The sequence below is a fragment of the Oncorhynchus tshawytscha genome, unplaced genomic scaffold (genome assembly GCF_018296145.1).
Source record: "Oncorhynchus tshawytscha isolate Ot180627B unplaced genomic scaffold, Otsh_v2.0 Un_contig_7223_pilon_pilon, whole genome shotgun sequence".
NCBI classification, from domain to species: domain Eukaryota; kingdom Metazoa; phylum Chordata; class Actinopteri; order Salmoniformes; family Salmonidae; genus Oncorhynchus; species Oncorhynchus tshawytscha.
Window position 1 is genome coordinate 28,686 of NW_024609518.1, and position 141,024 is coordinate 169,709.

General features: G+C 45.5%; 10 protein-coding genes across 14 annotated transcripts in view; 4 read left to right on the forward strand and 6 right to left on the reverse strand.

Annotated features, from left to right (window-relative positions):
• Positions 1-5,538: 5,538 nt before the first annotated feature.
• On the forward strand, positions 5,539-32,248 carry zhx2a (zinc fingers and homeoboxes 2a). The gene is made up of 3 exons (XM_024405755.2): positions 5,539-5,931; positions 28,163-30,815; positions 31,254-32,248. The coding sequence occupies exon 2, from the start codon at positions 28,316-28,318 to the stop codon at positions 30,803-30,805; it is 2,490 nt and encodes an 829-aa protein (XP_024261523.1). The 5' UTR covers positions 5,539-5,931; positions 28,163-28,315; the 3' UTR covers positions 30,806-30,815; positions 31,254-32,248.
• A 1,396-nt stretch (positions 32,249-33,644) lies between these two features.
• Positions 33,645-47,558, reverse strand: derl1 (derlin 1). The gene is made up of 7 exons (XM_042315688.1): positions 47,179-47,558; positions 45,251-45,362; positions 43,162-43,226; positions 39,137-39,163; positions 35,609-35,757; positions 35,380-35,490; positions 33,645-34,896 (listed from the first exon to the last, which is right to left on the reverse strand). The coding sequence occupies exons 1-7, from the start codon at positions 47,329-47,331 to the stop codon at positions 34,743-34,745; spliced, it is 771 nt and encodes a 256-aa protein (XP_042171622.1). The 5' UTR covers positions 47,332-47,558; the 3' UTR covers positions 33,645-34,742.
• A 1,952-nt stretch (positions 47,559-49,510) lies between these two features.
• tbc1d31 (TBC1 domain family, member 31) lies at positions 49,511-75,944 on the forward strand. The gene is made up of 22 exons (XM_042315691.1): positions 49,511-50,373; positions 50,588-50,734; positions 50,818-50,933; positions 51,152-51,330; positions 51,511-51,662; positions 51,829-51,988; positions 52,191-52,391; positions 52,553-52,714; positions 53,162-53,241; positions 54,431-54,577; positions 55,273-55,406; positions 55,693-55,826; positions 56,040-56,219; positions 58,889-59,121; positions 59,334-59,486; positions 65,701-65,836; positions 67,008-67,100; positions 67,315-67,455; positions 67,940-68,134; positions 69,168-69,321; positions 74,934-75,089; positions 75,412-75,944. Exons 1-22 carry the CDS (start codon positions 50,300-50,302, stop codon positions 75,534-75,536), a joined length of 3,252 nt encoding a protein of 1,083 aa, XP_042171625.1. The 5' UTR covers positions 49,511-50,299; the 3' UTR covers positions 75,537-75,944.
• A 1,740-nt stretch (positions 75,945-77,684) lies between these two features.
• LOC112237137 (protein FAM83A) lies at positions 77,685-82,149 on the forward strand. Its single transcript, XM_042315692.1, has 5 exons — positions 77,685-78,324; positions 79,086-79,408; positions 79,914-80,081; positions 80,497-80,621; positions 80,894-82,149. The coding sequence occupies exons 1-5, from the start codon at positions 78,078-78,080 to the stop codon at positions 81,864-81,866; spliced, it is 1,836 nt and encodes a 611-aa protein (XP_042171626.1). The 5' UTR covers positions 77,685-78,077; the 3' UTR covers positions 81,867-82,149.
• A 234-nt stretch (positions 82,150-82,383) lies between these two features.
• Positions 82,384-84,474, reverse strand: zgc:101716 (uncharacterized protein LOC492784 homolog). 2 transcript variants are annotated; one of them, XM_042315689.1, is made up of 6 exons: positions 84,256-84,474; positions 84,057-84,152; positions 83,789-83,952; positions 83,308-83,634; positions 82,883-83,015; positions 82,384-82,633 (listed from the first exon to the last, which is right to left on the reverse strand). In XM_042315689.1, exons 1-6 carry the CDS (start codon positions 84,361-84,363, stop codon positions 82,481-82,483), a joined length of 981 nt encoding a protein of 326 aa, XP_042171623.1. In that variant the 5' UTR covers positions 84,364-84,474; the 3' UTR covers positions 82,384-82,480. The 2 variants fall into 2 exon arrangements, with proteins under 2 accessions (XP_042171623.1, XP_024261511.1); XM_024405743.2 differs by having other exon boundaries at positions 83,308-83,630; positions 83,809-83,952; positions 84,256-84,471.
• Positions 84,475-88,141: 3,667 nt separating this feature from the next.
• Positions 88,142-94,719, reverse strand: LOC112237135 (zinc fingers and homeoboxes protein 1). Its single transcript, XM_024405750.2, has 6 exons — positions 94,171-94,719; positions 93,394-93,681; positions 91,670-92,166; positions 91,276-91,497; positions 90,890-91,051; positions 88,142-90,759 (listed from the first exon to the last, which is right to left on the reverse strand). Exons 2-6 carry the CDS (start codon positions 93,557-93,559, stop codon positions 89,263-89,265), a joined length of 2,544 nt encoding a protein of 847 aa, XP_024261518.1. The 5' UTR covers positions 93,560-93,681; positions 94,171-94,719; the 3' UTR covers positions 88,142-89,262.
• A 97-nt stretch (positions 94,720-94,816) lies between these two features.
• Positions 94,817-110,502, reverse strand: LOC112237134 (ATPase family AAA domain-containing protein 2-like). Of its 4 annotated transcripts, none has more exons than XM_042315682.1 (28): positions 110,169-110,502; positions 109,545-109,699; positions 108,571-108,638; positions 108,263-108,425; positions 107,785-107,866; positions 107,365-107,668; positions 107,070-107,187; positions 106,909-106,923; positions 106,513-106,744; positions 104,494-104,609; positions 104,068-104,242; positions 103,840-103,928; positions 103,537-103,696; positions 101,471-101,561; positions 100,940-101,257; positions 100,509-100,632; positions 100,123-100,309; positions 98,994-99,179; positions 98,270-98,405; positions 97,912-98,108; positions 97,494-97,653; positions 97,170-97,292; positions 96,845-96,991; positions 95,930-96,375; positions 95,761-95,827; positions 95,536-95,660; positions 95,127-95,255; positions 94,817-95,018 (listed from the first exon to the last, which is right to left on the reverse strand). In XM_042315682.1, exons 1-28 carry the CDS (start codon positions 110,343-110,345, stop codon positions 94,986-94,988), a joined length of 4,323 nt encoding a protein of 1,440 aa, XP_042171616.1. In that variant the 5' UTR covers positions 110,346-110,502; the 3' UTR covers positions 94,817-94,985. The 4 variants fall into 4 exon arrangements, with proteins under 4 accessions (XP_042171616.1, XP_042171615.1, XP_042171617.1 ...); XM_042315681.1 differs by having other exon boundaries at positions 95,930-96,378; XM_042315683.1 differs by lacking the exon at positions 106,909-106,923 and having other exon boundaries at positions 95,930-96,378.
• A 12,327-nt stretch (positions 110,503-122,829) lies between these two features.
• Positions 122,830-128,483, reverse strand: LOC112237132 (proteasome subunit alpha type-2-like). The gene is made up of 7 exons (XM_042315694.1): positions 128,362-128,483; positions 127,801-127,877; positions 126,638-126,770; positions 126,377-126,499; positions 125,335-125,416; positions 123,755-123,886; positions 122,830-123,126 (listed from the first exon to the last, which is right to left on the reverse strand). The coding sequence occupies exons 1-7, from the start codon at positions 128,400-128,402 to the stop codon at positions 123,010-123,012; spliced, it is 705 nt and encodes a 234-aa protein (XP_042171628.1). The 5' UTR covers positions 128,403-128,483; the 3' UTR covers positions 122,830-123,009.
• On the forward strand, positions 128,461-129,833 carry mrpl32 (mitochondrial ribosomal protein L32). The gene is made up of 3 exons (XM_024405748.2): positions 128,461-128,637; positions 128,937-129,115; positions 129,491-129,833. Exons 1-3 carry the CDS (start codon positions 128,541-128,543, stop codon positions 129,743-129,745), a joined length of 531 nt encoding a protein of 176 aa, XP_024261516.1. The 5' UTR covers positions 128,461-128,540; the 3' UTR covers positions 129,746-129,833.
• A 162-nt stretch (positions 129,834-129,995) lies between these two features.
• LOC112237136 (collagen alpha-2(VI) chain-like) overlaps positions 129,996-141,024 on the reverse strand; it is a 19,372-nt gene continuing 8,343 nt past the window's right edge. Inside the window, exons 15-30 of the mRNA XM_042315693.1 lie at positions 141,011-141,024; positions 140,871-140,906; positions 140,643-140,705; positions 137,972-138,034; positions 137,800-137,862; positions 137,467-137,529; positions 133,094-133,144; positions 132,922-132,957; positions 132,766-132,828; positions 132,377-132,439; positions 132,227-132,262; positions 132,082-132,127; positions 131,844-131,996; positions 131,261-131,707; positions 131,032-131,070; positions 129,996-130,789 (exon numbers count right to left, since the gene is read on the reverse strand). The exon at positions 141,011-141,024 is cut by the window's right edge and continues 40 nt beyond it. Of these exons, the coding sequence (XP_042171627.1) occupies positions 130,188-130,789; positions 131,032-131,070; positions 131,261-131,707; positions 131,844-131,996; positions 132,082-132,127; positions 132,227-132,262; positions 132,377-132,439; positions 132,766-132,828; positions 132,922-132,957; positions 133,094-133,144; positions 137,467-137,529; positions 137,800-137,862; positions 137,972-138,034; positions 140,643-140,705; positions 140,871-140,906; positions 141,011-141,024 (1,838 nt within the window). The 3' untranslated portion in view covers positions 129,996-130,187. The remainder of the gene's footprint in view (positions 130,790-131,031; positions 131,071-131,260; positions 131,708-131,843; positions 131,997-132,081; positions 132,128-132,226; positions 132,263-132,376; positions 132,440-132,765; positions 132,829-132,921; positions 132,958-133,093; positions 133,145-137,466; positions 137,530-137,799; positions 137,863-137,971; positions 138,035-140,642; positions 140,706-140,870; positions 140,907-141,010) is intronic.

Sequence of the window (141,024 nt, forward strand, 5' to 3'; positions counted from 1 at the left end):
GAATTGTTTAAAGAGACGTCTCAAATATCACTTTCATTTGTATCCCCTGTAGCTTTAGAATCACAGCAAAGTTGGTTCCTGTTTCAGTCGCATCTTTGGCTACGCGCCTGAGTCCAACTAAAACACCCTAATGGTCGGTTACATTGCAGGTGATGAGACTTCATGGCGACTTCATCAAACACTGCAAGTTTATGCAGTCGACATTGTAGTCTTTAAGTTGGACAATTTTTATAACCATAATGCAACACACTTTGAAAGGCGGTGACGAACGATTACAAACTTGACAAAAGTGATCTGCTCGAACGCGCCCATTGGGCTTGTTCCACACTGCAGCTGACAGTGCAGGCGACTGCCAACCGACTGATCTACAAATCACTTTGCATCATAGATAAATACTAATTATTATTTGTCGATCAGTCAGTCACAATTTACCCACGATCCATCACGGCCATGGACGTTGTTGGTCTGATGCCAAAATGAACAACTGATGTGACAGAGGGAGCTGTGTGCTGTGTTACCTCCCTCTCTAGTGGGCAGTGGGGGGATAACAGTCCTTCTCAGAGGTCCATTAGGACATGTTAGGAAGCTTCATATTCACCATCACTACTGATGTGCTTTCCATGTAATTACATAGTCTTCTCCGGGGGTCAAATCAAACTTTCACGTCATCTGATAAAGTCCATTGCAGTTCATCTATAGAGAATCACTGATTCAGTTCCTTGTTAATCTCATTCCTACTGAATCAGATCCCTGTGTTTTAGCTCCAGGTGATTCAGTTCCTTGTTAATCTCATGCCTACTGAATCAGATCCCTGTGTTTTAGCTCCAGGTGATTCAGTTCCTTGTTAATCTCATGCCTACTGAATCAGATCCCTGTGTTTTAGCTCCAGGTGATTCAGTTCCTTGTTAATCTCATTCCTACTGAATCAGATCCCTGTGTTTTAGCTCCAGGTGATTCAGTTCCTTGTTAATCTCATTCCTACTGAATCAGATCCCTGTGTTTTAGCTCCAGGTGAATCAGTTTCTAGTGAATCCCTTTACATCCTCTGAATCAACTTCCTGTCAATCAGATCCCAGACAGGGGCCTAACTATCGACACCTTGTAGAGTCCATGCCCCCAACGCATTTAGGCTGTTCTGAGGGCAAAAGAGGAGGGGGGGGGTCTCAAACCGGGGTCTCAAACCCTAGGCCAGCAGCACCAATGACGAACACCCTAACCACAGTCCCAATAAGGGATCTCATCTCGAAGAAACCCTAACCACTCCTCCTTAGACACTTAGGTAGATCTGTACCAACCTGATAGGTGGAAGCAACAGGAAGAATGCACTTTTGAAGTCAATCTTAATCTCTGTTAAAAAAGTACAATCCTAGTGATTCAGGAGTATCATTAAAAAGAGGTTAATATGCCTCTGTCACGTTCTGACCTTAGTTATTTTGTTATGTCTTTGTTTTAGTATGGTCAGGGCGTGAGTTGGGTGGGTAGTCTATGTTTCTTTTCTATGTTGTGGTTTTGTGTTTGGCCTGGTATGGTTCTCCATCAGAGGCAGGTGTCGTTCGTTGTCTATGATTGAGAATCATACTTAGGTAGCCTTTTCCCACCTGTGTGGGTGATTATTTTCTGTTATGTGTTTGTCACCTTTCAGAACTGTTTGGTTTCGTTCTCTGTTATTTTGTTTAGTGTTCTCTGTTTAAGAGTATAATGATGAACACTTACCACGCTGCACTTTGGTCCTCACCTCATTCCAGCGACCAGCATTACAACTATACAGTAGGCCCTTCAATTGCTGATATAAGTCATTCAAATGATGAGAATAGTCAGATTAACTGATAGCTGACACAGACATGGTGGAGCAGCAGGAAGATGGGAGTACAGTGAACCAAGAGGATGTGAGTTCACATCCCAGGTGAGGACATGTTCAATAATAATTACTCTATAAATAAACATGCACAATGTCATTATTTATGTCAAATATGTCAGTTGAAAACAGTGTATGTTAAAAGCACTGTGTGAGTGAGTGTCTCTAACCTCGTCAACAGACAAAGAGCTACGAATGGATCAAGGAGTTCACCAATCAGGGACTTCATTGGCTCAGAAACAGTAACAAGATGGGATGTGTAATTAATGTTTCCTTGGACACATGGATGTTTTTGCAACGTTCCCATGAAACGTGTCTAGAACATGAATATCTTATGTTCTGATAACATGACAACCATGTTCTGTGTATGTTTGGTGAAATGTTGACAGAATATGCTCCTATTGCACAGAACCCGGAAGCATGAATGTTCTTGCAATGTTCTCGTGTCTAGAACATTAATATCATATCTTCGGAGAACATGGCAACCGTGTTCCGTATATGTTTGGTGGGACGTTGATGGAATATTCTCCTAAACCACAGAACTCCAAACCCACTTAAAAAACTCCTCAAGCAGATAAGTCATGAAACAATAACCTCTGCTGTCCGACCAGCCGTCCTCCTGCTCCAGAAGGGTAGGAGTGCCAGTTGAAATAGGGGAAACATGATGGAAAAGGGAGACATCTCGTCTTCAGCGCGTGTGTCTGCGTGTGCGTTCTCAGCTTCCTCTGCCGGCCTACACCGTGGTCATCATGGATGGAGGTTTCCCTGTGACCTGGCCAGTGGGTCCATGCCAATAATGCAGATCACTTCTTACCAAGCTGTCCAAGCTGACATTTCCCCTCAAAAAGACCATTGTGTGATGCTTCCTCCACGCTCTGCTCTCTCTCTCTCAAGACTCATGTCATATTCAGGCATGTCTATATCTATATTTACTGGTCAAAATATTCACAACACATTGTGGTATTTATATCGGAATTTGTTCTGCATAGTGCCTGTCCATAACCGGTCTATCCGTAAATATACACATCCTCTTTGTTAAGTATTCAGAACCGTCTGTCCACTGAGGTCAACTTAGCATGAGATGTATGTTGAGGTAACATGTCCTTTGGCTCCATCTACTGACTACATTAGGCTACTTCACACAAGTAATGAAATAATGAATATTCAGAACCTTTAGTTCCAGCTTCATGCATAGTACTGTTGTTTTATTTAACAAAACATACATGACACATATTACACTATTTTTATGGCTTTGGACAGCCACCTGTCACTTTTAATTCCCTCAATTTTGTTTGGAGGTAGGTGGCTGTTTATGCATGTTCTGTATTGTCGATGTTAACTAAGCCTGTTCAATGACGACACAGAAACAAAGACAGCAGTAAAGTAATTATTAATATTGCATTAGAAAACAAATTTGTATGTAAATGTGTCCACAAACCATAGCAACCCAACTCCACTCTGCTTAATGAATAATGCATGAGCTGAGCCTGCGACACATCCCAAATGGCACCCTATTATTCCCTTTTAAAGTGCACTACTTTTGACCAGGGTCCATAGGGTAGTGCACAACTATATAGGGGCTAGTGTGTAATTTGGACCGTAACCTGAGCCTCCACCAAGCTTCTCACTGCAGCAGAGAACTGCATCATGTTTAGGAAATGCCTCACCCCCTCCCCCCCATTTAGACAATGTGCTGTTTTGTTTTCTTACTGGGGTTGAACTTAATTTAGGCAAAACAGTTTAGGTACAAATTGATTTCAATTGATTGATTTCATTGATGCGTCCCATGGGAATTCAGTGGGTCATCTCAGAATACCAAGGTTTTTTATAATAACAACATGGTTCAGCTACTGTATTTGGAAAAACCAAAGCCAGAATGAGCTATTCTATTACAACAAAAAACAGATGGTGTCACTGTTGTCTACAGATTGTTTGAGTCTTTTATTTATATATCTATGAACTGTTCAATATTAGCACTTAATTAATGAGAGACTGGAGCTGTATAATCTGACCTAATATTCGTGGTGCACTTATTAGTATACATATATACATCTCTATTCACAAACATAATTAAAAACTATTCAAACGACATATGAGAGAGAGAGTGGGGAGAGAGTGAATTCTGCAAAAATATCCTCTGTGTTCAACGTAAAACACCAAATAGTGCAAGCAGAGCAGAATTAGGCCGATACCCGCTAATTATCAGAGTCCAGCTGTTAAATTCTACAACCACCTAAAAGGAAGCGATTCCCAAACCTTCCGTAACAAAGCCATCATCTACAGAGAGATTAACCTGAAGAGTCCCCTAAGCAAGCTGGTCCTGGGGCTCTGTTCACAAAGAGACCCCATAGAGCCCCAGGACAGCAACACAATTCGACCCAACCAAATCCTGAGAAAACAAAAAGATAATTACTTGATACATTGGAAAGAATTAACAAAAAAACAGAGCAAACTAGAATGTTATTTGTCCCTAAACAGAGAGAACACAGTGGCAGAATGCCTGACCACTGTGACTGACCCTAAACAGAGAGTACACAGTGGCAGAATACCTGACCACTGTGACTGACCCTAAACAGAGAGAACACAGTGGCAGAATACCTGACCACTGTGACTGACCCTAAACAGAGAGTACACAGTGGCAGAATACCTGTCCACTGTGACTGACCCTAAACAGAGAGCACACAGTGGCAGAATACCTGACCACTGTGACTGACCCTAAACAGAGAGTACACAGTGGCAGAATACCTGACCACTGTGACTGACCCAAACTTGAGGAAAGCTTTGACTATGTACAGACTCAGTGAGCATAGCATTGTTATTGAAACAGGCCGTCGTAGGCAGACCTGGCTCTCGAGAGGAGACAGGCTATGTGCTCACTGCCCACAAAATGAGGTGGAAACTGAGCTGCACTTCCTAACCTTCTGTCCAATGTATGACCATATTAGAGAGACATATTTCCCTCAGATCACACAGAATTGAGAAAACAAAACAGATCACAAAGAATTTAAAAAAACAATACTGATAAACTCCCATATCTACTGGGTGAAATACCACAGTATGCCATCACAGCAGCAAGATTTGTGACCTCATGCCACAAGAAAAGGGCAACCAGTGAATCAAATCAAATCAAATTGTATTAGTCACATGCCCCGAATACAACAGGTGTAGAAGAACAAACACCATTGTAAATTCAACCCATATTTATATTTATTTATTTTCCCTTTTGTACTTTAACTATTTGTACATAATATGACAATTGAAATGTCTTTATTCTTTTGGAACTTCTGTGAGTGTAATGTTTACTGTTCATTTTTGTTTATTATCTACTTCCCTTGCTTTGGCAATGTCAACATATGTTTCCCATGCCAATAAAGCCCTTCAATTGAATTGAAATTGAGAAAGGAGGAGTGACGGCAATAAATCACTACTGCCTTTCACGATGTCTCATTAGCTACTCAGATGGAAGGTATTCAGTGAAGAATGTCAAACTAGGTGAGACGCCAAACAGAGACCGAGAGAAATTTAAAATCACAGTCAGTAGCACTTCTAGACACCATTGCCCTGAGACGCAGCTGTCAGTACTGCAGCAACACTAGCAGTAAAGTAGTGTCCCTCCCTAGACAGGCTCTGACACGCCCAGTCCTCTCAGTTTACTGCTTACTATTCAATGACCAACACAACGATGAGCTGGCGCAGAGCACAGGACGTCAACAACAGCTTATTCCTTTTCAAAAGTCGAAAGCAAGGTTCCAGCAACCACCGAAGGGCTGTCATTTCCTGGACACTATCCGAGGCTTGATACTGACCGTCGTCCTAACTTTTAGGAGCGATTAGAACAACTCCAGGATGGAAGTGGCCCTGGTATCGTATGCAAATACGTACGCTGACGTAGTTGATCACGTGGTTTTTGGCGTAGATCCCCCTGCGAACGCCGATTTTTTCCGGCTGTTGTCTGGCGGATTCGGTCGAATCTGTAGAATAAATCGTCGTATTCGGTTGTTATCGTGTCGTTAAGACCCGTTTTGGACCCCGTTTACCGGTGCTCGGCATTACAGCGCATCATACGTGGTGGACAGGTAAGAATCTGCCAAATAAGAATATTTATCAGTTTTGCATATCGGCGAAAACAAGTCCCAAAGTTAAACCTGTAGCCTAGCTATGTAGCCAGCTAGCCTCCCACCACCACTGTTTCTGTACGCAGACGCCACTACACATTTTAACTTGGTTAGCCAGTAAACTTTGATTGTCCCGGTGTGGCTGGCTACACCTGATTGACGACCTGCGAGTAGTAACAATGTGTCCAGTTTCAAGCAATGAAACGATGTGCCTTACAGTCCTCTCGCTTTAGGAAGTTTGTTTGCTACAATGCTGCGGTAATGTTAGTCGAGATTTTGTGGGAGAGGACTTGTACTTTTTCCCCTATGTCGACATAACCAGCAAAATATGGCCTCCACGCCGACATGGCGTTACGTCGTTGGCGAGGGAAGGGGACATTTGGGGAGCTTTTAAAAAACCATGTTTTTATCTTGCCTATTTCTGTTGTATGCTATGGAATGGCGATTGGACTCTTAAGACCAGAAGGTTATAAATTGTTTTCTAGTTCTGGAGTTTAACCAGCAACCTACTTCGATGTCGGGTACCAATGCCGTCCGTCGTATGATGTAGGCAGGCTGCAGGCAGCGGTGACGCCTTCTTGCACGTCCCTACTGCACTGTGGCAACAGTCACAGTGGAACAAAACGCCTCGTTGCAGTACAGCCAGGCTACTGGCCGAAGTAGAATATATTGCACATATTGGTGGTTTACCATGGACTTGGTTCTCAGTATCAAGTTTGTTTCTTGATGAAGATCTATGCATATGAAATGAGCCTGACACAATAGGCAGTATCTTTACAAACTACAGTACTGTTGCCCAATGACATGCCTCATGTTATCTTCGTGTTATTTTCTCATGCTACACCACATGCAGCCAAGTCAAGAAACGTCTGAATGGGAGTTATTTTATTGTGGTATTTAGTGGTGGGTGGTGGGTACAGTATGATTATGGTGTCCAAAAGCCTGAAAAGATGCAGCTCTCAGCAGGATGACCTGATTTGACTTTTAGCCCATTGCATGTGTCCTCTTACACCACTGTTAAAGGTACAGCGCATGTTTTTATGTTCACACAGGATTCACACAGGACACACCAACAATAATTGAATAATTAAATAATAATACAATTATTGTAGACCTCATCAAGTAGGTTACTAACACAGGAGGTTGGTGGCACATTAATTGGGGAGGACGGGGCTCGTGGAAATGACTGGAGCAGAATAAGTGGAATGGTATCAAACACATGGTTCTGGAAAATGATGAGCCGTTCTCCCCTCAGCAGCCTCCACTGGTTACTAGGCATATTCAGGAGAGGATCACACAGGGCTTGTGCATTCATCACATTAGTCGGGGGGGATATCAGCAACATTAGTGGGGGATATCAGGGGGATATCAGCAACATTAGTCGGGGGGGGATATCAGCAACATTAGTCGGGGGGTATCAGCAACATTAGGGGGATATCAGCAACATTAGTCGGGGGGGATATCAGCAACATTAGTCGGGGGATCATCAGCAACATTAGTCGGGGGGGGTATATCATCAACATTAGTCGGGGGTATCATCAACATTAGTCGGGGGGGGTATATCATCAACATTAGTCGGGGGTATCATCAACATTAGTCGGGGGTATATCATCAACATTAGTCGGGGGGGTATATCATCAACATTAGTGGGGGGGGGGGTATATCATCAACATTTCGGGGGATATCATCAACATTAGTCGGGGGATATCAGCAACATTAGTGGGGGGGATATCAGCAACATTAGTGGGGGGGGTATATCATCAGCATTAGTCGGGGGGATATCAGCAACATTAGTCGGGGGATATCAGCAACATTAGTCGGGGGGTATCATCAACATTAGTCGGGGGGTATCATCAACATTAGTCAGGGGGTATCATCAACATTAGTCAGGGGGATATCATCAACATTAGTCAGGGGGTTATCATCAACATTAGTCAGGGGGGGGATATAGTCAGGGTCAACATTGGTCAGGGGGGAGATATCGTCAACATTAGTCGGGTGGGGTGTATCGTCAACATTAGTCGGGTGGGGGGGGGTGTATCGTCAACATTAGTCGGGGGGGGGTGTATCATCAACATTGGTGCCCTGACTAATCCAGTCATGTCACAATTGTGCAGCGTCTCTAGGGTGACAACCTCAGTTAATTTCTGACTGGTGGGATGTATTCATTCAGATCAAGGCATGGCAGTCATTCTCAAGTCATATGTGCACACTGACTGCTGCTGTTGTCATACAGCAGGTGTAGATCACACTTCTATTACTTGGGCTTAGGTTGCTGAAGAGAAACGTAGGCCTACATCCATTTGGTCTCCCTCCCCATTCAGTGTCCTTTTTTCATGGTCCAGGCAGCGAATGGCTTGTTTAAAGATGGCCGCCGGTTCTTTGTGACTCATGTGGTGCTCACCTCAGCAATATCCTCTGTCAGACTCGGGGAGATGTTGTTCCTGCCTCCTCTGCTTCTAGATGTTGTGTCGTTAGCTAGGGGACTAAGATGGCCCTGGTGATGTCATACCTGCTGTGAGCACGTCTTCCTGTAAAATCCCTGTAGTCTGTGTGGAGCGGCCGTAGTCATGATGACTTCATGACAGCATAGAGACAGCCTCGTTAGCCTTGCACTTGTTTATTAGGCAGTCGGGCCCCCAAAATGAAGTTCATCTTCTCAGTGACAGGGTTGAGGAGCTACTTGTGTTTGAAAATGTACTCACTCTCTACTGTCGCTCTGGATAATAGCATCCGCTAAATGACTCAAATATATTTATTAGGCAGTCAGGCCCCCAAAATGTAGTTTATCTCCTCAGTGAGCAGGTTGAGGAAGAGTCCAGACTAATGCAGTGCATGTGCTCATCATGAATCATATGATAATCACCATATGATTACCCTCTTTTTATGTCTTTGTGTAAAATAAAAAAAGGCTAACCCTTTCAACCTGATTTGGCCTGCAGCCCTGTCAATCACCCTTCAATCGTCCATCCGTCCCCACTCATTCCAACCAATCGGGGAGCTTGGACACACTAGTGCTCCACCCTGTCACCTCAAGTTAGCGCGTGTTTACATGTTGTCGTAAGAAGAGAAGATACATGTTGTGTCGTGACGTACTGTTTCTATCTTGAGGTGTTGTGCGTCCATCGAACATAACCACACAACAATATCAACAAGTTGAACTGAATCGCCTGTCCATTGAACATAACCACACAACAATATCAACAAGTTGAACTGAATCGCCTGTCCATTGAACATAACCACACAACAATATCAACAAGTTGAACTGAATCGCCTGTCCATTGAACATAACCACACAACAATATCAACAAGTTGAACTGAATCGCCTGTCCATTGAACATAACCACACAACAATATCAACAAGTTGAACTGAATCGCCTGTCCATTGAACATAACCACACAACAATATCAACAAGTTGAACTGAATCGCCTGTCCATTGAACATAACCACACAACAATATCAACAAGTTGAACTGAATCACCTGTCCATTGAACATAACCACACAACAATATCAACAAGTTGAACTGAATCGCCTGTCCATTGAACATAACCACACAACAATATCAACAAGTTGAACTGAATCACCTGTCCATTGAACATAACCACACAACAATATCAACAAGTTGAACTGAATCACCTGTCCATTGAACATAACCACACAACAATATCAACAAGTTGAACTGAATCGCCTGTGTGCCGTGTGATGGTTTCCAAATGTTTAGTATGGGCCTCAACATCATGTTCTGACTGGACAGCACTGGCGTGAACCTAAGCAATCAACGTCAGTTAATAGCAGGTGAGGACATTCACAGCCGACCACTTCACACAAGCTGTTTTTTTCATGGTCCTAGGTCTCGTCTGTGTTGGTCATTAACTATTTTTTTTTCAATATTTTTTTTCACTTTGGTAATGAGTCAAAAAGACTGCATGCAGCAGGTTACGTAACGTTGCATAATAATGTTACCGACTCAATTTCCTTCATGTGGATTACAATGAGAAATCACCATTGTCCAATCAGAGCAGTAAGAACAAGAGGATCAGAATTCACAGGGTATGAGAGGACAGGGGCTGTTTCTTTTTCAAAACAATAACCTACTTATAGTTTGAACCAACTCTCAGCTCTTTCCTATCGAATGTCCTCTGAAACCACTACTCAAGAAATATGTAAATGTTTATATTTGAGTCATTTAGCAGACGCTCTTATTCAAAGCGACGTAAGCATGAAACACGCAATGTCACTGCCGATAGACGTTTCTTCTCTCGCTAGAACAAAAGCGGTACCTGCAGCGTGCCGACCCAGTAGGGAAGAACCTGACGTTTCTACCTGTAGAATCGCAATGCTCGTCAGTGGCCAACAACTTGGCTTTGAGCCAATCAGAGAGCACAAGCCCCCACGTGGGGGAGCCCAACAGGAGTGAGGGCAAAAAGGGAAAAGTGGGCATTTTCTCATGACATCCACAGTTAAATGTCATGAGCCAGTCACACTTCACACTGTATGCAATGTAGGCTATGGGATGGTAGCTAGCTACGTGCACAGACGCAATGCACACAAGGCTTGGGCAGTATACCGTATACCGAGGTATTTGGAAATGGCCACGGGATGGTTTTTCAATACAGCTGAAACTATTTATTTTGACCTTTTTTCAATACATTTCTTTATTTGAAGCTACTTTTTAAGTAAATAGCTGCAGTCGACTTGTGCAATACGTTAGGAGATAAAGCAGATCGCGTTGATCATTTCACCTGTCACATTATGAAGCTCACCGTCGTTCCCCAGAACAGTTGAGACCGTCACGTGTTTGTTTGTAAATGGCACAACAGGAGAAAGTGCAACACATTCAGCAGAGATTAGCACATGGACATATAAACACTACTGCCACCTTCTGGTTTGGGGTATTTTAACACGGCTGAGTAGCTGACGACTTAAAGGTTTTTGCTGTGTGGACACAAAAAGAATGAGTGCCGACACCGTTCAGAGGTGCTAAGTACTGTCTGCGGGCAAACGTTTAACCAGTGTGTCTAAGTTAATATTATTATTGTTATTTTATTGAACCTTTATTTAACTAGGCAAGTCAGTTCAGCTTCAGATAGACAGCTAGGTGAGACTTACTATGGACTGAAACATGCTCATTTGTCCTCAGTGTTTATCGGCCAAGTCAGTGCTAGTAGGAAAAGACAAGTGCCAGTGTTTTGAGTTACATAGGGATTGTTTTATCTGGAACCAAAAGAAGCCAATCTCTTGGAAAGAAAGAGCTTCACAGAGGAGAAGCAGTGACTGTAAATAGCGTCCTGAAGCCACACAACTCTCACACAGACCGCATGGGTTTCCTAGGTAACGTCTCCCATCTGTTTTCTACTCAACAACAGTAAATTGATGTATTCATGTGTGTAATGGGCAGGCTTTCATGTTAGAGTACAGGGAAAGGAAGGAGAGAAAGAGATGATGATGATCATGATGATGATAGGAGGGAGAGAAGATGATAGGAGGGGGGGAAAGGAAGGAGGGAAAGAGATGATAGGAGAGAAAGAGAGATGGAAGGAGAGAAAGAGATGATAGGAGAGAAAGAGAGATGATAGGAGAGGAAGAGAAAGAGAGATGATAGGAAGGAGAGAAAGAAAGAGGTGATGGGAGAGGAAGGAGAGAGGGATATGATAGGAGAGGGAGAGAAAGAGAGATGATGGGAGAGAAAGAGAGATGATGGGAGAGAAAGAGAGATGATGGGAGAGAAAGAGAGATGATAGGAGAGGGAGTTCGTACTGTTAGGTGACCTAAACTGGGATATGCTTAACACCCCGGCTGTCCTACAATCTAAGCTAGATGCCCTCAATCCCACACAAATTATCTAGGAACCTACCAGGTACAACCCTAAATCCGTAACCATGGGCACCCTCATAGATATCATCCTGACCAACTTGCCCTCTAAATTCACCTCTGCTGTCTTCAACCAGGATCTCAGCGATCACTGCCTCATTGCCTGCGTCCGTAATGGGTCCGCGGTCAAACGACCATCCCTCAACACTGTCAAACGCTACCTTAAACACTTGGTTTCTATTTAAAAGTGCTTTCCTCACCATCTTAAATAAGCATGCCCCGTTCAAAAAATGTAGAATTAAGAACGTATATAGCCCTTGGTTCACCCCAGACCTGCCTGCCCTTGACCAGCACAAAAACATCCTGTGGCGTACTGCATTAGCATCGAATAGCCCCCGCGATATGCAACTTTTCAGGGACTTCAGGAACCAATATACACAGTCAGTTAGGAAAGCTAAGGCTAGCTTTTTCAAACAGAAAAAGCACTAATTACAAAAAGTTTTGGGACACTAAAGTCCATGGAGAATAAGAGCACCTCCTCCCAGCTGCCCAATGCACTATGCTAGGAAACACTGTCACTATCGATTATTATATATTTATCGGTGATTTCAATAAGCAATTTTCTACGGCTGGCTATGCTTTCCACCTGGCTACCCCTACCCCGCCCAACAGCTCTGCAACCCCCCTCCCCGCAGAAAATTGCCCAAGCCCCCTCTGCTTCTCCTTCACCCAAATCCAGACAGCTGATGATCTGGAAGAGCTGCAAAATCCGGATCCCTACAAATCAGCTGGGCTGGACAATCTGGACCCTTTCTTTCTAAAATGAACTGCCAAAATTGTTCCAACCCCTATTACTAGTCTGTTCAACCTCTTTCGTATCGTCTGAGATTCCTAAAGATTGGAAAGCTGCCACGGTCATCCCCCTCTTCTAAAGGGAAGACACTCTAGACCCAAACCGTTATAGACCCATATCCGTCCTGCCCTGCCTTTCTAAAGTCATTGAAAGCCAAGTAACAAACTTATCACCGACCATTTCGAATCCCACCGTACCTTTTTCACGATACAATCTGGTTTCCGAGCTGGTCATGGGTGCACCTCAGCCACACTCAAGGTCCTAAACGATATCATAACCGCCATCGATAAAAGACAGTACTGTGCAGCCGTCTTCATCGACCTGGCCAAGGCTTTCGACTCTGTCGATCACCGCATTCTTATCGGCAGACTCGATAGCCTTGGTTTCTCAAATGACTGCCTCGCCTGGTTCACCAACTACTTCTCAGATGGAGTTCAGTGTGTCAAATCGGAGGGCCTGTTGTCCGGACCTCTGGCAATCTCTATGGGGGTGCCACAGGGTTCAATTCTCGGGCTGACTCTTTTCTCTGTATATATCAATGATGTCGCTCTTGCTGCTGCTGATTCTCTGATCCACCTCTACACAGGCGGCACCATTCTGTATACATCTTCTTTGGACACTGCGTTCACTTCTTATGGGCATGTGGGACGGTAGCGGTAGCGTCCCACCTGGCCAACATCCGGTGAAATTGCAGAGCGTGAAATAAAAAAATACCAAATTCAAATATTTAACTTTCTTGAAAATATGTTCTACATCAAAATAAAGCTTCACTTCTTGTTAATCCAGCCGCTGTGTCAGATTTCCAAAAGGCTTTACGACGAACGCAAACCATGCGATTATCTGAGGACAATGCTCCGCATACAAACGCATGAAAATCATATTTCAACCAGGCAGGTGCGACACAAAAGTCAGAAATAGCGATATATTTCATGCCTTACCTTTTGAAGATCTTCTGTTGGCACTCCAAAATGTCCCAGAAACATCACAAATGGTCCTTTTGTTCGATAATGTCCTTTGTGTGCCAAAAATGTCCATTTGTTTGGCGCGTTTGATTCAGAAATACACCGGTTTCAACTCGCCCAACATGCCTACGAAGTATCTAATAAGTTACCTGTAAACTTGGTCCAAACATTTCAAACAATGTTCCTAATCCAACCTCTGGTACCCTAAAATGTAAATAATTGATACAATTTAAGGCGGAATGAACTGTTTCTAATACCGGATAAAAACAACGTGAAGCACGCTCCAGTTCACGCGCATCAAAACAGTCGAGTCCACCTGGAGTGACACTTACCATTAATAGCACTACTTATTCATTTCTCAAAAGAAAAACATTGAACAATTTCTAAAGACTGTTGACATCTAGTGGAAGCCATAGGAACTGCAGCCAGGTTCCTAATAATAAGGGTATCCCATAGAAAACAATTGGAAAATCCTATGACCCCAATTATTTTAACAGAAAGGGGGGGGAGGGAGGCAGGGGGAAGGCAGAAAGGGGGGAGGGGGAGACGAAAGGGGGGGGAGGGAGGGGAGAGGGAGGGGGAGGGGGGAGACGAAAGGGGGAGGGGAGAAAGGGAGGGGGAGGAGAGGGAGGGAGAGGGGGGGGAGGAAAGGGAGGGGGAGGAGACGAAGGGGGAGGAGACGGAGGGGGGGGGAGACGGAGGGGGGGGAGGGAGGGAGGAGGAGAAGGAGGGAGGAGGGGGGGAGAGGGAAAGAAAGGAGAGAAACAGAGGACAGGTTGAGAGAAGACGAGAGAAGGAAAGGAGAGGAGTACGTGAAGGCAAGGAGAGAGCATAAAAGGAGAGGACAAATCAGAATCAAAGTTTATTGGTTGCATACACAGATTTGCAGATGTCGCAGGTGCAGCGAAATGCTGGAGGAAGGGAGAGGACAGGAGAAAGAGCTCAGCTGGGGCTCTTCTCTCTGACTGCAGAAACCCACAGCTCTGACCCAGTCACGTGTCTCCGGCCTGACCAGCAGGTCACCCCTGCTGTAGCAGAGGCTGTCTGATATGTGGACACCCAGTAACGCCAGTCAAGCTTGGTTGACTCTACAGTAGGTCGAACAACTGTCTGTCGCTGATATAGGCTAGAGGAGGTACTCTGGATGTACAGATGGTTCGTTAGAGAAACACTACTAGGTATAACCTTGTGTTGAATGCCACAACAGAAATTCCCTATTTATTCTATCCCAACCTTCTTTATCCCAACATGTGAAATACAATTGCATAAGAAGTAATGTTCCAAAACGTAGTTCTCTGACTGTATTTGATCTCCGTAGTGGAGAAGCCGCTTTTAAAAGATGACCCTGGCACAAATATGCCATGCGGTCTAACCCATTCCATCAGTATTTCATAACTGTCTGGGACGGCAGCCATCGGGATCTGGGTTCAAATACTATTTTAAATCTTTCAAATATGTTGAGCGTTTGCTTGAGCCTGCCTGGTGTGCCAGATGGGTTTTTCACTTTCACAACTACTCTACTTCCATTGTGCCAGGCAAGCTAAATCAAGCCCAGATGGAGTATTTTATTTAAAATAAAATTTAACCGGGGTCTGGCATCCATGGAAGAGGCGATCTGTCTCTGCCTGGCTGGTTTTGGTTTCAGTTGGAAACGCCATATGTAGCCCAGGGTTAGGAGGGAACTTACTGACTGCTACAGATGGTTTTACCAGACACCACCCTGCCAGGACTGACTGCTACAGATGGTTTTACCAGACACCACCCTGCCAGGACTGACTGCTACAGATGGTTTTACCAGACACCACCCTGCCAGGACTGACTGCTACAGATGGTTTTACCAGACACCACCCTGCCAGGACTGACTGCTACAGATGGTTTTACCAGACACCACCCTGCAAGGACTGACTGCTACAGATGGTTTTACCAGACACCACCCTGCCAGGACTGACTGCTACAGATGGTTTTACCAGACACCACCCTGCCAGGTCTGACTGCTACAGATGGTTTTACCAGACACCACCCTGCCAGGTCTCACTGCTACAGATGGTTTTACCAGACACCACCCTGGCAAGACTGACTGCTACAGATGGTTTTACCAGACACCACCCTGGTACAGATGGTTTTACCAGACACCACCCTGCCAGACACCACCCTGCCTAAAGCCCAATGCAGACTGTTTTATATCAAATCATTTCTGGGTAACAATGACGTACGTACAGTGCTGTAATTGTTTTAAAATGAAAATGGTCCAAATTAAACCAATATAGCCATATTTGGTAAAAGACCAAGTCCATAATATGGCAAGAACAGCTCAAATAAGAAAAGAGAAACGACAGTCCATTACTTTAAGACATGCAGCACGACATCTATGCGAAGGAGATGTTGTGCTTCATGAGGCACATGTGGCACATGGTGGTCACGCCCCACCAGATACTGATCAGATGCATTTCTGATTCCCACGTGAAATCCCCTACCTAATTTATTTTTTTTATGAACTGTAACTCAGTATCTTTGACCAACAGATGCATATCTGTATTCTACAGGAGGACAGAGTTAGACTGCATTGTGAAAGCAGGGTCATTCTCAGGGTTAGACTGCATTTGTAGAACATGGGGTCATTCTCAGGGTTAGACTGCTGCATTGTTAGAAAGCAGGGTCATTCTCAGGGTTAGACTGCATGAAAGCAGGGTCATTCTCAGGGTTAGACTGGTCATCTTTGAAAGCAGGGTTAGACTGCATGGTCATTCTCAGGGTTAGACTGCTGTCATTCTCAGGGTTAGAAAGCATGGTCATTCTCAGGGTTAGACTGCATGGTCATTCTGTGACTGCATGGTCATTCTCAGGGTTAGACTGCATGCAGGGTCATTCTCAGGGTTAGAAAGCAGGGTCATTCTCAGGGTTAGACTGCATTGTGGTCATTCTCAGGGTTAGACTGGTCATTCTCAGGGAAGACTGCATGGTCATTCTCAGGGGGCATGGTAGACTGCATGGTCATTCTCAGGGTTAGACTGCATCTGTTGAAAGCATGGTCATTCTCAGGGTTAGACTGCATGGTCATTCTCAGGGTTAGACTGCATTGTGAAAGCATGGTCATTCTCAGGGTTAGACTGCATTGTGAACTGCATGGTCATTCTCAGGGTTAGACTGCATTGTGAAAGCATGGTCATTCTCAGGGTTAGGCATTAGCATTGTCATTCTCAGGGTTAGACTGAAAGCATGGTCATTCTCAGGGTTAGACTGCATTGTGAAAGCATGGTCATTCTCAGGGTTAGACTGCATGGTCATTCTCAGGGTTAGACTGCATGAAAGTCAGGGTCATTCATTCAGGGTTAGACTGCATTGTGGAAGCATGGTCATTCTCAGGGTTAGACTGCATTGTGAAAACAGGGTCATTCTCAGGGTTAGACTGCATTGTGAAAGCAGGGTCATTCTCAGGGTTAGACTGCATGGTCATTCTCAGGGTTAGACTGCATTGTGAAAGCAGGGTCATTCTCAGGGTTAGACTGCATTGTGAAAGCAGGGTCATTCTCAGGGTTAGACTTGAAAACAGGGTCATTCTCAGGGTTAGACTGCATTGTGAAAAGCAGGGTCATTCTCAGGGTTCTGAAAGCATGGTCATTCTCAGGGTTAGACTGCATTGTCATTCTCAAACTGCAGGGTCATTCTCAGGGTTAGACTGCATTGTGTCAGGGACATTCTCAGGGTTAGACTGCATTGTGAAAACTGCAGGGTCATTCTCAGGGTTAGACTGCATTGTGAAAGCATGGTCATTCTCAGGGTTAGTCACTGCATTGTGAAAAGCAGGGTCATTCTCAGGGTTAGACTGCATTGTGAAAGCAGGGACATTCTCAGGGTTAGACTGCATTGTGAAAACAGGGTCATTCTCAGGGTTAGACTGCATTGTGCAAAAGCAGGGTCATTCTCAGGGTTAGACTGCATTGTGAAAGCAGGGTCATTCTCAGGGTTAGACTGCATTGTGAAAGCAGGGTCATTCTCAGGGTTAGACTGCATTGTGAAAAAGGGTCATTCTCAGGGTCATTCTCAGGGTTAGACTGCATTGTGAAAGCAGGGTCATTCTCAGGGTTAGACTGCATTGTGAAAGCAGGGTCATTCTCAGGGTTAGACTGCATTGTGAAAGCAGGGTCATTCTCAAACTGCAGGGTCATTCTCAGGGTTAGACTGCATTGTGAAAGCAGGGTCATTCTCAGGGTTAGACTGCATTGTGAAAGCATTCTCAGGGGTCATTCTCAGGGTTAGACTGCATTGTGAAAGCAGGGTCATTCTCAGGGTTAGACTGCATTGTGAAAGCAGGGTCATTCTCAGGGTTAGACTGCATTGTGAAAGCAGGGTCATTCTCAGGGTTAGACTGCATTGTGAAAGCAGGGTCATTCTCAGGGTTAGACTGCATTGTGAAAGCATGGTCATTCTCAGGGTTAGACTGCATTGTGAAAGCAGGGTCATTCTCAGGGTTAGACTGCATTGTGAAAGCAGGGTCATTCTCAGGGTTAGACTGCATTGTGAAAGCAGGGTCATTCTCAGGGTTAGACTGCATTGTGAAAGCAGGGTCATTCTCAGGGTTAGACTGCATTGTGAAAGTCATTCTCAGGGTTAGACTGGGTCATTCTCAGGGTTAGACTGCATGGTCACTGCATGGTCATTCTCAGGGTTAGACTGCAGGGTCATTCTCAGGGTTAGACTGCATTGTGAAAGCAGGGTCATTCTCAGGGTTAGACTGCATTGTGAAAGCAGGGTCATTCTCAGGGTTAGACTGCATTGTGAAAGCAGGGTCATTCTCAGGGTTAGACTGCATTGTGAAAGCAGGGTCATTCTCAGGGTTAGACTGCATTGTGAAAGCAGGGTCATTCTCAGGGTTAGACTGCATGCATGGTCATTCTCAGGGTTAGACTGCATTCTCAGGGTTAGACTGCATTGTGAAAGCAGGGTCATTCTCAGGGTTAGACTGCATTGTGAAAGCAGGGTCATTCTCAGGGTTAGACTGCATTGTGAAAGCAGGGTCATTCTCAGGGTTAGACTGCATTGTGAAAGCAGGGTCATTCTCAGGGTTAGACTGCACTGAAGCATGGTCATTCTCAGGGTTAGACTGCATTGTGAAAGCATGGTCATTCTCAGGGTTAGACTGCATTGTGAAAGCATGGTCATTCTCAGGGTTAGACTGCATTGTGAAAGCAGGGTCATTCTCAGGGTTAGACTGCATTGTGAAAGCAGGGTCATTCTCAGGGTTAGACTGCATGGTCATTCTCAGGGTTAGACTGCATTGTGGAAGCATGGTCATGGTTTGGAAGTCTTCATGCTTCCCTCAGCTTGGTAGTAATATCAGGATTCCTTTTCTAAACCAAATACTTACCACCTCATGCTGTCTGTGTTCACTGTGAATACCAGGCTCAGTGTTGTAGAGGTACTAGGTCTTTACCAGTGGGAAAGTAGTATGCAATGCAGGCTACTCAATGCTCCGCTTGGGCAAAGTATCCATTCAATTGACCCCTACCTGGACCCCTACCTGGATCCCACCAGTTGAATAGAAGGATATGTCTTGTGGACCCCGTCCAACTTGATGTGTCTACAGTATCATCAAAAGGGGTGGTGTCTTACTACTTTTGGCCCGACCAACTTTGAGGCAGAACATTCTGGTCTCTGGTGAAGTGAAGAGAATAAATCCCCCCCCCCCTGCTGTTAGCCTGTTTCCATGGTAACCTGGCTGCTAGACCAGTTCAGACTCCCATCCAGACTTTGACTGTTATATTTAAAGATACCAATGGGACCCTAACCAGTAACTTTGTGGACTATTTAATTGTCCAAATCAGAGTCAATGTGATGGTGTATTGACTGGACTCACCCCGGAGAGGATAGACTTGCTCCAGTCCAGTAGTAGCCTGGTAGGCTTTAACATTGGGCTTTAAACACTGTTATTTGTACACTTCTAATACAGATAATCTGCACCAAGCTCGCAGTGCACCACTCAACATTCCTTGAACCAATTCACTTATTAATATTCTGTGTTCATACCCTAAATAGAATGCTAAGTAAAGCAGGGATAGAGAGATTGCCGGTTTCAATGCAGAGCTACAGTGTGTTTTTTCAGGGCCCATTTGATGAGATTTAAATTCATTCTGTGACGTTCCCAAATTCAGCCCCCCTACTGGGGGATGCAGTATTAGCAGAGCACTGTCTCCTCCCACACAGCTTCTCTCTTCTCGCTCTCTACTATCATCACATCAACCTCCTCTAGAACACTGCAGCTGTGGGTCTGTTCAGAACGCCGCAATGTTTCACAACGTTACACAAAGTTCAGATAGAAATGCATTGTCTAGATCAGACACAGTTCTCTGTCTGGTAGAATAGGGAATTAAGTCACCTCTATTTTGTTGCGTTTCTGTCGCTGTCAAAGTTCTGAACGCTTCACCTCACTGAATACAGCAGATCTATGGAACAATGAGCCAGTCTGGATGGAATGCCTACCGTCTTCCTGTCCACTCTGTTATCCTAGCAACAGTAGTCTGTGCCTTGTCCCCTCCCCACACCCACCATGACGTGTGTTTCTGTCACGTCAGATGAAGGCTGCTCTGGAAGTGTCTCGGCACTCAGCAGGTGGATCCATTCTGCTCTTCAGTCTGTTTATAATTTACCAACTGTCTTGTTGTCATGGTAGATATGGAAGGGTTGTAGTGGTGGAAGGGCTGTAGTGACGGTGTGGTGGAAGGGCTGTAGTGATGGAAGGGCTGTAGTGATGGAAGGGCTGTAGTGATGGAAGGGTTGGCGGTGTGTGGAAGGGTTGTAGTGGTGGAAGGGCTGTAGTGACGGTGTGGTGGAAGGGTTGTAGTGGTGGAAGGGCTGTAGTGACGGTGTGGTGGAAGGGTTGTAGTGGTGGAAGGGCTGTAGTGACGGTGTGGTGGAAGGGCTGTAGTGATGGAAGGGCTGTAGTGATGGAAGGGCTGTAGTGATGGAAGGGTTGTAGTGACGGTGTGGTGGAAGGGCTGTAGTGATGGAAGGGCTGTAGTGATGGAAGGGTGGAAGGGTTGTAGTGGTGGAAGGCGCTGTAGTGATGGTGTGATGGAAGGGCTGTAGTGATGGTGGAAGGGCTGTAGTGATGGAAGGGCTGTAGTGATGGAAGGGCTGTAGTGACGGTGTGGTGGAAGGGCTGTAGTGATGGTGTGATGGAAGGGTGTAGTGATGGAAGGGCTGTAGTGACGGTGTGGTGGAAGGGCTGTAGTGACGGTGTGTGATGGAAGGGCTGTAGTGACGGTGTGATGGAAGGGCTGTAGTGACGGTGTGATGGAAGGGCTGTAGTGACGGTGTGATGGAAGGGCTGTAGTGACGGTGTGGTGGAAGGGCTGTAGTGACGGTGTGATGGAAGGGCTGTAGTGACGGTGTGATGGAAGGGCTGTAGTGACGGTGTGATGGAAGGGCTGTAGTGACGGTGTGATGGAAGGGCTGTAGTGACGGTGTGATGGAAGGGCTGTAGTGGACGGTGTGATGGAAGGGCTGTAGTGACGGTGTGATGGAAGGGCTGGTGTGATGGAAGGGCTGGTGTGATGGAAGGGCTGTAGTGACGGTGTGATGGAAGGGCTGTAGTGACGGTGTGATGGAAGGGCTGGTGTGATGGAAGGGCTGGTGTGATGGAAGGGCTGGTGTGATGGAAGGGCTGTAGTGACGGTGTGATGGAAGGGCTGGTGTGATGGAAGGGCTGGTGTGATGGAAGGGCTGGTGTGATGGAAGGGCTGGTGCGGAAGGGCTGTAGTGACGGTGTGATGGAAGGGCTGTAGTGACGGTGTGGTGGAAGGGCTGTAGTGACGGTGTGATGGAAGGGCTGACGGTGTGATGGAAGGGCTGGTGTGATGGAAGGGCTGTAGTGACGGTGTGATGGAAGGGCTGTAGTGACGGTGTGATGGAAGGGCTGTAGTGACGGTGTGATGGAAGGGCTGTAGTGACGGTGTGATGGAAGGGCTGTAGTGACGGTGTGATGGAAGGGCTGGTGTGATGGAAGGGCTGGTGTGATGGAAGGGCTGTAGTGACGGTGTGATGGAAGGGCTGTAGTGACGGTGTGATGGAAGGGCTGTAGTGATGGAAGGGCTGGTGTGTGGAAGGGCTGGTGTGATGGAAGGGCTGGTGGGAAGGGCGGTGTGACGGTGTGGTGGAAGGGCTGGTGTGATGGAAGGGCTGGTGTGATGGAAGGGCTGGTGTGATGGAAGGGCTGTAGTGACGGAAGGGCTGTAGGTGGAAGGGCTGTAGTGACGGTGTGGTGGAAGGGCTGTAGTGACGGTGTGGTGGAAGGGCTGTAGTGATGGAAGGGCTGTAGTGATGGAAGGGCTGGTGGACGGTGTGATGGAAGGGCTGGTGTGATGGAAGGGCTGTAGTGACGGTGTGGTGGAAGGGCTGTAGTGACGGAAGGGCTGTAGTGTGGAAGGGCTGTAGTGACGGAAGGGCTGTAGTGACGGTGTGGTGGAAGGGCTGTAGTGACGGTGTGGTGGAAGGGCTGTAGTGATGGTGTGGTGGAAGGGCTGTAGTGATGGAAGGGCTGTAGTGACGGTGTGGTGGAAGGGCTGTGGAAGTGACGGTGTGGTGGAAGGGCTGTAGTGACGGTGTGGTGGAAGGGCTGTAGTGACGGTGTGGTGGAAGGGCTGTAGTGACGGTGTGGTGGAAGGGCTGGAAGGGCTGTAGTGACGGTGTGGTGGAAGGGCTGTAGTGACGGTGTGGTGGAAGGGCTGTAGTGACGGTGTGGTGGAAGGGCTGTAGTGACGGTGTGGTGGAAGGGTGTAGTGACGGTGTGGTGGAAGGGCTGTAGTGACGGTGTGGTGGAAGGGCTGTAGTGACGGTGTGGTGGAAGGGCTGTAGTGACGGTGTGGATGGAAGGGCTGTAGTGACGGTGTGGTGGAAGGGCTGTAGTGATGGAAGGGCTGTAGTGACGGTGTGGTGGAAGGGCTGTAGTGACGGTGTGGTGGAAGGGCTGTAGTGACGGTGTGGTGGAAGGGCTGTAGTGACGGTGTGGTGTTGTCTCTGATTGGCCGGATAGAAAGGTCCTTTGACACACAGTCTGTGATTCAGCAGCTTCACACTTGTAGGGATTCATTGTCCTGCTGCTATTCCTGGACACACAGCAGGTTGATACACAGCCGAGTGAAGTCATTAACTCTTGAGCTTCGGTTGTTATTGTGTCAGATGGAATGACGGTAGTGATCTGGTGAGAGGGAGTCATCCATCGTCCTACAGATGTTTCATGTTCTGTAACTGATGTTGACGTCTGTGGCAAGCTAAATCGTCAGGAATGATTAATGATGTGTGTTCTCCCGTTGGAAGCAAATAATGAAAGCCCATGAATACAGCAGCGAGTCACCACAGCAGTGTCCATTGGGGGAGGTACTTTGGTATCTGCTGGCCTGGGAGCATATGAGTGGACAGAGTAGGTCTCTCCAGAGCAGAGACGGTGAGCTGAGGACATGATATGAGAGACAAGGCATCGGCTGGGACATCATGCAAGTTTAATTTGGCTCCAGTATGGCTGTGCTCCTCTCCACCCAGCCTGACACGCCACAGCAGCACAGGGATAAGACGCCCAGCCAGACACGCCACAGCAGCACAGGGATAAGACGCCCAGCCAGACACGCCACAGCAGCACAGGGATAAGACGCCCAGCCAGACACGCCACAGCAGCACAGGGATAAGACGCCCAGCCAGACACGCCACAGCAGCACAGGGACAAGACGCCTGACACGCCACAGCAGCACAGGGACAAGACGCCTGACACGCCACAGCAGCACAGGGATAAGACGCCCAGTCTGACCATTAGTGAACACTGGGTTCTAACACCATTAGTGTTAGAACCCAGAACATGGATGTTCTGGGTTCTAAACAGGAGGCTGAAACAGTTGTTCCTGAAATGAAACATGTTGGTTCTCATCCCGAGCACCACTGGGTCTTAGTCACCGTTGTGAATAAAAATGGGTTTTCCACAGCAAAGCAATCTTTGAAGAGTTTGAAGAGCGGCAGTTACTGAAATGTGATATTTGATCATTTTCTCCTGATTTAGAGAAGTGATAACTGATCCGAGGTCAGGCAGTCCACTGTGAAAACAGATTTGTATCTTCATTTTGGAGCCAAAAGCTACATTATCCACCATTCATCACACAAAGCCTACTCTTCTATTAAAGTCCTCCTACCATCACTTACCTGCTGTCCTGTCCAATCAGATTCTATCAGCTCAGTCACTGCTGAATGTCGGAACACATCGGCCCGTATAGAAGTGTTCTATTGCAGAACCAGAAGTCTACGATGTTTGTTATGGGGCGGCAGCGTAGCCTAGTGGTTAGAGTGGGGGGACGGCAGGTAGCCTAGTGGTTAGAGTGGGGGGACGGCAGGTGGGGCCTAGTGGTTAGAGTGGGGGACGGCAGGTAGCCTAGTGGTTAGAGTGGGGGACGGCAGGTAGCCTAGTGGTTAGAGTGGGGGACGGCAGGTAGCCTAGTGGTTAGAGTGGGGGACGGCAGCGTAGCCTAGTGGTTAGAGTGGGGGACGGCAGCGTAGCCTAGTGGTTAGAGGGGGACGGCAGCGTAGCCTAGTGGTTAGAGTGGGGGGGGCAGCGTAGCCTAGTGGTTAGAGTGGGGGACGGCAGCGTAGCCTAGTGGTTAGAGTGGGGGACGGCAGCGTAGCCTAGTGGTTAGAGTGGGGGGACGGCAGCGTAGCCTAGTGGTTAGAGTGGGGGCGGCAGGTAGCCTAGTGGTTACGGTGGGGGCGGCAGCGTAGCCTAGTGGTTAGAGTGGGGGGGGGCAGGTAGCCTAGTGGTTAGAGTGGGGGGGGCGGCGCGTAGCCTAGTGGTTAGAGCATTGGACTAGTAACTGGAAGGTTGCAAGTTCAAACCCCCGAGCTGACAAGGTACAAATCTGTCGTTCTGCCCCTGAACAGGCAGTTAACCCACTGTTCCTAGGCTGTCATTGAAAATAAGAATGTGTTCTTAACTGACTTGCCTGGTTAAAGAAAGGTAAAATATAAATAAATATATATATATATATATATATATATATCTATATATATATATCTATATCTCTAAATAAATAAATAAATAAAAACACGTTTTCCCTTCCAGTTTTTGTTGCATGGAAATGTGATTTGGTAAATGCATGAGGCAACTAGAATATCAATTACTTATTTTTCACGCTCTCTTGAATTAGCTCCTCTATCGCTTCATAAAAAAAAGAAATGCTCAGGGAAATTAAATCCATGTACTGTATTATATTGCATCCTTAAGGCTTCTCTGAAGTTTTTTTCACATCTGTTACCTTGGAGCCGATTCTGTTTTGGTGCGTTGTCAGATTTAGCTACAGTATGTGTTGCACCAACATGGAGCTGTCTTGGCTTTGGGTGTATGTACTACTGGCTTTAGGCCTTTAATGTAGACTGTACTATATTGACTCTGTTTTAGTATTTTAACCTTTTGTATTGTTTGTTGGTTTGGCAATGCCACTGTCAGCCAGAGAAACATGCTGAGAAGGATTATCAACACAGCAAGCAAGGTACTAGGAGTCAAACAGAGAGGCCTGGATGAGATCTTTAAGGTCAGGTCCCTCCGTAAGGCTCACAAAATAATTTTAGACCCAAGCCACCCCCTGTACCTGGACTTTGAACTACTCCCCTCTGGGTGCAGGTATAGGGCACCCCTCAGCAGGAAAAACACAACTAGACAATAATTTGTGCCAGACGTGATATCCCTCCTAAATAGCTCGGGCGAATGTTCCTATCGACTCCGTATGGCCAGCAGGCTAATGTTCCTATCGACTCCGTAAGGCCAGCAGGCTAATGTTCCTATCGACTCCGTATGGCCAGCAGGCTAATGTTCCTATCGACTCCGTATGGCCAGCAGGCTAATGTTCCTATCGACTCCGTATGGCCAGCAGGCTAATGTTCCTATCGACTCCGTATGGCCAGCAGGCTAATGTTCCTATCGACTCCGTAAGGCCAGCAGGCTGATGTTCCTATCGACTCCGTATGGCCAGCAGGCTAATGTTCCTATCGACTCCGTATGGCCAGCAGGCTAGTCTTTTTAAAAACGTTTTATTTCTTTATTGGTACGTAACTGTTCTGAAAGTTGTATTGTCCATTTTGTTTTGTATTTAAACGGCACTTTAAGTGTGTACATGACACTGCAACACAGTTTCCCCCCTGGGGACAATAAAGTCAGTAAAGTAAAGCTAAAGTGTGTACATGACACTGCAACACAGTTTCCACATGGGGATAATAAAGTCAGTAAAGTAAAGCTAAAGATGCACTTTGTGGAAAAAACACTATTTCCTGGTTGCTAAATTTCAAATAGTTTGCTTAATTTCAGTTTGTGACAAAACAAGCAAGTATAGTGTAGAGAATCATTGTACCATGTAAACTGCTGTGAAATATGTTTTTCCAGAACTAAAACAAACGTATTTTCAGCTCTTGGATACTAGTGTACAAAACTAGTGCACACAGAACAGATCTACAGCTTCTTTAGACTTGCTTTCAATGAGTGACAGATCTATAACACATATTTCTGTGTTCATTTGGTTGGGTTGCCCATAAAAGTGACATTGCATCTTTAACAGAGAGATGACATATGTAATCTACTACTAGGGAGACTGTTACATATGTAATCTTTACTTGTTACATATGTAATCTGTTACTAGGGAGTTACATAGTAATCTGCTACTAGGGAGACAGTTGTATAATCTGCTCTAGGGAGACAGTTTTGTAATCTGCTATTTAGGGAGACAGTTACATATGTAATCTGTACTATGACACTGCAACACAGTTTCATCTGCTACTAGGGAGGCAGTTACATATGTAATCTGCTACTAGGTAAAGCAGTTACATATGTAATCTGTAGGGAGGCAGTTACATATGTAATCCTGGTTGCAGTTACATATGTAATCAAATAGTTTGCTACTAGGGAGGCAGTTAATATGTAATCTGCTGACAAAAGGCAGTTACATATGTAATCTGCTACTAGGGGGAGAATCATTGTTACATATGTAATCTGCTACTAGGGAGGCAGTTACATATGTAATCTGCTACTAGAAGGCAGTTACATAAAACAGAAGATGACATATGTAATCTGCTACTTGGCAGTTACATATGTAATCTGCTACTGGGGAGACTGTTACACATGTAATCAGCTACTAGGGGAGCAGTTACATATGTAAGCTACTTGCTTTACATATGTAATGACTGGGGAGATCATATGTAATCCGCATTTCTGTGTTACATATGTTGCTACTGGGGAGCAGTTACATATGTAAAGCTGACATTGCATATTTAACTAGGGAGATGTTACATATGTAATCTACTACTAGGGAGACTGTTACATATGTAATCTGCTACAGGGAGATGTTACATATGTAATCTGCTACTAGGGAGACTGTTACATATGTAATCTACTACTAGGGAGACTGTTACATATGTAATCTGCTACTAGGGAGGCAGTTACATATGTAATCTGCTACTAGGGAGGCAGTTACATATGTAATCTGCTACTAGGGAGGCAGTTACATATGTAATCTGCTACTAGGGAGGCAGTTACATATGTAATCTGCTACTAGGGAGGCAGTTACATATGTAATCTGCTACTAGGGAGACAGTTACATATCGCATCTAACAGAGAGATGACATATGTAATCTACTACTAGGGAGGCAGTTACATATGTAATCTGCTACTAGGGAGGCAGTTACATATGTAATCTGCTACTAGGGAGGCAGTTACATATTGCATCTTTAACAGAGATGACATATGTAATCTGCTACTAGGGAGACATTTACATATTGCATCTTTAACAGAGAGATGACATATGTAATCCGCTACTAGGGAGACTGTTACATATGTAATCTACTACTAGGGAGACTGTTACATATGTAATCTACTACTAGGGAGACTGTTACATATGTAATCCGCTACTGGGGAGACTGTTACATATGTAATCCGCTACTGGGGAGACTGTTACATATGTAATCCGCTACTGGGGAGACTGTTACATATGTAATCCGCTACTGGGGAGACTGTTACATATGTAATCCGCTACTGGGGAGACCGTTACATATGTAATCCGCTACTGGGGAGACCGTTACATATGTAATCCGCTACTGGGGAGACTGTTACATATGTAATCCGCTACTGGGGAGACTGTTACATATGTAATCCGCTACTGGGGAGACTGTTACATATGTAATCCGCTACTGGGGAGACTGTTACATATGTAATCTGCTACTGGGGAGACCGTTACATATGTAATCCGCTACTGGGGAGACGGGATTGGAAGCAGTTTAGGGTTTCTACCGTCATTGAGTTTGAAATGCTTGTTTTGTCACAGAAGGGACAGAGGGATAGAGAACAATGACTCTGAATATGTACAATGGTTTAGGGACATTTTCATTGCAGAGTTAGGCCTTATTACCATGGCCATTTATGTTAAGTAGAGAACAGGAAGAAAAGTGATGCTGACTATTGAACCAGCGGTATGGGATTTTAATGTGGTCTGTTTTCAGGTTATTGCAGGATTGTCCTTGTTTCTTTAATTTCTCCTCTCTCTCTCCCTCAGATTGGGTGATCTGGGATGAAGTCTCATGAATTCCCTCATTGGAGCTGACATTAACAGTCAGCAGGAACAAGTGCATATTCTTCACAAGACAGAAACCTCCCCTCGTTTCCCCTACAACGTACGTCTAACAGTCCCAGGTGACGTACGCACGCCATGGCCAGCCGAAGGAAGACCACGACCCCTTGTAGAGCTGATGCTGTTTTTCGAGGTGATGACATGATGGGGCAAGAGGATCCAGGTGAGATGGAGGTGGAGGTATCGGCGAAGGACAAAAGCACAGTGGTGAATGGATCCACAGAGATGCTTCCTGGAGAGGACTGGAGCTCCGGGACAGAGCCTAGTGGTTCACGTCAGGAGTCGCCGGCCCCTGAGAAACCTAATGCGGTGGATTCAAGGCCTCAGAGGAAGCAGCAGGGAGGCTATGAATGCAAGTACTGTCCGTTCTCTACGCAGAACCTGAATGAGTTCAAGGAACACGTGGACTCCAATCACCCCAATGTCATTCTCAACCCGCTCTACCTGTGTGCTGTGTGCAACTTCAACACAAAGAAGTTTGACACCTTGACAGAGCACAACGAGAGGTGTCATCCAGGGGAGAGCAACTTCAAGTTCAAGAGAATCAAGCTGAACAATCAGACCATCCTAGAGCAGTCGATAGAAGGAGCGAGCAACGCTGTGGTCTGTGATTCAACCAATGGCATTCAGACAGGAGAAGACTTCGCCACTTTCCCCCTGAGCAAATCCACCACAGTGAAGATTAGTAAGCCAAAAACAGACAACAAACGGTTATTCACAGAAAGTCAACCGGACAGACTCGACCACGAACTCCCCAGAAAGCAGATCGCCGCCGTGAATGTGACCGGGACCGTGATCATCCCAGAAGCAACCCTAAAAGATGGCGTCTCTCATATCATGCCTTCTCTTCAGCGCCCGCCTAACTACAACTTAGTACCAAAAATCGCTGTCCCTTTGAACACCTCCAAGTACAACCCTTCACTGGACAGTAACATGACACTCATCACATCCTTCACCAAGTTCCCTTACCCGACCCAAGCGGAGCTGTCCTGGCTTACCGTTGCCTCCAAGCACCCCGAGGAACAGATCAAGGTGTGGTTCACCCTCCAGAGACTGAAGCAAGGCATCAGCTGGTCCCCTGAAGAGGTGGAAGAAGCTCGGAAGAAGATGTTCAACGGCACCATCCAGTCGGTCCCACAGACCACCTTCACTGTGCTGAGCGGCGCCCAGATGGCTCAGTCCACCAAAGGACAACAGTCCCTAGTTCAATCCGTCCCCTTCAACCTCCTGGGACAGACCAGTTATGTGTTGACGCCGGTTGCGAACGGCTCAGCTGTCAGTTGTTCTCCCATCACACTAACCATGGCAAACCAGGTCGTACAGTCAGTCAAGCGACCCTTGGTAGCTCCAGTAGTGGCCGCTTCAGAGATCAAACGTCCCTCCATAATCCAGACGATTCAGGCACCTACACCTAGACTGGTGGCTTCGCCTAAACCCAGCTTCACTTCAGACGCCAATAAAACCCCGGACCAGATTGCTGTACTGAAAGCGAGTTACACCCAGTGCCAGTTCCCTGAAGAGGAGGAAGTGTACCGCCTCATTGAGTCCACCGGCCTGTCTAGAGGAGAAATCAAGAAGTGGTTCAGTGAGCAACGACTCCTCAATCACAAGGTGGCGCCACAGGTGATTAAGATTGAGCCCCAGGCATTGAAAGACAGTCAGCCCAAAAAAGCTGTCCCCACCCAGTTTCCTCTCCTGGAGAGGCTCAAAGGCAAATCCTCTGAGCAGCTCAAGATGCTAGAGGAGAGTTTTCAGAGGACCAGCTCCCCCACTGAAATTGACGTTGACAATCTCGTTGTGGACACAAGGCTCTCCAAGACTGAGATCGACTGCTGGTTCTCAGAGCGCAGAGCACTGCGGGACAACTTGGAGCAAGCCCTGGCAAACTCCATGTGTCCTAAGAGCCTTGAGGAGCAACGAGGGATACTGAATAGTGTTTACGAACAGGACAGCAAAGTCCGGTGCTCACCTCTTCCCATCGTCACCACTTCCACCAGTCCTGAGCCCATCGACAGGAAATCCCAAGGGCTTCTCAAAGAGGTGTTCACCCAGACCCAGTGGCCGTCGCCAGAGGAGTACAGCCAGCTGGAGGGACAGACGGGTTTGTCTCGCACAGAGATTGTCCGCTGGTTCAAGGAAAACCGATCCGCCCTGAAGAACGGAACCATGGACTGGATGGAACAGTACCACAAAGTCAACGGCAAAGCAGGACAGAACGGTCAGAGCTCGTCAGGCATCACCGAACGACCTCCAAGCAGCATTCTCCAGCAGCACTTCACAGAAGCCAAGACCACGCTGCTTTCGGCAGAGGACGCAGAGAAGCTTCCTTTGCAGTCGAAACTCATCAACCAGGACATAGTCCAGTGGTTTACCAGTAAACTGGGCCAGAGTATGACAGACATCAGCAGGGGCAGGGACCAACATGGACAGGCCAACGTGGACAGAAGCAGATGGGTGAAGGTGACCATGGCTGTAGGGGACGAGACTAAAGGTGCTTTGGAGAACCAGAAGATCGGCTCGGAAGCAGAGGTGCTGATGGGAGACCAACCTGGTCGGGTGACTGGATGAAAAGAGCATGGTGAGTAGTCTATGATAAGCTACTGTCCTGCAAGTTTACAATTCCTTTGATCATTAACACTGAAATGCATAATTATCTCGTCTTGATGCCTGTAAGTAACTGTCAAAAAAGAGGTCCCAGATGAAGGGGAATTGGTTATGTAGTAGTGATGGTTTTCCCTTTAACAGAGCGATGGCTAGCAACAATCTAGCAGCTGTGGCTTTGAACCACGCGGGATGCCTGTAATTTAGCCTTCAGAAAAACATCTTGGCAGGAAGAGGCTATTGAGATTATACACATGTGGTTATCACTGGGGATTTTTCCCCTGGTGAACAGAAAAGCACCTCTGATAGCCTGCTGTATGGGTATGTTAACTGCAGAATGATAGGTTAACAACACAGGATGTAGTCAGCCATCTGTATAACAAGTCTTGTGTTTTGACATTTTCCTTTGTTTCAGAGGATACTGAGTTTCTCAGGCAGAAGATTTTCAAGATTGTTGAATCTGGAACCAATGATTTCCTACCTGGCCTGTGACATCAGCACAGTGGACAGTAGAGTCCACGCCAAACACTGACTGGCAAAACCATTGAGTGCCAAAGTTGGACTTGATGCATCATTATTATTATTATTACACTTAATAAATATAAAAAAAGGGCCCTTGTAAATATTTTTCTGTATTGCAAAAGCTTTGTAAACATTTTCGGGGTTGCTGGTTTTTACATTTCTAACAGGAGTCAATAACCCCTAAAAGAGGAATGTTTTGGTTTTTATGACTGCGATGGAAATTGTAAACCAATTCATCAGTTGGTAATTCTTTTCTTTTTAACAAAACATTTAGTGACTGACAGCTGGTCATAGATGGCACTTATTTCAAGTGAATAGACTAGTAACACGTCTGATCTGATAACCAGTGTGTTCATCCATTTGGACTAAAGGGACTAGTGGTTCTCTACCAGACCATGGAATCACCTAGCCTGGGTTCCAGATGTTTGGCATATGACAAGGAGTGGAATGATGGCACAAACAGGTCTGCTACCCAGGCTAAGAATCATCACATACTTACATTACAATAACAGTTCTCCCCCCTCTCTCATGCTGAATGCTCCTGCTGCCTGAGACGACAGTCAGCCACAGAATGGACATGAATACATTTTAGAAAACAAGAAAATGCACTGTACATGTTTTTTGTAGTTCAGTCTAATTTTTGAATTGCAGCGTCCGTTGCATCAGTGACTGGTCTTTTCTCGTGTTGGCTTTCTAGATATCCATAGATATCCTAGGTGTAGTTAGGCTCCCTTTCAATGGCTCGCTCCTTCAGTTCCATGCTTCTTCTATTAGTGAATCATGTTCACACATGTATCTGGAATACTGTACTGCTACCAAGAATCTCTTTGCTTCCTGTTTTTTTTTTTTATCCGTCTGCTGTAACTCAATAAAACACAACCAACTGAAGGATGTCTCTTGGTCCGTTGTGCAGTGGTCACTACTCAGAGAGATGCTCAACCCTAAGGGCCCAGGGTCACTACTCAGAGATACTCAACCCTAAGGGCCCAGGGTCACTACTCAGAGATACTCAACCCTAAGGGCCCAGGGTCACTACTCAGAGATACTCAACCCTAAGGGCCCAGGGCTGGGTCACTACTCAGAGATACTCAACCCTAAGGGCCCAGGGTCACTACTCAGAGATACTCAACCCTAAGGGCCCAGGGTCACTACTCAGAGATACTCAACCCTAAGGGCCCAGGGTCACTAGGGTCACTACTCAGAGATACTCAACCCTAAGGGCCCAGGGTCACTACTCAGAGAGATGCTCAACCCTAAGGGCCCAGGGTCACTACTCAGAGATGCTCAACCCTAAGGGCCCAGGGTCACTACTCAGAGATACTCAACCCTAAGGGTCCAGAGCTGGGTTTCTACTAAGCTAACATATGGAATATTTTTTTAGATGGTCATGCTGAGGATCATTTAGTTATTTGAGGACCCCGGTATGTATTATAAAATACTAATCAAAAGGAAGTATGTTTTAAAGTGTCTGGTCTATTTCTGGGAGATGTAAGTAAGCTCGGGGGGGGGAAAGGTTGAATTTGACTGTGGAACCTTTCCAGCCTGGTACCGTGACACTTGTGGTGGTCGTAGAGCAAAATGGAGAACACCATTGTGTTTGTGAGTCATCGTTCCATAAACTGGTCGTATTAGTTTGTGGCCCAAACCTTTTGGACACTAAAGATATTTGTGAGTCTCCTCCTGGTCTGACAAACACAGCTGCAGTTCTGCCACCTTCCACAGTAGATGTGCTGGGTTGAGGACTGGCCTATGTAACAACAAAAAGACTGATTTGTGTTATGCTGATTAGATTAAAAACAGGCATGTCAATCAACTCTAGGGGAAATGCACACTGGGTAGACCAAATATTGAGTTGCATCCCCTTTTGCCCTCAGAACAGCATGGACTACAAGGTGTTGAAAGCGTTTCGCAGGGATGCTGATCCACGTTGACTCCAAAGCTTCCCACAGTCAAGTTGGCTGGATCATTCTTGATACACACGGGAAACTTGTGTGGGGAAAAACCCAGCAGCATTGCAATTCTTGTCACAAACAGGAGCGTACCCCGTTCAAAGGCGCTTACATTTTGTGTCTTGCCCATTCACCCACAATCCTCCTCCAGCCAGTCTCCCCTTTATCTACACTGATTCAAGTGAATAACAAAGGATCATAGCTTTCACCTGGTCAGTCTGTCACGGTGTTGTGTTCTCAGTGTATATGGGCTGCCTTAATCTGCATTTTCCCCCCTGTGTCCTTTAACAATGTTTCAGTCCAGAGACATGCACAGGATTTGATTTACTTCAGAACAATGTTCAAAGATTTTTTTTATGCAACAAAAACTGAAGTTGTTACGTTCTGTTTACTCAAGTACAAAATGGCATTGTACAAAAGTTAGAGAAGCAGACCCTGCCAAAAAAAATATAAATCATAAGATACTCAACTGAAAGACATCCTCTGGTATAAGGTCAAGGGTCACTGTACATGTGTGTCGGGGTCAATTCCATTGTAAAAACAAATTGTAATTTCAGTTAACTTGTTGATTTGACCCTGGTGAATAACTAAATATTCATCAAGACAAGAGTGCTGCTATTTAGCCTGGTTCATCTTCTGAATGGAAATCAAGTTGGCAACAAGCAAATCACTCATCGTGAAAACAGTTGATACCCATTTCACACCAACTGGGGGTATTCATCAAATCTTGCAGTTTCATTTAATTGCCATGTTGCAGAGCTAAATCAAAGGAGAAACAGAACCATGACACTGCAGTTTGACACGGATCCAAAGCATCTACTGGGACAGTCGGAGCACGAACCGTAGGCTTTTATCTCAAAATACAAACTGCATTGTTGCATCATTATACTATGTTGAAGATTACATTTTTCAATCCGCCACAACTTCGACCCTACTCCCCCATTCAAAACAGACAAACATTCAGTGTGGTGTGATCATACAACCGCGTAGACCCGGGGGGGGTGAACAAGAAATATTGTTTTGTGTTATTATATATGAGCCTCTATCTACACAGCCAGCGTGAGTGTTGCTGTTGCCCCGTGTTCTATTTAAGGAGCAAAGAGAATTCAGTCCTTAGTGCTTCGGCTGTTCTCTCCCAGAACAATGCTTTTCTAAATAGCCAAACCCACGCTCTGAAAAGGCTGGCTGCGGCAACACACTGGTTAGGAGGAGCCCTGTAATTACAGTGTAATCAGATATGGCATCTTGTGTAAAAGAGAGCACAAAGAATAACATGCTGATCATATCCACAGCTGAGATCTCTTTTCTGAACAGTTCAAAGGAAGGGGAGTTGGATACAAAAACAATCTGCTTTCTTCTGCATAATTTGGGCATCGGCGGTAGTCTTGAGGAGTGGAGACAGAGTCTTTGTCCTGCTACTCGGTAGGACAGTCTCAGTCGTCCCCTAGACGGAAGCCAGCTCCCCAGGCATGACGTCCTCCCATACCACCTCCACCACCACCACCGGCCTCGGGAGCTGCAGGTCTCCTGCTGGGTGGCGCTCCAAACCCAGACACACCCCCTCGTCTGTTGGGCAGGAAGCGGTACCTGTAGAGACAGAAGAAAGCACACTGTATTAAAACAGACATGCATCTCTGAAATGTAGAATGAGGACAACAGGGCTGTGTTCAGCAGGAATGTTCACGTAGAAATATATTTGTGTAGAACAGACACGCATTACACATCTCTGACATGTAGTATTTAATTTTTTATTTATTTTTTTACCTTTATTTAACCAGGCAAGTCAGTTAAGAACAAATTCTTATTTTCAATGACTGCCTAGGAACAGTGGGTTAACTGCCTGTTCAGGGGCAGAACGACAGATTTGTACCTTGTCAGCTTGGGGATTTGAACTTGCAACCTGCCGGTTACTAGTCCAACACTAACCACTAGGCTACCCTGAACTAACCACTAGGCTACCCTGCCGTATAAGGAATCGTGTCACCTCTATTCATGACATTTCTACCCGTCATGTTGCTTCAGGATTAAAGCAACACATGACTGTGACACCAGACAGGCAGAGAAACTCACAGGAAGTCAGGTGTTGACAGGAAGGACCTGCCTCCCAGGTCCATGGGGTATTTAAACATCAGGAAGAAGTAGAGATGGCCCACCAGGTTCCCAATCAGTTCATTTACAACACTGGAGATGAGAACAACCAAAACATTTAGGATTTTACTAACGGCTTTAGACATTTCTGTTCTATGTAAACTGTAGTTATAACATGTTGGATTGTTGATTAAATAATAGAACTACTTACGAGCCCCCAATAATGTAGTTGAATCCAAGGATGACCCAGGGTAGATAACATGCTTTGAAGCGTGTCCCAAACCAGAAGGAGACTATGGTTTCTCTGTTCAGCTGAGCCCACACGTACAGGACGGACATTATCAACGGGATCATCAGGAGCTGGAAAACACAACATCATTTGCATATTTAAAAAATCTAAATGTATTTGTCACATGCGCTGAATTACAACAGGTGTAGACCTTACAGTGAAATGCTGACTTACGAGCCCTTAACCAACAATGCAGTTAAAAAAAATAGATAAAAGTAACAAATAATTAAAGAGCAGCAGTAAAATAACAATAGCGAGGCTATATACAGGGGGTACCGGTACAGAGTCAATGTGGAGGCTATATACAGGGGGTACCGGTACAGAGTCAATGTGGAGACTATATACAGGGGGTACCGGTACAGAGTCAATGTGGAGACTATATACAGGGGGTACCGGTACAGAGTCAATGTGGAGGCTATATACAGGGGGTACCAGTACAGAGTCAATGTGGAGGCTATATACAGGGGGTACCGGTACAGAGTCAATGTGGAGACTATATACAGGGGGTACCGGTACAGAGTCAATGTGGAGGTTATATATACAGGGGGTACTATATACAGGGGTACCGGTACAGAGTCAATGTGGAGGCTATATACAGGGGTACCGGTACAGAGTCAATGTGGAGACTATATACAGGGGGGGAGGTGGAGACTATATACAGGGGGTACAGAGTCAATGTGGGGGACCGGTTAGTCGAGGTAATATGTATATACATGGTAATATGTATATGTAGGGGTAGAGTAGTTCTCAAATCAGTCATTTCATAATAAGAGGTGGACCAAAACCTCAGAGCTTTATCTAATAATGTAGGTTATAGATACATCCTCTTTTACAAACAACTGGCCAAGAGGCTGCAGCGACACAGCAGTCAAGCTGTAGAGTCTATATACACGGTGACCCACAGTTTGTTTACACTAAATGAAGTGTGGAGGATTTATGGTCAGTAGCACTGAGGCGGGACGACTAGCCTCTTAGCTGTAGAGAGTCAATGTGGATGACCTCTGGTAGATTTATGGTCAGAGTCAGGGGGGCACTCAATGTGGAGGCTAGCCTCTTAGCTGTACAGAGTCAATGGCCCAAATGGCACCCTATTCCCTATTTAGTGCACTACTTTTGACCAGACTGCACGATAAAGGGAATCGGGTGACACAGTCCGATTGGAGGCCCCTCTAGATACAGCAGACTAGACCAGGTCATCCGACAGTAACTCCCATGTGATAAACTGGGGGGATCATCCGACCGTAACTCCCCATCGTGTAAACTATGTATATGTAGGTAGAGGTAATAGTAGTTCTCAAATCAGTCATTTCATAATAAGAGGTGGACCAAAACCTCATTCATTAGCTTTATCTAATAATGTAGGTTATAGATACATCCTCTTTTACAAACCAACTGGCCAAGAGGCTGCAGCGACACAGCAGCACTGAAGCTGTAGATGTCATAGTTTTTATTGTCACGGTGACCACGGAAGTGTCCAGTTTGTTTACACTAAATGACAGTGGTTGTGATGACCTCTGGTAGATTTATGGTCAGTAGCACTGAGGCGGGACGACTAGCCTCTTAGCTGTCAGAGACTGGTGACTTATAGCTGTCTGAGGTGGTGTCCCAAATGGCACCCTATTCCCTATTTAGTGCACTACTTTTGACCAGACTGCACGATAAAGGGAATCGGGTGACACAGTCCGATTGGCGGCCCCTCTGTGAAACAAGATACAGCAGACTAGACCAGTCTGATCATCCGACAGTAACTCCCCATCGTGATAAACTGGACCGGTCTGATCATCCGACCGTAACTCCCCATCGTGATAAACTGGACCGGTCTGATCATCCGACCGTAACTCCCCATCGTGATAAACTGGACCGGTCTGATCATCCGACAGTAACTCCCCATCGTGATAAACTGGACCAGTCTGATCATCCGACAGCAACTCCATATCGTGATAAACTGGACCAGTCTGATCATCCGACAGCAACTCCCCATCGTGATAAACTGGACCAGTCTGATCATCCGACAGCAACTCCCCATCGTGATAAACTGGACCAGTCTGATCATCCGACAGCAACTCCCCATCGTGATAAACTGGACCAGTCTGATCATCCGACAGTAACTCCCCATCGTGATAAACTGGACCAGTCTGATCATCCGACAGTAACTCCCATCGTGATAAACTGGACCAGTCTGATCATCCGACAGCAACTCCCCATCGTGATAAACTGGACCAGTCTGATCATCCGACCATAACTCCCCATCGTGATAAACTGGACCAGTCTGATCATCCGACTAACTCCCCATCGTGATAAACTGGACCAGTCTGATCATCCGACAGTAACTCCATATCGTGATAAACTGGACCAGTCTGATCATCCGACAGTAACTCCATATCGTGATAAACTGGACCAGTCTGATCATCCGACAGTAACTCCCCATCGTGATAAACTGGACCAGTCTGATCATCCGACAGCAACTCCCCATCGTGATAAACTGGACCAGTCTGATCATCCGACAGTAACTCCCCATCGTGATAAACTGGACCAGTCTGATCATCCGACAGTAACTCCCCATCGTGATAAACTGGACCAGTCTGATCATCCGACAGCAACTCCCCATCGTGATAAACTGGACCAGTCTGATCATCCGACTAACTCCCCATCGTGATAAACTGGACCAGTCTGATCATCCGACAGTAACTCCCCATCATGATAAACTGGACCAGTCTGATCATCTGACCTTCTTAATGAACCTAGTTTACATGATGTTCTACAGATTAAAAGGGACAATCCACTCAGACTACAGTATGTGTTGGTATTGTTCCAATAGTCCACTGTTGATTCAGTCCCAATGTGTTTTGCGTGTCAGCAGTCAAGTTGTTTTGCATCATCATGATGCTGTGGCCAGTGACACTTTGCTTCTAGAAAGTCCATTATCTTGACATGATGCTGTGGCCAGTGACACTTTGCTTCTAGAAAGTCCATTATCTTGACATGATGCTGTGGCCAGTGACACTTTGCTTCTAGAAAGTCCATTATCTTGACATGATGCTGTGGCCAGTGACACTTTGCTTCTAGAAAGTCCATTATCTTGACATGATGCTGTGGCCAGTGACACTTTGCTTCTAGAAAGTCCATTATCTTGACATGATGCTGTGGCCAGTGACACTTTGCTTCTAGAAAGTCCATTATCTTGACATGATGCTGTGGCCAGTGACACTTTGCTTCTAGAAAGTCCATTATCTTGACATGATGCTGTGGCCAGTGACACTTTGCTTCTAGAATATATATATATATATATATATATATAGCTAATAAAACCTTGCCTATCCTTGACAGGTGCCGTAGGGATGGGCTGACAGCCTTTAATTAATGCAGGGTTTGACTATGTGTCTTGGTAAATGAAAAAGGCAACAGGTCTTAATTCTTCTAAAGGACAGAGAGAGAATAGAAGGAACCTACCTGCATGTCCATCATTAAGCCGGTTATCTACACAAGCAATGTCAAGGAAATCTGCATTCACATGTTGAATCAAACTCCCTTCGTCTAGTTGTATATAAACAGGCCACATACCCCGGCCTTCATTTCCCTTCGAGTCACCCCGGCCTTCATTTCCCTTCGAGTCACCCCGGCCTTCATTTCCCTTCGAGTCACCCCGGCCTTCATTTCCCTTCGAGTCACCCCGGCCTTCATTTCCCTTCGAGTCACCCCGGCCTTCATTTCCCTTCGAGTCACCCCGGCCTTCATTTCCCTTCGAGTCACCCCGACCTTCATTTCCCTTCGAGTCACCCCGGCCTTCATTTCCCTTCGAGTCACCCCGGCCTTCATTTCCCTTCGAGTCACCCCGGCCTTCATTTCCCTTCGAGTCACCCCGGCCTTCATTTCCCTTCGAGTCACCCCGGCCTTCATTTCCCTTCGAGTCACCCCGGCCTTCATTTCCCTTCGAGTCACCCCGGCCTTCATTTCCCTTCGAGTCACCCCGGCCTTCATTTCCCTTCTAGTCACCCCGACCTTCATTTCCCTTCTAGTCACCCCGACCTTCATTTCCCTTCTAGTCACCCCGACCTTCATTTCCCTTCTAGTCACCCCGACCTTCATTTCCCTTCTAGTTACCCAAAAGGAAAAGCAGTGGAACAGATGACTTGACAACAGAACTATTGTGTCTGTTCTGTCATGGAGCATAGAGGAGCCTAATGATCCATTCCAGCTGTACTGAGGTTCTGGAACCACAACACAGTAACTGAGGCAGCATGGGCAGAAAGACAGAGGCTGTATTTCAACCAGATATTTCACGTGAGTAGTGTTGTCCATCCATATGACCTGCATTAACCACATGGCTGTACGGACTGTAGCTAGGCCACTAGCAGGCAGGGGGGATTGGCTATACATACTGTAGCTAGGCCATTAGCAGACAGGGGGTTTGGCTGTACATACTGTAGCTAGGCCATTAGCAGACAGGGGGTTTGGCTGTACATACTGTAGCTAGGCCACTAGCAGACAGGGGTTTGGCTGTACAGACTGTAGCTAGGCCACTAGCAGACAGGGGGTTTGGCTATACAGAGACTGTAGCTAGGCCATTAGCAGACAGGGGGTTTGGCTGTACATACTGTAGCTAGGCCACTAGCAGACAGGGGTTTGGCTGTACAGACTGTAGCTAGGCCACTAGCAGACAGGGGGTTTGGCTGTACAGAGACTATAGCTAGGCCACTAGCAGACAGGGGGGTTTGGCTGTACATACTGTAGCTAGGCCACTAGCAGACAGGGGGTTTGGCTGTACAGACTGTAGCTAGGCCACTAGCAGACAGGGGTTTGGCTATACAGAGACTGTAGCTAGGCCATTAGCAGACAGGGGTTTGGCTGTACATACTGTAGCTAGGCCACTAGCAGACAGGGGTTTGGCTGTACAGACTGTAGCTAGGCCACTAGCAGACAGGGGTTTGGCTGTACGGACTGTAGCTAGGCCATTAGCAGACAGGGGTTTGGCTTTACATACTGTAGCTAGGCCACTAGCAGGCAGAGGGTTTGGCTATACATACTGTAGCTAGGCCACTAGCAGGCAGGGGTTTGGCTATACAGACTGTAGCTAGGCCATTAGCAGACAGGGGTTTGGCTATACATACTGTAGCTAGGCCACTAGCAGACAGGGGTTTGGCTATACATACTGTAGCTAGGCCACTAGCAGACAGGGGTTTGGCTTACAGACTGTAGCTAGGCCACTAGCAGGCATACAGACTGTAGCTAGGCTAGCAGACAGGGGGTTTGGCTATACATACTGTAGCTAGGCCACTAGCAGGCAGGGGGTTTGGCTATACATACTGTAGCTAGGCCACTAGCAGGCAGGGGTTTGGCTATACAGACTGTAGCTAGGCCACTAGCAGACAGAGGGTTTGGCTTTACATACTGTAGCTAGGCCATTAGCAGACAGGGGGTTTGGCTATACATACTGTAGCTAGGCCACTAGCAGGCAGGGGTTTGGCTATACAGACTGTAGCTAGGCCATTAGCAGACAGGGGTTTGGCTATACATACTGTAGCTAGGCCACTAGCAGACAGGGGGTTTGGCTATACAGACTGTAGCTAGGCCACTAGCAGGCAGAGGGTTTGGCTTTACAGACTGTAGCTAGGCCATTAGCAGACAGGGGTTTGGCTTTACATACTGTAGCTAGGCCACTAGCAGCAGAGGGGTTTGGCTTTACATACTGTAGCTAGGCCATTAGCAGACAGGGGTTTGGCTATACATACTGTAGCTAGGCCACTAGCAGACAGGGGGTTTGGCTATACAGACTGTAGCTAGGCCACTAGCAGACAGGGGTTTGGCTATACAGACTGTAGCTAGGCCACTAGCAGACAGGGGGTTTGGCTATACATACTGTAGCTAGGCCATTAGCAGACAGGGGTTTGGCTATACAGACTGTAGCTAGGCCACTAGCAGGCAGGGGGTTTGGCTATACATACTGTAGCTAGGCCACTAGCAGGCAGGGGGTTTGGCTATACATACTGTAGCTAGGCCACTAGCAGGCAGGGGGTTTGGCTATACATACTGTAGCTAGGCCACTAGCAGGCAGGGGGTTTGGCTATACATACTGTAGCTAGGCCACTAGCAGGCAGGGGTTTGGCTATACATACTGTAGCTAGGCCACTAGCAGACAGGGGGTTTGGCTATACATACTGTAGCTAGGCCACTAGCAGACAGGGGGTTTGGCTGTACATACTGTAGCTAGGCCACTAGCAGGCAGAGGGTTTGGCTGTACAGACTGTAGCTAGGCCACTAGCAGGCAGAGGGTTTGGCTGTACAGACTGTAGCTAGGCCACTAGCAGGTAGGGGGGGGGTTGGGTGTACAGACTGTAGCTAGGCCACTAGCAGGCTGGGGGTTTGGCTGTACAGAGAAACAGATTGTAGCTAGGCCACTGGAAAGGGGCTGAACTGTTGCTTGGCAGCTTAACAGGCAGGGGGTGGCTCTAATAATACATACTATAACAAGGCCTGGACTCAGGAGAGGCAAAAACAATGGGAAATCATGGCAAAAACCATGAAAAACTATTAGCCTACCTTTAACAATGGACAAAACAGCATAACGTCGCTGTCTGATGAAAACCTTGTAACTCCAATTTTGCAAATATATAATTTTTTACATTATCGCTTTAAATGAACTCCCCTCAATGTTCTCTGAACATTTCATGACTCAAGGACACAAAACATTTATTCAAAATATATAGAGTTTCATAATGGTATGTTCCAATTCCTGAAAAGTTTCATAATGGTATGTTCCAATTCCTGAAAAGTTTCTGTTTTGAAGGTTTTCAGACAGAGGATAAGTTAAATGTATGAAGAGGTTTTTGGACAGAGGATAAGTTAAATGTATTAAGAGGTTTTTGGACAGAGGATAAGTTAAATGTATTAAGAGGTTTTTGGACAGAGGATAAGTTAAATGTATTAAGAGGTTTTTGGACAGAGGATAAGTTAAATGTATTAAGAGGTTTTTGGACAGAGGATAAGTTAAATGTATTAAGAGGTTTTTGGACAGAGGATAAGTTAAATGTATTAAGAGGTTTTTGGACAGAGGATAAGTTAAATGTATTAAGAGGTTTTCGGACAGAGGATAAGTTAAATGTATTAAGAGGTTTTCAGACAGAGGATAAGTTAAATGTATTAAGAGGTTTTCAGACAGAGGATAAGTTAAATGTATTAAGAGGTTTTTGGACAGAGGATAAGTTAAATGTATTAAGAGGTTTTTGGACAGAGGATAAGTTAAATGTATTAAGAGGTTTTTGGACAGAGGATAAGTTAAATGTATTAAGAGGTTTTTGGACAGAGGATAAGTTAAATGTATTAAGAGGTTTTTGGACAGAGGATAAGTTAAATGTATTAAGAGGTTTTTGGACAGAGACGATAAGTTAAATGTATGGCTAATTGATTTACTAGGACTGATAATGTTGTCAGCTGCATAAAAGATGAAGGCATCATATTGATAAGCAGGTAAAGGATACAACAATGCAGAGCCAGTTGAAGAGCAGCATGAACACAAAGTCAGCCGGACGCCCATCAAACGCCCCTGGAAGAGATAGGAGAGGGAGAGAGAGGATAGAGAGGGAAAGAGAGGAGATATGAGAGGGAGAGAGGATAGAGAGAAGAGATATGAGAGGGAGAGAGGATAGAGAGGGAGAGAGAGGATAGAGAGAGAATAGAGAGGGAGAGAGAGAGAATAGAGAGGGAGAGAGAGGATAGAGAGGGAGAGAGGAGAGAGAGAAGAGATATGAGAGGGAGGGAGGATAGAGAGGGAGAGAGAGGAGATATGAGAGAAACACTTTTGTTTGTTTATTTCACATGCTTTACCATGCCAATAAATCCCATTTAAAATGAAATTGAGAGATTTATTTGAGCGGCAGGCAATAGGTGTCATCACATTTAAAAATACTGTACATACAGACCTTACACCACAATTCTTTATTTAATCATATTCTAATTGCCTTACCCCACCATGGTCACAAGATTCTTTTTAAATCTGTGTGTGTGTAGTGAACGACATGGTCTGCTTCCTCCTACCGTCCTAATGTTGTGTAACAGATCAGATGTATAATGGAGCCTGACTAACGATAAGAAGTGATCGGTGAGGCCTGGGATGGTCTAGCTGTCTAACCCGCTTCCTCTGGAGCGCATCTACCATGTACCGCTGTCAGCATGGGTTCCAGTCCAGCCCAGTGCTCTTTAAGCCTGCTCTCTCCTACCTTTCACCTCCATCTAGCCCATAAACATACAACATTCTTGTCTATATAAAAACAAGTAATGTCTATTGGGCTGCTCATAGTTTGGTGCCTGGTGGAGGGGCCTCTTCCACAGGACAGGCTCAACGTGTATTATAGTACCTGATGGAGGGGCCTCTTCCACAGGACAGACTCAATGTGTATTATGGTGCCTGATGGAGGGGCCTCTTCCACAGGACAGGCTCAACGTGTATTATGGTGCCTGGTAGAGGGGCCTCTTCCACAGGATAGGCCTCTTCCACAGGACAGACTCAATGTGTATTATGGTGCCTGATGGAGGGGCCTCTTCCACAGGACAGGCTCAATGTGTATTATGGTGCCTGATGGAGGGGCCTCTTCCACAGGACAGGCTCAATGTGTATTATGGTGCCTGATGGAGGGGCCTCTTCCACGGGACAGGCTCATCGTGTATTATGGTACCTGATGGAGGGGCCTCTTCCACAGGACAGTATTATGGTGCCTGATGGAGGGGCCTCTTCCACAGGACAGGCCTCTTCCACAGGACAGACTCAATGTGAATTATGGTGCCTGATGGAGGGGCCTCTTCCACAGGACAGGCCTCTTCCACAGGACAGGCTCAATGTGTATTATGGTGCCTGATGGAGGGGCCTCTTCCACAGGACAGGCCTCTTCCACAGGACAGGCTCAATGTGTATTATGGTGCCTGATGGAGGGGCCTCTTCCAGAGGACAGGCTCAATGTGTATTATGGTGCCTGATGGAGGGGCCTCTTCAACAGGACAGGCTCAATGTGTATTATGGTGCCTGGTGGAGGGGCCTCTTCCACAGGACAGGCTCAACATGTATTATTCACCCTCAGACATAACAACTGCAAATGAGAGCTGGCAGACTGTCAGCCTAGCAAGCCTCTGTGACCTGGCGTGAACCCACCTTCTGTGACCTGGCGTGAACCCACCTTCTGTGACCTGGCGTGAACCCACCTTCTGTGACCTGGCGTGAACCCACCTTCTGTGACCTGGCGTGAACCCACCTTCTGTGACCTGGCGTGAACCCACCTTCTGTGACCTGGCGTGAACCCACCTTCTGTGACCTGGCGTGAGCTCACCTGTCTCCAACCCCGTGACCTGGTGTGAACCCACCTGTCTCCAGCCCGGTAGAGTACTGTGTGAACCCACCTGTCTCCAACCCGGTAGAGTACTGTGTGAACCCACCTGTCTCCAGCCTGGTAGAGTACTGTGTGAACCCACCTGTCTCCAGCCTGGTAGAGTACTGTGTGAACCCACCTGTCTCCAGCCTGGTAGAGTACTGTGTGAACCCACCTGTCTCCAGCCCGGTAGAGTACTGTGTGAACCCACCTGTCTCCAGCCTGGTAGAGTACTGGTAGAGGAAATAAAGATTGACTAGGTAGAGGAAGCCTGTTCCAGGGCCCACAGGGAAGTATAGGGTGGAGGTGATTGGTCTCCATACCTGTAGAGAGAGAGAGAGAGAGAAAGAGAGATATCATAGCGTCTGTTAGCATTTAGGCAGGTCAGGGCAGTAACTGGTAGTGGGGGGTGCCAGGGCAGTAACTGGTGTGTGGGCGGGGGAGTGCCAGGGCAGTAACTGGTGTGTGTGTGGGGGGGGGCTTGGCAGGCCCTCCACAGCTAAACACTTTATTCTCATGTGATGTAATGGGGCACCAGATCACAGTGACAAAATGTGAACTCAACTGTCACATTCACTGGTTGATGTAAACACACAAGGGTATTCAGGATACCATACATGTATTGTGATACCAGGAAAACCCAAAGCAGACTAAACTATGGTTCTTTAAAGCCTGCCTGTATGTAACGGTCTATGATATAAGCCTAGTTGGGAGAAAGAGACTAATGTGACTGTTGACAACAGAAGGCTGTGTGTTAACAACTTTAGAATGTTTTTGTCTCAGCAAATGAAGTCTGCTTCATGTTTTGTGGCCACGATACTTCCAAGTATTGCAATACTGGTATCGTGAGAACCCTAAAACATACACCCTGGGCCATCTGACCGGGTTGGGGCACTGCACTGGTTTACACAACAACCCCAATGGAACAACAGCCCAGACTGCCCAGCACAGGTGTGCCAGCTGTGGCCTCGCCAATGGAAACCTACTCTGCCTTCACAAGAGAACAAGCAGTAGTCAGTTGAGCTGTCAGGCCTGAGAACTGATACTGTCCACTCGGTAGGTGTTCGTGGTGGGAAATAACCCAATTATCATACTTGAGTAAAAAATAAAAAAGATACTTCTATTAAGGTAAGTCACCCCAAAAAATACTTGAGTAAAAGTATTTGGTTTTAAATATAATTAAGTATCAAAAGTAAAAGTATTAATAAATTAAAATATCTTATATTAAAGAAAACAAGATGTTTTGAATATTTTTTTATATGTTTTTAAGGATAGCCCAAGGCACACTACAACACGCAGACATCGCTTACAAACTAAGCATGTGTGTTTAGTGAGTCCGCCAGATCAGAGGCAGTAGGGATGATCTCTTGATAAGTGAGTGAATTGGCCCACTTTCCTGTCCTGCTAAGCATTGAAAATATAACAAGTACTTTTGGGTGTCAGGGAAAATGTATGGAGTAAAAAGTAGATTATTTTCTTTAGGAATGTAGTGAAGTAAAAGTTGTCAAAAATATCAATAGTAAAGTAAAGTTCAGATACCTAAAAAAAAAATGTTATAATAATTGTGGTACTTTCAAGTATTTTTACTTGAAAACTTTACAACACTCTGTGTGTGTGTGTGTGTGTGTGTGTGAACCCACTTCATAGAGGTGGGGTCCAGTAACAAAAGAAGGGTCGAGTGTCACATTGTGACGCCACCTGTCAGAGGACTATGATGAAACCCTTGCTTGAGAGTCATGATGACTACTGTACGTAATGTGGGAGGTGCCAGTTATGATGAGGATGTCCAAATGTGGATGTGATAGCACCACCTGTTGGAATTGCATTGACATTATTTTTGGTCAAACCTCACTCAACCAAACCTGTAACAAATCCAGGAATATCAAATTTGTGAGATATTCACCAAACCTTTCGAAATAATCATGTAGTTAATATGTACATAATTTCTATTGAAAATGCTGCTATCCTATCACTGAACTAGCGTCTTCATGCATCCCGGAAGTCCAACCTGTTCGTTTTGTGATTGGACTGAATTCACACCCCTCGTACAATCCAAGGCCTGTTAGCCTTGATGCTAGGCTATCATAGCAACACAGCAAATTGTAGCACACAAAAACAACCCCACTGCCCATAACGTACCTGAAATTTGTGAAAGAAGTTCTCTGGCCATAAGACGAGGTACATGGGACTGATTAGTCCCAGTTTACCTATCAAGGGAACCGCAATCGACCCAGCAAACCAGTACCGGGTGATGAACGGGATTGTTTTGAACCAGTCCCCGATATCTGACATCTTTCCATACGATCTTGGCAAAACGACCACAGTCAACGAATTGCCTAAAGGCAAACGAACAGTCCCAAAGTCCTGTGGTGACTGACGATACCCCTTGTGTTATAATTCCCTTTCGAAGACAACAATTATTCACGAACGTTTGGTTCCTCAGTCAAGTTTTCATGACGTGGCTTCTTATTATACCTCAATCTTCTCGCGACTAGCTCTTGAACTGCTCACTTCCTGTCAAATTTGCACAGCAGTCCTTGCTATCTGGGATCCTTCGCACGTCACAACTCTGACGTTACCCCATTGAAGTTGACATTTTGAATGATTTACACTGAACAAAAATATAAACACAATATGCAACAATTTCTAAGATTGCACTGAGTTACAGTTCATATACGGAAATCAGTCAATTTAAATCAATTCATTAGGCCCTAATCTATTGATTTCACATGACTGGAAATACAGATATGCATCTGTTGGTCAAAGATACCTTTAAAAAAAAGGTAGGGGCGTGGATCAGAAAACCGATCAGTATCTGATGACACCACCATTTGCCTCATGCAGCGTGACACATTCCCTTTGCATAGTTGACTAGGTTTGATTGTGGCCTGTGGAATGTTTTCCCACTCCTCTTCAATGGCTGTGCGAAATTGCTGGATATTGGCGTGAACTGGAACACACTGTTGTACACGTCGATCCAGCGCATCCCACACATGCTCAATGGTTGACATGTCTTGTGAGTATGCAGGCCATGGAAAAACTGGGACATTTTCATCTTCCAGGAATGGTGTACAGATCCTTGTGACATGGGGCCGTGCATTATCATGCTGAAACATGAGGTGATGGCGGCGGAAGAATGGCACGATAATGGGCCTCAGGATCTCGTTATGGCATCTCTGTTCATTCAAATTGCCATTGATAAAATGCAATTGTGTTTGTTGTCCGTAGCTTATGCCTGACCATACCATAACCCCACCATGGGGCACTCTGTTCACAACGTTGACATCGGCAAACCGCTCGCCCACACGACGTCATACACGCTCTCTGCCATCTGTCCGGTACAGTTAACCGGGACTCATCCATCGAAGGTAAGCATTTGCCCACTGACTGCAGTCAGGTCAAGACCACAGGAGGTTGGTGAAACCTTAATTGGGGAGGACGGGGCTCGTGGTAATGACTGGAGCGGAATCAGTGAAATGGTATCAAATACATCAAACACATGGTTCCCATTCTATTTGCTCCGTTCCAGCCATTATTAGGAGCCATTCTCCCCTCAGTAGCCTCCATTGGACAAGACCCTGGTGAGGACAATGATCACACAGATGAGCTTCCCCGAGACAATTTCTGACAGTTTATGCAGAAATTCTTCAGTTGTGCAAACCCACAGTTTCATCAGCTGTCCGGGTGGCTGGTCTCAGACGATCCCGTAGGTGAAGAAGACGGATATGGAGGTCTTGGGCTGACGTGTTTACACGTGGTCTGTGGTTGTGAGGCCGGTTGGACGTACTGCCAAATTCTCTAAAACGTTGGAGGCGGCTTATGGTAGACAAATTAACATTAAATTCTCGGGCAACAGCTATGATGGACATTCCTGCAGTCAGCATGCCAATTGTGGCATTGTGTTGTGTGACAAAACTGCACATTTTAGAGTGGCCTTTTATTGTCTCCACCACAGCTGTCAAGTGGATGGATTATCTTGGCAAAGAATAAATGCTCACTAACAGGGATGTAAAATCATTTATGCACAACATTTGAGAGATATAAGCTTTTTGTGCATATGGAACATTTTGTGGATCATTTATTTCAGCTCATGAAACTTGGGCCCAACACTTTACATGTTGCATTGATATTTTTGTTTGTGTGGTTAAGGTAGGTGCTTTTATCAACGCGGGTGTAGTATTTACATACAGTAGAATTGCTTTCAATTGTATTGGGTTGCACAAAAACTTTCCGTGGGAAGCCAGAAGTTAAATACAATTGCATTTGAACCTACTGTGCATTGGGCAGGAAGGTTGGTCATTATGGCTTGGGAATTTGAGACAAACTTACCAAACGTGGGTATGTTGTAGACCCACTTCCTCTCTGCTTACTTAATGTCAAAATAAAAGTCCCCTACAAGTTATTCATTTTTTCTCCACATATGGTGCACGTGCAGGACCTTTATTTTGACACGAGGTCAGCAGAGAGGAAGTGGGTCTACAACAGACCCACGTTTGGAAAGTCTGTTTAATAATATGATCCTTTAAGATATTTCGTCTCAATACAATTGAACGCAACGCTAGTGTATATAATTAGAACCGCGTTGCTAAGAGTGCAGGAAAATAAGACAGGTGTCAAATACTGTAGCTAGCTAGATACATTTGATATTGTATTGTGATCACCTTGAGAAAGTGTCCACCTATCATACTTTTTTCTAAACCAAAACTTGGCACGGCATTGGTCCTTGTCCACCTTCATGGCCTATGGCTATGTTATGCACCCCCTTATAATTAGCAGTAATGACTATAGAACAATCACATTTATTCGTTTTTAACTGTGGTACATCGACACAGAGAGGGTTTCAAACCTCCAATCCTCCAATTTAACCTATTTGATCGTAGAGAACTCCAGTAACCACAATTCCTGCTACTGTTTACATCCAATTCGTGACGTCATTCAAGAAGCGACAAGATAACCGCGGACAACTTTCTAACTGAAGACAGATTTATAATGGATTTATAATATTATGGCTTTCATTTGAGTTTTGTACTCAATAAATAATTTTGCGCGATATTGATTGCTCGATAATATGCGTGTTGAATGCTCTTCTTGCGATTGGAGACCAGCAATAACGTGTTATTTCAAATTTCGCGCTGTACAGACCGCCAGACGATAGGCTGGTATTCAGGCTAGCTAATTAACAGTGAATTAGTTACCACTGCTAACTCACTAGCTAGCTAGATCCAAACGTATCATATCCCCAATTCTGCTCATCAAAAAAATGCAAACGACCGACATTGGAAACAAGGAGGAGGGAAAAGTATGGCATCGAAAACCAACACCAAGTAATACTGGGTAGGTCGTTTCAAAGGATAACGTTAGCTCATAACTCACTTGTTGAGTCTCCATCACCTTGTGATAGTGAAGCCTGGCTGTTGATCGTAAACGAGAGGGGAATGCTAGTGTCTGTTTCTGCATATCTTGAATAGAAGCTGTGCTTTGCATTCTTGTCTGACAGCTAGACGTGCATCTTGTATGTAGACCACAATAACAGTTTTTGCTTTAACAGTATCATGGTCACAGTGATTCGCAGTGCAGCTGCCTACCAGTCCAAAACAGTCCGCTTCCTTCATGTCACCTTTGACACTACAGGGGACTCTTTCCTGGCTGGAGATCACCATGGGAATATTTATGTATTAGACATCACCAGAAACAGGTGCAGTATGTCACACCACAATATTGCATTGCAATACTCTTACTGGTGCAGGCCGTGCTCATATCTGTTCTGTCTCTTTCCAGATTTAGACTTGTCCAGAAAACCGGTCAAGCATGCACTGCCTTGGCCTTCAACTTGCGCAGAACAACGGAATTCTTGGTTGCTCTTGCAGACTACTCCATCAAGTGCTTTGACAAAGGTTTGACTCCTTACATTGCTGCTTAATTGTTTTCCAAAAGGTTAGGAACTGATTAGCTGATTGAGGAGGGTAAAGTCATCTTCTGTGGTGTATTGGCCTATATACCCAAACTTCCAGTACGTTGAAAGACCAATGATTCCATCAGATAATGGAGTTTTTGCTGGGTGTTTGACAAATTGGAACAAAAAAGTGATTGATTGATTGTTTGATTCCGTCAGATACGAAGCAGCTGGTGAGCTGGATGCGGGGTCACGAGGGGGCGGTATCCTCCGTGTCGGTCCATGGCTCTGGCCGCTACGCCATCAGTACATCAGCTGACACGGCTCAGCTCTGGGACCTGGACACCTTCCAGAGGAAGAGGAAACTCAATGTCCGCCAGTCTGTCGGCATACAGAGGGTTAGATCATTCACATTTACACAACTGAATCATTTCATTTTTCAGATTTGACAGTACAATGAATACATAATGGCAAAATTCACACAGTGCCTTTTTATATTTTACATTTTGTAGAACTCTAAACAATATATCTGAATTTGTGAAAATTCATTTTAACTGTGTGTGTTATTTTTTTCTTAGGTGTTCTTTCTTCCTCTGGGGAACACCATCCTCAGCTGTTTCAACGATGACTCCATCTTTGCCTGGGAGAGTGACACGTTATTCTGCAAATACCAGCTGCCTGTTCCTGATGAGGGACCCAGGATACACTACAAGGCATTTGCTGTCACACGGTGTGTGTGTGTGTGTGTTTTTGAACGGTTGAGTGGAAGTGGAAGTCTAATATACAAAAGTGTGTCTGTCTGTGGGGCTATGACTATTACAGATAAGCCCTGAACAACAAAGCAGATGTTCAGTACCAGTGATGTCCTCCTAAAACCATCTGTGTTCTCTTGACAGTGATGGGAAGATTCTGGCTGCAGGGGGCAGATCCAACCTTCTCCATCTGTGGTGTCTGGACACCAGGCAGCTGCTTAGAGTGGTCCAGATGCCTCCCAAGGTCCGCACTGTCAGACAGCTGGAGTTCCTACCAGACAGCTTCGATGGTGGGGCCAGCCAGGTATGTATTCATTCATTCTATTCATTCATCCTTTAACCAAGGAAGTCACGTTGAGTTTTACATCTCTTTTTCAAGAGAACCCTTGCCAAAAAATGCAGCCAATGTACAGTCAATGCTATCTGCTACTGAGGTATTTTGGAGAACATGCTTTATTTGTCTCGGTGGTTGGAAAATGAGAAAACATTTAGTTTTTGTTCTTCAGACTCTTGGGGTGCTGAGTCAGGATGGTGTGATGCGTTTCATCAACATCCAGACCTGCAAGCTGCTCTTCAACATCGGATCCCATGATGACGCCATCACCTCAGCCACCATCAGTCCCAACGGACGCCATATTGTCACGATAATGGACAACGGCAGCCTAAACATCTACAGTGTTCAGTGTCTGACCCAGGACTATAACAAGGTAGCAATCATCAGAGTGATTAGAAAGGCCGTTCATCTGACACGTGTCCTTGAATTTGACTGAATGACCCAGGCAGCTTCGTTTCATCTGTGTAGTTTTTAGATTAGCACACATCCATCATGTTTCTGCCTTCCCCTGAGCCACTCGTCATCCTCTCCTAGCCTCCTCCGTCCCTGGTCAAAGTGGTGTCTGAGGGAGAGTGTTCCGCTCTGACAATGAAGGTGAAGTCAGAAGGGGTCCAGCGGCCGGCCAAAAACCCTGGTCGACGGGTCAAGACCAAATTCCTGAGGCCTCCAGCTGTCCCCATGACAGAGGATAAAGAGGTACAGATGAGTGATCCAATGAATATCCTACTTTTGTTGCACAACAGGAAATGAAAACTTCTATTCAAGGTTTTAAAAGGCTTCTGAAGTTTGTAATTTCCCCTTGAAAATTTCCGATTTTGACCCCTACAAAAAATGTCCATTAATTATAATCAATATTATAATTCACATTTCCTGTTGCTCCAGGATTATTTTCCCTCTGTAGCAAACTGCCTCAAATTAAGAGCCTACACCTGTAGAGCATGCAGAAACACATGGCAGACAGAAGCATAGATACTTGTGGTATAATCTCATAGTGACCGTATAATAGCATGCCCTTATTTACTTCTCTGGTCTGGAGCCAAGCTGTCTAATGATTTTACCATTGGTTTTCCTCATCCAAATTTTGAATGATGTTGTTTTGAATCAAGTGAGGCATTCAACTGATTTGTGGCTTTTTTTTTTCAGAATGAACTGCCTGACGGTCTAAACAAGAAGAGACTTGTGACATTACTGAAGGCATTTGGAGAATATCCAGCTAAATACAGGTAACTAACTACAAATCAGGAATCGGGGGCCAAGGTGTCACAGTTTTAACGAGGGGCAGCAACATACAAATGTGCTCCTTTAGACACTACACTAAACGGTGCTCCTTTAGGCACTACGGTAAACGGTGCTCCTTTAGACACTATGGTAAACGGTGCTCCTTTAGACACTACAGTAAACGGTGCTCCTTTAGACACTACACTAAACGGTGCTCCTTTAGACACTAAACGGTGCTCCTTTAGACACTAAACGGTGCTCCTTTAGACAGTAAACGGCGCTCCTTTAGGCACTACGGTAAACGGCGCTCCTTTAGACACTACGGTAAACGGTGCTCCTTTAGACACTACGGTAAACGGTGCTCCTTTAGACACTACGGTAAACGGTGCTCCTTTAGACACTACGGTAAACGGTGCTCCGTTAGACACTACGGTAAACGGTGCTCCGTTAGACACTACGGTAAACGGTGCTCCTTTAGACACTACAGTAAACGGTGCTCCTTTAGACACTACGGTAAACGGTGCTCCGTTAGACACTACGGTAAACGGTGCTCCGTTAGACACTACGGTAAACGGTGCTCCTTTAGACACTACGGTAAACGGTGCTCCTTTAGACACTACGGTAAACGGTGCTCCTTTAGACACTAAACGGTGCTCCTTTAGACACTAAACGGTGCTCCTTTAGACACTACAGTAAACGGTGCTCCTTTAGACAACACAGTAAACGGTGCTCCTTTAGACACTACGGTAAACAGTGCTCCTTTAGACACCACAGTAAACGGTGCTCCTTTAGACACCACAGTAAACGGTGCTCCTTTAGACACCACAGTAAACGGTGCTCCTTTAGACACCACAGTAAACGGTGCTCCTTTAGACACCACAGTAAACGGTGCTCCTTTAGACACCACAGTAAACGGTGCTCCTTTAGACACCACAGTAAACGGTGCTCCTTTAGGCACTACGGTAAACGGTGCTCCTTTAGACACCACGGTAAACGGTGCTCCTTTAGACACTACGGTAAATGGTGCTCCTTTAGACACTACGGTAAACGGTGCTCCTTTAGACACTACGGTAAACGGTGCTCCTTTAGACACTACAGTAAACGGTGCTCCTTTAGACACTACGGTAAACGGTGCTCCTTTAGACACTACAGTAAACGGGTTCCATTATGATGATCATGCGTTTTATTTGTCAGGATGTTTGTGTGGAGGTCCCTCCTGCGTCTACCAGAGAACCACGCAGCTTTCAGCAGTCTGACCGATAAAGGCCTGCACTCTGCCTACCTCAGCATCCAGGAGAGATACCCCATCAAGAGCCACAAACTGCAGCGGGGACTTCAACGGTATACTTACCTGGCTGGCACTATGGGCCTGCTGGCATGTTGGCCTGGGCACCTTCAGATCAGATGGAATTATTCATAGTAGGAGCTAATGGTTCTTCAATTTTTATCAAAACGTCCTTGATGATTAATTATTGTGATGGGTGTATCTGACAGTGCTGTCATTTCCATGAATCATGATGGGTATATCTGACAGTGCTGTCATTTCCCTGAATCATGATGGGTATATCTGACAGTGCTGTCATTTCCATGAATCATGATGGGTATATCTGACAGTGCTGTCATTTCCATGAATCGTGATGGGTGTATCTGACAGTGCTGTCATTTCCCTGAATCATGATGGGTGTATCTGACAGTGCTGTCATTTCCCTGAATCATGATGGGTGTATCTGACAGTGCTGTCATTTCCCTGAATCATGATGGGTGTATCTGACAGTGCTGTCATTTCCCTGAATCATGATGACAGTGCTGTCATTTCCCTGAATCATGATGGGTGTATCTGACAGTGCTGTCATTTCCCTGAATCATGATGGGTGTATCTGACAGTGCTGTCATTTCCCTGAATCATGATGGGTGTATCTGACAGTGCTGTCATTTCCCTGAATCATGATGGGTGTATCTGACAGTGCTGTCATTTCCCTGAATCATGATGGGTGTATCTGACAGTGCTGTCATTTCCATCTCTTGTCTGCCTACAGAGTGTTGTCTGCACTAGCCCACTGGGCGGCCATCTTTGGAGAGACCGACTACCTCCCTCTGATGGCGTTTCCCTTCGTCAAGCTCTTCCAGAATAACCCACTGCTCTGTTTTGAAGTGGTCGCCACCACTATAGGTACTGTACACACAGTATACACTGTACACACTGTACACACAGTATACAGTATACACACTGTACACACAGTACAAACAGTATACACAATACACACAGCACACACAGTATACACAATACACACTACTAGAAACTGAATCATGTTTCACTTGTCCTTTCATGTCGGCCCTGTTTGCTAACTTAGCGTTGCTGAATATTTGTCACTTTTTCAGTTAGCTTTTTAGTGTACCTTGTTTATGTACCTTTGGTTGTAAAATAGAGTTTTGACAGTTTTGTTTGTCCTTTGCAGTGAACTGGTGCCAGCACTGGTTTGAATACTTCCCCAACCCTCCTCTCAACGTACTGAGCATGGCAGAGAATGTTCTGGCTCACCATGACAAGGAATTGCTGCAGCACCTCATCGACTGTGGAGTCACCTCTCAGGTGAGACGACCAGGAGATCTCTTTTTAAACTCTCGTTACAACTGTATTATAATGACACTAGTATTGTATGGTTGTTATTTTATCTGCTCCCACAAACAAGCGTTCAGTGATACATTTCCACTCGCTGTTAGAGAATCTCTTCTCTGAGATGTTGACCAGAGAAAAGTGGCTGAAACTCTTTAATAACCTCTATCTCCCCTCTCTCTCCTCCAGCTGTATGTGTGGCCCCTGTTAGAGACTCTGTTCTCTGAGGTGCTGACCAGAGATGAGTGGCTCAAACTGTTTGACAACGTCTTCTCTAACCATCCTGCCTTCTTATTGGTATCTGTGGTCTCATATGTTACCTGCTGCCGTGCCCCACTACTGCTCTGCAGCCACAAAGAGGACTTTGAGGTAAGAGGTTTTATGTAAACCATGGGAAGGTTTGAGGTAAGAGGTTTTATATAAACCATGGGAAGGTTTGAGGTAAGATGTTGTATATAAACCATGGGAAGGTTTACGGTAAGATGTTGTATATAAACCATGGGAAGGTTTACGGTAAGATGTTGTATATAAACCATGGGAAGGTTTACGGTAAGAGGTTTTATATAAACCATGGGAAGGTTTACGGTAAGAGGTTTTATATAAACCATGGGAAGGTTTACGGTAAGAGGTTTTATATAAACCATGGGAAGGTTTACGGTAAGAGGTTTTATATAAACCATGGGAAGGTTTACGGTAAGATGTTGTATATAAACCATGGGAAGGTTTACGGTAAGAGGTTTTATGTAAACCATGGGAAGGTTTACGGTAAGATGTTTTATGTAAACCATGGGAAGGGACACTTTCATTGGTTAGGCCCTTTATATGACTTCATGTTATGACTATATGCCACTATATACAGTGCCTTGCGAAAGTATTCGGCCCCCTTGAACTTTGCAAACTTTTGCCACATTTCAGGCTTCAAACATAAAGATATAAAACTGTATTTTTTTGTGAAGAATCAACAACAAGTGGGACACAATCATGAAGTGGAACGACATTTATTGGATATTTCAAACTTTTTTAACAAATCAAAAACTGAAAAATTGGGCGTGCAAAATTATTCAGCCCCCTTAAGTTAATACTTTGTAGTGCCACCTTTTGCTGCGATTACAGCTGTAAGTCGCTTGGGGTATGCCTCTATCAGTTTTGCACATCGAGAGACTGAAATTTTAATTGCATTTAATTATTATTATTTTTGCTAATGTATGATGGGGGTCCCTGGGAGAGGTTCTGGGAATGGGTCCCTGGGGAAAGGGTCCCTGGAGAATGGGTCCCTGGGGAAGGGGTCCCTGGAGAAGGGGTCCCTGGTGGGGGTCCCTGGGAGGGGTTCTGGGAATGGGTCCCTGGAGGGGGTCCCTGGCCAAGAAAAGGTTGAAGACCCCTGCTGTAGGTCAAACGGGGTGATGGATATGAGGGTTTATAACTGCTTATAACCTCGCTACATATAGGTCAATGAGTACCATTCTTTTTGATCAAGTCAGTCCTGTAGTTTGTTTGTGCCAAATTTGGAGAAAAAAAAAGTTACCAATCTATGCTTGTGATATTTTTGTATTTATAAAAATGCAGCTTTGCTGTGAACAACTAATACATTAGACTAGAGTAACAATGTTAAAATGATGGTAATAATGCTCTGTTCTTCAATATTCATCCTTAATATACAATTCGGAGACTGTCGCAGTAGTCATGACAACATACAGTGCCTTGCGAAAGTATTCGGCCCCCTTGAACTTTGCGACCTTTTGCCACATTTCAGGCTTCAAACAAAGTTTTAAAACTGTATTTTTCTGTGAAGAATCAACAACAAGTGGGACACAATCATGAAGTGGAACGACATTTATTGTCTTATCATCAGGTGAATGATAATGTCAAGGAGAAGTAATCAACATTTTTTTAAATGAATAGATTAGGTAAATAGTGTTTCATTATTTTGACCTCAACACATTTTATAATTGCAAGAGGAAGTGTCCTTTTTCCTAAGAGCAGCTGTTTAGCTGGTTAAACAAAGGTTAGCCAGGTGTTGGCAAAAAGATGTCCAGAAATCTTACCAGCAGCCATCGGTACTTGTCGTACTGGTAGTCTATTAGCAAGGGCTTTTTCAAAGCCTTTTGTCAGCTGCTCCAATGAGTGTGATTGGCTCATTATAAGGAGTTGAGAAATACAGTTGACATCATTAGAATAAAGATATTCTCCTCCTTTCTACTGTAGGTAGGTCATCCACAATGTGTTCACCCCCAGTTGAATACCCCTTGACCTAGAGGCTTGGAACTTTGTATGTAGGTGACTTTTCTCATGCTGAACAAATTTGCCTCAAGGACCCATCAAAGCACTGTCACACTGAGTGGATATTCACTCTGTTCTCAGGGCAGGTCTGCCGGTTTTGACTAGAAGAAGTGACTGTTCTCATGCTGAACACATATTCCTCAAGGACCCATCAAAGCACTGTCACACTGAGTGGATATTCACACTTTCTCAGGGCAGGTCTGCCGGTTTGACTAGAAGAAGTGACTTTTCGCAGCAGGTTAAGAGAACGTACGCAGCAGTTTAGGAGAATTAACATGGTAGGTTAGGAACATTTGGTTAAGGGTTAGCTAAAATACTATACATTTTCCCCGATAAGACTCTTAACATATTTAGCTACAACTAAGCTTGCCCTGAGAACAGTCTTGGTTTCCACTAATGCTGTCAGGGACTTTTAGGTTAACCTTTTTTATTTTTTTATTCAACATTTTTAAAATGTTTTTGCTTAATTAAGAGATGGCTGAGTTATTGATACATCAGGAAGTCCATTTTAAATCCTTTGTAAATCCACTCCACAAGGGCCTATCAACGTGGAACTTTTTAGGGTCATCAGAGACATTACCATGATGAACCCTATTCAGTTTGGCGTTGATATCATAACTATTACCCAGGTGTCCTTTCTGCCATCCTATGAACCCTGTTCATTGCTGCTTGCAGCTACAGTATATGTACCTTCTTCTTCACGAAGGGAAAATGCACCCTTGATTCTCTCCCTGCCTCCTTCTTTCTCTCCCTCCCAGTATTTCTTCCACCACCGTAACAACCTGGACGTCAGCTCCGTGATAAAGGAGACCTACAGGCTGATGGAGAGCACCCCAGCAGACATCCACCCCAGGAACATGCTGGATGACTTTCAGCCTCTGACCAGGGGACAGTACCCTGTCTTCAACAAGTACCCCACCTACATAGTGGAGTACCAGTCTCAGGAGAGAGAGAGGATACGCCAACAGGAAGTGGACTACCTCAGAGAGAGGTCAGATTATATCATTGGCATCTTATCCTTTCTGTGGCATTCTAGAACACTGGCAAAGACGATAAGGTTCACACAAAGTCAAACTCTTAATATCTTATCTCTGTTTTTCTTGCAGTAGCAAGGGGGAAAGCTTGACACGGACGTTTCGGTCAAAGCCGCCTTCAGTATTTGTGTCAAAGAACAGTGTCAGATATGTGTGCGTGTCTCTCCAGGCAGGCGGTGCAGGAGCTGCGTGCGAAGGCGGTTCAGAGGCAGGCTGAGGACGAGGCATGGTACACCCAGCAGGAGATACTGCAGCAGGCTGAGGAGAAACGCAGGGACATCCTACAGCAGGAGGAGAGCAAGCTGGCTGAACAGAGAACCAGGTCAGAGAACAGACAGACAGTCATCTATGTCTGCCAATTTATTACTACATCAATCATTCAGGTAGCCTAGTGGTTAGAGTGTAGGGGCAGGCAGGTAGCCTAGTGGTTAGAGTGTAGGGGCAGGCAGGTAGCCTAGTGGTTAGAGTGTAGGGGCGGCAGGTAGCCTAGTGGTTAGAGTGTAGGGGCAGGCAGGTAGCCTAGTGGTTAGAGTGTAGGGACGGCAGGTAGCTTAGTGGTTAGAGTGTAGGGGCAGGCAGGTAGCCTAGTGGTTAGAGTGTAGGGGCAGGCAGGTAGCCTAGTGGTTAGAGTGTAGGGGCAGGCAGGTAGCCTAGTGGTTAGAGTGTAGGGGCAGGCAGGTAGCCTAGTGGTTAGAGTGTAGGGGCAGGCAGGTAGCCTAGTGGTTAGAGTGTAGGGGCAGGCAGGTAGCCTAGTGGTTAGAGTGTAGGGGCGGCAGGTAGCTTAGTGGTTAGAGTGTAGGGGCAGGCAGGTAGACGAGTGGTTAGGGTGTAGGGGCAGGCAGGTAGCCTAGTGGTTAGAGTGTAGGGACGGCAGGTAGCCTAGTGGTTAGAGTGGAGGGACGGCAGGTAGCCTAGTGGTTAGAGTGGAGGGACGGCAGGTAGCCTAGTGGTTAGAGTGTAGGGACAGGCAGGTAGCCTAGTGGTTAGAGTGTAGGGACGGCAGGTAGCCTAGTGGTTAGAGTGTAGGGACAGGCAGGTAGCCTAGTGGTTAGAGTGTAGGGACGGCAGGTAGCCTAGTGGTTAGAGTGTAGGGGCAGGCAGGTAGCCTAGTGGTTAGAGTGTAGGGGCAGGCAGGTAGACGAGTGGTTAGAGCATTGGGTCAGTAACCGAAAGGTTGCTAGATCGAATCCCTTGAGCAAGGCAGTTAACCCACTGTTCTCCGGGCGCCGAAGACGTGGATGTCGATTAAGGCAGCCGCCCACACCTCTCTGTTTCAGAGAGGAAGACACATTTCAGTTGAATACATTCAGTTGTATAATTTGACTAGCCCCCCCCCCTTTCCAAGCCAGAACTGTGTCTGCATCATGTAGGAGGAGTATTCAGTCAGGATCCTCAGAAGGAAGAACATTCGGAGGTAAATGTGACACTCCCATGTCATAGTTATTGATCCTCATAAATGTCTTGGTACAGGCCCATCAAATGTGATTTCACTAATTAAGCTGAAATAGACTTGAGTTCCCTGTTCCAAGGTTTATTTATCTAACAGTCTGTAATGCGTCCCCAGGTTAGTCTCTCTGACAGTCTGTAAATCGTCTCCAGGTTAGTCTCTCTGACAGTCTGTAATGCGTCCCCAGGTTAGTCTCTCTGACAGTCTGTGTCTCCAGGTTAGTCTCTCTGACAGTCTGTGTCTCCAGGTTAGTCTCTCTGACAGTCTGTGTCTCCAGGTTAGTCTCTCTGACAGTCTGTGTCTCCAGGTTAGTCTCTCTGACAGTCTGTAATGTGTCTCCAGGTTAGTCTCTCTGACAGTCTGTGTCTCCAGGTTAGTCTCTGACAGTCTGTGTCTCCAGGTTAGTCTCTCTGACAGTCTGTGTCTCCAGGTTAGTCTCTCTGACAGTCTGTGTCCCCAGGTTAGTCTCTCTGACAGTCGGTGTCTCCAGGTTAGTCTCTCTGACAGTCTGTGTCTCCAGGTTAGTCTCTCTGACAGTCGGCGTCTCCAGGTTAGTCTCTCTGACAGTCTGTAATGCGTCCCCAGGTTAGTCTCTCTGACAGTCGGTGTCTCCAGGTTAGTCTCTCTGACAGTCTGTGTCTCCAGGTTAGTCTCTCTGACAGTCTGTGTCCCCAGGTTAGTCTCTCTGACAGTCTGTGTCCTCAGGTTAGTCTCTCTGACAGTCTGTAATGTGTCTCCAGGTTAGTCTCTCTGACAGTCTGTCTCCAGGTTAGTCTCTCTGACAGTCGGTAATGTGTCCCCAGGTTAGTCTCTCTGACAGTCGGTAATGTGTCCCCAGGTTAGTCTCTCTGACAGTCGGTAATGTGTCCCCAGGTTAGTCTCTCTGACAGTCTGTAATGTGTCTCCAGGTTAGTCTCTCTGACAGTCTGTGTCTCCAGGTTAGTCTCTGACAGTCTGTGTCCCCAGGTTAGTCTCTCTGACAGTCTAATGCGTCCCCAGGTTAGTCTCTCTGACAGTCTGTAATGTGTCTCCAGGTTAGTCTCTGACAGTCTAATGTGTCCCCAGGTTAGTCTCTCTGACAGTCGGTAATGCGTCCCCAGGTTAGTCTCTCTGACAGTCTGTAATGCGTCCCCAGGTTAGTCTCTCTGACAGTCTGTGTCTCCAGGTTAGTCTCTCTGACAGTCTAATGCGTCTCCAGGTTAGTCTCTCTGACAGTCTGTGTCCCCAGGTTAGTCTCTCTGACAGTCTGTAATGTGTCTCCAGGTTAGTCTCTCTGACAGTCTGTGTCCCCAGGTTAGTCTCTCTGACAGTCTGTAATGCGTCTCCAGGTTAGTCTCTCTGACAGTCTGTGTCTCCAGGTTAGTCTCTCTGACAGTCTAATGCGTCTCCAGGTTAGTCTCTCTGACAGTCGGTGTCTCCAGGTTAGTCTCTCTGACAGTCTGTGTCTCCAGGTTAGTCTCTCTGACAGTCTGTGTCCCCAGGTTAGTCTCTCTGACAGTCTGTGTCTCCAGGTTAGTCTCTCTGACAGTCTAATGTGTCTCCAGGTTAGTCTCTCTGACAGTCGGTAATGCGTCTCCAGGTTAGTCTCTCTGACAGTCTGTAATGCGTCCCCAGGTTAGTCTCTCTGACAGTCTGTGTCTCCAGGTTAGTCTCTCTGACAGTCTAATGTGTCTCCAGGTTAGTCTCTCTGACAGTCTGTGTCCCCAGGTTAGTCTCTCTGACAGTCTGTGTCCTCAGGTTAGTCTCTCTGACAGTCTGTAATGTGTCTCCAGGTTAGTCTCTCTGACAGTCTGTCTCCAGGTTAGTCTCTCTGACAGTCGGTAATGTGTCCCCAGGTTAGTCTCTCTGACAGTCGGTAATGTGTCCCCAGGTTAGTCTCTCTGACAGTCGGTAATGTGTCCCCAGGTTAGTCTCTCTGACAGTCTGTAATGTGTCTCCAGGTTAGTCTCTCTGACAGTCTGTGTCTCCAGGTTAGTCTCTGACAGTCTGTGTCCCCAGGTTAGTCTCTCTGACAGTCTAATGCGTCCCCAGGTTAGTCTCTCGACAGTCTGTAATGTGTCTCCAGGTTAGTCTCTGACAGTCTGTGTCCCCAGGTTAGTCTCTCTGACAGTCTAATGCGTCCCCAGGTTAGTCTCTCTGACAGTCTGTAATGTGTCTCCAGGTTAGTCTCTCTGACAGTCTGTGTCTCCAGGTTAGTCTCTCTGACAGTCTAATGCGTCTCCAGGTTAGTCTCTCTGACAGTCTGTGTCCCCAGGTTAGTCTCTCTGACAGTCTGTAATGTGTCTCCAGGTTAGTCTCTCTGACAGTCTGTGTCCCCAGGTTAGTCTCTCTGACAGTCTGTAATGCGTCCCCAGGTTAGTCTCTCTGACAGTCTGTGTCTCCAGGTTAGTCTCTCTGACAGTCTGTAATGTGTCTCCAGGTTAGTCTCTCTGACAGTCTGTGTCCCCAGGTTAGTCTCTCTGACAGTCTGTGTCCCCAGGTTAGTCTCTCTGACAGTCTGTAATGTGTCTCCAGGTTAGTCTCTCTGACAGTCGGTGTCTCCAGGTTAGTCTCTCTGACAGTCTGTAATGTGTCTCCAGGTTAGTCTCTCTGACAGTCTGTGTCTCCAGGTTAGTCTCTGACAGTCTGTGTCTCCAGGTTAGTCTCTCTGACAGTCTGTGTCTCCAGGTTAGTCTCTCTGACAGTCTGTGTCCCCAGGTTAGTCTCTCTGACAGTCGGTGTCTCCAGGTTAGTCTCTCTGACAGTCTGTGTCTCCAGGTTAGTCTCTCTGACAGTCGGCGTCTCCAGGTTAGTCTCTCTGACAGTCTGTAATGCGTCCCCAGGTTAGTCTCTCTGACAGTCGGTGTCTCCAGGTTAGTCTCTCTGACAGTCTGTGTCTCCAGGTTAGTCTCTCTGACAGTCTGTGTCCCCAGGTTAGTCTCTCTGACAGTCTGTGTCTCCAGGTTAGTCTCTCTGACAGTCTGTAATGCGTCTCCAGGTTAGTCTCTCTGACAGTCTGTGTCTCCAGGTTAGTCTCTCTGACAGTCGGTAATGCGTCTCCAGGTTAGTCTCTCTGACAGTCTGTAATGCGTCTCCAGGTTAGTCTCTCTGACAGTCGGTAATGTGTCCCCAGGTTAGTCTCTCTGACAGTCTGTAATGTGTCCCCAGGTTAGTCTCTCTGACAGTCTGTGTCTCCAGGTTAGTCTCTCTGACAGTCTGTGTCCCCAGGTTAGTCTCTCTGACAGTCTAATGCGTCCCCAGGTTAGTCTCTCTGACAGTCTGTAATGTGTCTCCAGGTTAGTCTCTGACAGTCTGTGTCCCCAGGTTAGTCTCTCTGACAGTCTAATGCGTCCCCAGGTTAGTCTCTCTGACAGTCTGTAATGCGTCCCCAGGTTAGTCTCTCTGACAGTCTGTGTCTCCAGGTTAGTCTCTCTGACAGTCTAATGCGTCTCCAGGTTAGTCTCTCTGACAGTCTGTGTCCCCAGGTTAGTCTCTCTGACAGTCTGTAATGCGTCCCCAGGTTAGTCTCTCTGACAGTCTGTGTCCCCAGGTTAGTCTCTCTGACAGTCTGTAATGCGTCTCCAGGTTAGTCTCTCTGACAGTCTGTCCCCAGGTTAGTCTCTCTGACAGTCTGTAATGTGTCCCCAGGTTAGTCTCTCTGACAGTCTGTAATGCGTCCCCAGGTTAGTCTCTCTGACAGTCTGTGTCTCCAGGTTAGTCTCTCTGACAGTCTGTAATGTGTCCCCAGGTTAGTCTCTCTGACAGTCTGTGTCTCCAGGTTAGTCTCTCTGACAGTCTAATGTGTCTCCAGGTTAGTCTCTCTGACAGTCGGTAATGCGTCTTCAGGTTTGTCTCTCTGACAGTCTGTAATGCGTCCCCAGGTTAGTCTCTCTGACAGTCTGTCTCCAGGTTAGTCTCTCTGACAGTCTAATGCGTCTCCAGGTTAGTCTCTCTGACAGTCTGTGTCCCCAGGTTAGTCTCTCTGACAGTCTGTGTCCTCAGGTTAGTCTCTCTGACAGTCTGTAATGTGTCTCCAGGTTAGTCTCTCTGACAGTCTGTCTCCAGGTTAGTCTCTCTGACAGTCGGTAATGTGTCCCCAGGTTAGTCTCTCTGACAGTCGGTAATGTGTCCCCAGGTTAGTCTCTCTGACAGTCGGTAATGTGTCCCCAGGTTAGTCTCTCTGACAGTCTGTAATGTGTCTCCAGGTTAGTCTCTCTGACAGTCTGTGTCTCCAGGTTAGTCTCTGACAGTCTGTGTCCCCAGGTTAGTCTCTCTGACAGTCTAATGCGTCCCCAGGTTAGTCTCTCTGACAGTCTGTAATGTGTCTCCAGGTTAGTCTCTGACAGTCTGTGTCCCCAGGTTAGTCTCTCTGACAGTCGGTAATGCGTCCCCAGGTTAGTCTCTCTGACAGTCTGTAATGCGTCCCCAGGTTAGTCTCTCTGACAGTCTGTGTCTCCAGGTTAGTCTCTCTGACAGTCTAATGCGTCTCCAGGTTAGTCTCTCTGACAGTCTGTGTCCCCAGGTTAGTCTCTCTGACAGTCTGTAATGTGTCTCCAGGTTAGTCTCTCTGACAGTCTGTGTCTCCAGGTTAGTCTCTCTGACAGTCTGTAATGTGTCTCCAGGTTAGTCTCTCTGACAGTCTGTCCCCAGGTTAGTCTCTCTGACAGTCTGTAATGTGTCTCCAGGTTAGTCTCTCTGACAGTCGGTGTCTCCAGGTTAGTCTCTCTGACAGTCGGTGTCTCCAGGTTAGTCTCTCTGACAGTCTGTAATGTGTCTCCAGGTTAGTCTCTCTGACAGTCGGTGTCTCCAGGTTAGTCTCTCTGACAGTCGGTGTCTCCAGGTTAGTCTCTCTGACAGTCTGTAATGTGTCTCCAGGTTAGTCTCTCTGACAGTCTGTGTCTCCAGGTTAGTCTCTCTGACAGTCTGTAAGGCGTCCCCAGGTTAGTCTCTCTGACATTCTGTAATGCGTCCCCAGGTTAGTCTCTCTGACAGTCTGTAATGTGTCTCCAGGTTAGTCTCTCTGACAGTCTGTAATGTGTCTCCAGGTTAGTCTCTCTGACAGTCGGTGTCTCCAGGTTAGTCTCTCTGACAGTCTGTAATGCGTCTCCAGGTTAACAGCCATGAAGCGTGAGTTGAAGGTGAAAGAGCTCCAGCTGATGGATGCTGCCAGGAGACGCTTCCTGAAACAGCAGCAGGACCAGAGACTGACTGAACTACACAGACTGGACGAGCAGATACAGAGGAAGGTCTGTTTTCACTTCAGTCACCTCCCTGTATTTAATATTGAAAGAAGAGATTCATTCCATCCTTTTATTTTGTGTGTAATGTGATGGTGTCTATATGTCCTCTACTGTCTATAATGGGGTGTCTATGTCCTCAATGGGGTGTCTATATGTACTCTACTGTATATAATGGGGTGTCTATATGTACTCTACTGCGTCTAATGGGGTATCTATATGTCCTCTACTGCATATAATGGGGTGTCTATATGTCCTCTACTGCATATAATGGGGTGTCTATATGTCCTCTACTGCATATAATGGGGTGTCTATATGTCCTCTACTGCATATAATGGGGTGTCTATATGTCCTCTACTGCATATAATGGGGTGTCTATATGTCCTCTACTGCATATAATGGGGTGTCTATATGTCCTCTACTGCATATAATGGGGTGTCTATATGTCCTCTACTGCATATAATGGGGTGTCTATATGTCCTCTACTGCATATAGTGGGGTGTCTATATGTCCTCTACTTCATATAATGGGGTGTCTATATGTCCTCTACTGCATATAATGGGGTGTCTATATGTCCTCTACTTCATATAATGGGGTGTCTATATGTCCTCTACTGCATATAATGGGGTGTCTATATGTCCTCTACTGCATATAATGGGGTGTCTATATGTCCTCTACTGCATATAATGGGGTGTCTATATGTCCTCTACTGCATATAATGGGGTGTCTATATGTCCTCTACTGCATATAATGGGGTGTCTATATGTCCTCTACTGTATATAATGGGGTGTCTATATGTCCTCTACTGTATATAATGGGGTGTCTATATGTCCTCTACTGTATATAATGGGGTGTCTATATGTCCTCTACTGTATATAATGGGGTGTCTATATGTCCTCTACTGTATATAATGGGGTGTCTATATGTACTCTACTGTATATAATGGGGTGTCTATATGTCCTCTACTGTATATAATGGGGTGTCTATATGTCCTCTACTGTATATAATGGGGTGTCTATATGTCCTCTACTGCATATAATGGGGTGTCTATATGTACTCTACTGTATATAATGGGGTGTCTATATGTACTCTGTATATAATGGGGTGTCTATATGTACTCTACTGTATATAATGGGGTGTCTATATGTACTCTACTGTATGGTGTGTTTGTTGGGCTCAGATGAACACCAGAGACCAGGAGACGGCAGCAGCAGTACAGGATATACAAGTCAGACAGATGGAGCTGGAAGCACAGAGACGGCTGTTTGAACAGGTCAGTGACTGTCCTCATCACAGCAACAATGTGCAGAGACCTGCCCCTGAGACAAACACCATCTCGTCATTCACATTCTATTCCGTGCAGCATAAAGTTAAGACACCACACGTCATTTAACATTGGCCATTTTAACGCTGTCCAGCTACAATATGGCTTGGTCTTCATTCACTGGTCTAGACCGTGATGTCACCGTGTAATCCTTGTGATGTAGCAACTGGCCAAGGAGCAGGTGCGTGTGACTCAGGAGGTCAGAGCAGAGGTGGATACCAGGAGACACAGGTCAGAGGTTGAGGAGACCACCTTCCAACACCTCCTTAACAACGACACTGACGTCAGCCTGGGAACCAATAAGGTGAGCGTTCATCTACTGTATACTTCCAGAGACTGAAATATAGGGGGTTATTAAACAATGACTGGAGAGAGAGAGACTGACCTCCTCCCCGTCTCAGGTTCTAGACTGAAATATAGGGGGTTATTAAACAATGACTGGAGAGAGAGAGAGAGACTGACCTCCTCCCCGTCTTAGGTTCTAGACTGAAATATAGGGGGTTATTAAACAATGACTGGAGAGAGAGAGAGAGACTGACCTCCTCCCCGTCTTAGGTTCTAGACTGAAATATAGGGGGTTATTAAACAATGACTGGAGAGAGAGAGAGAGACTGACCTCCTCCCCATCTCAGGTTCTAGACTGAAATATAGGGGGTTATTGAACAATGACTGGAGAGAGAGAGAGAGAGAGACTGACCTCCTCCCCATCTCAGGCTCTAGACTGAAATATAGGGGGTTGTTGAACAATGACTGGAGAGAGAGAGAGACTGACCTCCACCCCATCTCAGGTTCTAGAGGAGTGTTTAGCTGAAGCAGGCCAGCTGGGAGTGGACACCGAGTGGCAGGCTGAGGTGATGAGGCGTCTAGACCAGGAGGATGCAGCCCGGGACAGACACTACCACCATCTGGCTGGACTACACAGAGAGACCCTCACCAAGGAGCAGCAGCTAGTTAACATCATGGAGGATGTAGAAGGACAGAGGGTAGGAGAGATGATGTAGAGGGTATATACAGTAGGTCATGAGGACGTAGAGGGACAGAGGGTAGGAGAGATGATGTAGAGGGTTTATACAGTAGGTCATGAGGGTAGGAGAGATGATGTAGAGGGTATATACAGTAGGTCATGAGGACATAGAGGGACAGAGGGTAGGAGAGATGATGTAGAGGGTATATACAGTAGGTCATGAGGACGTAGAGGGACAGGGTAGGAGAGATGATGTAGAGGGTATATACAGTAGGTCATGAGGACGTAGAGGGACAGGGTAGGAGAGATGTTGTAGAGGGTTTATACAGTAGGTCATGAGGATGTAGAGGGACAGAGGGTAGGAGAGATGATGTAGAGGGTATATACAGTAGGTCATGAGGACGTAGAGGGACAGAGGGTAGGAGGAGAGATGTAGAGGGTATATACAGTAGGTCATGAGGGACAGAGGGTAGGGGAGAGATGATGATGTAGAGAGGGTATATACAGTAGGTCATGAGGACGTAGCGGGACAGAGGGTAGGAGGGGAGATGATGTAGAGAGTATATACAGTAGGTCATGAGGGACAGAGGGTAGGTGATGTAGAGAGTATATACAGTTGGTCATGGAGGGTCCTGTTAGTTACTGTACCTGTTGATCAACTGAAGGATTGATTTATGGTGGGAGGAGGGGGTGGTGTTCAGCGGGAGGAGGGGGTGGTGTTCAGCAGGAAGAGGGGGTGTGTTCAGCGGGAGGAGGGGGTGTGTTCAGCGGGAGGAGGGGGGGTGTTCAGCAGGAGGAGGGGGTGTTCAGCGGGAGGAGGGGTGTGTTCAGCGGGAGGAGGGGGTGTGTTCAGCGGGAGGTGTGCAGTGTTCAGCGGGAGGAGGGGGTGGGGTTCAGCGGGAGGAGGTGGTGTGTTCAGTGGAGGAGGGGTGGGGTTCAGCGGGAGGAGGTGGTGTGTTCAGCGGAGGAGGGGGTGGTGTTCAGTGGGAGGAGGGGGTGTGCAGTGTGTTCAGCAGGAGGTGTGCAGTTTATTCAGCCATTCTGCGTTTCAGTGGGAGGAGGTGGTGTCTCAGAAGGCCCAGCTAGAGGAGCAGAGGCAGGCTACAGCCACAGCCGAGGCCAACAGGAGAGTCTTCTTCAGCCAGGAGGAAGAGGAGAACGAGCAGCACAGAGACAACCTCCGCAGGAGCCAGGACCACTCACTCAGTGAGCCCAGCCCCATAGAAATATATGTTGTGGAGAGAATAGGCAGTCAGGTCCTCTACATTCTATATCTATCTGCAGTATGCTGAGTATTCTACGCCACCACCCACACTACTACACTACAGTCCTGTCACCTAAGGTTAGTGTTGCTCTAAGCTAATAGTTGATGTTGAAGGTCAGTGTTCCTCTAAGCTAATAGTTGAAGGTTAGTGTTCCTCTAAGCTAATAGTTGATGTTGAAGGTTTCAGTGCTCCTCTAAGCTAATAGTTGATGTTGAAGGTTAGTGTTCCTCTAAGCTAATAGTTGAAGGTTAGTGTTCCTCTAAGCTAATAGTTGAGTGTTAAGCTAATAGTTGAAGGTCAGTGTTCCTCTAAGCAGTGTTCCCCTAAGCTAATAGTTGATATTGAAGGTTTCAGTGTTCCCCTAAGCTAATAGTTGATGTTGAAGGTCAGTGTTCCTCTCAGCTAATAGTTGAAGTTGAAGGTTTCAGTGCTCCTCTAAGCTAATAGTTGAAGGTTAGTGTTCCTCTAAGCTAATAGTTGAAGGTTTCAGTGTTCCCCTAAGCTAATAGTTGATGTTGAAGGTTTCAGTGTTCCTCTAAGCTAATAGTTGAAGGTTACAGTGTTCCTCTAAGCTAATGTTGAAGGTATCAGTGTTCCTCTAAGCTAATAGTTGATGTTGAAGGTCAGTGTTCCTCTAAGCTAATAGTTGATGTTGAAGGTCAGTGTTCCTCTAAGCTAATAGTTGAAGGTTACAGTGTTTCTCTAAGCTAATAGTTGAAGGTTACAGTGTTCCCCTAAGCTAATAGTTGATGTTGAAGGTTTCAGTGTTCCTCTAAGCTAATAGTTGATGTTGAAGGTTAGTGTTCCTCTAAGCTAATAGTTGATGTTGAAGGTCAGTGTTCCTCTCAGCTAATAGTTGAAGGTTACAGTGTTCCTCTAAGCTAATAGTTGAAGGTTTCAGTGTTCCCCTAAGCTAATAGTTGATGTTGAAGGTTTCAGTGTTCCGCTAATAGTTGAAGGTTACAGTGTTCCTCTAAGCTAATAGTTGAAGGTTACAGTGTTCCTCTAAGCTAATGTTGAAGGTTAGTGTTGCTCTAAGCTAATAGTTGATGTTGAAGGTCAGTGTTCCTCTAAGCTAATAGTTGATGTTGAAGGTTACAGTGTTCCTCTAAGCTAATAGTTGAAGGTTAGTGTTCCTCTAAGCTAATAGTTGAAGGTTACAGTGTTCCTCTCAGCTAATAGTTGATGTTGAAGGTCAGTGTTCCTCTAAGCTAATAGTTGAAGGTTAGTGTTCCTCTAAGCTAATAGTTGAAGGTTACAGTGTTCCTCTCAGCTAATAGTTGAAGGTTACAGTGTTCCTCTCAGCTAATAGTTGATGTTGAAGGTCAGTGTTCCTCTAAGCTAATAGTTGAAGGTTAGTGTTCCTCTAAGCTAATAGTTGAAGGTTAGTGTTCCTCTAAGCTAATAGTTGAAGGTTAGTGTTCCTCTAAGCTAATAGTTGAAGGTTAGTGTTCCTCTCAGCTAATAGTTGAAGGTTAGTGTTCCTCTCAGCTAATAGTTGATGTTGAAGGTTTCAGTGTTCCTCTAAGCTAATAGTTGATGTTGAAGGTTAGTGTTCCTCTAAGCTAATAGTTGAAGGTTAGTGTTCCTCTAAGCTAATAGTTGAAGGTTACAGTGTTCCCCTAAGCTAATAGTTGATATTGAAGGTTTCAGTGTTCCCCTAAGCTAATAGTTGATGTTGAAGGTCAGTGTTCCTCTCAGCTAATAGTTGAAGGTTTCAGTGCTCCTCTAAGCTAATAGTTGAAGGTTAGTGTTCCTCTAAGCTAATAGTTGATGTTGAAGGTTACAGTGTTCCTCTAAGCTAATAGTTGAAGGTTAGTGTTCCTCTAAGCTAATAGTTGATGTTGAAGGTCAGTGTTCCTCTAAGCTAATAGTTGATGTTGAAGGTTACAGTGTTCCTCTAAGCTAATAGTTGATGTTGAAGGTCAGTGTTCCTCTAAGCTAATAGTTGAAGGTTACAGTGTTTCTCTAAGCTAATAGTTGATGTTGAAGGTCAGTGTTCCTCTAAGCTAATAGTTGAAGGTTACAGTGTTTCTCTAAGCTAATAGTTGAAGGTTTCAGTGTTCCTCTAAGCTAATAGTTGATGTTGAAGGTTAGTGTTCCTCTAAGCTAATAGTTGATGTTGAAGGTCAGTGTTCCTCTCAGCTAATAGTTGAAGGTTAGTGTTCCTCTAAGCTAATAGTTGAAGGTTTCAGTGTTCCCCTAAGCTAATAGTTGATGTTGAAGGTTTCAGTGTTCCTCTAAGCTAATAGTTGAAGGTTACAGTGTTCCTCTAAGCTAATGTTGAAGGTTACAGTGTTCCTCTAAGCTAATGTTGAAGATTAGTGTTGCTCTAAGCTAATAGTTGAAGGTATCAGTGTTCCTCTAAGCTAATAGTTGATGTTGAAGGTCAGTGTTCATCTAAGCTAATAGTTGATGTTGAAGGTTACAGTGTTCCTCTAAGCTAATAGTTGAAGGTTAGTGTTCCTCTAAGCTAATAGTTGAAGGTTACAGTGTTCCTCTCAGCTAATAGTTGAAGGTTACAGTGTTCCTCTCAGCTAATAGTTGATGTTGAAGGTCAGTGTTCCTCTAAGCTAATAGTTGAAGGTTAGTGTTCCTCTAAGCTAATAGTTGAAGGTTAGTGTTCCTCTAAGCTAATAGTTGAAGGTTAGTGTTCCTCTAAGCTAATAGTTGAAGGTTAGTGTTCCTCTAAGCTAATAGTTGAAGGTTAGTGTTCCTCTAAGCTAATAGTTGAAGGTTAGTGTTCCTCTCAGCTAATAGTTGAAGGTTACAGTGTTCCTCTGAGCTAATAGTTGATGTTGAAGGTCAGTGTTCCTCTAAGCTAATAGTTGATGTTGAAGGTTACAGTGTTCCTCTAAGCTAATAGTTGAAGGTTAGTGTTCCTCTAAGCTAATAGTTGAAGGTCAGTGTTCCTCTAAGCTAATAGTTGATGTTGAAGGTTAGTGTTCCTCTCAGCTAATAGTTGATGTTGAAGGTTAGTGTTCCTCTAAGCTAATAGTTGATGTTGAAGGTCAGTGTTCCTCTAAGCTAATAGTTGATGTTGAAGGTCAGTGTTCCTCTAAGCTAATAGTTGAAGGTTAGTGTTCCTCTAAGCTAATAGTTGAAGGTTAGTGTTCCTCTAAGCTAATAGTTGAAGGTTAGTGTTCCTCTAAGCTAATAGTTGAAGGTTAGTGTTCCTCTAAGCTAATAGTTGATGTTGAAGGTTAGTGTTCCTCTAAGCTAATAGTTGATGTTGAAGGTTAGTGTTCCTCTAAGCTAATAGTTGAAGGTTAGTGTTCCTCTAAGCTAATAGTTGATGTTGAAGGTTAGTGTTCCTCTAAGCTAATAGTTGATGTTGAAGGTTAGTGTTCCTCTAAGCTAATAGTTGATGTTGAAGGTTAGTGTTCCTCTCAGCTAATAGTTGAAGGTTAGTATTCCTCTCAGCTAATAGTTGATGGTTACAGTGTTCCTCTAAGCTAATAGTTGATGTTGAAGGTCAGTGTTCCTCTAAACTAATAGTTGATGTTGAAGGTTTCAGTGTTCCTCTAAGCTAATAGTTGATGTTGAAGGTCAGTGTTCCTCTAAACTAATAGTTGATGTTGAAGGTCAGTGTTCCTCTCAGCTAATAGTTGATGTTGAAGGTTTCAGTGTTCCTCTAAGCTAATAGTTGAAGGTTAGTGTTCCTCTCAGCTAATAGTTGATGTTGAAGGTTTCAGTGTTCCTCTAAGCTAATAGTTGATGTTGAAGGTTAGTGTTCCTCTCAGCTAATAGTTGATGTTGAAGGTTAGTGTTCCTCTAAGCTAATAGTTGATGTTGAAGGTCAGTGTTCCTCTAAGCTAATAGTTGATGTTGAAGGTCAGTGTTCCTCTAAGCTAATAGTTGAAGGTCAGTGTTCCTCTAAGCTAATAGTTGATGTTGAAGGTTAGTGTTCCTCTAAGCTAATAGTTGATGTTGAAGGTTAGTGTTCCTCTCAGCTAATAGTTGAAGGTTAGTATTCCTCTCAGCTAATAGTTGATGGTTAGTGTTCCTCTAAGCTAATAGTTGATGTTGAAGGTCAGTGTTCTCCTAAGCTAATAGTTGATGTTGAAGGTTTCAGTGTTTCCCTAAGCTAATAGTTGATGTTGAAGGTTAGTGTTCCTCTAAGCTAATAGTTGATGTTGAAGGTCAGTGTTCCTCTAAGCTAATAGTTGATGTTGAAGGTTACAGTGTTCCTCTAAGCTAATAGTTGAAGGTTAGTGTTCCTCTAAGCTAATAGTTGATGTTGAAGGTTAGTGTTCCTCTAAGCTAATAGTTGATGTTGAAGGTTAGTGTTCCTCTAAGCTAATAGTTGATGTTGAAGGTTAGTGTTCCTCTAAGCTAATAGTTGATGTTGAAGGTCAGTGTTCCTCTCAGCTAATAGTTGAAGTTGAAGGTTTCAGTGCTCCTCTAAGCTAATAGTTGAAGGTTACAGTGTTCCTCTAAGCTAATAGTTGAAGGTATCAGTGTTCCTCTAAGCTAATAGTTGATGTTGAAGGTCAGTGTTCATCTAAGCTAATAGTTGATGTTGAAGGTTACAGTGTTCCTCTAAGCTAATAGTTGAAGGTTAGTGTTTCTCTAAGCTAATAGTTGAAGGTTACAGTGTTCCCCTAAGCTAATAGTTGAAGGTTAGTGTTCCTCTAAGCTAATAGTTGAAGGTTAGTGTTCCTCTAAGCTAATAGTTGAAGGTTCAGTGTTCCTCTAAGCTAATAGTTGATGTTGAAGGTCAGTGTTCCTCTCAGCTAATAGTTGATGTTGAAGGTTAGTGTTCCTCTAAGCTAATAGTTGAAGGTTAGTGTTCCTGCTAATAGTTGATGTTGAAGGTTTCAGTGTTCCTCTAAGCTAATAGTTGATGTTGACAGGTTAGTGTTCCTCTAAGCTAATAGTTGATGTTGAAGGTTAGTGTTCCTCTAAGCTAATAGTTGAAGGTTAAGCTAATAGTTGATGTTGAAGGTTAGTGTTCCTCTAAGCTAATAGTTGAAGGTTAGTCTGCTAATAGTTGAAGGTTAGTGTTCCTCTCAGCTAATGAGTTGAAGGTTAAGCTAAAGTTGAGTTGAAGGTTAGTGTTCCTCTAAGATGTTGAAGGTCAGTGTTCCTCTAAGCTAATAGTTGATGTTGAAGGTCAGTGTTCCTCTAAGCTAATAGTTGATGTTGAAGGTTACAGTGTTCCTCTAAGCTAATAGTTGATGTTGAAGGTTCAGTGTTCCTCTCAGCTAATAGTTGATGTTGAAGGTTTCAGTGTTCCTCTAAGCTAATAGTTGAAGGTTAGTGTTCCTCTCAGCTAATAGTTGATGTTGAAGGTTTCAGTGTTCCTCTAAGCTAATAGTTGATGTTGAAGGTTAGTGTTCCTCTCCGCTAATAGTTGATGGTTAGTGTTCCTCTCCGCTAATAGTTGATGGTTAGTGTTCCTCTCCGCTAATAGTTGAAGGTTAGTGTTCCTCTCAGCTAATAGTTGAAGGTTAGTGTTCCTCTCCGCTAATAGTTGATGTTGAAGGTTTCAGTGTTTCTAAGGCAGGCCGTGTATGGGGTGTTGGTGACTAATACAGTATGTTTTGGCAGGTCAACAGTGGGAGATGAGAGCCAGGTCTCCGTGCTCCACTAGTGGCCTGCTTCACAATTCTGTTGCTTCTCCTGGTCCTCATCAGTCTCAACAACGTCACAGTCCCAACAACATCTGTCTAAACAACCAGTCCACCTCAGACGACTCCACTTGCTGTGAGTGTTTCTGACTGTCTGTACCACATTTATTTCACCTTTATTTAACCAGGTAGACCAGTTGAGAACAGGTTCTTATTTACAACTGCGACCTGGCCAAGATAAAGCAAAGCAGTGCGACCAAAAACAGAGTTACACCTGGAATAAACAAATGTAGTCAATACCAATAGAAACAAATCTACATTCACTGTTTCTACAGGTCTGTACTCCAGAAGAAAATATCAACAGAATTCTCATCTACCAAGACATTATTCAGTGTGCCCACTAATCTTGCTGAGTGTACATCCATACAGTAGAGTCCTGTGGTGTCTTGTTTTCTCAGTCTCTCTGGACCGGGGTCGAGGGGAGCTGGACTGCAGAGAGAGGGAGTTGATGCAGAACATCAGAGAGCTGCGGCAGAAACTGGCGGCCCGCGCCAAAAACTCCAACTCTACAGTCTCCCAGTAACCACGACGACACACAAACACACCTGCTGTGCCTTTTTGTTTTGCATATCTAGACTTGAAAAGGAAACTGAAATGGTTTGTGGTTTTCTGCTCGTTTGTCCGTTTGAAAGAAGATGCTGATATTATTTGACTTAACAAACAGCTGTCCTCTAACCACAACCCTGGTGTTGACTAGTTAAAGAGGGATTAAATGAAAGCATTCCATGGTCTTAATGAGATTTGTAGCACAACCGTCTCCTGTGTATATTTAGTTATTTAAGTTGTTTTTAAGTATTGTTGTATCAACTGAGTCATTTTATCTCTGCCTTGTTGACTAGTTCCAGGCGTACTCTGGTCTGATGGTGACTTGACTTGCTAACCTCAGCATAGGTATCCAGGTCATTCACCTTTTAATAAAGCCTTAGCAAATCAAATTGTATTTGTCAGATTCTTGGTAAACAACAGGTGTAGACTAACAGTGAAATGCTTGGTAAACAACAGGTGTAGACTAACAGTGAAATGCTGACTGACGGGTCCTTCACAACAATGTAGAGAGAAAGAAAACAGGTAATAATATGAGTTGTAATATACACACACAGGGCGAGTAACGATCACTAGGATACACACACAGGGCGACTAAAGATCACTTGGGGACACACAGGGCGAGTAACGATCACTAGGATACACACAGGGCGAGTAACGATCACTAGGATACACACACAGGGCGAGTAACGATCACTTGGATACACACAGGGCGAGTAACGATCACTTGGATACACACACAGGGCGAGTAACGATCACTAGGATACACACACAGGGCGACTAACGATCACTAGGATACACACAGGGCGAGTAACGATCACTAGGATACACACACAGGGCGAGTAACGATCACTTGGATACACACACAGGGCGACTAACGATCACTTGGATACACACACAGGGCGACTAACGATCACTTGGATACACACACAGGGCGACTAACGATCACTTGGATACACACAGGGCGACTAACGATCACTTGGGGACACACACAGGGCGACTAACGATCACTTGGGGACACACACAGGGCGACTAACGATCACTTGGATACACACACAGGGCGAGTAACGATCACTTGGATACACACACAGGGCGACTAAAGATCACTTGGGGACACAGGGCGGTAACGATCACTTGGACACACACACAGGGCGAGTAACGATCACTTGGATACACACACAGGGCGACTAAAGATCACTTGGGGACACAGGGCGACTAACGATCACTAGGATACACACAGGGCGACTAACGATCACTAGGATACACACACAGGGCGAGTAACGATCACTTGGATACACACACTTGGTAACGATCACACACACAGGGCGAGTAACGATCACTTGGATACACACACAGGGCGAGTAACGATCACAGGATACGTGTAACACACAGGGCGAGTAACGATCACTAGGATACACACAGGGCGAAGTAACGATCACTAGGATACACACACAGGGCGAGTAACGATCACTAGGATACACACACAGGGCGAGTATAAGATCACTGCAGGACAACACACACAGGGCAGTAACTGATCACTAGGATACACACACAGGGTGAGTAACGATCACTAGGATACACACACAGGGCGACTAACGATCACGAGGATACACACACAGGGCGACTAACGATCACTTGGATACACACAGGGCGAGTAACGATCACTAGGATACACACACAGGGCGAGTAACGATCACTAGGATACACACACAGGGCGAGTAACGATCACTAGGATACACACACAGGGCGAGTAACGATCACTAGGATACACACACAGGGCGACTAACGATCACTTGGCTTCAATCAGTGTAGGTGAAGGGGAGGAGACAAGTTAAAGAAGGATTTTTAAGCCTTGAGACATGGATTGTGTATGTGTAACATTCAGAGGGTGAATGAACGGGGTATGGCAGTAGGTGTCAAGCGCCTCCAGTTTGACTATGTCAAGAACTGCAACGCTGCTGCGTTTTTTCACGCTCAACGGTTTCAACACCCAGCCAACTTGACAACTGTGGGAAGCATTGGAGTCAACATGGGCCAGCATCGCTGTGGAACACTTTCGACACAGTGAGAGAGAGTGATAAGACTCACATTGCAGTGACAAGTCTGTGAAGAATGCAGTCAGGTGTTATCAGCCTCCACTGAGCTGATCAGACAGTCATGTTCACCTCTGTCAATCAACTAGACTTCTCTCCCCCACCAAGGGAGGGAGTGCTTTAAACAGCAGGTCTCTGTCACGCTCTCACTCCCATAACAGCTCACCTGTCCCCCCCAGCACACTGCAACCCACAGGTGGTATGTCCTCATAGAAATAACAATACTAGACCGGGCATCCCCATTCAAGTCAATGTAATTCTACTTCTATGGGTGTAGCCAACTGTACAATTGATTGAGGGGGGCCGGGCTCAGAAACCTCACGGCTGCTACTCCATCCCTGTCTGTGTCTCCACAAGGGTTTTTCACTCAGTAGCAGCAGTAGGTAACGACAGGTAATACATGTTGATTAGCCTTGTACAGCTTCATTATGAACCTGCAGAGCAACGGCCTGTCTGTTCAGTGGTACCTGAAGTCCAAGCCAGTGGGAAAGGTGAGGCGGCGTGTACAGGAGATGAAAAACCCATCTGTGTCACTGGTGTCGGGTGACGTTGACCTCAGCCACAACGAGAGCACCAGATTGGCCATGGACGCCTTGCTGAACCAGGGATTGGACATGTACCAGGAAGTACTGGCCGGAGAGGGCGAGGTGGACTTCCTGTCCAAGGAGGAAAAAGGTTGATCTTTTTTTCTACTATGTTCCTCTTATCTACCTTAAACCCTCAGTCTGTCCCTGCCTCCTCTTATCTACCTTAAACCCTCAGTCTGTCCCTGCCTCTTCTTATCTACCTTAAACCATCAGTCTGTCCCTGCCTCTTCTTATCTACCTTAAACCATCAGTCTGTTCCTGCCTCCTCTTATCTACCTTAAACCATCAGTCTGTTCCTGCCTCCTCTTATCTACCTTAAACCCTCAGTCTGTTCCTGACTCCTCTTATCTACCTTAAACCCTCAGTCTGTTCCTGCCTCCTCTTATCTACCTTAAACCATCAGTCTGTCCCTGCCTCTTCTTATCTACCTTAAACCCTCAGTCTGTCCCTGCCTCTTCTTATCTACCTTAAACCATCAGTCTGTCCCTGCCTCTTCGTATCTACCTTAAACCCTCAGTCTGTTCCTGCCTCCTCTTATCTACCTTAAACCATCAGTCTGTTCCTGCCTCCTCTTATCTACCTTAAACCATCAGTCTGTTCCTGCCTCCTCTTATCTACCTTAAACCATCAGTCTGTTCCTGCCTCCTCTTATCTACTTTAAACCATCAGTCTGTCCCTGCCTCTTCGTATCTACCTTAAACCCTCAGTCTGTTCCTGCCTCCTCTTATCTACTTTAAACCCTCAGTCTGTTCCTGCCTCCTCTTATCTACCTTAAACCATCAGTCTGTTCTAGTACTGTATTTGTTGCACAACTGTAAAGGGCTTCCTCCCTGAAAAGCATTGTGTAAAAAGCACTAGATATAAAGCCAATGTATTATCACTTATGTTTCTTTAAAGGTTATATCCTGGAGAACACTACAGACCTGAGCACCAGCAGTCTGTGTGGGACGGAGAACGACGACCAGGCAGAGGGCTCCACCACCTCTTCCCAGACAAACACCTATTGTCCATCGGTGTTGGAGAGCGAGCCCCCTGGCTTGGACCATGGCTGGCCGGCAGAGGACTGGAGCTACCGCCTGCAGGGTGAACCCAGTGTAGAGGTCTACTTCCAGTCTGATAGAGCAGCCAGCATGAAAGACCTGCTCAGGGAGTTCATCAGCAAGGCCACAATGGTACGTCATACAACTTTCACTGGTAACTATTTGGAGATGTCAATCTACTCTCATGATTAAACCTGCATTATATTTTTGCAGACTTTTAGAAAGCTGCTGATGTCTGAATGCCCTGAAAGTTGGATAATGATGTTTTGAGTTTGATCAAGCAGATTCAGTATCGTCTATAATTAAGCAATAAGGCCCAAGGAGGTGTGGTATGTAGCCACTATACCACAGCTAAAGGCTGTTCTTATGCACGACGCAACGCGGAGTGCCTGGATACAGCCCGTAGCTGTGGTATATTGGCCATATATCACAAACCCCGAGGTGCCTTATTGCTATTATGAACTCGTTACCAACGTATTTAGAGCAGTAAAAATAAATCTCGTCATACCTATGGTATACGGTCTGATATACCACGGCTGTCAGCCAATCAGCATTCAGGGCTCAAACCACCCAGTTCATAATGACAACTAATAATGTGGAAGATACGAATCACAGCAAACATGTGATATGTCTGCAGGTTCTGGCCATTGTAATGGACACATTCAGTGATGTGGAGATGTTCTGTGACATCCTGGAGGCAACCAGGAAGAGGAATGTGTCTGTCTACCTGCTCCTGGACCATATCAACCTGCAGGTCTTTGTCAAGATGTGTGAGACACTACAGATCAACAGTAATCACCTCACTGTGAGTCTCTGCTAATGGTTATTTTCATCATGATATTTAGATGACACTAATGATTGCAAAAGGTGGGGCGGCAGGTAACCTAGTGGTTAGAGCAGCAGGTAGCTTAGTAGTTAGAGCTTTGAGCCAGTAACCGAAAAGTTGCTCGATAGAATTCCCGAGCAGACAAGGTAAAAAAAATCTGTTCTGCCCCTGAACAAGGCAGTTAACCCACTGTTCCTAGGCCATCATTGTAAATAAGAATTTGTACTTAACTGACTTGCCTATTTAAATATATATTTATATATTTTTTAAAGGTACACCTTTCAGACATTTCTTCATCTTTTTAACTGTACTGTAAACTAGCAATTTGATGATAGCTTTTTGTGTTTGTCATTCACTCACTGCTACATGAAATGCCGCTGTATTCTGTCTGCAGAAAATGTCGGTCCGTAGTATACAAGGAGAGACGTATTGTGCAAAGTCTGGAAGGAAACTCACTGGACAGATCAAAGAGAAGTTCATGATCATTGACTGCACTTTAGTGCTGGCTGGATCATTCAGGTACATTGCTGTTGTATAATTAGCTAATAGTCACATCAATGTCACAATCACAATGGTCGATGTCATTCTGAATAGGTAGATCAACGTTATGATGGTTGATGTCATTCTGAATAGGTAGATCAACGTTATGATGGTCGATGTCATTCTGAATAGGTAGATCAACGTTAGGATGGTTGTCATACTGAATAGGTAGATCAACGTTATGATGGTTGTTTGAATTTTCAGAAATGTTTGTAGTAGTAATAATCTGTTCACTGTGCTCTGTTCCTCAGTTTCACCTGGCTGTCCTGGCAGGTCCACAGAAGTCTGGCTGTGCTCTTCAAGGGCAGCGCGGTCAAGCCTTTCGACCTGGAGTTCAGGAAGCTCTACGCCAGCTCCAAGCCTGTGCCAGCCTTCCTCACCGTGGCAACGGAGTTCAAACTTACCAGGCCGCTTATCACCCATCAAGCAGCAGCCACATCAACCCCACTGACAAACCTTCCTTGCCCCAGTCCTGGTACCACGACCCAGAACAGATACTTCAATAACCAGGCTATGGATCAACCAACCACCACAGTTGTGCCCAGATTCAACACTCAATCTACCGTTCAACCAACCACCACAGCCCAGCTCAGATACTCTAGCCAAAACCCAACAGTTCAGCTAACTACAACCACCCAGCAAAGACACCCCAACACTCAGCCAACAGCACCACCAACCTCCCAGCAGAGGTACCCCAACACTCAGCCAACAGCACCACCAACCTCCCAGCAGAGACACCCCAACACTCAGCCAACAGCACCAACAACCTCCCAGCAGAGACACCACAACACTCAGCCAACAACCTCCCAGCAGAGACAACCCAACACTCAGCCAACAGCACCAACAACCTCCCGGCAGAGACACCCCAACACTCAGCCAACAACCTCCCAGCAGAGACAACCCAACACTCAGCCAACAGCACCAACAACCTCCCAGCAGAGACACCACAACACTCAGCCAACAGCACCACCAACCTCCCAGTGCTTGGTGAATCAGTCTTACTACACAGGTCCCCGGAGCCACAGGTTTGACTGGATCACACAGAGACACACTGCAACCAGGCCTGCCCTGTTCCAGAGAACCTTCTCCAGTGATTATAGTACTGGAGACAACCTGACCTGGCGACCCTTTAACAGCAATTACCTTCTTTATGGAGGGACAACCGGCTTGTTGGACAGACACCCACTTCTCAAGACTGGCCAGTGGTTTACTGTTCCTAAATAACTGAAATGGCATCATACTGAAATTTGACAGTACACCCTGTTTGAGGTAAATTATGTTATCTCACAACTGAAAATGGGCAAGTAACCTTCATAGAGTAAATGTGCCTGTTTTGCTTATCTTGATGCCTGGAGTACAGTAGTACTTCAATCACATAATTATCTCATAAGGATGATCATTGTCTGCCTTCAGGCTGAGAGCTTTGTGTTCCAGTACATGTTAATTAAATGGAGTAAAAACAACATGTCACAGACATGAATTCCTCTTCCACCCATCAACCCTGATAGAACCACGCTGAGTGACAGCCTAGTGATGTGTGCTACGCTTAGCCAAGGGCCGGGCCTCTTAACAAACATACCTTCTGACAAATCTTCTGATCCATACACTGTCAAGCCCGAGGTAATGCAGAATGCCAAATCAAAAGTTTTCTAAAATGTGTCCAACCTTTATCACACTTTTTTCCAAATGGTTCTACTTTGAAATTCAATACAGCAATTATCTAATTAAACTGGACTGTAGATTGAAGTGTGACAATATTTCATTTGGCGGTCAGCACATTGTTACACGCAATATTAAAAAATAAATACATTCATCAAAATGTGTAGCCTAGTTGGTCTTTACAGAGGAGGTCCATCCTCCTTCAGTACTCCTGTCTGTACCAGTCTGTTCCACCACCTGTCTTCAAAGTCCTTCAGAGAGAGACCTGCCAAGCTCTCTCCATCCTGGTTGTCCTCTCTCATTCTCTCTGGAACTAGATCTTCTGACATCACCTGAAGGGCAAATCACCAATAACGATGCATGATCAATCTGGTCAGAAGTGTACCTCTTACCTTTTCAAAACATTACAATTGTAATACATCTAATACATCTAAAAGCATAACCATGACATCTTGGTGCCAGCAAGCCACACATTTCCTTTAATTTAAAACATACCAGAAGACAAACTACAGGACATTATTTGATGAATAGACACCATGTGAGAACAGTAGTCTATGTACTGTGTCTCTAACCAGTTTCACCTCAGAGACTAGTTGTAGTGTGGTGTCTTTCAGTTCCAGCCAACGTAGAGCCTCATCAGCCTTCTGTAGGGCTCTCTCACTGTTCTGGAGAACAAAGGATGACTGTTGGCCCTTTAATGCCCTGAGGAGGAGTCTGGCAAGGCAACATAGTACAGTCAAACAACAATCTTCACAAGACAAAGACTGTGCTAAACAGTGACATTTAGGATGAATGTGTAAATATGCTCTCTGCCTTAATCCAAGGGCTAATTTCCCCAGATGTAAAGTAAGTATTTTCCTGGACTAAAAAGCACTTTCAATGGAGAATCTCAATCTGTGTTCGGGAAACCAGTCCTAAAGACTGCCCAACAAACTTGTATCCATGGAATTCCATATAGAATAGGTCAATAGGATGTTTGTCTGCTTGTCTCGCACTGATTATTTACCTGGCCCGGACAAAACACATGCAGGCCTTGAGCCAAACGCCGTCACGCTCTTCCTTCAGTTGCTCCTCAGTCTGAGAGTCAGGCTGTGGCTCTACACCATCTCCCTGTTGAAGAGGACTGGAGCCTGAGGGTGTTGACAGAGACTGAAGAAGATGAAGGTAGCTTTCTGCCAGCTTCATCCAGTGCCACTGGTGGTAGGGGTGGAGAGAACACAGCTGCTGCAGACACGTGACCTGGCTCCTGAGGTCTCCGAAGCGCTCGTGGACGTTCGCAGTCAGGTGAAGTAGACCGGTAAGGTGACAGGTGTTGGAGGCTTCATTTTTCTGTCCATGGAATTAATTTTCAAAACAACCATTTTACTACCTGGTATACTGTAACCTTGTCCACAGACGAGCTGGCTGGACGAGGAGACTCGGTATTTTGTATTATTAATGTATAATAAAAACCATATGTTACAATAATGTATAAAGATAAGACTCACTCAACAGCAACGGTTCTTACAAGTGTTTCTGTGATCTCCAGGGCCTCCACTCTCTTCCCCAGGTGACAACAGCACCTTGCCATTCCCTCCATTATGTCCCGTCTAATGGCCAGGTTGCCGTCAGGGATATAGGAGAGGCAGGTAGCGTAGGCGTTTAAAGCTTCCTGGGGAAATGGATATAGTTAACAGATGAGAAAAGCATTTGGATACTAGATGGATATGATAGACAGTGTGTAACTAAATGACTCAAGGGAAGAGGGGTCAATACCTGGAAGTTTTTTCGCCTGTACGCCATATCAGCTCGAAATTTGAAGATCTTTTGCACCTCCAAAATGTCCTCTGTGTCGATGCTCTCCCAAAACCACTGTTGAAATAGATAACTCGTAGTTAAAAATATCCACACATTGCAATGCTAGCAACAAAAAAAACTGATGTTACTTAACGTTAGGTAGTTAGTTAACACTCACCTCTGCTTCACAGAACTTTGCATTGTAAGTCGACAGTGCAACAACAGTCGGCTTCGCTCTTGATTCCTCGAACACCGAATCGTCAAAGGTGCTACCGAAAATCTCCATTTCAAACGATGAATGACAGCGAATTTAGATTTTACCAACACTAAAAATAAAAAATAAAACGTCAACGTGTGCAGTGTTACAAGCTAATATGACCGTTGGGAAACAGAAAAATATAGAATGTGTTCCGGGTGATATGTTCCAATGACAGACGCTTTATTTTCTTCAATGAAATGCTGTAATATTTTCTATAAGAGAAACTCCAGTCATATTTTGAAGTTAAATATTTTATAAGACACCAAAATACACGCCTTTTCGTCCAAATGTATTGTATTTTGTCCTCAAAACAAGTATAAAATATATATTTGTCTAAATCAAGCCACAGCCTAAAAAAAAAAGTTTGAATTCAATTCAAAAGCATTGCAGTCTATGGCTCAGGGGACTAAAGCTTTTTCCACTGAGTTTTCAGCTCCAAGGCTACTCTGTCTCAACATGAAAAAGTCCTTGGTTTACCATAACATTTGCAAATAAACCCTCTCACTTTTCCCAAAGCACCTCAACATATCCAGAAACCAAACATTGAGCCAAACATTCTTCTCATAGATAACTTAATAAATACAGTAGGGGAAAGGAGACTGACTGACATCATCCATTATAGCTGTAGCTAGCAGAATAGTATATTAAAAGACAGGTTCAAATATTGTGTGTGCACAATCTAATAGGAAAACTGTTAAAACATGTATTAAAGTTATGTATTCAACTGTTGGGTATTAGTACTAAACAAGCACCTTTCTAAATATTGAGAAATAGCAAAGACAGACAGGTAAGAATTATTGTACTAGGATAAAAACAGTCATGTACTATGGTCACAATGTCACGTCTACTGTACAAAAAAAAAGCGCAATGTGGATACATTGCCTTCTTCAGTTGGCAACTCAAAGCCACCGGGCAAAACATATATTTTTACACATTAACAGTAAAACGACATACAAGCGATTAGTTGAAGTTGAGAGACAGGATTAATCATAAATAAAGATTATAAAACCATTAAAAACAACTTTTCTAAGACAAGCACATAATGCTGTTTCCTCTGCAGTCAGGTGATTATTTCATGCACTATATGGATCTCAAAATTCAAATGCATCTTTTACCTTAACTAATGGTACAAATAACTGTTCCTGCATGAAAACGTTAACGATTTCACAGCATAACATGCTGCCCAATTTGAAATGTTTATGATGAGCATGAGGTATCCACGATCTTCTCCTCCTCCACCTCTTCTGTTGTCAAGTCTCGATGAAACCCTGCTCAGAAAGAATGAGCCATGCAGGCACATAGGTTTGTCTCCTCAAAAAGGTTCCGAAGGTTCCATCTGTTTTTCTGTCAAATGTTGTGATGTTTCAACTAGATTCTAGATTGAGATTCTAGAACCAAAGTGACTAGAACTTGGTAAAGCATGTTTAGAATAGTTTGAGAGACCGTTGGTCACTCATCAGGTCCGGGCCAGGCTGGAACCCAGTGACCAGAGCATATAGGACATGGCTTACAGGTAAGCAACAATGTCTTGGTTCTACTAATGTGCACATGTCAAAACTCGTCATTTAAAATGACAGTTGGGGAGAGCATAGTCTGCAAACGTTTTCAAAAGAAAAGCAAAACAAACGTGCCTCTGAACATACATTAGAAAAACACTTGTTTGAAAACAGCCCTGTATCAAGTCCTCCAACACTAGTCTTCATACATACAAGTACTGCAGTCTTAAAAACAATACAAGTTATACGTAATTCAAACTCACGTTACACGTTTCCAAGTCAGCAGAGTTTCACATGATTAAAATAGGGACCCACATTGTGCCAGTGTTGGTTGTGCAGGAATCAGTAGGCCACATACAGCCCATTGATTTTCGTGTGTGTCATATCAACACCCAACTTTAGAATTGATCCACAAGGAGAGGGGTAAAGTCAATAAGGTGCATCCTCTTGAAAATAGAATCATTTCAGAGGAGGACAATACAAGGCAGAATACTTAGTTTTACAGCGCTCAAAAAGAGCTCATATAGAAAGAGATTTGGTCTCTTAAAGCCATTAAAGGTAAAAGGGATATAAGGTGCCTAATCAAAGTTGTTTACCCCCACAAGAACATGTTAAAGAGATTCTCCGGAACTTTTGTATACATTTTAGCCAGTAGTTCGGAATGTAGCGTTCAGCTAAATCGTGAACTACCTCACATCACTGGCATAGAACACAGAGACCTTGCGAGGGGGGTCTGAACACTGACACGTCCAGTCCAAAGCAGGAGGTTTAAAAAAATACTTGGTAGTCGCAAAAGTTCCGGAGCATGTCTTTAATACAGTAGTGGGCAAAGTGCACAATAATAAGTGCTACACTGTCAGTTTCCTTCAGAGACACCACAGTATACAGTACCAGTCAAAAGTTTGGCCACACCTACTCATTCAAGGGTTTTTCTTTATTTTTTTACCATTTTCTACATTGTAGAATAATAGTGAAGACATAAAACTATGAAATAACACATATGGAATCATGTAGTAACCAACTAAAAAAAAAGTGTTAAACAAATGAAAATATGTTATATTTGAGATTCTTCAAAGTAGCCACCTTTTGCCTTGACAGCTTTGCACTCCCTTGGTATTCTCTCAACCAGCTTCATGAGGAATGCTTTTCCAACAGTCTTAAAGAGTTCCCACATATGCTGAGCACTAGTTGGCTGCTTTTCCTTCCCTCTGCAGTCCAAATCATTCCAAACCATCTCAATTGGGTTGAGATCGGGTGATTGTGGAGGCCAGGTCATCTGATGCAGCACTCCATCACTCTCCTTCTCAGTCAAATAGCCCTTACACAGCCTGGAGGTGTGTTGGGTCATTGTCCTGTTGAAAAACAAATGATAGTCCCACTAAGCCCAAACTAGATGGGATGGCGTATCGCTGCAGAATGCTGTGGTAGCCATGCTAGTTAAGTGTGCCTTGAATTCTAAATAAATCACAGAGTGTCACCAGCTAAGCACCCCCACCTCCATGCTTCACGGTGGGAACTACACAATGCAGAGATCATCCATTCACCTACTCTGCGTCTCACAAAGACACGGCGGTTGGAACCAAAAATCTAAAATTTGGCCTACAGACCAAAGGACAGATTTCCACCGGTCTAATGTCCATTGCTTGGGCCAGGAAACACGAGCAAGTCTCTTTTTCTTATTGGTGTCCTCTAGTAGTGGTTTCTTCGCAGCAATTTGACCATGAAGGCCTGATTCACGCAGTCTCCTCTGAACAGTTGATGTTGAGATGCGTCTGTTACTTGAACTCGGTGAAGCATTTATTTGGACTGCAATCTGAGGTGCAGTCTTATCCTCTGCACCAGAGGTAACTCTGGGTCTTCCTTTCCTGTGGCAATCCTCATGAGAGCCAGTTTCATCATAGCACTTGATGGTGTTTGCGACTGCACTTGAAGAAACGTGAAGACTTTCCGGATTTACTGACCTTCATGTCTTAAAGTAATGGACTGTCACTTCTGTTTGCTTATTTGAGCTGTTCTTGACATAATATGGACTCTGTATTTTCTTCTGTATACCACCCCTACCTTGTCACAACACAACTGATTGGCTCAAACGCATTAAGGAAAGAAATTCCACAAATTACTTTAACAAGGCACACCTGTTAATTGAAATGCATTCCAGGTGACAACCTCATGAACCTGGTTGAGAGAATGCCAAGTGTGTGCAAAGCTGTCAAGGCAATGGGTGGCTACTTTGAAGAATCTAAAATAAAAAAATATATAACACTTTTTTGGAGACGACATGTTTCCATGTGTGTTATTTCATAGTTGTGACGTCTTCACTATTATTATACAATGTAGAAAATAGTCAAAATAAAGGAAAACCCTGGAATGAGTAGGTGTGTCCAAACTTTTGACTGGTACTGTACATACTGGGCCTCCAGGTCCGTACTCATAAAGCGTCTTAGAGTATTGTATGTCATCTTTTACATTGTACAAAAGTACAGACTCAGAGCTTCGTAATGGTATATTATACACTACAGTTGGAGAAAGCTATGGAGCTTTAAAAATTGCTATTCTTGTATAACCAGTTTTGCAAAAAAAGCTTTAAGGGTTTTTTTTCACACTTGCCAGAGAGCTGGAATTTGTTCACACCCTCTTAAGCCTTAGCCCCAACCATCTCTTTAAGGATTCACACGAGCTCATGGGTCAGTCTATGGACTCATTAGAATCTAAAAGGCTAAACTGATCCTAGATCAGCACTCCTACTCTCGAGTCCCTTGGTTTCTAAGTCTTTCATAGCACAGGAGTCCACATTCAATAGTTAACTTTGGCACCGCAGTTCCTCCAATCAATTTCAATGGGAACCCATAATATAATCTGATTTCACATGACTCATTGCATTCATTCCATGAATGTACTTACAGTACTTTGTAATCTCTATAATAATAGGGATATATACGAGAGACATTAGCCATTAAAAAAAGGACCTCTTAATTGCACATAAATAACTGTGCCGAATACTGTAGATTAACAAATGTTAATTTTCCATTAATTATCATCGTATCAAATATTATATTATCAATTGAATTTCAGCATTTTAATGTCTGACCAATTCATATAAAATTAGGTATTTAAAGTACTGGTTGTAATTCTTGACTAGATTGACTAATGGCGCTACTCTAGCACTGTAAAAAGGTGCACATATCGTTTGTTTGTGGGATATTATGGTTCAGTCTTGCATTCAGACAGTACCTTTTAAAATACGTAAGAGAAAGCGAAATGTGTTTGTGCTGTTTGACTAAATCCAATGTTGTGTTCATTTGGGCACACCATGGCAAAATGTTTTGCAACAGAAAGTGAAACTGGGCATTTCGAAATTGGACAATTCCATGTAGTCCCTCCCTGTTTCAGTCCATTTGGTGCCTAATGAACACAGCCCAGCTGTCCTTCATTACTCTGACTGTGTTTTTCTGGCACCCTGAGAGGGCTCCCAAGAATCACTTTCATCAGTGTCGTCATCCTCCTCCTCCTCCTCATCTTCCTCACCCACCACAGTGTCATCCTGCTCGTCAGGTGCCATCTCATTCTCACCCAGCAACGCTTCCTCTTCCTGCTGGTCCTCGTTTACCTCAACATCCCCAAACGGATCAGCACCCATATCTTCCCTCTTGTGTACCTCAGCGAACCACTCTCTCACCTGCTCGTATCCCATACTAGACTTGGTCACAAGCTCATCCAGGTCCTGCTCATTCAACAACTTGTGCTTCAGGTAATACTCCTTCAGGATGTCTTTCCCAGACTTTAACTTGATGAGGGGCTGTGGTGGGGACTTCTCCGTGCTGGTTGACCTCTTAACCTTCCTGCTCCGAGACCTCCCCCAGCCTCGGTTACGTATCCTCCTCTTTCTGTTTTTGTTGCCGTTCAGTCCCTCCACGTTGCCGCTCTGGTAGTGGAAGAACCACTTGAGGTTGCCGTTCTTGAAGGAGTACCGGGTATCTCCGAACCAGTTGACTACGTAGACCCTGGGCAGCCCGCTCTCCTCTGCCAGCTTGTCATATTCCTCTGTGGAGGGCCATTGGGTACGGACAAAGGCACTCTTCAGAACGTGGAGCTGCTCTGGGGTTTTCTTTCCAATGTTCTTGTCCCCCCTGTTTGGCCGCCGGCCACACGGAGGGGTCTGGGATCTTTTTTTAGACGAGGTGGCCTCGCTCTCCATCCGCTCTGCTTTCAGCTCAGGTGACTCTGCCTCCACTACCTTCCTCTTCTCTGTGAACCAGGCGTCGATCTCTCTCCGGGTCAGCTTGGTCTCCGTCCTCAGCCGGGTCAGCTCGTCATCAGACGGAGTGCTTCCCTTCTGGTAACTCTCCTCAAGAACCACCAGCTGCTCTGCTGTCTTCTCCTTGAACTTCTGCAATGTGAAGTCTGGGAAGGAGTTCCAGGTCTTGGGGCGTGGCTCTTTCTCTTTGACGGATGGTGTGGGTGTGGGCGGTGGTGACTGAGGGGTCTCGTCGCTAGAGTCAATGACGATGGTGGTGCCGCTGCCGTGACCCCTGGGACTCTGGCTGTCATGGAACATGATGACGTTGCTGTTCTTGGAGTTGCGCTGGTTGTAGCGCGTGTCGCTGAACCACTTCTTGATCTCCCCTTTTGTGAGGCAGGTCAGCATCATGAGCCTGGCGATCTCCGCGTCGCTGGCGAAGTGGTTCTTCAGGTAGCTGGCTTTCAGCTCCGCCAGCTGCTCCTTGGACTTCTTAGGCCGCATTCCAAAGTGGTCGGCGCTGAGGGCCGAGTTCTCCTGTGGGGTCAGGGAGGGAGGCTGGACAGTGGTGGCTCTCTTCATCTCACTGACCGCTGGGCTGGTCTGGTGGGAGGACATCTTGGGGACCAGGCTGTGGCTTGGCATCCCTGCTACTGTCAAGGTGATGGGTGTGGTCACAGGCGTGCCAACCTGTTCAGAGTTTAGAAAGGTTTCACTCACTCCACAATATTACAACAACTGACAAGACATATTGAGTTGAGAAACTATAAACAGAAAATATTACATTACATCATCCACAATGTCATCAATAAGTACCAACCTGTGTAAAAACCAGGCCTGGCTGCCCTACTATCTGACAGGTCTGGAGGATAGACTGCAGGCCGTTGGCCGCAGCAGAGAGCTGGTGGGCCGGGATAACAGTGATGGTCTGAGGCACCGTGTGCACAGTCCCGTTGAACTGCTTTCTCCTAGCCTCCTCCACCTCAAATCAAAAAGTTTATTTGTCATATGCACAGGATAGACGTAGTGTAAATGGTACAACGAAATGCGTACTTGCAAGCGCCCCCCTTCAATAGAGCGACAACAATTAAAACATATATTCAATGAGTGAAAATATGTTTTAAAAAAATCACAATAAAAACACTATGTCCCCCCCAAAAATGTAACTCTGGTATAAGACAAACATGAATCTAACAGAAAAAGCACCTCCTCGGGTGTCCAGCTGACCCCGTGCTTCAGACGCTGGGCAGAGAACCAGATCTTTATCTGTTCCTCACTGAATTTGGTCTGAGCCGACAGACCCATGATCTCTGATACTGAAGGGTACGGGAACTTCTTGTAGGTGTTGACCAGGACTGTGTTGGTATCCATGGATTGGTTGTACGAGGGGATACTGCTGACGGGGATGAGGAGCTGGGCTTGGGCGCTCTGCGGGGAGGGAGGGAGGGAGGGAGGGAGGGAGAAAGAGAACGCGAGAGTAGAGAGCAGAGAGAGAGGTTTTAGTCACTTATTTTCAGTAACATTACATAGTATCAACAGCAGTGAAAGGTGATTTGTTTCATACAATTTACAATTTCAAAGAATTTGAAAATATGATCACCTGCTGGGCCTGCAGAGCTGAGAGGACCTGGGCCAGACCAGGGGGGAGCTGGAGTCCAGACATATTGGAGCTGAGGACAGAGGATTTCTTGTGCTCTGATGACATCATATTGGGAATGTTTAGGAGAACACTGTGTTTCATGGACTCGGTGTAATGTGGGCTCATCTTCTCGACAGGAGTGAGGGAACCCAGCCCCAGAGGTGCTTCGATAGGCTCCTGCTCCCCTTCACTCTCTCCCATCCCGTCACTCTCCTCGGCTGCTTTCAGAGACACGGCGATCCTCTTCGGTTCCGATTTACCCCTCATCTTCATGATGGGGGTTTTGCTGAGTGAGATGCCAGCTGAGGCGGGGTCATCGCTCTCCTCCGTCTCATGCTGTATATAACCCCCATCCGAGAGAAGGTCACTGAGCGTCTGCTCCAGGGTTGGTTGGTTGCTGTGTTTCACTCCTGTGCAGGTGACACCGTCCTCTCCGCTGGAATGACTGATGTCGTGCTCTGAAAAGTAAATTGCTCAGCTATGTTAGTTTAACTACATCAGAGAACAAGGGTCATTTTCAGGAGTAGAGCACACCATAGTAGATCAGTGTTGAAACAGTAGGTCAATATGGGCATTTCATATAGGTTTCAAAAGCTTTTCTCCTGTTTAGTGCCTACAGAACAAGATCAAATCACATTTTATTTGTCACATGCTTGGTAAACAACAGGTGTAGACTGCTTACTTACGGGTCATTCACAACAACACAGAGAGAAAGAGAAGAGAAAAGGAAAAATAATAACACCTGGCCGTGCTGCTGCTCCAGTTACAACTGTTCTGCCTGCGGCTATGGAACCCTGACCTGTTCACCGGACGTGCTACCTGTCCCAGACCTGCAGTCTTCAACTCTCTAGAGACAGCAGGAGCGGAAGAGATACTCTTAATGATCGGCTATGAAAAGCCAACTGACATTTACTCCTGAGGTGCTGACCTGTTGCACCCTCGACAACCACTGTGATTATTATTTGACCATGCTGGTCATTTCTGAACATAGCCTGGTTCCTCTCTAAGTCTCTTCCTAGGTTTAGGCCTTTCCAGGGAGTTTTTCCGAGCCACTGTGCTTCTACACCTGCATTGCTTGCTGTTTGGGGTTTTAGGCTGGGTTTCTGTACAGCACTTTGTTATATCAGCTGATGTTCGAAGGGCTTTATAAATACATTTGATTTGATTATATCCAGAGTAAAGATAACTAGGCTACATACAAGGGGTACCAGCACCGAGTCAATGTGCAGGGGTACGATGTAATTGAGGCAGATATGTACATATAAGTAGGGACAAAGTGACTAGGCAACAAGATAGATAATAAACCGTAGCAGCAGTGTAAGTGATGGGTCAAGAGTGCAAAAAGGGTCCATGCTTGGGGGGGTAGAAGCCGTTCAGGGTTCTGTTGGTTCCAAACTTGCCGTGCGGTAGCAGAAAGAACAGTCTAGGACTTGGGTGGCTGGAGTCTGACAATTGTTAGGGCTTTCCTCTGACACCGCCTGGTATAAAGGTCCTGGATGGCAGGGAGCTCAGCCCCAGTGATGTACCGGAACGTACGCACTACCCTCTGTAGCGCCTTGCGATTGGATGCCAAGCAGTTGCCATACCAAGCGGTGATGCAGCCAGTCAAGATCGAGCCAGGTGATTAACATTTCAAGAAAACAAGTGTGAGCAACATGTTGAAGATGAATAAAACCCTTCCCCACCTGTCTCTGGGTCAGTGGAGACCACAGCGGTGTCTGTAAGTCCCTCTGCAGCGCTCTCAGCTCCATCCTTTCCCTCCTCCACCTGCATGTCTGCATCCTGCTCCTCCATCACGTTAGAAGAAGGCAGTACCATGCAAGGTGTTGTTGACTTCCTCCTGCTTGCCATTTTGTAGGTAGGCTATCCTCCAAGATAACTTTGTGTAAAGAGATGTGTCTGGAATGGATTTGACCTTCCGCTACTGATGGTTTGATTCACATACTAAAACTTCCAATATTTTCATCTGTGGACTGAAATAAATAAAAATATGTATTTGACAGGTTCCATCCAATATAGCTTCACTTGAACAGCTACAATCTGTATGGATTACTGTATAATTGTAATAGTACGTTCATTGTACAGTAATTACAGTGAAGTTGAAATGTGTCCTAGCTATACCACCTTTTGCATGTGAAACCTATTACAATGATTATTTCTGCACACTAGTGCAACTTGTTTGTAGCAACTGTCTAGTTTGTAGTAGCTGGTCATTTACAATACGTTTGGACCAAATTGCTCTTAATGTCATTTGTTTATGTAGAAAAAAATATTTCTAAGCAGTGTGACTATAGCAAATTGATTATCTTATTAGATTGCTAGCTATCCAGATCTAGCTAACTAACCTAGCTTCCATTTCTGCATCTAGCCAGCCAGTTTACACCTGGGATAGACATTGCGGCTGGAAGCCAAATACTGTAGCTAGCCACCACAGAACAGCAGCTGAGTTTGCGTGTACTTACCAGGACAAGAGGTAGCTTCTGCGCAGGCTCTCCTGCCCCCCGCAATTTGTCTTAGGTTCTCGTCTAATGTTAGCTAGCCTACCCCTGTACAGTTCAGCCAGAGCGCTCTGCCGGACTGCAGTAGTTTTGCTCGGAGGCAGGCGAGTCCAGTTCACCGCTGTCTGCAGATGAAAACATGGAACATTTTCGCTGCAACAGTTCTTTTCCCGACTGATATCCCTTTACAGACGTATTTTAAAAAAGCAGGAAGCCACGACATTAGTCACTTCAAGTAAGCCATTTGTCCATTAAATTATATCACAGTGTGTTGTTTTTTTAATGGCAGTTTTTAATGATTAAGCGGCGTCATCACGTTAATGCGGTACGTCTTGACGTCATTCATAGGCGACATCTGTCACGCATGCAGAGAAATGTTGCTTCAAATAAAATGTCTATCAACCAATACAAGCATTTAAAAAGTGACGGTCCTGACGTTTGTATGCATACAGTATTTATCGTTACCGTCTGACGACAAAAAAAAACATCACCTGAGGCTGCACCATGCTCAGTTTGTATTCCGCTTTAACTGGTAATAGATATTTTTCAACCAATTAACACATCAATGTCGTCATGCCTTTATGGTAGAACAAGACACAGGAACAAATACTCGTAAAAAAACACTTTAATTAAATAAAAGCACCAGTATACAAGTTGTTAGGAAATACACATCTGTATATTTCTATCAAAATATAGTTCTAGACTTGTTCTTTATACATTTAGACAACGGGAAATACGTGCAATCCATGACTAGCTACATCTTTATTTTATAAAACTCATTATGAAAAATCTTCAATTTCATTTTCCATTTCCTGGAAAGAGAATAAGAAAACATTAGAAAACATAACTCAATTTATGGGGCATTGCTCAATGATATGTTTCATAAGTTCATACAAATTCAAATGTATAGAATGACAAACCTTCAGCAGGGCAGTCTTGTCGTGGTCTTTGCGATGTCTGTAGATACTCTGACATAACAAGGCGTATAGCTTCTCCAGTTGATAGACCTCATATCCCTCAGTCTTAGACACCGCTCTCTGAAGCAGCTCCTGAAATGAAGGAGCAGAAAACCAGCTCAGCACAGAGGTCTTATATCCTCCATCTTGGTCTAAAGGAAGAAGGTGCCTCTGTCCGATTCCAGATCCATTTGTGCTCTTGCCAACTCTATTGCTGTCATTGTCAAGCCAAAACATGGCTTGACATGACAATTCCAATAGACTGCCACTGGCTAGTTGCCTTAACCACAGATCTAGGATCATTTGACAACCTCCATTAGGAGGCTCGGGCGACGACCTGACCCTGGACCAGCTGCAGTGATAATCTGTTTACCTTTAGTTTGTTGTGATCAACCACAGGGGGCTTTGTCTTCTGGTCCAGTATCTCCTGGTCAACATCCATCACCTGCTGCATCCCCTGGTAATTCAAGCCCCGCGTCACACGCCTCACTCCTACTTCTGACAAGAGGACAGAGGGGAGGAGTGAGTGTACAATTCAACAAAGTTAACTTAAAAACAACAGATAGTGTAGGTGTGTGTGTGGGGGGGGGCTACACACCTGTGGTATTCTCTTCATCCACTTCCACTCTCTGAGGCTCAGTTTTGTCTGTAGAGGATGCCTGCCCCTGGGTGAATGAGGAAAAAGTTTAAACAGAAAAATAAGATCAATTCAGCAGGAGAATCATCCATACAAAAAGCAACATCCATTTTACAACAAAATAACATACGTTGTCTCCCCCTTCTGGTAAGAAGTGGTTTTCCTGGGCTCCAACCACCACTACAGGGTCCTGGGTGCCCTCACTGCTCTGGTCTCCAGCCCTAGCCTCCACAGCTTCCTCCACCCTGGGCTGGGTAGCCTCCGTTGTAGCCTGGCTAGCCTCCTCCGTGGTCTGGCTGTCCTTAGTGTCTTTCTCCATGGGCTGACTGTCCTGGTTCTCCTGTTGGGCTGGTTCCTCCTGCTCCATTGGGGTCTCCTCAGCCCCAGTGATCTCCAGCTCCTCCAGGCCTGACTCTGCTGCAGCATCACCCCCCTCCTCCTCCTCACTCTCTGCCCCTCTCCTCTCCTCGTCGTCAGACTCCACCACAGCAGAGTGGTCTTTAGAAGTGTGAGGAGAGGACCTTTTCCTGATGATGCCGTTGCACCAGCGGCTCTTCCTGCGCTTCTTCTTCTGAGCTGCTGAGAAGCAGATGACCAGATAATCAAAGCCAATTCAAAAACCACCTTTATGAATGACTGAATGATGAGTGTAAACATGGTGAGAGAAACTGACAAGGTGTCATCATCCCGTCTCTCATTACCAGCAGTTAGTAGAGGATAGATCTGTAAAGGATAGAACTGTAAAGCTCTCCGCAGCTCATTCTCTACGGGCTAGTGGAAACTACCAGTCTGTCTGCAGAGTAGTGAAATGCTAACCTGTGCAGTAGAGGATAGATCTGTAAAGCTCTCCACAGCTCATTCTCTATGGGCTAGTGGAAACAGTCTGGAGAGTAGTGAAATGCTAACCTGTGCAGTAGAGGATAGATCTGTAAAGCTCTCCACAGCTCATTCTCTATGGGCTAGTGGAAACAACAGTCTGTCTGCAGAGTAGTGAAATGCTAACCTGTGTAGCATTGTATGTCTGTACATTGAGTTGCTTGCTAACCTGAAGGGCGTGGCGTGGTCACAGCTGAGGGAGCAGAAGCGGTAGACTCCTTAGAGGGGCCTGCTGCATCAGTGCTCTTGGCATCCACTGCTCTGGTCTTGGGATGAACGTGATAGTAGGATGGAGCGAACCTTGAAGTGGAGCAACCTGGAAGTAAAGAGAGAGGCAGTTCATATTTAAATCTATCAGGAATGCTCTTCTTTCATCCAGAAGGAGAGCAGCAGAACAGATCAACTGGTCCCTGAACAAATTAAAGGATAAAATGCATTTCTACTCTAGAACCATCTTTCTGGAACTACTCTGCACCAATAGAATAACACCTGACCTCTTGTGCTGCGGGACTCCTTGATATCCTCGCAGATCTTCTCAAAGTCTTCATCCAGTTCGTCTTTGACGATGGCCTGAACAGTGTCCTTCAGAGCACAGGCTCTGTGGCGGATCTGACGATCTGGAAAACATCCAGTACACAGACTTGTCATCAGTATGATTATGAAATGATGAATGGATTGATTCATGAATTAATAGTTGGCTGAATGAAGTAATGAATGATTAGTTGAATTAATTCACAAATTTATGAAATAAAGGAAACATTCTCCCATGAACAAGAATATAACATCTGTAAAAATTCTGGATAAAGCCTATTTCCTACCTGAAGGATCTTTGTCAGGGTTGTATTCCAAACAGTTCTTCCAGATGAGATCCACGTCGTGGACAAACTCCTTCACAGTCACGTACTTGTGAGTGTCGATGTTGGAGAGGACAGTGGACAGGTCCATGGGCTGCTCTATAACTGTAGCATAGTCAGGTACCTAGACAAGACCATGATCCATCAAAACAACAGGTCAGCCATTCTCCATGTGATAGAGATTCTACCATGTCCATGTTTAGACAACATCTGGCCTCTTCTCTTTATTTAACCCTCATCCGATGTTTATACATGGCTCAGAGCGCAGAGCGCAGCCCCCCCCTCTAGAATGCAGACCCCCCCTAGAATGCAGCCACCCCCAGAACTCAGCCCCCCCCCCTAGAACACAGACACTTTTACAGCAATTGATGGTCAATCTCACCTCCTCCAGGTCAACAGGCTTGGTGAAGGCCTTGAAGCGTTTGTCCTGAGAGAGGCGGTTGGTGACATCACGCAGGAAGAGGCGGAGCTCCCTGAGAGTGTCTTCTTCCTGCTCCTCCAATCGCTGCTGCTCCTTTTCTGTCAGCATCCTTGGGGGAAGAGGGGGAGCAACAGGAAGCACCTCCAGGGCTGCAAGCACTGGGGAGGAGAACAGGGAGGTTAGTGACTAACCACATGACTGAGCGAGTGCTGACAGCTTTGGGACAGAGAACGTTCTAGTTGAAGTTGAGCTTGTTTAACCATTTTGGACCATTATCCAGGATTCCACTAGAATATCTCAGAGTATGATGCAGTCTTACCTGCTTTCTTCTGGGATGCAGGAGCTTTGGCAGCCTGGTTTAGGATGAGATCGTCAAAGAAGTTCCTTCTCTCATGTGGGGTTGGGACCTGAACCTGGAGCACCTCTCCATACTCAGCACAGAACAGGTCCTGGACCTATTGGGGGGCGGGGGGGTGATTCACCAAGTGAACATAACATTCAGCTGAATGGGAATGAACAAGATCATTCTGACTGATCCCCTGCCCAGAAGCCCAATTCCAACCCTCCAGCTTCTCCCACAGGGGGAGGGAATGAGTGCACATTTTCTATGGCTTGTGTCCCGTTGGTGATTAGATTTTATTAGGATCTCTTTTAGTCCTCGTTTGGACTAATCTTCCAAGAGTCCTTAAAAAACATCAAAATCCTACAATCACATAACACACAGCAGACAAAATACACTGCCATATTGGTGATGTTAGGGGCGGTGTGTTCACTACATCCTGTTAGACTGCTGTGGGGCGGTGTGTTCACTACATCCCGTTAGACTGCTGTGGGGCGGTGTGTTCACTACATCCTGTTAGACTGCTGTGGGGCGGTGTGTTCACTACATCCCATTAGACTGCTGTGGGGTGGTGTGTTCACTACATCCTGTTAGACTGCTGTGGGGCGGTGTGTTCACTACATCCCGTTAGACTGCTGTGGGGCGGTGTGTTCACTACATCCCGTTAGACTGCTGTGGGGCGGTGTGTGTCTACAGTACCTACCTCAGGGAAGAGGCTGCTGTGGGGGACATTACAGGTGGCCAGCAGCAGGATGGGTGAGAATGAGGGGATGTCCTGTAACAAGCTGAGGAAGGTAGCTCTGAGAGCAGACCCCACCGTGTCCCACCACCGCTGGATGTGAGGGATATAAAGGATACTGGGGGACGTCCTCTTGGCCTCACAGAACATCTACAACACAACGAAACACATCATTACAGATCAGTGTTTATATGGACCTGCATGCCTCCTCACAGAAGAGCTAAGAGTCCAAACATACAAGACATCAATACTATCCATCTCTGGGTTCATCAATACAAGACATCAATACTGTCCATCAATACTGTCCATCTCTGGGTTCATCAATACTGTCCATCTCTGGGTTCATCAATACAAGACATCAATACTGTCCATCTCTGGGTTCATCAATACTGTCCATCTCTGGGTTCATCAATACTGTCCATCTCTGGGTTCATCAATACTGTCCATCTCTGGGTTCATCAATACTGTCCATCTCTGGGTTCATCAATACAAGACATCAATACCGTCCATCTCTGGGTTCATCAATACTGTCCATCTCTGGGTTCATCAATACTGTCCATCTCTGGGTTCATCAATACTGTCCATCTCTGGGTTCATCAATACTGTCCATCTCTGGGTTCATCAATACTGTCCATCTCTGGGTTCATCAATACAAGACATCAATACTGTCCATCTCTGGGTTCATCAATACTGTCCATCTCTGGGTTCATCAATATAAGACATCAATACTGTCCATCTCTGGGTTCATCAATACAAGACATCAATACTGTCCATCTCTGGGTTCATCAATACAAGACATCAATACTGTCCATCTCTGGGTTCATCAATACAAGACATCAATACTGTCCATCTCTGGGTTCATCAATACTGTCCATCTCTGGGTTCATCAATACTGTCCATCTCTGGGTTAATCTCAAGTCTTTCTTTGACACCTTGACTCCTCTCTCCTAGGACCTTCTCCAAATATGTGAAGAATCAAGGACTCAAGGAAAGACTAAATATACTCCGACTGTCATGGCCGATGGCACAGGGCTCAATAGTGCACTATACAGAAAACAGGGTGTGATCCAGGGGAGGGGGAGGGGTACAGTACCTGAGCACAGGCCTCCTCAGGAGAGGTGGTGCTGACTCCGAACAGCACGGCCATGTCCAGGGTGTAAACTGTGAACTTCTCCAGGGCATGGAGCACAGCAGGGGCCAGGTGACTGCTCTGACCTGACCCAGGACGCCCCGCCAGCAGTAGCCTGGGACGGTACGATGTGGGCTGGTTCAGCACGCTCCTGGGAGAACAGAGGAGAGGGGAGAGAAAAAGACTATAAAATACTTTACAAGACCGGAGCTCAATACCCATTCTCATGAAGTGTACACTTCAGTCCCAACACAGATTTCAAAAGATGTCCCGTGCACACTTCAGGGAGGAGTGGGAGAAGGACACAGTTGTAATAAGGATTTCTGTGCGTTGGACAACCTGTTACTCACCTGCTGAAATGCAGGAAGCCCCCAGCTGCCTTGGCCTTGTGAGAGAGACCGGTGATGCAGACAGAGGAGTCCTCATCTTCACTGTGCAGGGGATCAGCATCGAAAACACCAGCTGGGAGGACACCTGAAGACAAGTGGTGAAACATCTTAGAACATGATAAACCAAGTATGACATTCAAGAACACAATACAAACACACCCATTCTTATACAACAGGCATACCAAACCTGGGTCATGTTTATTAGGGCACACTGTAGCAAAAGCTTTGGCAAAAAAACAAAACAAATTAGAGAAGTTCTGGTAGTACCTACAAATTTCAAAACATTGCCCCCTACTCAACACGGCCCTGTGGACAACAACAAAACATCTCCCGACAATGAAGACAGTTCAACATGAGAAATAAGAGAGATTATCTTGTCCCAGTTGACTCACCGTTGTCTCGCTTATCTCTCTTGAGCCCCTGTTCTGCATGTGGGAACAGCCTGCTAACTGCACCCAGTACAGTCTGTAAGGCTGCACCAAGCAGTGGCTGGACCACAGGAGTCAGAGCCTTGGCCGGGGACGACACAGCTCTCTGGGAGGCTGGGACTGTCTTCCTCATGGCTGACAGGAAGTCCCTGCTGCCGATGGAGATAGAGGCCACATCTAAAACCAGCTTCTGGGACGAGGAGTAGATCTGAGGGTAGCGTCTCCTCAGGGCACACAGAGCCGCCTCAGCACACACCGCCTTCATGTCAGCACCGCAGTAACCTAGGAGACAGCAGGGGGACGTTGGGAAACAGAGTGACAATGCAAGAGAGCATCCTCTACATGTTCTGATTACACACAACACTTTCAGTGAGCCTCCGAAAACTTTTGGAATATTTAACAGATTGGAATTTTAAAATGTCGTTTGAAAGAATGGGTAATCTTCTAAAAAATTCTTGGTTGGTTTGGGAGAGGAGGGATAAAAAGAAAACATACCAACACACTTGTCTGCCAGTTCTTCCAGGAACGAGGCTGACGGCTGGGGAGTCCACTGTCTGGTGTGGATCTGCAGAATATCCTTCCGAGCCTGCAGTGGACAAAAACACGACCATTTATGTCAAATATGAATGTTTCCAAAAACAGTTCTCCTACATGAAAAACAAAATACCCTAATCTTAGTAGAACAAAGTCATGTTACCTGTTTACTTCTCACACAAGTGATCTTTTATCATACATACAGTACCAGTCAAAAGTTTGGACAGCTACTCATTGAAGGGTTTTTATTTTTACTATTTTCTACATTGTAGAATAATAGTGAAAACATCAAATCAAAACTATGAAATAACACATATGGAAGCATGTAGTAACGCAACATTTTTTAGTATTTTTATTAATCAAAACATTTTATACTTGAGATTCTTCAAAGTATCCTCCTTTTGCCTTGACAGCTTTTGCACACGCTTGGTATTCTCTCAACCAGCTTCACCTGGAATGCTTTTCCAACAGTCTTGAAGGCATTCTCACACATGCTGAGCACTTGTTGGCTGCTTTTCCTTCACTCTGCGGTCCAACTCATCCCAAACCATCTCAATTGGGTTGAGGTCGGGGGATTGTGGAGGCCAGGTCATCTGATGCAACACTACATCACTCTCCTCCTTGGTCAAATAGTCATTGTCCTATTAAAAAACCACTGATAGTCCCACTAAGCCCAAACCAGATGGGATGGCGAATCACTGCAGAATGCTGTGGTAGACATGCTGGTTAAGTGTGCCTTGAATTCTAAATAAATCACTGACAGTGTCACCAGCAATGCACCACCACCTCTTCCTCCATGCTTCACGGTGGGAACCACACACCTCCTCCTCCATGCTTCACGGCGGGAACCACACACCTCCTCCTCCATGCTTCACGGTGGGAACCACACACCTCCTCCTCCATGCTTCACGGTGGGAACCACACACCTCCTCCTCCATGCTTCACGGTGGGAACCACACACCTCCTCCTCCATGCTTCACGGTGGGAACCACACACCTCCTCCTCCACTCTTCTTATTGGTGTCCTCTAGTAGTGGTTTCTTTGCAGCAATTTAACCATGAAAGTCTGATTCACACAGTCTCCTCTGAACAGTTGATGTTGAGATGCGTCTGTTACTTGAACTCTGTGAAGAATTTATTTGGGCTGCAATCTGAGGTGCAGTTAATTGCCGATTTTTGAGGCTGGTAACTCGAATTTATAATCCTCAGCAGCAGAGGTAACTCTGGGTCTTCCATTCATGTGGTGGTCCTCATGAGTGTCAGTTTCATCACAGTGCTTGATGGTTTTTGCGACTGCATTTGAAGAAACGTTAAAAGTTCTTGATATTATCCGGTTTGATTGACCTTCATGTCTTAAAAGTAATGATGGACTGTCGTTTCTCTTTGCTTATTTGAGCTGTTCTTGCCATAATATGGACTTGGTCTTTTACCAAATAGGGCTATCTTCTGTATACCACCCCTTTCTTGTCACAACTGATTGGCTCAAACGCATTAAGGAAAGAAGTTCCACAAATTAAGTTTTAACAAGGCACATTTGTTAATTGAAATGCATTCCAGGTGACTACCTAATGAAGCTGGTTGAGAGAATGCCAAGAGTGTGCAAAGCTGTCATCAAGGCAAAGGGTAGCTACTTTGAAGAATCTCAAATATATTCTGATTTGTTTTAACACTTTTTTGGGTTACTACATGATTCAATGTGTTATTTCATAGTTTGATGACTTCACTATTATGCTACAAAGTAGAAAATAGTAAAAATAAAGAAAAACCCTTGAATGAGTAGGTGCCCACTATTTTGACAGGTACTGTGTGTGTATGTGCACGCACACACACACACAAATAATATGATTTGAACAAACATGACTTCCATCAGTGGTGTATTCACTAGGAACCAAACGGAAGCAAACTCAACCAAACAGAGAGGGACCTACCTGAATGTGTCTACTAGAAATCTGTTTTTTTTGTTGCAAAACTGTTTTCTACGGCGTGCACTAATGACTACAGCCGTGGTCACTAAGACCCTTGTCTCACCTCTCTGTCAGGCAGGCCAAAGAGGAACTCTCGGTCGAAGCGCCCAGGTCGCCTGAGAGCTGGGTCTATAGAATCCAGACGGTTAGTCGCTCCGATCACCACGACCTCTCCTCTGCTGTCTAACCCATCCATCAGGGCAAGGAGAGTGGACACGATGGAGCTGTAAGATGTAAACACATACAGAACATTATTCCCACTTTACGAAGTCGTACTAAACAAAGAGATACCTAATAGCTAAAACCAGAAGCAATAAATGTTTGTATTCAAATCAATTTGTTCCAGTGATCAACACAAGTGTCTAACCTGTGTATCTGGTCCTGTCTGCTTGAGCGGACGGGAGCCAACCCATCAACCTCATCAAAGAATATAATCGATGGCCGCATCTGATATGCCTAAAAGATTTGTAAAAAATAAAATAAAACATATTTTTAGTATTTCCTCCTCCAACTCATCTTGGTTTCAACATCCTGGAACACAATATATTTCAGAACAAGAAGCCAACTTCCATGGAGAATACCGGTAGGTAATGACCTGGTCGAAGAGAAGACGTAGCTGCCGTTCGGACTCTCCCACCCACTTGCTGAGGCAGTCTGCTCCCTTTCTCATGAAGAAAGAGACCTTCCTCTCTCCCTGACTGCACTCGTTAGCCAACGCCCTGGCCACTAGAGTCTTCCCTGTTCCAGGAGGTCCGTAGAACAAACAGCCCCTACACACACACACACACACACACACACACACACACACACACACACACACACACACACACACACACACACACACACACACACACACACACACACACACACACACACACACACACACACACACACACACACACACACACACACACACACAAACAAACAAACAAAGAATCTACAGCATCAAGAGCAACAACAGATCCTAGATCATTTCACCGTAACAGTATGGATGACTTTCTAAACATTTATTTCTCGCTACCTTGGTGGTTGGATCTTGAACCTCTCAAACACCTCTGGGTAAAGCAGAGGGAAGACCACCATCTCTTTCAAGGCAGAGATGTGTCTGGTCAGTCCCCCAATGCTGTCAAAACGCACCTAGAAAACAACGTTACATCATTTCAATGTTGGACAATGGTTGTCCGGGGGGCTGTCCCAGTTATCTATCCTTTCCCTCTTTCATTCCCCCTCATGGACTTAACATATGACTGGAGCAGGTATGGACTGGAGAGACTGTCTGGTCTACCTGAAGGTTTCCTTCTTACTGTTACTAGTCAGACTTACTGTCTGGTCTACCTGCATGGGGTCAACATCAGCTGGACTTACTGTCTGGTCTACCTGCATGGGGTCAACGTCAGCTAGACTTACTGTCTGGTCTACCTGCATGGGGTCAGCGTCAGCTAGACTTACTGTCTGGTCTACCTGCATGGGGTCAACGTCAGCTAGACTTACTGTCTGGTCTACCTGCATGGGGTCAACGTCAGCTGGACTTACTGTCTGGTCTACCTGCATGGGGTCAACATCAGTGTCTGGTCAACCTGCATGGGGTCAACATCAGTGTCTGGTCAACCTGCATGGGGTCAACATCAGCTAGACTTACTGTCTGGTCTACCTGTATGGGGTCAACATCAGTGTCTGGTCAACCTGCATGGGGTCAACGTCAGCTAGACTTACTGTCTGGTCTACCTGCATGGGGTCAACGTCAGCTAGACTTACTGTCTGGTTTACCTGCATGGGGTCAACGTCAGCTAGACTTACTGTCTGGTTACCTGCATGGGGTCAACGTCAGCTGGACTTACTGTCTGGTCTACCTGCATGGGGTCAACATCAGTGTCTGGTCAACCTGCATGGGGTCAACGTCAGCTAGACTTACTGTCTGGTCTACCTGCATGGGGTCAACGTCAACTAGACTTACTGTCTGGTCTACCTGCATGGGGTCAACGTCAGCTAGACTTACTGTCTGGTCTACCTGCATGGGGTCAACGTCAGCTAGACTTACTGTCCGGTCTACCTGCATGGGGTCAACGTCAGCTAGATTTACTGTCTGGTCTACCTGCATGGGGTCAACGTCAGCTAGACTTACTGTCTGGTCTACCTGCATGGGGTCAACGTCAGCTGGACTTACTGTCTGGTCTACCTGCATGGGGTCAACGTCAGCTGGACTTACTGTCTGGTCTACCTGCATGGGGTCAACGTCAGCTAGACTTACTGTCTGGTCTACCTGCATGGGGTCAACGTCAGCTGGACTTACTGTCTGGTCTACCTGCATGGGGTCACGTCAGCTGGACTTACTGTCTGGTCTACCTGCATGGGGTCAACATCAGCTAGACTTACTGTCTGGTCTACCTGCATGGGGTCAACGTCAGCTAGACTTACTGTCTGGTCTACCTGCATGGGGTCAACATCAGTGTCTGGTCTACCTGCATGGGGTCAACGTCAGCTAGACTTACTGTCTGGTCTACCTGCATGGGGTCAACATCAGCTGGACTTACTGTCTGGTCTACCTGCATGGGGTCAACATCAGTAGTGTCTGGTCAACCTGCATGGGGTCAACGTCAGCTAGACTTACTGTCTGGTCTATCTGCATGGGGTCAACGTCAGCTAGACTTACTGTCTGGTCTACCTGCATGGGGTCAACGTCAGCTGGACTTACTGTCTGGTCTACCTGCATGGGGTCAACATCAGTGTCTGGTCAACCTGCATGGGGTCAACGTCAGCTAGACTTACTGTCTGGTCTATCTGCATGGGGTCAACATCAGCTGGACTTACTGTCTGGTCTACCTGCATGGGGTCAACGTCAGCTGGACTTACTGTCTGGTCAACCTGCATGGGGTCAACATCAGTGTCTGGTCAACCTGCATGGGGTCAACGTCAGCTAGACTTACTGTCTGGTCTACCTGCATGGGGTCAACATCAGCTGGACTTACTGTCTGGTCTACCTGCATGGGGTCAACATCAGTGTCTGGTCAACCTGCATGGGGTCAACGTCAGCTAGACTTACTGTCTGGTCTATCTGCATGGGGTCAACGTCAGCTAGACTGGCTCCAATCTTCATCCTGTCCTTGTGAATTCCCAGGACATCCTCCTTCAGCAGATTCATGGGAAGACATCTATTCACCGATCTGTTCCTGCTCTTCCTCCTCCTCCTCTGGAACTTATCATCGTCAGAGGAGGAGGAGGAAGAGGAGGAGGACGAGGAGGTGGAGTCACTACTGTGGATGGCATGTCTTCTTCTACACGGTAAAGAAAGGAGTATGGCAGAGCCAGAGGTCAAGAGGTCAGTAACGTCACTGACTAATACAGACAACGTAATGCACACAAATCAATGACCAAGAAACCAGCCATCACGGAAACCCTGATGTCACCACACATCTAAGACACACTGGCAATGACTTACCTATCAGACACACTCCTGTGGATGCCAGAAATCAGAAGCACAAAGAAGTAGAACTTAGGAATGAATTGTGATTTGTTGTAATAGTTAGGAAAGAATGTTAAACTAAACTTAATAGGTCAGACATGGAAGGTAGTAGATACTAGGTTCTTTAGTCCACAGACCTGTTGCCTCTCCTTATGTTGTAAGGGCTTCTCGGACCAGTAGAGCTGAACCCATACCTCCGCCTGGATGGGGACAAGTGTCTTGAAGTCTTGAAGAAGATGGCCTTTGTCTTGGGCTCTGTGGGAAATAAAAGGTCAACCATGAGAAATGAGTAGAAGGACAGGTTATGGGAACAACAACTACTACTAAAGCGTGACAATAAATGTAAAGTCCATGCACCGGTGCTGATGGCTAGAAGTATACAGACTTCAGTGAAATAAAAGATGCAAATAGTTTCAACAGAAAATATCTAACCCTCCCGTGGTGCCTGGTATCGAACGGCAGCTTTCCTCTGCCTGAAGTCATAACGTTTCTGGTTGTCATCTTCATCATGGTCATCATCATCGTCCTCATCCTCCTCATCATCATCATCTTCATTACGGTCGTCATCATCGTCGTCGTCTTCGTCATCTGCCTGATTATTTTTGCCTCCCTCTTCCTCATCATTCTCCTCTTCACTGGAGGTCACTCCATTTTTATTCTCCTGAGGGTCTTCACTTCCTTCCTCGGTTCTTTCAGAAGTCCTTTTCCTCTTGGCCCCAGCGTAGATTACAAGGTCCTAAAAAAAAAAATTTTTAAAAAGGGGAAAAATAACATTATTGGGGGGGACATCATGGTGATATTGAACTAAATCTATTATAAACGCTGTGAACCTGTAGCATGAATAATGTTGACCTCCTCTGTAGTATCCCTGCTTCTTAGCCGGCGACGCATTTTTTGCATATCATCCATCTTCTGCAGCACGGCCTCAGCTGTGCTTTACGGATACAATGGAAAAAACAAAAACAGGGACTGTTTCATTCCACCGCTACCGCTAGCCATTATCAACTTTGCTGTTATAAACATGCAAACCAGACTGACAAGAACATGTACAGCAGTGGTGACCCAACCCTCCTCCACGAGAGTTACTGGGGCTAGTTACTACCGCTAGCCGTTATCAACGTTGCTGTTATAAACATGCAAACCTGACTGACAAGAACATGTACAACCCAACCCAACCCGACCCAACCCTCCTCCACGAGAGTTACTGGGGCATGATTTCTTCTGCCCCGGTGCTAGATTAGGGCTGGAGGGAAAACCCCTGTGGTAGATGGGTAGCTAGGAGGGTTGGCCACCCCTGATGTACGATGCCTGCTGATGGAGATGTTCTTACTTGGTGATGAGACGGTTATAGAGGACAGACTGGTTCCTGGAGTTACGCTTGTATCTGGTGATCCTGGAGCTGCGTCTCACAGAGCTGTCCTCCTCCCTGGGACGCAGAACAAACTGAGTCTTCAGAGTAGAGGCCTCTTCTTCCTCAACTTCATCAGTAGCATCTGGAAGAAGATTTAATTATTTATTATTAACTTGATGATAAACATTGTAGCTGACATAAATGAAACCAATGGTGTCTCCTTCTCGCTGTACTGTTGGAGGTGGCATTGATTCATGTAAAATGGGATCTAGAAATGATCTAGTTACCAGCTTCAGATTGCTTATCCCTGGATGATGCGGAGGCTTTTCCATCGCCCTGCAGTCTTGGGGATTTCCTGCAGAGATCAACAAAATGAGAACAAAAACATTGAGGGTTGTGATGACACCTTAGGTTTGTAAACATGTTTCTGTCGTCATGCATATCACCGACTAGACTGCGCCTTCTTCACGATGCTGTCTGTGTGGGTGGACCAATTCAGTTTGTCTGTTATGTGTACGCCGAGGAACTTAAAACTTACTACCCTCTCCACTACTGTTCCATCCCCGCTATCATCCAGAAGGCGAGGTCAGTACAGGTGCATCAAAGCTGGGACCGAGAGACTGAAAAACAGCTTCTATCTCAAGGCCATCAGACTGTTAAACAGCCACCACTAACATTGAGTGGCTGCTGCCAACACACTGACTCTACTCAGCCACTTTAATCATGGGAATTGATGGGAAATGATGTAAATATATCACTAGCCACTTTAAACAATGCTACCTTATATAATGTTACTTACCCTACATTATTCATCTCATATGCATACGTTGATACTGTACTCTATATCATCTACTGCATCCTTATGTAATACATGTATCACTAGCCACTTTAACTATGCCACTTTGTTTACATACTCATCTCATATGCATATACTGCACTCAATACCATCTACTGTATCTTGCCTATGCCGCTCTGTACCATCACTCATTCATATATCTTTATGTACATATTCTTTATCCCCTTACACTTGTGTCTATAAGGTAGTAGTTTTGGAATTGTTAGTTAGATTACTTGTTGGTTATTACTGCATTGTCGGAACTAGAAGCACAAGCATTTCGCTACACTCGCATTAACATCTGCTAACCATGTGTATGTGACAAATAAAATTTGATTTGATTTGATTTAGACTATACTGAGAGGAGTAGAAGCTGATTTGACATACAATGAATACCAGTTATCTGCATAAAACATAAGTAGTTACCTTGTGCTGTGTTCGCCAGTTTCCTCCTCTTTCTCAGGGGACTTGGTTTGGCCATTTATTTTAGCCAAGGACACCTCGTGTTTGACGGTCTGTCCCCTGGTCCTCAGGGATCCTCGTCTCGGAGGACTATCCTCCTCCTTCACCATCGAGTGGCCCTATGTTAGGAAAAAACAAAAACATCAGCTGCATTCACATAGGAATCCAGTCATTTGAAGTGTAGTAAGCTAACTTACAGCTGGCTAGCTATAGAAGTTAGCTAGCAGGCAACATACCTGTCCACATTCAGAAACAATCATTAAAGTTATTGTTAGTCAGTGCTACTTACTAGCCATCTAAAAAGGGGCTAGCTAACTAGCTGAGTTTACTCAACTCCACGATATATACATCTATGGGCGATACCCCATAGGGTGTGTAAACTAGAGACAGGAGCTAACAGGCCAACTAATTTATAACATTAGCCTCCAGTTAGCTTACAACTGGCATAGAATGCGGTTAACTAGGCACATAAACAACATCAATGTCGGGCTAGCTAGTTAGCTGGTTAGCTAACAGCTGTCATATAGCTAACAACAGCTGAGTTTACAGTGACATTTTATAATGTCAACTATCTTAAAAGGGCCTCACATTTCGCGTGTTTTCAGTGTTACTGGAGCTGTCATCCAGGCCCCTCTTCAGCCGACTCGACTTTGTCTGCGATGCGCTCTCCAGCGACAGAAACTCGGAGCTCGTATCCAAGTCAACCCGGTTCCTCTTCCGAGTTGCTGGTTCCGCGCCCACGCCGCTGCTGCGTAGCATCACCATCCTAACTTTAGACCGATTTTTTTTTTAATACTAAAGCATAAATATGGGACTACTTAATTGTATCAAAACTGAAACGAATGAATAACATTCCTAGGTAATATATGGCGCGTAGTAACACACAACCCTCCCCAACCAAAACCCTTGATTTCTGGCGCCACAAACGTCACTGGAAGACAAGTGACAGCACGCAGTATCCTGGCGCAAGACAACATAGTTCATCATAAAAAGTAGTGATTATACATTTCTAATCACCAATTATGTCATGCTGTATTCATATCAATGACCACGTGAATATATATAAATATTATAATTATAGAAATCTATCCCAAGGCCAACAGTGATATGTTCTTTATATCATTCAGTTGTGCGGAAGGATATTATGGGAAAGATGTCCCGGTAATTTTTGGCGCGCTGTAAATTGCGCATTATGGAAAGCCTAGCTACAGGTTCATGATAAAGCATTGTCTTTACCGTTATGAAAATATAACTGGTTAACTATAAAATGTCAATTATATTTGAGAGAGTTTTCTGACATTTTAATATCAACTATACTAAATGTCTAGAGGAGCTCTGTTTCATTAATTCTAAAATTATGGGGGTAATACAGTGCCTTCAGAAAGTATTTATACCCCTTGACTTATTCCACATTCTGTTGTTACACCCTGAATTGAAATATATTTCAATATAATTGTTTTTCTTACCCATCTACACACAATACCCCATAATGACAACGTGAAAACATGTTTTTAGAAATGTTATAACATTTATTGAAAATTAAAAACAAAAATATCTATTTACGTAAGTATTCTCACCCGAGTCAATATTTTCTAGAAACACCTTGGGCAGTGATTAAAGCTTTGCGTTGTCGTGGGAATGTCTGTATCACCTTTGCACATCTGGATTTGGGGGTTGTCTCCAATCTTCCTTGCATATTTCCTCAAGCTCTGTTAAGTTAGATGGGGAGCTGCAGCAAACAGCAATCTTCAAGTCTTTCCACAGATTTTCAATGGGATTCAAGTCTGGGCCACTGAAGGACTTTCACATTCTTGTTTTGAAGCCATTCCAGCGTTGCTTTGGCTCATTGTCCTATTGGAATGTAAATCTTCATCCCCAGTCTAAGGTTGTTTGCATTTTGAAGCAGGTTCTCAAAGATTTGCCTGTATTTGGCTCCATTCATTGTTCCCTCTATCCTTACCAGTCTCCCAGTCCCTGCCGCTGAAAAGCCTCCCCATTGCATGATGCTGCCATCACCACTTCATGGTAGGGATGGTGTTAGATGAGCTGTGCCTGGTTTTGTCCAGACATAGTGCTTTACATTTTTGTCTTTCACATGCTTTGTTGCAAACTCCAGGTGTGCTGACATGTGGCCACTCTCCCATAAAGCCCAGATTGGCAAAGTGCTGTAGAGACAGGTGTGGTGCCTAATTTCTGCTTTACCAAATGAGGGGAAACAAACTTCACACAGCAGTCAGAGTTATACTTAAACTACATATTTAATTATAAGAGCTTTGCAATAGCAATTTGACTTTCAATGATGCACCATTTCTAATGGAACCATTGAAAGTGACAACAGAAAAGTACAAAGATCTTTTTATAGCCAAGATACACCCCTCTCAACCTACATGACAAACCACAGATCTCAGGAACAGTTCACAAAGGGACTTTATAATTGAGAAAGGAGTATCCCTTAGCCAGATAACATTCACTATAAATTATTGTTCAGTTTGGTCCCTAAGACGAGGTTCTAATCTTGTTCCTGGTACTTCATAGCACAGAATCATTACCTCATCCAACGGCATAACTCAATTGTCAACTCTAGATACTCCCATCTCAAGTAAACCCCCTTCTTGACCCCACTCCTGGACAAGCTCACTGAGGGGAGTGAGCCTCTAGGTCATACACTATCCCAGGATAAGTGCAACATCAGAGATGACATACAATAGTTCCAGACACTGCCATACACCTCCCCCCAATGCCTAAGGAGGGAGTGACTTGGGCACAGACACTGCGGAGACAAGTAATTCAAATCAAATGTTATTTGTCACATACACATGGTTAGCAGATATTAATTCCCCATTAATCACGCCATCCCTTCACATGGTTTAAGAATAGGTAAAGACACATTCACATATGAAGACAATGTTCCCTCCTGTCCTCTTCCCTTTCTGATATTCTGCATAGCACCAGAGACATGTAAAAGACAAGCCTGACCTCTCCCCTCTCTGGGCCCCAAGTGACTGAGCCCCAGCTGAGGGAAGAAATGCAACTGCCAACACCAGAGTCATTAGAAATAGATTCTAATAAAAAGTATATCACATAAGAATATTATGCAGATAAGACATCTTAATTACTTATGTTACCCAACTAATTCTGATTCATCCACTACACAGGTTCTCCCATTGCAGCCTGTAGTTCTGTCAGTGTGGTCATTGGGTTCTTGGTCACCTCTCTGACCAATGCCCTTCTCGCCAGGTTGCTCAGTTTGGCCAGACGGCCAGCATCCAGGTAGTTCCATATTTCTTCCATTTTCAAATGATGGAGAGACAACTGTGCTCTTGGAAACTTTCAACATTCTAGAAAGTGTTTTATACCCTTCCACAGATATATGCCTCATCACAATTCTGTCTAAGATCTATGGACAGTCCATGAACTTCATGGTATAGTTTCTGCTCTGACATGCACTTATTTTATGGTATTATGGCAATCCGCAAACATACGTTAGAGGTGCATGCCGCCATCTATTGTCTGGGCTGTCAGCCTGCTGTTCTTGAGCGTTAATTCATTACACTTTGTGACACAAAGGGAAGGGGGAAAAATGTGCCCTACCAACTAACCCTACACCCATTAAAACCCCACCACTATACCAACTAACCCTACACCCATTAAAACCCCACCACTACCAACTAACCCTACACCCATTAAAACCCCACCACTACCAACTAACCCTACACCCATTAAAACCCCACCACTACCAACTAACCCTACACCCATTAAAACCCCACCACTACCAACTAACCCTACACCCATTAAAACCCCACCACTACCAACTAACCCTAAAACCCCACACCACTAATACACCATTAAAAACTAACCCTAACCCTACACCCATTAAAACCCCACCACTACCACTACCATTAAAAACTACCAACCCTACACCCATTAAAACCACACCACTACCAACTAACCCTACACCCATTAAAAACCACACCACACCACTAAAAACCCTACACCCATTAAACACCTAAAACCACACCACTACCAACTAACCCTACACCCATTAAAACCACACCACTAACCAACCCATTAACCCTAACACCCATTAAAACCTCACCACTATACCAACTAACCCTACACCCATTATAACCTTATCACTATACCAACTTACCCTACACCAATTAAAACCTCACCACTATACCACCTAACTCACCACTATACCAACTAACCCTGCACCCATTAAAGCCACACCAATATTCCACTACTTGGTCCTATCTGATCCAACACCAGACCACACACTATCGTTCAACACACCCCGTAACTCTTCTGCAGTAAAATCTCGTACACCCAAGCACTTCTCTGCAGCTGCCACCACAACATCTATTTTAAATGTGATTTTCTGCAGTATTGTTGATTACGATGGCTATGAACGCTAAGAAAACAACAATTTATTTAACCTTTATTTAGCTAGGCAAGTCAGTTGAAAACAATTTCTTATTTTCAATGATGGCCTAGGAACAGTGGGTTAACTGCCTGTTCAGGGGCAGAACGACAGATTTGTACCTTGTCAGCTCGGGGGTTTGAACTTGCAACGTTCCAGTTACTAGTCCAACGCTCTAACCACTAGGCTACCCTGCCGCCCTATTACTAAGGCACGTTATTCAACTAGGCCTCGGCCTACTCACAGGAGGATCCCTCACCCTGTACACATTACCTCCTACTCTATTCACCGCCTCAGCATGACACTGTTATTACAACTCTGATCCCGGCAACCTCAACCTGCCTTTCCCTGGACACTTCTGATCTACAGCACCATGGGTACCCCTACAATTCACACACACACACACACACACACACACACACACACACACACACACACACACACACACACACACACACACACACACACACACACACACACACACACACACACACACACACACACACACACACACACACACACACACATTACACTACACTACACTTTCCTTTGTTTTATGTCTTCCTGCACACTTCTCACATATAGGAATCTCGCTCCTACACACTGCTGCAACATGACCGTAAGCTTGGCACCTAAAACAATGTAATGGTTTTGGGACAAAAGCTCACAGGATAACTGACACATCTTAACTTGACTTTGTCGGGTAAAAACTCTGCATCAAAACTCAGCAGGACAGACCGTGTCTTCTGTTTCGCAACGCTCTCGTACCAACCGGCGAACACCACAGACACCAGGAATCTTCCATTTCAGTTGATCCTCAACACTTAACGCCACCCCAGTAGTGAAGCGTGGGGTAAAATCACTGGGGAAGCCAAGCCAGTAAAAAATACACATTTCAACCTGTTGTGATATTTGCTCTGTAACCATTCATTCATACGTCGCCATGATATACAATAAGACTGTGACAACAGTCACACAGTGGCAGAATGAATTCAACTACACATATACGTTTGTTTCATCACAAAACCAGAGAGCAACATCTGTTCGGTGAAGTCCACAAAGCAAACATTTCATGTAATAAACAGTTATATGACCTGCAGCAAGGTCAAGCAAGTTAATGTTTGACAGTTTACTAAACTACTGATCTAAACATCATCAAATCATCAAACCCTGCCGCCCCAGGGTAGCCTGGGGCGGCAGGGTAGCCTGGGGCGGCAGGGTAGCCTGGGGCGGCAGGGTAGCCTGGGGCGGCAGGGTAGCCTGGGGCGGCAGGGTAGCCTGGGGCGGCAGGGTAGCCTGGGGCGGCAGGGTAGCCTGGGGCGGCAGGGTAGCCTGGGGCGGCAGGGTAGCCTGGGGCGGCAGGGTAGCCTGGGGCGGCAGGGTAGCCTGGGGCGGCAGGGTAGCCTGGGGGTTAGAGCGTTGTACTAGTAACCGGAAGGTTGCAAGTTCAAACCCCCGAGCTAACAAGGTACAAAACTGTCATTCTGTTCCTGAACAAGCAGTTAACCCACTGTTCCTAGGCCGTCATTGAAAATAAGAATTTGTTCTTAACTGACTTGCCTAGTTAAATAAAGGTAATTAAAAAAAGGCTACATATACAGTGAAACAAACTTAAAAGATAAAAACTATTTTGTCCAATCATTGTTGATAAATATAATGTGGCTGTCCATGGTACTGATTTCTGTCTGTGTGTGTGCTCTTGCACAGGTAAAAGAAAGAAAAAAACATAGGTTGACACCCTTGTAGACTAGATGAATGCTAATGCCATCCTCCTCCTCTCTTTTTTTCCCCCATTGCACATCACTCTCTCGTTTAATGACATGTGCCACACATTCTGACAACCCATTCATCCGTAAAGCAGCACACTGTTGTAAACCATAATAACATACAGCACTACGAACAGCACGTCGTACCATATATAACATTCCCCCCCTTTCCAAAACCAGGGATAACATAACATCCCCCTTTCCAAAACCAGGGCCATATATAACATCCCCCCTTTCCAAAACCAGGGACTGGTGCCATATATAACATCCCCCTTTCCAAAACCAGGGACTGGTGCCATATATAACATCCCCCCTTTCCAAAACCAGGGACTGGTACCATACATAACATTCCCCCCTTTCCAAAACCAGGGACTGGTACCATACATAACATTCCCCCCTTTCCAAAACCAGGGACTGGTACCATACATAACATTCCCCCCCTTTCCAAAACCAGGGACTGGTGCCATATATAACATTCCCCCCCTTTCCAAAACCAGGGACTGGTGCCATATATAAAATACCCATAGGGCAAGAACCTAGTTCAGTCCATTAACCTAGAGTGATACCTGCAAGAAAGAAACATTAACCCTTAAACGGAAGAGGTAAATAACGACAATCTGAACTAGCCAGTTCAGTCCATTAACCTAGAGGTTGACGAAGAATTAAAGGTGGTTAAGTAGTCCCCCAGATGAGCTGGGCGAGTTTGTGCCCTCATAGGCCGTTCTTCAGCCGCCGTGGCTCTGGCCCTTGGGGAGCCCACAGAGGCTGGGGGGAGGTGGTAGTAGTGGGGGAGGTCCATCAGGTGGCGTTTCTGGCTTGTAAGTCAGTTTTGTAGGCATTTGTGTTCATTGAGGGGCAGGGACTTTTCTGAGGTGGCTGGCGTGCCGGCGTGATCCATTGCTCAGCATGAGCCATCCTCCTCGCTCATATTGGCGAAATGGTCAATGATTTCGTCACACAGTATGCTTTTAGGGTTAGTTTTCATAGGCAACCTAGCTAAGAATGCTTGTTAGCCTAACTTCCTGACATGGGCAACAATGAACCAGCTAATTTAGCTAGCTAAATGTGAGCCTACATCTACCCTACATATTGATCTTCTACCGTCTCAAGCCAGAGCCACAGTATATGAATTTAGGGCTAGATCAGAATCGCCGTCATTATCATTGGCCAGTACAGAGAATTAAGTCAAAAGCACAAGTCCAAATCCCCAACCCTGGATTAGGAAAGGGAAACAAACACTTTCTTTTTTTTCAGACAATGAGGACATTTATCTTAGGAAGCCAAATCCAAACTGGCATCCCTTTGAGTGCGTTTTGCTGCACCAAGACAACCCACAGTAGACTCAGCTGAACACTGATAGGCTAATTATTTTCTATAATTGTATTATTTTATTTAATCAAGGGAGGCCAAATGCTACAGCTGGCAACGTGTCATACAAGTCGACATCATAGATATTGGGCTACACATACTGAGACAGAGGGGCGCCGTTTCCCTCACGCAGATGATATTCAGCCACTTGCGAATTGACTGAAAAGTATGAAAACATTTAAATAAATATTCGGGGCTAGAGTCCATGAATACACGGCACTGGTTATCCCTCCTTTCAACGGCGCCCTGCTGCGGAGAGCAAAGCAAGTCAAAGTTCTTGTCCCTTGGCATGTGGTGAGCAGCGCCCGCTCCCTCTGGACTGAAGAATTGAGTCCACTTTGAGTTACTGTCACCGACTCAACAGTCCCCAACCAACCTGACACCCCGTATGGATCAGCCAGAAGGATCCAGTCTCTCAACAACAACAAAAAAAATCTCACACCCACTGAAGCCGCCATCATTTTTGTCATCATCTGGACGAGGCACGAACATGACGGCCTTCACCGTATCTGCCGCTGGTAGTTGATCCTCATCAGGTTACATTTCTGAGTGACAGGAGTACGTTTTCTTTTTGTACTTAACGCTAATTTACCCGACCACACCGCTTCCCTCTACACATCTCATTTCATGGTGTCCATTTCTACATATCCAAGCTCTTTCCACTCCTTCATCCTCTGTAGTAGCAAACTGTTTAAAATTGTTTCTTGAATTTCTCGCGTCGACTCAAAAAGCTCTATCAGCCGCCATTACTCCTCCTGGAAACTCCAGTCCCTCTGACATGCACTGTCAACTGTTACCAGCCGCCATCACTGTTACCAGTCGCCATTACTGTTACCAGTCGCCATTACTGTTACCAGTCGCCATTACTGTTACCAGTCGCCATTACTGTTACCAGTCGCCATTACTGTTACCAGTCGCCATTACTGTTACCAGTCGCCATCACTGTTACCAGTCGCCATCACTCCTCCTGGAAACCAGTCCCTCTGACATGCACTGTCAACTGTTACCAGCCGCCATCACTGTTACCAGCCGCCATCACTGTTACCAGCCGCCATCACTGTTACCAGCCGCCATCACTGTTACCAGCCGCCATCACTGTTACCAGCCGCCATCACTGTTACCAGCCGCCATCACTGTTACCAGTCGCCATTACTGTTACCAGCCGCCATCACTGTTACCAGTCGCCATCACTGTTACCAGCCGCCATCACTTTTACCAGCCGCCATCACTGTTACCAGCCGCCATCACTGTTACCAGCCGCCATTACTGTTACCAGCCGCCATCACTGTTACCAGTCGCCATCACTCCTCCTGGAAACTCCAGTCCCTCTGACATGCACTGTCAACTGTTACCAGCCGCCATCACTGTTACCAGGCGCCATCACTGTTACCAGTCGCCATTACTGTTACCAGCCGCCATCACTGTTACCAGTCGCCATCACTGTTACCAGCCGCCATCACTGTTACCAGCCGCCATCACTGTTACCAGCCGCCATTACTGTTACCAGTCGCCATCACTGTTACCAGCCGCCATCACTGTTACCAGTCGCCATCACTGTTACCAGTCGCCATCACTGTTACCAGCCGCCATCACTGTTACCAGCCGCCATCACTGTTACCAGCCGCCATCACAGCCGCCATTACTCCTCCTGGAAACCAGTCCCTCTGACATGCACTGTCAACTGTTACCAGCCGCCATCACTGTTACCAGTCACCATGACTCCTCCTGGAAACCAGTCCCTCTGACATGCTCTGTCAACTGTTGCCAGCCGCCATCACTGTTACCAGTTGCCATCACTCCTCCTGGAAACCAGTCCCTCTGACATGCACTGTCAACTGTTACCAGCCGCCATCACTGTTACCAGCCACCATCACTCCTCCTGGAAACCCCAGTCCCTCTGACATGCACTGTCAACTGTTACCAGCCGCCATCACTGTTACCAGCCGCCATCACTGTTACCAGCCGCCATCACTGTTACCAGCCGCCATCACAGTTACCAGAAGCCATCACTGTTACCAGTCGCCATCACTGTTACCAGCCGCCATCACTCCTCCTGGAAACCAGTCCCTCTGACATGCACTGTCAACTGTTACCAGTCGCCATTACTGTTACCAGTCGCCATCACTGTTACCAGTCGCCATTACTGTTACCAGCCGCCATCACTGTTACCAGCCGCCATCACTGTTACCAGCCGCCATCACTGTTACCAGCCGCCATCACTGTTACCAGTCGCCATCACTGTTACCAGTCGCCATCACTGTTACCAGTCGCCATCACTGTTACCAGCCGCCATCACTCCTCCTGGAAACCAGTCCCCCTGACATGCACTGTCAACTGTTACCAGCCGCCATCACTGTTACCAGTCGCCATCACTGTTACCAGCCGCCATCACTCCTCCTGGAAACCAGTCCCTCTGACATGCACTGTCAACTGTTACCAGTCGCCATCACTGTTACCAGTCGCCATCACTGTTACCAGTCGCCATCACTGTTACCAGTCGCCATCACTCCTCCTGGAAACCAGTCCCTCTGACATGCACTGTCAACTGTTACCAGCCGCCATCACTGTTACCAGTCGCCATCACTCCTCCTGGAAACCAGTCCCTCTGACATGCACTGTCAACTGTTACCAGTTGCCATCACTGTTACCAGCCGCCATCACTGTTACCAGCCGCCATCACTGTTACCAGTCGCCATCACTCCTCCTGGAAACCAGTCCCTCTGACATGCACTGTCAACTGTTACCAGCCGCCATCACTGTTACCAGCCGCCATCACTGTTACCAGTCGCCATCACTCCTCCTGGAAACCAGTCCCTCTGACATGCACTGTCAACTGTTACCAGTCGCCATCACTGTTACCAGCCGCCATCACTGTTACCAGCCGCCATCCCTGTTACCAGCCGCCATCACTGTTACCAGCCGCCATCACTCCTCCTGGAAACCAGTCCCTCTGACATGCACTGTCAACTGTTACCAGTCGCCATTACTCCTCCTGGAAACCCCAGTCCCTCTGACATGCACTGTCAACTGTTACCAGTCGCCATCACTGTTACCAGCCGCCATCACTGTTACCAGCCGCCATCACTGTTACCAGCCGCCATCACTGTTACCAGCCGCCATCACTGTTACCAGCCGCCATCACTCCTCCTGGAAACCCCAGTCCCTCTGACATGCACTGTCAACTGTTACCAGCCGCCATCACTGTTACCAGTCACCATCACTCCTCCTGGAAACCAGTCCCTCTGACATGCTCTGTCAACTGTTACCAGCCGCCATCACTGTTACCAGTCGCCATCACTCCTCCTGGAAACCAGTCCCTCTGACATGCTCTGTCAACTGTTACCAGCCGCCATCACTGTTACCAGCCGCCATCACTCCTCCTGGAAACCCCAGTCCCTCTGACATGCACTGTCAACTGTTACCAGCCGCCATCACTGTTACCAGTCGCCATCACTGTTACCAGCCGCCATCACAGCCGCCATTACTCCTCCTGGAAACTCCAGTCCCTCTGACATGCACTGTCAACTGTTACCAGCAGCCATCACTGTTACCAGCCGCCATCACTGTTACCAGCCGCCATCACTGTTACCAGCCGCCATCACTGTTACCAGTCGCCATCACTGTTACCAGTCGCCATCACTGTTACCAGTCGCATCACTGTTACCAGTCGCCATCACAGCCGCCATTACTCCTCCTGGAAACCAGTCCCTCTGACATGCACTGTCAACTGTTACCAGCCGCCATCACTGTTACCAGTCGCCATCACTGTTACCAGTCGCCATCACAGCCGCCATTACTCCTCCTGGAAACCAGTCCCTCTGACATGCACTGTCAACTGTTACCAGCCGCCATCACTGTTACCAGCCGCCATCACTGTTACCAGTCGCCATCACTGTTACCAGTCGCCATCACTCCTCCTGGAAACCAGTCCCTCTGACATGCACTGTCAACTGTTACCAGTCGCCATTACTGTTACCAGCCGCCATCACTGTTACCAGTTCGCCATCACTGTTACCAGCCGCCATCACTCCTCCTGGAAACCAGTCCCTCTGACATGCACTGTCAACTGTTACCAGCCGCCATCACTGTTACCAGTCGCCATCACTCCTCCTGGAAACCAGTCCCTCTGACATGCACTGTCAACTGTTACCAGTCGCCATCACTGTTACCAGTCGCCATTACTGTTACCAGTCGCCATCACTGTTACCAGCCGCCATCACTGTTACCAGCCGCCATCACTGTTACCAGCCGCCATCACTGTTACCAGTCGCCATCACTGTTACCAGTCGCCATCACTCCTCCTGGAAACCAGTCCCTCTGACATGCACTGTCAACTGTTACCAGTCGCCATCACTGTTACCAGCCGCCATCACTGTTACCAGCCGCCATCACTGTTACCAGTCGCCATCACTCCTCCTGGAAACCAGTCCCTCTGACATGCACTGTCAACTGTTACCAGTCGCCATCACTGTTACCAGTCGCCATCACTGTTACCAGCCGCCATCACTGTTACCAGTCGCCATCACTCCTCCTGGAAACCAGTCCCTCTGACATGCACTGTCAACTGTTACCAGTCGCCATCACTGTTACCAGTCGCCATTACTGTTACCAGTCGCCATCACTGTTACCAGCCGCCATCACTGTTACCAGCCGCCATCACTGTTACCAGTCGCCATCACTGTTACCAGTCGCCATCACTCCTCCTGGAAACCAGTCCCTCTGACATGCACTGTCAACTGTTACCAGTCGCCATCACTGTTACCAGTTGCCATCACTCCTCCTGGAAACCAGTCCCTCTGACATGCACTGTCAACTGTTACCAGTCGCCATCACTGTTACCAGCCGCCATCACTGTTACCAGCCGCCATCACTGTTACCAGTCGCCATCACTCCTCCTGGAAACCAGTCCCTCTGACATGCACTGTCAACTGTTACCAGTCGCCATCACTGTTACCAGTCGCCATCACTGTTACCAGTCGCCATCACTGTTACCAGCCGCCATCACTGTTACCAGTCGCCATCACTCCTCCTGGAAACCAGTCCCTCTGACATGCACTGTCAACTGTTACCAGTCGCCATCACTGTTACCAGTCGCCATTACTGTTACCAGTCGCCATCACTGTTACCAGCCGCCATCACTGTTACCAGTCACCATCACTCCTCCTGGAAACCCCAGTCCCTCTGACATGCACTGTCAACTGTGGAACCTTAAATAGACAGGTGTTTCTAAATCATGTCCAAATGATTGAATTGGCCACAGGTGGACTCCAATCAATGTTGTGGCAACATCAATGAAGATCACAGGAAATTGGATGCACCTGAGCTTAATTTGAGTGTTATAGGAAGTGGGTGTGAAAAGGCTACTTATGTAAGTTAGACATTTCTGTAAATCATTTTTATTAATTGGGAAACATTTACAAAAACACTCATTATTGGGTATTGTGTGTAGATGGGTGATTTATTTATTTTTTAATCCATTTTGAAATCAGGCTGTAAATGTGGAATAAGTCAAGTGGCATGTATCATTTCTGAAGGCTCTGTATATGGGGGGGGGGAACTAATTTCATGCAAAATGTAGTTTTGCACTTTCGCAATATAGTGAGAAATTGAGAATTAAACAACTAATTATCAAATCGCAAACTGAAACCAAACATGAAATTATATGAAGAAAACAAAAATTGATCAAAGGCCAAAATATTATTACATAAATCAGATTTTATTAGTAGTATGTGACTAGGTATAACCGGAGAAAAAAAAAGACAAATTGTTAAAATATGCTAAACTGCAAAAAAACTGTATTGGTATGTGGTTTGTAAAAAAGTAAACAGCTGATCTGAATGAGTCCATGCCAACAGACCCCCATGGAGGGGGCATTTTATGCAATGGCTGCCAGGTAGTCCTTGACCTCTGCTGTGGTGAGTCTTCTGAAACCTGCCTCGTTGCAGATTCCCACCTCAATGTTATCTTCTGTCATCTGACCCTCAAAACTTTCCTTTAAAAAACACACACACAGAACACAATATTAATGCAACGCAGTAAAATGCATGGATTAAACAAATTAAAATCATGAAGTTTCTACTGTGTTTTTTTTTGTTGTTGCCCTTTTTCTCCCCAATTTCGTGACGTCCAATTGTTGTAGTAGCTACTGTCTTGTCTCATCGCTACAACTCCCGTACGGGCTCGGGAGAGACGAAGGTTGAAAGTCATGCATCCTCCGATACACAACCCAACCGCACTGCTTCTTAACACAGTGCGCATCCAACCTGGAAGCCAGCCCCATCAATGTGTCGGAGGAAACACCGTGCACCTGGCAACCTTGGTTAGCGCGCACTGCGCCCGGCCCGCCGCAGGAGTCGCTGGTGCGTGATGAGACAAGGACATCCCTACCGACCAAGCCCTCCGTAACCCGGATGACGCTAGGCCAATTGTGCGTTGCCCCACGGACCTCCCGGTCGCGGCCAGTTACGACAGAGCCTGGGCGCGAACCCAGAGTCTCTGATGGCACAGCTGGCGCTGCAGTACAGCGTCCTTAACCACTGCACCACCCGGGAGGCCTCTACTGTGTTTCTTAAACACTTCTGAGAGGGAAGAGTACTAAAGCTGCAGGTGAGATGAATTACCTTCAAGGTTAAGATTGCTGTGTGGATTGCGTCTTCCAGCTCCAGATCCACGTTATATCTCTTTTCTAGGAATGTTTTCCCATTGACGTAGTTCTTTCCCATCGCTGTGGCTTTCCATGCAAAGTATGCACCCTGTGTACATCAAAATAATCATATACAGTGGGGCAAAAAAGTATTTAGTCAGCCACCAATTGTGCAAGTTCTCCCACTTAAAAAGATGAGAGAGGCCTGTAATTTTCATCATAGGTACACTTCAACTATGACAGACAAAATGAGAAAAGAATATCCAGAAAATCACATTGTAGGATTTTTAATGAATTTATTTGCAAATTATGGTGGAAAATAAGTATTTGGTCATTAAACAAAAGTTTATCTCAATACTTTATTATATACCCTTTGTTGGCAATGACAGAGGTCAAATGTTTTCTGTAAGTCTTCACAAGGTTTTCACACACTGTTGCTGGTATTTTGGCCCATTCCGCCATGCAGATCTCCTCTAGAGCAGTGATATTTTGGGACTGTTGCTGGGCAACACGGAGTTAAGAAGTAAGCTCACTCCACAGCTAGCTTGAAATGTCACGGATGGAGCCATCCGATTGGTACACTTTTGGGTGGCTCAAACCATTGAAACGTTGTCAAGGAGGGCAGCCACGTGTGTTAGCAAAGCAGAGGTCCCGAGTTCGAGCCGAATTGGGGGGGGGTGTACTCGCTAAGCCAGCACCGTCCGTAACATATGCGCATATAACAGTAGAGAAGACACTTGGGCCGTCTACACTTGACACTTACATGCTACTTCTGCCATCAGAATACGGATATTACATTGAAAAGACTGGTTGTGGTCGGATTGTGTTCAGTTCTGGCCGACCACTTCAGGTGGTGGTCAGGGACACATTTTGTACAGATCTCTCCTCAGTCTGGACACAATCAGGCTACCGTCGCCCACTGTCATCAGCACATGTTTTGGGAGCGAGAGGCGCCTTTTTTCATTAAAAAGTTGAAAGAAATATGTTCCTAGTGTGGAATGTGTTTGCTGGCTTCATAAATGCTAGCCAGCTAGCTTATTTAATCAGGCTACCTGTGTTATTGACTGTACGTTTTGTTTATGTGTAACTCTGTGTTGTTGTTTTTTTTTTGCTTTATCTTGGCCAGGTCGCAGTTGTAAATGAGAACTTGTTCTCAACTGGCCTACCTGGTTAAATAAAGGTGGACATTTTTTGGGGTAAAACTATTTTTTGTTATGCCTATTTGCAATCCCTTTAGCTTTGCTAGCTAGCTTGCTGGCTAGTTACAGAGGTTAGCTGGCTAGTTAGCTACAGTAGTTTGCTACTGCCATCAACTTGCTGTGTTGTTACCAGATGTAGCCTGTTCCACCGTTTGCATTATGCATTCTGGCATTTGAATATAGAGCAGGAAAAGGGAATCAGGACACATTTAAAATGTAGGTTTAGACGCATGACGAGTTCGGAGTTCCTTGATTAGAACTCCATGATCAGAACACAAAAGCTCCATAAACTGTCTAGACTCGGCCTAGGAGTGAAGCAATCCAACGATAGTGTGTTTATACTACCATGGATACTTACAGAGGGATCTGACTGGAAGAGGTAAGGGTGATCATCATCCCATCCAGCTATCAACAGTGACACACCAAAGGGTCGCACTCCACTGAAAAAAACACAGGATGTTACTCTCTAGAAATTCAGGTGAAAACAACTACTTTATTAACACACATGGATATTGTAATTCAGCAGGCCAACTCTCGTGGAAAGATACTGGGTGTCCGGGCTTTAGGCTTTTCCTTCAGCCAGCCCTGCTCTAACACACCTGGTTCTATACTGGGTGTAAGGGCTTTAGGCTTTTCCTTCAGCCCTGCTCTAACACACCTGGTTCTATACTGGGTGTAAGGGCTTTAGGCTTTTCCTTCAGCCAGCCCTGCTCCAACACACCTGGTTCTATACTGGGTGTAAGGGCTTCAGGCTTTTCCTTCAGCCCTGCTCTAACACACCTGGTTCTATACTGGGTGTAAGGGCTTTAGGCTTTTCCTTCAGCCAGCCCTGCTCTAACACACCTGGTTCTATACGGGGTGTAAGGGCTTTAGGCTTTTCCTTCAGCCAGCCCTGCTCTAACACACCTGGTTCTATACTGGGTGTAAGGGCTTTAGGCTTTTCCTTCAGCCCTGCTCTAACACACCTGGTTCTATACTGGGTGTAAGGGCTTTAGGCTTTTCCTTCAGTCCTGCTCTAACACACCTGGTTCTATACGGGGTGTAAGGACTTTAGGCTTTTCCTTCAGTCAGCCCTGCTCTAACACACCTGGTTCTATACTGGGTGTCCAGGCTTTAGGCTTTTCCTTCAGCCAGCCCTGCTCTAACACATCTGGTTCTATACTGGGTGTAAGGGCTTTAGGCTTTTCCTTCAGCCCTGCTCTAACACACCTGGTTCTATACTGGGTGTAAGGGCTTTAGGGCTGAAGGAAAAGCCTAACACACCTGGTTTTACCAATCAGCTGGTCAGCAGGACCTTGATAAGCTGAATCAGTGGTGTTTCAGCAAGGTTGGATCAAAAGCCTGCACACTCAGTCGGCCAGCCTGATCAAACTTGAGGAAACCCACAAAACAGAACTGACCCAGACTGTGTGTACTCCTGCATGACAGAGGCTACCCGCTGGACAAGCTGGGCTGTGGGGATTGGCTCCTGGTAGACCAGGAAGTACTGCTGGGCCAGTTTCCTCGCTCTCCTCAACAGCACCCTGCAGAGTAACAAGAGACACATTTCTAAGATATTCTTGTCCCTGTTGTAAACCCAAGATTTAGAAACTCAAGGAAAGGCAGTCTCCCACACACACACACACACACACACACACACACACACACACACCAGGATGTACCTGTAGTCTGGACCCATTCCACTGTAGACCATGCCAATATGTTTGGTTATCATCTCGACTTTGTGAACACTCGTCTCATCATACAGTATAGACTTCTGTTTCTTCTCGGTTGCCAAAACGACTCCATTTGAGGCTTTAAACGGGGAGAAAGAAACCATCAAAATCTGGACTGTCTTCTGTAATGTGGCTAAACTTCTTGATTTGGCCTTGTTTTAGATTTGGTTCATTAAGGCTGTTTCAACAGGTAGCTCAATACTTATTTTTTTTTTTCCACTAGTTGTTTTTTTGACCAATCACATCAGATCTTTTTCAGAGCTGATCTGAGTGTTCGAAAGACCAATCAGTAAAAAAAAAATCTAAACGTAGCCTTAAAAATCCCAGCAGCCATGACTGAATTCCAATGTGCGTTGGTTTCAGGTGTGGTTTGATATGGGGGTCTCGTGTGTTCGCAGGTGGGAAGAGTTTTCCAAATTATATTGCCGTTTTGCTTTAGCCGGCTGGTGTGCTACCTTGGCAAAATTGGTTTGACTTTGGATAGCCCATCTCTGGGCCTAGTATGGAACCGTCAATAAATAACATGTAAATTAGGCAATATTTTCACGTTGCACACTTTATTTCTCATGAAATGTTTTCAATATTTAGGGATATCCAAAGTCAAACCACATTTACCACAGGCATTACGATCGGGGTCGCATGCAGCTACACTCCAAATGGATGAGAACTTGTTTGCTGCCAGCTGTGGACCGGGTTAAAATAAACCCAACCTTCATTTACATTGTGGCATACTCCGGTAGAAAAATCTGTTTTGGACAAAACTGACTTTATGACCAAAATTATCCTATTTACACTTTGTAGTCAATTTTGACATTAGAATAAATGTTACTGACTCATATCGATGGCACATAGGCTGTCTTCTAAATTAGAAGTTGGTTTTCAGGGACAGTTGCTCTTTAAAAGAGTTTGGTGCCATGGACACATATATACAAGATGCCTGCATACAAAAAGCCATTACCTGCTGGTTGCTCCACTGTATACATACATGGGCTGCGTTTAAACAGGCAGCAACTTCTGATTTTTCTCTCTCATCAGATTAGCTCTTAAGTGAAATTTGTCTGCCCGTGTGAATGCAGTCATATTGGATGATCATTTTAAGTCTTCTTTACCTTTGATTCCCACTGAGGGGGCTCCTGCTGCTACTGCTGACAGGGCATACTCAATCTGGACCAGTTTACCAGATGGGCTGTGTGGGAGGGAAATTGTTTAAACTTTTCATTAATGACGTCATGACAAATAATTTCGTCTTGGTCTGATCAGTGCTTTCAGAGTTTAGATTTATTGGTGTAACGTTAGCTAGTGACTCTCAGCAATCAACAAACTGAAAGTGAATGTAAACTTGCAACAGCAAAGCCAGATGCCTTTTTGAAAAGATCGCAACTCAGCTAATCACTTAATTACTGAAAGAGAGCAAATGGTATGAAGAGACAAAATGTGTTGGAAATCAAAATTGCCCTGTTTGAAGATCTTGAAAAAGAAACATCACACTTCCTACTACTAGCCTAACATTAGCTAGCCAGAGTAACAGAATGACAAAGCATCAAACCACCGCGAGCAACAGTCTGGTTTCTAAACAACTCGCTCGATCTCAATTCTTCTTCCTTTCAATGTCTTCCTGCAATAACCAAACTAACCAAACTGTTTCTCCTACAGTCATTTGTAAAAGTTACCTGAATGTGGTGAGTGAGAAACTGTACCCCCTTTCTCCCATATTTGCTCAGTAGTGGTGATAACGCGTTATATGACAAGATGCAATTGGTTCTTCGGTTGTCGCAGTTCAATGACGTATGTGATTCAATGACCGTGAGCTGTGTGACATGAGTGTAAAGGCACTACTCAAACCTCTAAAATGATGAATTCGTCTGGTTTCGTGTGTTTTTTGAGACGTTCGTTGTTACAGCTGGAATGCAGAATTATAGAGGCTACAGGACTTGACAGACAGTTTGGTGAGTTTGAGCTTTACACAACATTCTGCCTTGTGTTTATTTGTGGCTAGCTGGCTGGCTAACACTCGAACTAACTAGTAAGCTAGCTTTAAAACTTCCATGGTAGCTATGTTACCCTGCATAATCTATGACTCTGTGTTGGACAGTAAGAACTATGATGATGTACGATTCTATACGTGCTTCAATCTATGAGTAGACTACTAGATGTATACTGAGTGGTGACATACATACATCGTTTCTGTCTATTGCATAGATTGTTGATATGTGATTGTGTCTCTGTGTGTTTTGGTTCTAATCAGCCCCAGCTCTAGCTGTCCATGGGCCCAGCATCCTCCCACATCCCCACGATGAGCAAGAGGTGACCTCGGAGCCCAGCTTCCTGGACAATGTGTTCTGGATGGCAGCACCCAAAAAGAGACGCACAATAGAAATCAACAGGACCAGAAGACGAGACCCAAGCTTTATGCTCAAAGTTAAGGTATTAACTTTGATTACTTGTATCATTTCACTGGGTAACATTTCACCTGTAATTATTGTCCTCTGATGTCCAGTTGTATGTAGCATATTTTATGTAATAAATATTGCAATAAACACAATTGAAAAGGCAATAGATTTTTCTGATGTTTTGTGCTCCCTCTCTCCCTCGTTCTCCTCCTCCCTATCCCCCCTTTCTCTCTCTCCCCCTCATCTCTCTCTCTCCCTCGTTCTCCCCCTCCCTATCCCCCTTTCTCTCTCTCTCCCCCTCATCCCTCTCTCTCCCTCGTTCTCCCCCTCCCTATCCCCCTTTCTCTCTCTCCCCCTCCCTATCCCCCTTTCTCTCTCTCCCCCTCATCTCTCTCCCCCTCTTTGTCAGACCAACATTGAGCCGTGCGTGGAGTGTGGCCACCTGAAGCAGAAGCATATTCTGTGTGGGTTCTGTTATGAGAAGATCAGGAAGGAGACAGCGCTGATCCGAGGTCAGATTAAAGCCATGGAGGGCAGGCCTCTCAACACACCAGCGCAGGAGACCCTGGTCCTGTATGACAGCGAGAGTCCATGGGAGTCCGACAAAGACAAGAGGATAGTGGAGAGAAACAGAAAACGACCCTCCTGGTTCAGTATCTATTGAGGTAGCATTTAGTCACACCAGTAATTAGGTTGCTAATATCCCAGTTTCTGTCGTGAAGTAAATGCATTGATAAAAAAAATCAACAGCAGCATTGTTTTTTTTGTTTTGTTATCATCACATGACAGAACATTCAAATGTGGTTCATTTTCTTTGTCTTGTTATTGGAACATGGCTACAAAGTCACATATTGTACATCCTCTACATGTTGGTAGGAACATGCTATACCTTTTGTTATTAATGAGAATAAATCTTTATTTGAAAAAAAAAATAGGCTTTATTGGGGTCACATTTCAGTAACATATCTTTTTTTTATGTAGTCTAATAAAAACTAATTATCGAAAAGAAACATAAAAGGACACATGAAATCAGTTCTAGGTCTTTCAGTTAGCCTACACTCCCCGTGTTAAATCAAATGGGGCCCTGAATATATTTCAAACCTGGTTTAACCAAGGCAATGAGCCATGTGTTTAACAACCCCAGGGAGGGCCAAGTCATTGAAACTCATCAGGTTAAAGATAAGAGCTTTGTCCCTGAGAGTGAGTTGCAGCAACCGCTCCCTGTCAATATCTGATCCCACTGTGATAGCAACACCCACTGCGTTGGCCCTTCTCATGGCTCTAATACCCTCAGCAAAGTTCTTGTCTGAGGTCACTCCGTCTGTAATGAACACAAACGTGAGCTCTGCGTCTGGACGTACCCCTCTGAACCGACCTCCAGGGTTATTGACGAGGTTCTCAGTTGCGTAGAGAATAGCGCTGCCCAGAGTGGAGGATAAGTCACGGTAGACTGCATTAGAGACCAGGGAGCTAATCTTTCTGTGGTTATTGGAGAAGTCCAGAAGAACCTCTGGGTCCTGCTCCCCTCCAAACTGCAGCACGGCGAAGCGAGCTCCTGAAGAGACCTCCTTGGAGAGAGGGATCGATTGGGAGAGTCTCCCGATGAAGCGCAGGATGCTGATGAAGTTTCTGCCCCCTGTTCTCTCAGAACCGTCAATGAAGAAGAGGATGTCTACGGGGCGCTGGATCAGTGGAGCCAAACTCAAATCTTTGACAATAATAGAAAAGTCAGTGTTATACAGACTATTGATTCATAAACTCTTAATACATCTGTAGTTGTCTGTAATTTACATATGCAGAATATATTGGAAAGACATTAATAGATCATTTCCAACTGAACAAATATTCAAGGTCAGTGATTTTCATTTGTGCAGTATAAAATAATAACAAAAAACTCAGTCCCATTATTTAGCTGTAACAACATCAATAAAAAATAAATAGTCTTCTCACCCGAGGCACACTTCAAGTCTGGACAGATCATCTCTGGTTCTAGAGAAGAAGAGAAGTGAATGTAGTTCATTCGTCAGGGTTGGTAATTTTCACAAAATAAAATAATTGAGCTGTTGATAAAATGTAGTGTGCATCCCAATGGCACCCTATTCCCTATATAGAGCTCTGGACAAAAGTAGTGCACTATATAGGGAAGAGGGTGCCATTTGGGATGCAGACATAGACTTGCCTGGGCAGAGGATTTGTTCAATTTCCTCTAAGAATTCCTCAGCAGTAAGTTCAGCGTAGACACTCAGGGTCTTCACCCGGTCGCCCATATTACAGGCAATCTTCTCCAGATTCTGCCTCTCTGCCCCAGAGTCAAACATATCACCGATGGCGATGGCATACACGTCCACTCCGTTACACAGGGCTCCAAGATTATCCAGGTCTTTAGGATCGTAGCGACCGTCTGTGATAACTATGGCCACCACCTTGGTCCTCCCCCTACGACCTGGAACTATCAGATGGTCGTATGTGTACTTCAGGGCAGAGGCAGTCCAGGTGCCTCCAGCGATCCACTCCATGGCTTTGACCTTTGTGTTGAAGGAGGTTACAGAGGTGATGCCCCTATCGTCCATCCTGATGGCCTGAACCGCCCCTTGGTGACTGTACTGAACCACACCCAGACGAGACCCTTTTGGGGGTTTAGAAGTAGTTCAGGGAATAAAATTGATTACATGTTTAAAATATATATATTTTAAATATTGGTGATCTATTGTTTTTCCATTCAAACAGTGGTTGTAGTAGTAACACAGTATCATGAAGTTCACCTGAGATGTCAGATATGTTTTTGGCCATCTTCCCAAGCCTGTTTGCTACACTGATGACAAAGTTTTTAGCCAGGCTGAAGTTGGTTTTTCCAATACTTTCAGAGCTGTCAATCACAAACACCAGGTCCAGGGGAGGGCAAACCTTTTCACAATCTGCACAGAGAGACATTTAACAATAAGACCTGGGCATTTTTTATTATTACAAGGAAAATAGGTTGTCATTAAAATAAACCATTACCACAGCAGCCACATGTTTCTCTGACAAATCCCATGATTTCACACTCCTGAAAGTTGAGAATATTCATCAGCATTCTCTCAGAGAGAGTAAAGGGATATGAAAGATATCTGTCAATCAGGATGAACAAATAAAGTCAGTTACTTACCGATAGACCAGAGGCCCCACGAGTACCAGGTACTCCCTAGACACATCAACAGAAACATTTAATGACCAATGACAGACTCTTAGTGGATGAAATGAATCACAAATGAGAACTAAATGTACCGTGGTATGTGTACATAGGAATGAGACTCACCAGTGGTCCAGGTGACCCCCTCACTCCTCTGTCCCCAGGAACACCCTCTTGCCCTGGCTCCCCCTGTTAAACAATACACACATTTTTTTTTATAGAAATAAATCGATTTAAATAAACAAGTGCATTTATTAATATAATATCTCTGTTTATGATATTTTTTTATTTTACCTTTATTTAACTAGGCAAGTCAGTTAAGAACAAATTCTTATGTTCAATGACGGCCTAGGAACAGTGGGCTAACTGCCCTGTTCAGGGGCAGAACGACAGATTTGTACCTTGTCAGCTCGGGGATATGAACTTGCAACCTTTCGTTACTAGTCCAACGCTCTAACCACTAGGCTACCTGCCATCCCTACACTCTAACCACTAGGCTACCCTGCTGTACGTACTGCTGATCCTTTTGTTCCTGTAGTTCCCTGGGCTCCTTTCTCTCCATTATAACCTCTGGTGCCCTATGAAAAAATATAGACATGGTAGTGAAATAGAGGGGTCAAACATTTTCAGATTTTAAATATGGACGGCTAAGAACAGGTACATATGATTACCTGCAGTCCAGGTAAACCAGGGTCTCCTCTCCCTCCCTAAGAGATAAATAAGGTTGAGTTAGCATGTTTGTCAATCGCACTAATTAAAACAGGATTACCAATCCAATTCAATTACCAAAAGACATTAAAATTGTGTTTTGTTATTCAGTCAGGTGTCGGCTGCAGTTCAAACCTGGTTCCCTCTGGGTCCTGGGTAGTTGTATCCATCACTTCCTCTATCTCCCTACCAATTAAAAAAAGACAAACAGCATTTTTAGCACTGTTTAGCTCCCATTTTCTGGAACTGTATTTTTTGCCTCAGCTACCATTCTTGTGAAGGTGTACTACAAAAAAACACTGTAAGACCATTCTAAGAAAAGAACGTGACCAGGGAATGTCAACAAAGAATAATTTCTCGTAGTAAATGTTTAGGGGGGCCCTACTCAGTACTCTGTACAGTTTCCAACATAACCTGAACGTAAATACCTTCCATTGTCAGATTCAGGTATGTGTTATAATGCATAGGCCTGTTGCAATGTGTCGAGTGTCATTTGGACTGCATATGAACAAAACATTGAAATAACTGCCATTTTTTCTTTATTTTTCCAAAATAAATATTTTGTTAGAATTTAGATATCACAAATGTATGCTATAAGCAGTTTTATAAACTGGGTGAATCGAGCCATGAATGCTGATTGGCTGACAGCCGTGGTATATCAGGCGTATATCACAGGTATGACAAAACATTTATTTTTACTGCTCTAATTACGGTGGTAACCAGTTTCTAATAGCAATAAGGCACCTCGGGGGTTTGTGGTATATGGCCAATATACCTCTGCGTTGCGTCGTGCCTAAGAACAGCACTTAGGAGTGGTACATAAGCCCTATACCACACCCCCTCGTGCCTTATTAACAACACAGTGTAATTAAGTTTTTTGTCCGCACCGTTACTTTGTCACTATTACACTTTGCATGAGGTATGTTACGGGTATGTTACGGAGTCGCTGGTGCGCGATGAGTCAAGGATATCCCTACCGGCCAAGCCCTCCCTAACCCAGACGACGCTGGGCCAATTGTGCGTCGCCCCACGGACCTCCCGGTTGCGACAGAGCCTGGGTGCGAACCCAGAGTCTCTGGTGGCACAGCTGGCGCTGCAGTACAGCGCCCTTAACCACTGCGCCACAAAATGTTTTTTGAAGGACAATCCTGGTCATTGAGAAATGGACCAATGACTGAAAGCGATTACTGTTATGACTAAAGGAGGTAAGACAACATATAGCCAATATCCAAAGACCCACCCGCCCCGCTAAATGTCATTATGTCCGTCTAATCTATATTTTTATTTCAGATGCTCCCATGCTATCTCCCAATTTCATTTTTCAAAACAACCAACCAAAGCATCACCAAATTTATATGGGGCAATAAAAACCTAGGATCAAGTTCTCCACTCTATCGAAACCTGAATCTAAGGGTGGTCTTGCCCTTCCCTCCCTTCAATTGTACTACTGGTCTGCCCAGATCTGCAACATGCATGATCACAAACAGACAACTCAACAATTCCGAAGCCCAGTCCTGTGGTTCATTGCCCCTAAAGTTCAAGTATATTCATTAATAGCTTTAGTGAAGTGGGCAACATAGCCAAAACCTTTGATTTACAGCACCCTTCTAGCATGGAGGGACTGTAAGAAATACCGGTGCATTTCCTTCCAAATATGTTCTCACTCGCCTATAGTATGCAGCTCAGACTTGCCAAAAGCCCTGAGTGGTGCCAACTTTAATCTTTGGCATACTCTAGGAATCAGGACCTTTCCAGACCTATTTCATCAGAAAACCACTACAGTGAAATCCTTTCAAGAGCTCTGCAGTGAATTCAATGTGCCAAGATCCATTTTAAAATATATATACAGTGGGGAGAACAAGTATTTGATACACTGCCAATTTTGCAGGTTTTCCTACTTACAAAGCATGTAGAGGTCTGTAATTTTTATCATAGGTACACTTCAACTGTGAGAGAAAATCAGAAAATCACATTGTATGATTTTTAAGTAATTAATTTGCATTTTATTGCATGACATAAGTATTTGATACATCAGAAAAGCAGAACTTAATATTTGGTACAGAAACCTTTGTTTGCAATTACAGAGATCATACGTTTCCTGTAGTTCTTGACCAGGTTTGCACACACTGCAGCAGGGATTTTGTCCCACTCCTCCATACAGACCTTCTCCAGATCCTTCAGGTTTCGGGGCTGTCGCTGGGCAATACGGACTTTCAGCTCCCTCCAAAGATGTTCTATTGGGTTCAGGTCTGGAGACTGGCTAGGCCACTCCAGGACATTGAGATGCTTCTTACGGAGCCACTCCTTAGTTGCCCTGGCTGTGTGTTTCGGGTCGTTGTCATGCTGGAAGACCCAGCCACAACCCATTTTCAATGCTCTTACTGAGGGTAGGAGGTTGTTGGCCAAGATCTCGCGATACATGGCCCCATCCATCATCGCCTCAATACGGTGCAGTCGTCCTGTCCCCTTTGCAGAAAAGCATCCCCAAAGAATGATGTTTCCACCTCCATGCTTCACGGTTGGGATGGTTTCTTGGAGTTGTACTCATCCTTCTTCCTCCAAACATGGCGAGTGGAGTTTAGACCAAAAAGCTCTATTTTTGTCTCATCAGACCACATGACCTTCTCCCATTCACCCTCTGGATCATCCAGATGGTCATTGGCAAACTTCAGATGGGCCTGGACATGCGCTGGCTTGAGCAGGCGGACCTTGCGTGTGCTGCAGGATTTTAATCCATGACGGCGTAGTGTGTTACTAATGGTTTTCTTTGAGACTGTGGTCCTAGCTCTCTTCAGGTCATTGACCAGGTCCTGCTGTGTAGTTCTGGTCTGATCCCTCACCTTCCTCATGATCATTGATGCTCCACAAGGTGAGATCTTGCATGGAGCCCCAGACTGAGGGTGATTGACCGTCATCTTGAACTTCTTTCATTTTCTAATAATTGCGCCAACAGTTGTTGCCTTCTCACCAAGCTGCTTGCCTATTGTCCTGTAGCCCATCCCAGCCTTGTGTAGGTCTGACTTGGCATTTGACTGAATTCTAATCTATTTTATGTAATAACTTGGAAAATAGGAAAGAGAGGTGTAACTTTGCATTGGGACTTTTCATGCGTATACTAAAGCAAATCTGTCACACCCTGATCTGTTTCACCTGTATTGTGCTTGTCTCCACCCCCCTCCGGGTGTCGCTCATCTTCCCCATCATCCCCTGTGCATTTATACCTGTGTTCTCTGTCTGTTGCCAGTTTGTCTTGTCTCATCACGCCTACCAGTGTTTTTCCCCCGTACTCATGTTTCTCTCTAACCCTTGTTTTTCTGGTTTTGACCACCCTGCCTGCCGTCTGTTGCCAGTTTGTCTTGTCTCATCACGCCTACCAGTGTTTTTCCCCCGTACTCATGTTTCTCTCTAGCCCTTGTTTTTCTGGTTTTGACCACCTTGCCTGCCCTGACCCTGAGCCTGTAGAACGCTATACCTGTCTGACACTGCCCTGGATTACTGACCTCTGCCTGCTTGACCCGTCGTCTGCCTGCCTTGACCCTGAGCCTGTCGTTCTATACCTGTCTGACCCTGTCCTGGATTACTGACCTCTGCCTGCCCTGACCCTGCCGTTCTATACCTGTCTGACCCTGTCCTGGATTACTGACCTCTGCCTGCCCTGACCCTGCCGTTCTATACCTGTCTGACCCTGGATTACTGACCTCTTCCTGCTTGACCCGTCGTCTGCCTGCCCTGACCCTGCCGTTCTATACCTGTCTGATCCTGCCCTGGATTACTGACCTCTTCCTGCTTGACCCGTCGTCTGCCTGCCCTGACCCTGTCGTTCTATACCTGTCTGACCCTGCCCTGGATTACTGACCTCTTCCTGCTTGACCTGTCGTCTGCCTGCCTTGACCCTGTCGTTCTATACCTGTCTGACCCTGTCCTGGATTACTGACCTCTTCCTGCCCTTGACCCGTCGTCTTCCTGCCCTGACCCCTGTTTTGTTAACAAACATCTGTTATTCAAGCTGTCTGCATCTGGGTCTTATTCTGAGGTCTGAAACAAATCCATATGTTACATGTAGTTACGTTGATGTTACCTACCCTTTTAGAGAACGTCATCCCCCCCACAGTGATGACAAAGTGACTTTTTCAAATACTCCTACAGAGTTATATGCAGGTAAGACGTTCTCTTTCTGATACTACATATAAATCAGCAGGTTCTAAATAACTCTATAAAATTTGAGAGATGAGCTCAATTTCAAAATATCCCTTTTACCAAGATGAACTGCTTTTCCTTTGTTCTCCACACATGTTGACGTAGCTGCAGATCACCTACAGTAACATCAACTAATGATAATGCTATTCTGTATTCTAATGTTACCCAAGACCTTTAGAAACACAAACAAAGGATGTTTATTAGACTGTTAGAACGTTGCAGTAAAAACAGAATCCTGCTCATTGGCGTAGTAAGGGGGGAATCGAGGCCTGGCAGTTTAAGTGTTAAAAGCTGAACCCAAATCAACTTACCTTAGCTCCTGCTGCTCCACTGTTTCCTCGGGGGCCAAAGTCCCCTGCATCCCCCTGAGAGCCCTAACGAGGACATGCAGAAAACATGGACGCGGATGGTGACAGGGCAGAATATTATTTTCTCATTTCATTACATCACCTGTCATAGATATCACCTGTTTAACCAATGGTATATTTGGTGACAGGGCAGAATATTATTTTCTCATTTCATTACATCACCTGTCATAGATATCACCTGTTTAACCAATGGTATATTTGGTGACGGGTTGAATGGTTAGTGGAGCACCTCTGCTCTTACCAGGCAGTAGTATTATTATTTAGGGCAGTATTCACCTGAAGTCCCGCCTCTCCAACCTCACCAGGTGGACCACGGACCCCTGGGAAACCTGGTGCCCCCTGGTATGAGATGGATATGATAGGGATTGAAAAAGATACAGTTCAATGTATTGATTGAAATACAACACCTGCATATTGATTACATTTGATTTATTAAAAGTTGACTCACTGCTGCTCCTTCTTCTCCATTCTCTCCAGGAACTCCTCTCACCCCCTCTGGGCCTAGTTCTCCCTGCAAGATGCAACACAATGAATACAACCAACATGGATTCTCCCTCTCTGGGCCTCGTTCTCCCTGCAAGATGCAACACAATGAATACAACCAACATGGATTCTCCCTCTCTTCTCCCAAGATGCTCTGAATACAACCAACATGGCCTCTGGGTTCTCCCTGCAAGATGCAACACAATGAATACAACCAACATGGATTCTCCCTCTCTGGGCCTCGTTCTCCCTGCAAGATGCAACACAATGAATACAACCAACATGGATTCTCCCTCTCTGGGCCTCGTTCTCCCTGCAAGATGCAACACAATGAATACAACCAACATGGATTCTCCCCTCTGGGCCTCGTTCTCCCTGCAAGATGCAACACAATGAATACAACCAACAAGATGCAAGATGCAACACAATGAATACAACCAACATGGATTCTCCCTCTCTGGGCCTCGTTCTCCCTGCAAGATGCAACACAATGAATACAACCAACATGGATTCTCCCTCTCTGGGCCTCGTTCTCCCTGCAAGATGCAACACAATGAATACAACCAACATGGATTCTCCCTCTCTGGGCCTCGTTCTCCCTGCAAGATGCAACACAATGAATACAACCAACATGGATTCTCCCCCTCTGGGCCTCGTTCTCCCTGCAAGATGCAACACAATGAATACAACCAACATGGATTCTCTCCCCTCCCTGCAAGGCCTCCCTCTGGGTTCTCCCTGCAAGATGCAACACAATGAATACAACCAACATGGATTCTCCCCTCTGGGCCTCGTTCTCCTGCAAGATGCAAGATGCAACACAATGAATACAACCAACATGGATTCTCCCTCTCTGGGCCTAGTTCTCCCTGCAAGATGCAACACAATGAATACAACCAACATGGATTCTCCCTCTCTGGGCCTAGTTCTCCCTGCAAGATGCAACACAATGAATACAACCAACATGGATTCTCCCTCTCTGGGGTTCTCCCTGCAAGATGCAACACAATGAATACAACCAACTCCCCCTGCAAGATGCAACACAATGAATACAACCAACATGGATTCTCCCTCTCTGGGCCTCGTTCTCCCTGCAAGATGCACAATGAATACAACCAACATGGATTCTTCTAGTTCTCCCTGCAAGATGCAACACAATGAATACAACCAACATGGATTCTCCCTCTCTGGGCCTCGTTCTCCCTGCAAGATGCAACACAATGAATACAACCAACATGGATTCTCCCTCTCTGGGCCTCGTTCTCCCTGCAAGATGCAACACAATGAATACAACCAACATGGATTCTCCCCCTCTGGGCCTCGTTCTCCCTGCAAGATGCAACACAATGAATACAACCAACATGGATTCTCCCTCTCTGGGCCTCGTTCTCCCTGCAAGATGCAACACAATGAATACAACCAACATGGATTCTCCCCCTGCAAGATGCAACACAATGAATACAACCAACATGGATTCTCCCTCTCTGATTCTCCCTCTCTCGTTCTCCCTGGCAATGCAATGAATACAACCAACATTCTCCCTGGGCCTCGTTCTCCCAAGATGCAACACAAGATGCAACACAATGAATACAACCAACATGGATTCTGGGCCCCTCTGCAAGGCCTACAACCAACATGGTTCTCCCTGCAAGATGCAACACAATGAATACAACCAACATGGATTCCCTCTGGGCCCGTTCTCCCTGCAAGATGCAACACAATGAATACAACCAACATGGATTCTCCCTCCCTGCAAGATGCAACACAATGAATACAACCAACATGGATTCTCCCTCTCTGGGCCTCGTTCTCCCTGCAAGATGCAACACAATGAATACAACCAACATGGATTCTCCCCCTGGGCCTCTGCAAGATGCAACACAATGAATACCCAACATGGTCTCTCCCTGCAAGATGCAACACAATGAATACAACCAACATGGATTCTCCCTGGGCCTCTGGGCCTCATGGTTCTCCCTGCAAGATGCAACACAATGAATACAACCAACATGGATTCTCCCTCTCTGGGCCTCTGGGTTCTCCCTGCAAGATGCAACACAATGAATACAACCAACATGGATTCTCCCCTCTGGGCCTCGTTCTCCCTGCAAGATGCAACACAATGAATACAACCAACATGGATTCTCCCCCTCTGAATACAACCAACAATTCTCCCCCTCTGTTCTCCTGCAAGGCCTCGTTCTGGGCCTGCAAGATGCAACACAATGAATACAACCAACATGGATTCTCCCCTCTGCAAGATGCAACACAATGAATACAACCAACATGGATTCTCCCTCTCTGGGCCTAGTTCTCCCTGCAAGATGCAACACAATGAATACAACCAACATGGATTCTCCCTCTCTGGGCCTCGTTCTCCCTGCATGGAGATGCTGCAAGATGCAACACAATGAATACAACCAACATGGATTCTCTCCCTCTCTGGGCCAACCAACATGGTTCTCTAGTTCCTGCAAGATGCAACACAATGAATACAACCAACATGGATTCTCCCTCTCTGGGCCTCGTTCTCCCTGCAAGATGCAACACAATGAATACAACCAACATCGAATCGACTATTGTGATGCAGCAAAAACAGATGAGATGTTTGATGTTTTTAGTTTGTTTGTGGAAACCTTATCTCCTTTCTTGCCAGCCTTGCCCCGTCGTCCAGCTCTGCCACTGTCTCCTCTGCTTCCCTGAAAGAGACATGTTCTCATGTTTCACCAGGCCCCAAATAAAACGTGTAAATGTTGTGAGTCCTACTCTTTCTTGTGTGATTGTTGTGCAACTCACAACGCTGTATGAAGACACTATCACTTGGTCTACAGCTTATTTAATACAGACTTCAATATGAGACTCACAGTGTCGCCAGGACTTCCACCAGGTCCAGCTTTACCCTAATGAACAGAAATAGTGTTTAAGCAGATGATTCGGTGGTTTGATTTGGCAGCCTAATACTCCTAGTTAGTAAACTGTGTTAATCTCTGAGCCGATATAGTACCTTGTTTCCTTTTT

Bases quoted from the DNA above. Each gene is read 5' to 3' on its own strand.
- zhx2a (XM_024405755.2), top strand. From the start codon at position 28,316: ATGGCCAGCCGAAGGAAGACCACGACCCCTTGTAGAGCTGATGCTGTT.
- derl1 (XM_042315688.1), bottom strand. From the start codon at position 47,331: ATGTCAGATATCGGGGACTGGTTCAAAACAATCCCGTTCATCACCCGG. The intron at 43,227-45,250 runs GTGGGTTCACAC...TATCTCTTCCAG, and splicing joins CTCTACCAGGCTGGAGACAG to GGGCGTTTGATGGGCGTCCG. The intron at 35,758-39,136 runs GTAGGTTCCTTC...TGTGTTTTCCAG, and splicing joins GCTTAATGATGGACATGCAG to CTCCTGATGATCCCGTTGAT.
- tbc1d31 (XM_042315691.1), top strand. From the start codon at position 50,300: ATGCAAACGACCGACATTGGAAACAAGGAGGAGGGAAAAGTATGGCAT. The intron at 52,392-52,552 runs GTAGCAATCATC...ATCCTCTCCTAG, and splicing joins TGACCCAGGACTATAACAAG to CCTCCTCCGTCCCTGGTCAA. The intron at 56,220-58,888 runs GTAAGAGGTTTT...TCTCCCTCCCAG, and splicing joins GCCACAAAGAGGACTTTGAG to TATTTCTTCCACCACCGTAA.
- LOC112237137 (XM_042315692.1), top strand. From the start codon at position 78,078: ATGAACCTGCAGAGCAACGGCCTGTCTGTTCAGTGGTACCTGAAGTCC. The intron at 79,409-79,913 runs GTACGTCATACA...ATATGTCTGCAG, and splicing joins TCATCAGCAAGGCCACAATG to GTTCTGGCCATTGTAATGGA. The intron at 80,082-80,496 runs GTGAGTCTCTGC...TTCTGTCTGCAG, and splicing joins TCAACAGTAATCACCTCACT to AAAATGTCGGTCCGTAGTAT.
- zgc:101716 (XM_042315689.1), bottom strand. From the start codon at position 84,363: ATGGAGATTTTCGGTAGCACCTTTGACGATTCGGTGTTCGAGGAATCA. The intron at 84,153-84,255 runs GTGAGTGTTAAC...CTATTTCAACAG, and splicing joins CAAAGTTCTGTGAAGCAGAG to TGGTTTTGGGAGAGCATCGA. The intron at 83,635-83,788 runs GTGAGTCTTATC...TTAATTCCATGG, and splicing joins GTAAGAACCGTTGCTGTTGA to ACAGAAAAATGAAGCCTCCA.
- LOC112237135 (XM_024405750.2), bottom strand. From the start codon at position 93,559: ATGGCAAGCAGGAGGAAGTCAACAACACCTTGCATGGTACTGCCTTCT. The intron at 92,167-93,393 runs GTGGGGAAGGGT...TTTACTTTTCAG, and splicing joins CTCCACTGACCCAGAGACAG to AGCACGACATCAGTCATTCC. The intron at 90,760-90,889 runs GTTGGTACTTAT...AACTCTGAACAG, and splicing joins CAGGCCTGGTTTTTACACAG to GTTGGCACGCCTGTGACCAC.
- LOC112237134 (XM_042315681.1), bottom strand. From the start codon at position 110,345: ATGGTGATGCTACGCAGCAGCGGCGTGGGCGCGGAACCAGCAACTCGG. The intron at 100,633-100,939 runs GTGAGTCAACTG...ACTTGTCTTCAG, and splicing joins GAGAGATAAGCGAGACAACG to GTGTCCTCCCAGCTGGTGTT. The intron at 100,310-100,508 runs GTGAGTAACAGG...CTGTTCTCCCAG, and splicing joins GGCTTCCTGCATTTCAGCAG to GAGCGTGCTGAACCAGCCCA.
- LOC112237132 (XM_042315694.1), bottom strand. From the start codon at position 128,402: ATGGGAGAAAGGGGGTACAGTTTCTCACTCACCACATTCAG. The intron at 127,878-128,361 runs GTAACTTTTACA...CCTCCCACACAG, and splicing joins TTCTCACTCACCACATTCAG to CCCATCTGGTAAACTGGTCC. The intron at 123,127-123,754 runs GTAATTCATCTC...TGTTTTTTAAAG, and splicing joins CAGCAATCTTAACCTTGAAG to GAAAGTTTTGAGGGTCAGAT.
- mrpl32 (XM_024405748.2), top strand. From the start codon at position 128,541: ATGATGAATTCGTCTGGTTTCGTGTGTTTTTTGAGACGTTCGTTGTTA. The intron at 128,638-128,936 runs GTGAGTTTGAGC...GGTTCTAATCAG, and splicing joins AGGACTTGACAGACAGTTTG to CCCCAGCTCTAGCTGTCCAT. The intron at 129,116-129,490 runs GTATTAACTTTG...CCTCTTTGTCAG, and splicing joins GCTTTATGCTCAAAGTTAAG to ACCAACATTGAGCCGTGCGT.